Below are 144179 nucleotides of genomic sequence, written 5' to 3'. Positions count from 1 at the left end.
AGCTATCTCTAGTTCCCCTCTCTATCCCTCAGCACTATTGTGGCAACACTGAAGCCTCCAAGAGAGCCTCAGTCAGGTTAGTGTCAACCCTAAAGCTGACCTTGCTATGACCACTTTGTTTTCTGTAGCCTTTTCTATAGGGATTTTTCTTCATATGGCTTCAGGCTTAACGCAACCTGCAGCTGATGGGTGTGTGTGTGTGTGTGTGTGTGTGTAGAGATAATTGGGGTTTTGTAGCCAAAACAAAATAATTCCCTTGTGAGCCAAAGACTTCCAACTGCTGGCTGGCCAGAGGAGAAAAGTAACCAGGCAATTAGCCAGCAGCCAGATTGGACAATATGACTTACTGTTTGAGAGAACAGGAAACTCACTTTTTAATGAGATAAAAATCAGAGTTGGAATTCCATGTCTATGCCAAGATGGTATCTCCAAATAAAATTGTTCTTTGAGGAATCAACCTGCCTTGGAGTTCTGTTTGCAGTGGATGTATTACTTGGAACCCTGAGAGCTAGCTTTATTTTAAAAATAAAATATAACAATCATAAAGTAAAATACTATAAGTTTAAAAAATGAAATCTATGATTGTAGTCATTCCATCAAGATAATTCTACAAAATAAAAAAGGAGTCACCCAGAGTCGCCTTGAATAATATATGATATAAATAATATGATATAGATTTAATTAATAAATAAAAATATGAACTGAAAAAGGTAGAAAAATGTGGGTTTGTTTTCAAAAAGAGGAAAAAAGTGTGCCAGCATGCATTCTCAATAGAAATTTGTAAACCACACAAACATCATTCTCCTTTTCTCCCAACTGAAAAAAAATAGGAGAAAAAGAAACCTTTCCTCCAGAGAACTGAAGAAATTTCTGAGAAGTGAAATGTTATCAAAGAAAAAAAACCCAAAAAAGTTCAGTTGCCTTTTGAAAAAACACCTTTGGGACAACATGACCTGGATGACGGAGAATCTCCATAGATGCTCTTTCCTCCATCTTCACTGAGTTAATCTGCCTCTTCATATTTTCTGTAATCATACAGAAAATCAATATAAAACCATATAGTGTTTCAGTCACTGCAAATAAATGGAAGGTTTTATCTCCTGTTACCTGGCTTTGAGATATGATTACTTGATGAAATAAAGTAAAATTCTTTACAATTGGGAGCCAAAAAATTAACATTAATACCAACATGTTTCAGCGTAACTAATTTCCTGGATAACTTCAAAATGTAACCACATTTAGACCTTCCAAAAACCTCATGACAAAATTTGGGAAAGAGGTAGTCATACAAATATATTGATTGTTGCTTTGCGTGAGAAAAAGATTAGAACGTTGGATCAGACTTGCATGGCAAAGTTACAGTTTAGAGCTGAAATTAAACAACTAAAGAAAGTATGGATGTATGATTGTGATCTAATAGAGTAACTCAAATTTCAAATTGATAGTAAATTACCAGTTCTAAGCCCAATTCTAGAATACAGCTCACCACTCTGGAATCTGCATTGCAGATCAGACATTAATACAATTGAGAGAGTCCAGAAATATTTTACAAGAAGAGTCCTTCACTACTCTGCTTGCAACAAAATACCTTATTCCACCAGACTTGAAATACTGCAATTAGACAACTTACAACCATGTCACCTCCGATCTGATCTAACTGTAGCTCATAAAACCATACATCAAAATGTCCTTCCTGTTAATGACTACTTTACCTTCAGCAGCAGTACACAAGCATGTAATAGATTCAAACTAAATGTAAACTGCTCTAAACTCGACTGCAGAAAATACAACTTCAGCAATAGAGTGATCAATGCCTGGAATGCACTACCTGACTCTTCCCCAAACCCCAAACACTTTAACCCCCAAAATTTCCCCAAATGCCAAAAACTTTAACCTTAGATTGTCTACAGTTGACCTTTCACCATTTCTAAAAGGTCTGTAAGGGGGCGTGCATAAGCACACCATTGTGCCTACCGTCCCTGTCCTACTATCCTATTGTCCTTTTTTTTAATCATTACTTTTTACCTATGTTTATGCAAACTACTATCCTACATATGATAGATAGAAGATAATAATAATAATAATAATAATAATAATAATAATAATAACAACAGCAACAACAACAACTACTACTACTTAGATTTGTATGCCGCCCCTCTCCATAGACTTGGGGCAGCTCACAACAACAATAAAAACAATATACAGTGTAACAAATCTAATAATTAAAAGAAAGCATCTAAAAACCCGTCACTTAAAAAACCATACAATACAAGCATACCATACATAAACCCCTGTAAGCCTGGGGGAGGTGTCTCAATTCCCCCATGCCTGGCGATATAGGTGGGTCTTAAGCAATTTACGAAAGACAAGGAGGGTGGGGGCAATTCTGATCTTGTGTGGGAGTTGACTCCAGAGGGCCTAGATAGAGATAGATAGGTAGGTAGGTAGGTAGGTAGGTAGGTAGCCAGGCAGGCAGGCAGGCAGGCAGGCAGGCAGACAAAGAGACAATGAAACATGTACATCTGATTTCAGCTGATAAGCTAGAGTAAATCAACTTCAACCCAAAAGACCCATGGACAATCTCCGAGGAGAAGTAACAACCTTATCAGATGAATCAATAGGAGTAACTGAACTAACATGGATTTTTTTTTTTGCTTTTTCATTTATTTTTGTTTGAAATAAAACACTGAAACTTATTTTGAAAACTTTTGAGTTTGTTTCTCTCTGCAGAATATCAGAAGACATTAAGAGGACATCTCTGAAACAAACAGAGAAATACTTAATTCTTCATTTTCATAGAGAATAAGTAACTCAGTGGTGAAATCCAGCAGGTTCTGACAAGTTCTGGAGAACTTGGGAAGCAGAAATTTTGAATAGAATAGAAACAGCAAATACCACCTCTGGTTGGCTCCAGAGTGGAGTGGGAATGGAGATTTTGCAGTATCCTTTCCCTGAAGTGGTGTGGGAATTTATTTATTTATGTATTTATTTATTGGATTTATTATGCCGCCTCTCTCCAAGGACGCAAAGTTTCTGCAGTATCCTTTCCCTGCCATGCCCACCAAACAATGCCTACTAATCCACACCATACCCACCAAGCCATGCCCACAAAACTGGTAGTAAAAAAAAATGGATTTCACTACTGAACTAACTCCTTCTGACTTAGAAAGGTTCTTAGCTTTGGGATAATTTATATAGGCAAGCTTAAAAGGAATAAAGGAAAGATGCCAAGAGATGTCAAACAATTTCATATTTAATCCTTATATTCTGGCAATTATGTCTGAATGTTGCAAAAGAAGCAGAGTGTTCATTAGTCTCTAGATATATAGGTATTTATTAGTCTTTAAAATAAACAAAAATAAAACATAGGATTCTAATTAAAACAGATAAAAGAAAATACAGTCATAAAGTACATATTGTAGTAAATATAAAGAATCAGCAAACAGATGAATACAGGAAATCCCAATCTATTTGATATAACTAATTATTATTATTATTATTATTATTATTATTATTATTATTAATTGGATTTGTATGCCGCCCCTCTCCGCAGACTCGGGGCGGCTAACAACAGTTCTTATTCCATTATAAACTTGACGATTCTTTTCACAATGTATACAGAGCCCAGGAGGAAAATAGGAGAATCTATGATTAAATCTGTTAAATCCTATGTAAATAGTTAAAGCCTTGTACAAAGCTGTCTCCGGGCAGAAAATGTAAATAACAAGAGGTCGCGTCTGATTGGTTCAGATGCATGACAGTTCCTTTTGGCGCGAGCCGCAAAAGTATAAATAGAGCGGCTTTTCTCATTGACAGCAGACGCGTTCCCTGCCGAGTGTCACTTCCAAAAAGAGCTAAATAAAGGGACCGTCTTTTGAACCTGCCTGTCTCGAGTATTCTTCAAAATCTATGGTGGAACAGTATGCCATGGTGGTGCAGTGGTTAGATTGCAGTACCGCAGGCTACGTCTGACTGTTGGCTGCCAGCGGTTTGTTAGTTCGATTCTCACTGACTCAAGGTTAACTCAGACTTCCACCCTTCCAAGGTTGGTAAAATGAGGACTCAGATTGTTGGAGGCAATATGCTGACACTTAGAGATGTTCGTAAAGCACTGTGAGGTGGTATATAAGTGCTATTGCTATGATTTGGATCCTAGTGTGCTGTTCTTTCATGCCTAAGGTGGATATATAGTTGACAATCAAACAAAACATGAACAACGTCTTTGATGGCTGGGGCACTGCATGTACACATCTTTTAGATATGGCAAGTGGTGGAAGCTCCCATATTTAGCTATGGAATCCAACAACTCAAATCTTGCTCCAAAATAGGCCCTTCTCCTCATTTCAGTGGTAGGCCCCTTATAGGCTTTGTTTTCATTAGCCTACCTTTTATCTCTCAGTTTTTGTGGACAGTTATGTTACATTTTTAATTCTTTCTGTAGCGGTTTTATGCCAATTTCTTTCTTCTCCTTAAGTTTTCTATTTTCAGTGTCTCAATCAGTCGGCATAGCTTTTAAAAATTAATTTTATTGTCTGCTTGCTCTAGATTTTTTAGGGGTCTTAATATTCTTGACTTTTTAAAATCAATTTCCCATTCCTATTAGTCCAATTAGGCATCATGGTGTTGATGCTAAACTTAGAATTTGTATGACCTGGTTTAGAGTCTAGTCTTTCTCTTGTAAATGAAGGTTTCTCTCCTGGGATTGCTTCTTAGGTAGAATCATTTTAGGGCTGCTTCTGTGAGCTTTGTCAAAAGGTTGTTACATTCACTCCTATAAGTCCCAGTTAAGAGCATATCACTATTCCAGTTCTTGGCCTCTTGGCTTTTCAATACGTTACAAATTAGAAATAAGTTGGGTTCCAATAGTGACTGGTGGGATGGAGTAGTACTAAATCATTCTCAGTGGAGTTGGTTCAGTGTTGGGCATGATGTAAGGTCCCATAAGTTTTCCTGAGCTACTGAAAAGTCAAAAAGAACGACACTCGAGACGAGGCTTGCAAAAAGATACCAGATTTTTATTCTTTGGCCAAAGTAGAAAAGGTTTGGGTGTATACTATATCCAAACAGACAACATGCTTTTAATGAATAGCCACACACTGCAAAAGAGAGGTTCGCCACCAACATGATTTTAAAGTGTTCTTTGTTTAGGCCTGTCTCTGCTATTTTACAGAGTATCTCTTGTTCTGATGTGTCTGTTCATGCTCCTAGGCAGCCCGCCCCACTTATTTATGGTGCAAGATAGGAAATGTCTCCAAGAATAGTTTCTGAAACAAATTTCAGATGCGAGAAACAAGATAGAGAAAATATACAATTCTCTTACAGAACGAATTTCTAACAAATGATTTCTAACTATAGCAAAATAGCACAACCAACCTCTTTACCAGAAGCAAAGAGCAAAAGTTGGATTGTAATCGAGTTGTCGAAGCGTGGAACTCATTACCAGACTCCGTAGTATCTTACCCTAACCCCCAACATTTTACCCTTAGACTATCCACAATTGACCTCTCCAGATTCCTAAGAGGTCAGTAAGGAGCGTGAATAACTGCACTAGCGTGCCTCCTGTCCCCTGTCTCGTCTCTCCTATATCTCATACAGTGATACCTCGTCTTACAAACGCCTCGTCATACAAACTTTTCGAGATACAAACCCGAGGTTTAAGATTCTTTTGCCTCTTCTTACAAACTATTTTCACCTTACAAACCCACTGCTGCCGCTGGGATGGCCCACCTCCAGACTTCCGTTGCCAGCGAAGCACCCGTTTTTGTGCTGCTGGGATTTCCCTGAGGCTCCCCTCCATGGGAAACCCCACCTCCGGACTTCCGTTGCCAGTGAAGTGCTCATTTTTGCGATGCTGAGATTCCCCTGCTGGGATTCCCCTGCAGCATCGCAAAAACACGGAAGTCCGGAGGTGGGGTTTCCCGTGGAGGGGAGCCTCAGGGGAATCCTAGTAGCACAAAAACGGGTGCTTCGGCTGGCAAAAGGGGTGAATTTTGGGCTTGCACGCATTAATCGCTTTTCCATTGATTCCTATGGGAAACACTGTTTCGTCTTACAAACTTTTCACCTTAAGAACCTCATCCCGGAACCAATTAAGTTTGTAAGACAAGGTATCACTGTATATTGTATCTACTATCCCTATATATTTTCTTCTATTCTCTTATTGATATATTTTATTCCTTTATTTTAACTTCTATTCTTCCTCTAATATATTTTACTCAAGTATATCCTCTATAACCTTCATTGTGTATTATTGTGCATTGGAATCAATCAATCAATCAAGATGTCCTTTCCTTTTCCTCCCTTTTCTTATAACAGACAGGATGGTGGGCTAGGGGAGCATTTAAGGACCATGGGTTTTACTGGTCTAACGAGATGTGTATATGTATCACTCTCAGGGCCCAGCAGCTCATTGAAGGCGCAAGTGTAACATCAACGTGGAGGGTGCTCCCATACATACAGGGAGTGTCTGAAACTGCTGCATGCGTCTTTTTACTGTTTTTTAAAATGTAAGGGGATTTTAGCTTAGAGTTTTTAACTATTAGATTTGAATGCATATTATTATTGTATTGTATTCTGTGAGCCGTCCTTGGAGAACGGCGGCATACAAGTCTAATTAATAATAATAATAATAATAATAATAATAATAATAATAATAATAATAATAACAACAACAACAACACCAGGCATTAAGACACCAGGAAGGACTTAAGGGGGACCAATCACTATTGTTGAATGGAGATTGGGGGCAAATTCCCTCCTTTAAGCATAGAGATTGGCCCAATGAAGATGTGATAAACCTAACTGGGTGCAAGAGAGAATGCTAAAAGAGCAGCAGGATGAGAGAGACGGGTGGTGAAGAAGAACAAGATAATGGGCAAAACAGATGTTAGAGGAGGCAATGTGTGTGCCTAAAAGGGAGAGGAATAACAATGAGGGGTTGGGAGCAGGGAGAAGTACCTTCAAAGCAATGCCTGATAGCCCTGCATTACCCCCTAGAGAGAGAAAGAGGCAATACACAGAAACAATGAAATTAATTACAGGAGGGAAGAAAGGGTGTGGGCCTATTATGTGTGCAAAGAAACATAGAAACATAGAAACATAGAAGACTGACGGCAGAAAAAGACCCCATGGTCCATCTAGTCTGCCCTTTTACTATTTCCTGTATTTTATCTTACAATGGATATATGTTTATCCCAGGCATGTTTAAATTCGGTTACTGTGGATTTACCAACCACGTCTGCTGGAAGTTTGTTCCAAGGATCTACTACTCTTTCAGTAAAATAATACTTTCTCATGTTGCCTTTGATCTTTCCCCCAACTAACTTCAGATTGTGTCCCCTTGTTCTTGTGTTCACTTTCCTGTTAAAAACACTTCCCTCCTGAACCCTATTTAACCCTTTAACATATTTAAATGTTTCGATCATGTCCCCCCTTTTCCTTCTGTCTTCCAGACTATACAGATTGAGTTCATTAAGTCTTTCCTGATACGTTTTATACTTCAGACCTTCCACCATTCTTGTAGCCCGTCTTTGGACCCGTTCAATTTTGTCAATATCTTTTTGTAGGTGAGGTCTCCAGAACTGAACACAGTACTCCAAATGTGGTCTCACCAGCGCTCTATATAAGGGGATCACAATCTCCCTCTTCCTGCTTGTTATACCTCTAGCTATGCAGCCAAGCATCCTACTTGCCTTTCCTACTGCCCGACCACACTGCTCACCCATTTTGAGACTGTCAGAAATCACTACCCCTAAATCCTTCTCTTCTGAAGTTTTTGCTAACACAGAACTGCCAATGCAATACTCAGATTTAGGATTCCTTTTCCCCAAGTGCATTATTTTACATTTGGAAACATTAAACTGCAGTTTCCATTGCTTTGACCATTTATCTAGTAACGCTAAATCATTTACCATATTACAGACCCCTCCAGGAATATCAACCCTATTGCACACTTTAGAGTCATCGGCAAATAGGCAAACCTTCCCTACCAAACCTTCCCCTATGTCACTCACAAACATATTAAAAAGAATAGGACCCAGAACAGACCCTTGTGGCACACCGCTTGTAACCTGTCTCTGCTCAGAATACTCGCCATTAACAATAACTCTCTGATGTCTATGCTTCAGCCAGCTTGAAATCCACTGAACTATCCAGGGATTAAGTCCAATCTTCACTAATTTATCTATCAGCTCTTTATGTGGAACCGTATCAAAGGCTTTGCTGAAGTCCAGATAGGCAATATCCACGGCACCACCTTGATCCAACACCTTTGTGACATAGTCAAAGAACTCAATGAGATTAGTCTGACACGATTTGCCTTCAGTAAAGCCATGCTGATTTGGGTCCAATAAGTTATTGTTTTTTAGATGCTGATTTATCCTCTTTTTGAGTAGAGTCTCCATCATTTTAACTACAACTGATGTCAAGCTAACTGGCCTGTAGTTTCCAGCTTCTTCTCTACTGCCCTTCTTGTGGATAGGCACAACACTGGCCATTCTCCAATCCTCAGGAACATCTCCTGTTAACAGGGATTGGTTAAACAAATCAGTCAGGGGGGTAGCAATGACAGATCTGAGTTCTTTAAGAACTCTGGGATGGATGCCATCTGGACCCATTGCCTTATTTATCTTTAATAAATTACATAAAAGTAAATTACATAAAAGCAAACATCTCTTCAATGGGGATTTTAAACTCTGATGAAGTCAGCAGGGGCTGACAAAAGCTTAGTATTTTTTTAGTAGTTTTAAATAATTTTTTTAAATGTTCCATACACCTGAATTCTATAGACCATTCACTGTAGATCCATGGTCTGCTTCCACATAAAGAAGTACACCCAGTCTGTCACCTTGTTATGTGGACAGTAGGAAAAACAATACACATACTCCATACCAACAGCTAGACAATTGCACATAGGCAAACTTTTCACATATCCAATATATTTGTAGTATGCCATTTAAGAATTTTATTATCCACATCCATCTATAACCCACTCAGTCTAGCATCCATCGATAACCCACTCAGTCTAGCATTTTCAAATCGGTTACTAGAATGTGTCAGGTTAATTTTAGATTGAAAGGTTACATTAAGCAAAGAAAAGGCCTTTTCTTGTAATATACATTTTTTCAAATTAATCATTGCATTATATTCTCCTCATTAGTTCTACCCATAAAAAACTAAACCCATTGCATTAAATCAAAACATCTTGTATTTTCAGGATTATATCATTATCTCCAAGATTCTAGGACCTAGAACTACTATGTTCAAGTCAGGTTGATCAGGTTAAATCAGTGTTTCCCAACCTTGACAACTTTCACTGGTTGGGGAATTCTGGGAGTTGAAGTCCAAATATCTTCAAACTGCCAAGGTTGGGAAACACTGGGTTAAATGACCCAATTCTTACACATTTCATCCACCCAGTTTTCCACTACAGTGATATCTCTACTTAAGAACGTCTCTACCTAAGAACTTTTCTAGATAAGAACTGGGTGTTCAAGATTTTTTGCCTCTTTTTAAGATCCATTTTCTACTTAAGAACCCAAGCCCAGAAAAATTTCCCAGGAAATTTGAGAGCAGCACGAAGGCCCGGCCAGTTTCCTGCCATTCCCCATTTAATCCCGGCCATCTCAGGCTTTTATGGGCTGCCAGAGGAGCCTTTCAGTCGCGCTTAAGGAGGCTTTGGCAGTCCAGAGCAAACAAAACATTTTCCTTTGTCTGGGCGCTTGGACAGGGAAAAAACGTCTGCCAATGCCCAGAGAAAAGAAATGCTCCCTTCGCTCTGGACAGCTGAGAAGTCACCACAGCGAAGGAAAGGCGCCAGGTACAAAGCAAGAGTGCGAGAGAAGAGGGGATCCCTTCAGCATGGGAAGGAAGAGGCAGCAAGTAGCAGCAGCAGCAGCAGCAGCAGCAGCCAGTGTATGGGAGGCAGCCTCGCGCTGGGTGTATGGGAGGCATGTGCTCCTTCTCGCCGCCTCAGAGTCCCTCTTTCTTTTTTTTTAAAGCCTTAAAGTTTTGGATTTTTTGATTTACCTCACCTCACCTTCTTCCTTCGACAGCAACAGCGACTCTCCTCCTCCTCTTCTTCCTCCTCCTCCTCCTCCCACCCAAATTCTGAGCTTTTATTTCTTTCCTAATGCGTTTGCACACATTATTGGCTTTTACTATGGGAAAAATTGCTCCTACTTAAGAATGTTACTACTTAAGAACCTAGTCACGGAATGAATTAAGTTCTTAATTAGAAGTGCCACTGTATTACTATATTACAAGAGTCTTCACAAGTACATACTGGTCTATAACCACAACAGTAGTGACAACAACAACATTCAGTGATACATTTACAATCATAAAACCAACACATTCTGTAGGGGGCAAAGTTCCACAGCTTTACTTGGGATCTGCAGATGGAGTAACACAAATGGAATAACATAGGATAGCACTCAGGCAGGAAAAATCAAAAAGTTGGTACTCCTGTAATTAGAAAAAGAAACCTGAAACAAAACCCATGCATGCCACCATGACCACATTAGCTTTTGGTAATGTTTACTTTCAACAGGTCTTCTCCCAGGGACCACTTTTCACTCTTTGTTCAACAACTGGTCCTTTTATACATGTGTAGTAGGTTTACCCCTTTTTCATTTGTCCCAATTGCTGGTTTAATGGTCAGCAGGACTTGGCAGGACCTGTCCCAGGCTTGGCAAGGTTTTTCCTCACCTTAGCTTTTAATCAGAACTAAATATGAAACTTAATATTAACCGCTCCATACTTGACTGTAAAATATATGATTTCAGTAACAGAGTTGTCGAAGCGTGGAACTCATTACCGGACTCCCTAGTGTCATCCCCAAACCCCCAACACTTTACCCTTAGATTATCTACGGTTGACCTATCCAGATTCCTAAGAGGTCAGTAAGGGGTGACTACAAGTGCACTAGAGTGCTTTCCATCCCCTGTCCTATTGTTCTCCTATATCTCCTATTCCGTTCTTCTATTCCTATATCTTTTCTTCTATTCTTTCATTGATACGTTCTATTACTATATCTTCTTTTCTATTCTTTCTTAGATATATTTTACTATGAGTATCTCCTCTATAACCTTCATCATGCATTTTACTATGTGTATATACATATATACCCACTAAAACCCTCATTGTGTATTGGACAAAATAAATAAATAAAAATAAAAATAATCAGGCTGAAATTTATGGACAGCAAATTCAGGAGGTAGGTTTGAGCTAATAGTCTTTTGTTTCTGAGGTAAGATAAAGAAAGGGTGAGTCCAAGTATACAGTTCTTTTTAAAAAACACACCTTTAGTTTTGTTTCCTATTGTGAAATTTTGAAGTGTGGTAATCCAAGCATCATTTCATAAGGTAAAATATCAGTATCCCTTTGTAGTAGGGTTGAGTTCTGAACAAGGCCAAAGGTAAACATTTGATCCATGGCATAGATGAATTTGCATTCCACTGAAAAGATTGATGCATATACAGGGCGTGCCTAACCTGGCTTTTAATTCCCTGATCCATTGTAACCCAATGTGCCAGCTCCAAAGATAAAGCCTCCAGGCCATATGCTAGGAAATGCACACCCGAAAGTTCCCCTGCTTTCAGAATGCTGAAAAAAAGCATGATATGAAATTTTGTTTCTAACACTGTGCAAGCTATGGAAACTACATGAAGCGCAAGAAAAAGGAGCCACGGAGATCAGCCTGATTACTAGAGAAGATAAAGCCCTTTCGCTCTTCTGTCTTGATAAGCTGCCCTGAAAATCTGGCTATTTATCACAGCAGACAGAGGGAGGCGTTGCTGGGAACACATTTGTTTTTTAGCTGTGCAAGTTTTGGTCATCATGTTTTGTGCTTCATTCTGGATTGACACTGTTTCTCGAATTGATTTGTGCCTTGGAGATACAGAACTTTTCTTGCCTTGTGAGCTCTCTTGTGTGTAGATATAAATTTGCTAGGTGGAATGGTTTTGTTTGAACAACTTTCAATGACTTTGTGGACTATTGGGTCTTCGGAGAGGGGCGGCATACAAATCTAAGAAATAAATAAATAAATAAATAAATAAATAAATAAATAAATTGCTCTGTGGACTCACCTTAACCTGTTTGTGGCTGGATTTAATTGGGACAGTTCTGAGTATTGCTGAGGAATATTAATAAACTCACTAAACCACAATTATGTGAGTATGTGAGAGTGCAGGAGGCAGCACACCACTGCATTTTAAATATGACGTTGTTTTTTCCCTAGCTTTCCACAGGTCAGTAAGGGGCGTACATAAGTGCACTAGTGTGCCTTTCGTCCCCTGTCCAATTGTCTTGCCTTTATCTCATATATCATGTATATTTTCTTCCTTTCATATATTTTCTCCTCTATTTTATATTTTTCTTTATATATATTACCTCATGTCTATTCTCTTCTATGTGTATTGTGTATTGGACAAAATAAAAAAAAATTAAAAAAAATTAATCTTAATAGATCTGTTGCTCTTTATTTCACATGCTTGATATTAGATAGCAATTAACTGTTCACACAGTCAGCATTCTTATCCCCCAAAATTCCAACCACCAACGTAATTCCCATGCATAATAATGCAGACAACTAATCTGTTTGCTGTTTCCTCAGCACCATATAAATTTTTGCTTTTTCAGCAGGAGCTGAACTCCTGCTTGCAAAAAAAAAAACCTAGAGGAAAATGAAGTTGGTAGTGAAATCTGTCAAACTTGCTGCTCCAATTTTTTAAAAATAAATCTATGAGTTATCTGCAAATATATATATATATGAAGGGAGTGCACACTGAGGGAGATGTACCTATTTATAGTATGATTTTTGAAATATATAGTCAGCCATGGTGTAGCAGTGATTAGAATTCAGTATTGTAGGCTACATTGGTCCACAGCCAGGAGTTCGATCCTGATTGGACTGAAGATTGATTCAACCTTCCACCAAGTCGGTAAAATAAGGAGCCAGATTGTTCGGGGCAATGATGACATTGTAAACCACACAGAGAATGCTGTAAAGCATTATGGAGTGATATATAAGTCTAAATGTATAATTGTTATTGTAAACACAGGAATTTCAACTGCACTTACATAGAATGGGTATTTCATGTCGTGAAAGAAATCCATATTTCTAGATCCAAAATGACTTTGCCTCAGAAAACTTTATCTTGGGACTGACCAAGTGGGAGAAAACTTTGAATTTCATCCTAAATGCTAATCATGAATTGATATGAGAAATAAGTGGTATCAATTGGACGTAGAAACCATAATGCAATTATAGCTAACATACACACAAGTGGGGTCTAATACTATCACAATTTTAAAAGGGGCAAAATTAGGGAATTGGTGAAAAAGACTGAAAGGGAGAGAATCAAATCTCGTTTTAATGCCAGAGGGTTATTTAAAACGACAATAACCAAGGCTCAGTTGGAAGGTATTCCACCATGTAAGAAAGGGTCAAGTTGTTTGGTTCTCTATTCGTGTCCATTAAAGTATAAAAATCAAAGGTTTTCTTCAGAAAATGGAAAGTTTGCCTTAATAAGAAAAAATGAGGTAATATAAGGCAAGGCAGAAAAATCATAAGATATAAATAATGTTTCTGTGTGTGTGTGTGTGTGTGTGTGTGTGTAATGAAATATGGACCAAACACAACCTATTTTCAATAATGAACTCACATGGCACAGCTGATTTCCAAATCTCCACTGTTCTACCTCCTGGGAATGCCTTAGAAGGTAAGGAACTGAGCTTCAAATTGCTGTATCTTAAATGCGTGCAAGCATATTAGGAGTATGCAAAGTGCATGATCACCAAACTGGTTGTTAAAGCCCACCACTGCATCAGAAATGATTAAAAATAACAAAAGTACCAAAGTATAACAGCAAGAGGTCAAGACCATGGATTTTGACTCAAATATCTGATGACTCCTTATTAAAGACTAGAAACTTGCTTTAATGAATTATTACAAATTGGAAAAACTAAAGAATAGATAACATTCTTAGAACATTCAGGGGTGATAGGTCTACTAAGCAGTATTCCAGGGTGGGAACTGATTTGCTTCAAATACTTATTGAGAAACAAACTGCTGAAGTAAAAAGTGTCTTGCCAAGATCACACAGGATTATTCTTACGTTCCTAATGCAAGAACATATTACAATAGTCATCCAAGTTCACCATATTATTAAAAATTAATGCTTTATCATCAATCTCATATTAATTTTAATTAATTTTAACATGGTATTAAAAATTAAAAATGCTAAATTCTTTTCTTAACAGGCAAATATTATCAATAACTCTATTTAAAGACAGATGATTGCTACACATGTGGCTGGGAAATAATTTTATTTACTCACCTATAAAATTATTACAGAATATGGTACTATTTAAAACATGAAAGATATGAGTTATAGGCGTATGCAAATTAGACCTTGCAAATAATGTTAAAGAATAATGGCAGATATAATAACTCTGCAACTTTTCTGTTGCATGATGTCAAACATACTGGAAACTCTTTCCAAATTTACAACTTTGTAGGAGAAATGCTAAGTCAGTGATGGCAAACCTATGGCACGGGTGCCACAGATGGCACACGGAGCCATATCTGCTGGCACGCGAGCCGTTGCCCTAGCTCAGCGCCAACGTGCATGTGTGGGCCGGCCAGCTGATTTTTGGCTTGCACAGAGGCTCTGGGAAGGTGTTTTTGGCTTCCAGAGAGCCTCTGGAGGGATAGATGAGGGTGTTTTTACCTTTCCCGGCTCCAGGGAAGCTCTTGGGAGCCTGGGGAGGGTAAAATATGAGCCTCTGGGGCCCACCAAAAGTTGGGAAATAGGCCATTTTTGGCCTACAGAGGGTCTCTGGGTGGGAGGAGAAGCTGTTTTCACCCTTCCCAGACATTGAATTGTGGGTGGGGGCACTCGCGCAAGCGTGATAACGTGCATGCATGCTCTTTCGGCACTCGAAGAAAAAAAGGTTCGCCGTCACTAATCGGCCACTGAGATTCGTGCAGCAGAAGACAGTCCTATAGGTATTCCGGTCTGATGCCATGTAGGGCTTTATAGGTCATTACCAACACTTTGAATTGTGTTCCGAAACTAATTGGTAGCCAGTGCAAGCCGCAGAGTGTTGACGAGACATGGGTGTATCTAGGAAGACACTCTTCAGAGGTAGCCCCATGTAGAGAGCATTGCAGTAGTTGAACCTCGAGGTGATGAGGGCATGAGTGACTGTGAGCAGAGACTCCCTGACCAAATAGGGCCGCAACTGGTGTACCAGGTGAACCTGGGCAAACGCCCTCCTCGCCACAGCTGAAAGGTGATGTTCTAATGTTAGCTGTGGATTGAGGAGGACACCCAAGTTGCGGATCCTCTCCGAAGAGGTCAATAATTGCCCCTCCCGGGTAATGGGCAGACAGATGGAATTGTCCTTGGGAGGCAAAACCCACAGCCACTCGGTCTTGTCAGGGTTGAATTTGAGCCTGTTGACACCCATCCAGACCCTAACAGCCTCTAGGCATTGGCATATCACTTCCACTGCTTCGCTGACTGGACATGGGGTGGAGATGTAAAGCTGGGTATCATCTGCGTACTGATGATACCTCACCCCATGCCCTTGGATGATCTCACCCAGAAGTTTCATGTAGATATTAAATAGCAGGGGGAGAGGACCGACCCCTGAGGCACCCCACAAGGGAGCAACCTAGAGGTTGACCTCTGGCCCCCCACTAACACCAACTGCGGTTGGCCAGAAAGGTAGGAGAACCACTGAAGAACAGTGCTCCCCACTCCTAACCCCTCCAGCCGTCGTAGAAGGATACTATGGTTGATGGTATTGAAAGCCGCTGAGAGGTCAAGAAGCACCAAGACAGAGGATAAACCCCTGTCCCGGGCCCACCAGAGATCATCTACCAGTGCAACCAAAGCAGTTTCCATGCTGTAGCCGGGCCTGAACCCTGACAGTTGAGGACCTAGATAATAGGCTTCTTCCAAGGATCACTGGAGCTGGAGCAACACCACCTTCTCAACAACCTTCCCCATAAAGGGAAGGTCGGAGACTGGATGGTAGTTGTTAAGTACGGCTGGGTCCAGGAAAGGCTTCTTGAGGAGGCGCACGATTGCCTCCTTGTAGGGAGCTGGGAAGGACCCCCCCTCAAAGAAGCATTGACAATCTCCTGGACCCAACTCCGTGTCACCTCCCTGCTGGCCAAAACCAGCCAGGAGGGACATGGGTCCAGTAAACAGGTGGCGGAACTCACAGCTCCAATGGCCTTGTCCACTTCATCAGGTGTCACCAAGTCAAACTCCTCCCAGACAGATTGACAAGGATGGGCACCAGTCACCTTGATTGACTCATTGTCAGCCAACACTACTGTCCAATTGGAGTCAAGGTCCGTCCGAACCTGAGCAATTTTATAAGCGAAGAACATATTAAACTCCTCGGCACTACCCTGCAAGGGCTCCCCAACTCCCCTCTGATTAAGAAGGGAGCGGGTTACCCTGAACAAAGCGGCCGGGCGGGATTCCGCTGATGCAATCAAGGTGGCAGGATACGCACATCTTGCCGCCTTGAGAGCCACTTTGTATGTCTTAATGTGAGCTCTTACAAGTGTTCAATCAGACTCAGATTTACTTTTCCTTCACTGCTTCCCTAGGCATCTTTTCTGGTGTTTCAACATCCGGAGTTCCTCAGTAAATCAAGGAGCTTTCCGGGGTCTAGTGCCACAGAGAGGTCGCAATGGTACAATCCGGTCAAGAGTCTCCGTCGCAGCCTTGTTCCAGGCCACAGCGAGGGACTCTGCCGAACTGTGTACAAGTGAATCCAGTAAACCCACAAGAACCCTCTGAAAGCCCTCTTGGTCCATCAGGCATCTGGGGCGGAACCACCTAATCGATTCCACCTCCCTGCGAGGAAGTATTGGAGCCTTGAAGTCAAGCTGTAGCACAAAATGGTCTGACCATGACAAAGGCAAAACATCTAAGCCCCTTAATCTCAGACCATCACTAAGCTACTCCGAGAGAAATATCATGTTGGGTGCATGCCCCCTCTCGTGATTTAGACCCTGAACTACTTGGGTCAGGTCCATGGCTGCCATGGTGGGCATGAACTCCTGCGCTAACCCAGAGGATTCACCGAGCAATGGCAGATTAAAGTCCCCCAGGACTATAAGTCCCAGGAACTCCACTGCCAGCCCGGCTACCTCCTCGAGCAGCACAGGCAGGGCTGTTGTCACACAGCTGGGAGGCAAGTATGTGAACAACAAGCCCACCTGAACCGCTAGGTCTAACTTCACAAAGAAGGACTCACAACCTGCAATATCAGGAGCAGTGAATCTGCGTAGGCTAAAAGTCTCCTTGGCTATAATAGCCACTCCTTCCCCTCTTCCCTGGTGTCGCGGCTGATGCCATACCTGAAACCCGGCTGGGCATATTTCAGAGAGAGGAACTCCTCCCTCTGGGCCCAACCAGGTTTCAGTCACACTTACCAGGTCGGCCTCCTCCTCCAGAATCAAATCCCGGATGAGGAGAGCTTTATTTACAACTGACCTGGCACTGAGCAGCAGCAGCCTGAGCCCAGGGTCTGGATTACACTCATCACCAGTACCTCGGGTTGAGCTCATGGGGCCGGAACAAGGGATTGCTTTCAAGCAGTGATCCATCATTCCCTAACAGCGGCCTGCCCCATGGCTCCCGCCATATCTGCCTCTCCCTAGCAGAACTTTTTTGGCCCTCCACCACCCCAGACATAGGCTCCCCCAACCCTCCCATCTCTATGCCACCAGGTAGGCTGACCTTCCCGTTCATAACATCACACTCATTCATATCATATATACCCTCCATCCAGTCCCAATCATCCATCCTTAACCTCCCCCCAATAATTTAGTTAAAAAACAAATAATAAAAATTAATAAAAGTTAAAACAGTTAACAATATTCCTCATCCCCATCCATATATCATAAAAAATCCCACCCCAGTTAAACTAACTAAAACCCACCCAATTTAAACTAATCTAAAATTCAGTTAGCACAGGATAATATATATATTGCCCCTCGCCCTCCTTTATCAGAGGACATCCTCTCTCCTTTTGATACAGAGGAATGGTAAAGTTCTATGGTAGTGTCTTTGGTGTAAATAGTCCCATCTAGGAAAGGAGAAAATTATCAGATAGGTATGTAATATTCTAAATCTAATATAGATCGAGTGTTCTTTAAAACATCCTTTAAAATTCATTAAAGTGGTAAAAGTACAAAAATTAGAGGGTCTGACAAAACAGGCCACTTCCATATTATAGCCCCCCCAGCAAGCCTGTTAAAAGGTAGTAATAATCATAGTCAGTTGCAATCCTGTTTGCTCCGAAGCTCCAATCACAAAGAATGCTGAATCCTTGAGATGTCTGGCCAACAGTAGAAGGGAAGAGTCCCGTCTGGCCTGCTCTCACTGTCAGCTCTCCCCAGCAGCTCAGCCAAGCCTCCCTGGTCCTCATACCCTCCATACTCCATGGTATCTCTACCAGGCTCTCTCACAGGCTGGCTCAGATGCATTTCCACCTCGTCCTCCGTGGACACTGGTCCTGCCTCTGTTGACCCTTCTCACCAGTCGGCCCGGCAATGTCGGGCGACATTGGTCATGCAGTGAACAATGGAAATTCAGTAGAGGCAGTTGATCTTAAAACCCACATCCATTCATCCTTGTCAGGATTGCGCTGAAACTGGTTTTTCCACATGAAGATGTGTACAACCTTCATGCATTGGTGGAGCACCTTTTACCTTTGCCAGCTCTACTTCTATTCTGCTCTACTCCCCCTCCTTTCAGAACCAGTTTTGTTTCCTATGGGTGAAGCTGCTTCAGGCATGCTGTTGTGGGAAATTAGGACAGATTCGTTCCTCATCCACTCTTGCTTGTTAGTTTCTTAAGGTAAAAAGCCAAATCTTGCCCCTCCCTATGCATGGCAATTAGTACTGGAGTGGCTGAATGTTCTTTGTCCTGTAGATTTCCTATCTGTTGATAATAGCAGTAGGTGATAAGAACAGGGTTTGTAATCTATGGAGATTTTCAGTCATCCAAGTCAATCATCCAAGTTGGTTGTCCCCAAAGGTGCTTTTCAAACAGGCAACTGGACGTTCTTAGTTTTTTCTTGAAAACGTTCCACTTCTCATCCAAGGAACTTTTTCAGTTCTGCAGATATTCTGCTAATTATCCAACAATGGATTATACCTTCAGCATAGACAGTCAAAACTCCAAGTCAACCTGGAGCAAATTTCTGCTGTCTGGCCTGCCATAAACAATTTGCACTAAATAATGAAAGTCAGAAATTGATCTTGTGCTCCTCAATCTTATCTGGCAAGCTTTCATGAGAGCAAAGTAATATTCATTAGATTGTAGGCTGTTGAGCTGCTCTTGGCTTAGGCAAGCCTCATCTCAAATGCGGAATAATTACATCTTGGCATTGTACAGGTTTGCTATTATATATAACTTACTATTGGTGTTGTAACAATAATTTCAGCAAGTTGTTCTTCTGTTCTGCATGTGAATGCCTTGCTGATAAAAGCTTTCATAATTGTTGTCAAGCCTTTCAGGCAAGTCGGGTCAGGTATGATACTACAAAGATTACTAAAATTCAACCTTATTGCTCTAGTCTAGGGTATAACAGAATCTTGAAAATCTGCCATAGTTTCACAGATTCTTATACAGAATCAAGGTGGATTATCTTGAGTCTCTTTCTCACGCTCCCTCGTTTTCTGGGATTGAAGGATCATTATACAGTGGTACCTCTACTTACAAACTTAATTCGTTCCGTGACCAGATTCTTAAGTAGAAAAGTTTATAAGAAGAAGCTATTTTTCCCATAGGACTCAATATAAAAGCAAGCAACGTGTGCGATTGGGGAAACCACATGGAGGGTGGAGGCCCTGTTTCCTCCCAGGAGATTCCTAGAGAGGTCCCATGGAGGCTTCTCCCTGCCTTTTCCGGTTACATTTTCGGAGGGTCGGGTTTGTAAGTGGAAAATGGTTCTTGAGAAGGGGCAAAAAAATCTTGAACACCTGGTTCTTATCTAGAAAACTTCCTAAGTAGAGGCTTAGGGTTTTTTTTTTCTTTGCTTTACTTGCTCCAAATATTTCTTTCCAGCCCTAATCAGGTGCTAACAATGTTCCCAGCTCTTACCATCTGGTAGGTTCTTTCAATGTTACTCTCTGCAAAGAAGAATGTTTTCCAAGCCCTAAGGGAAACCCAATGGTTTTTTCCATTGCTCTACTTGCTCCAACTGTTTATTTCCAGGTGCTAGTGATGTTCCCAGCTCTTACTGGCTTGCATGCTTTTTCATTCTTACTGTCTCAGAATAAAGGTTTTTTTTAAGCCTTTAACGAGGGGAGAAAATAATGTGCTCTAGCTGACCAGACTAAGTATGCTAGCCAGATGAATACCTGGTAAGCAGATACTTTTCCCTATTTTCCTCCCAAAAACTAAGGGCTTATACTCCAGTGAGTCTTATACTCTGAAAAATACGTTATTTTGATTTATAAATGTATATTCTAAATTTATATATATTTGTACCAATATTCGCATAGTCTTTTTGCTTTATGTATCCCCTACCCTATTTGTCTTCAATAAAGATTATATTTTCCTTTTTAAAAAGATAATATGCATAATATATTGCCAACCCCAGCAATAAATGACTTTTTAAATATAGAAATCTTGATGCAGATTCTTTTTATCTCACCTTTCATGTGAAAATTTATACTCTTCTATGTTTATTCCTAGTGGAGAAAGGAATTCTGGAAATAACAGACCCAACCTCATAAATATCCCAATCACTCCCACATTTGTATTGTTAAATCTTATCAAATTAATATTATAGCTTTAAAAACATTTTGAAATACCAATTAAAACCACATTAGATTTATTTATAAGAAATCAGATAAGCCAAAAAAATATTTATATTCTTTTCAACTCTTGATACTTTTGTTTAAAGGAATAGGCCTAGAAAGATTCTCAAAAGTTCAACAGCTCTACATGGGTGTAGGCAAATTTTGTCCATTGCACTACACTGTGCACATATATCCATACACACATTAATCCTAGCATCACACACCAATACTGGGAGTTTGGGGTTGTAGAGTGTGATCACGACACCATCTTGGATTTTTATTTTTTATTTTTGCTTTCCATAAGTTATTAAGCATTATACAAAATGAAAAATTAATGCATATTTATTCATTTAGAAAAAGATCATGCTTAAATTAGTAAGCTTGATTCCAAATGTGGTAAGAGCAGTATTATCAGGAAAATAAAGAATGTGTGAAAATAAATGGAATATTTAACAAGAGCCTGAGCACTGACTCTAAAACAAGAATGTACAATGTCTTGTTGGATGTTTAATATTTATGGAATAATTGTATAAGGAATGCTTATAATAAGATTAGAGGTGTTTGGAAAGACTGAATATTGCAAGTAGTTGATCTGAAAATCAAAATAACACTAAGTTATATTTGTCAGGAAAAGTGAATTCTTGTAGGTTACACACAAATGGCATAAATTTAAAGCAAGTAGGTGAATTTATGATAATAATAAATAATAATAATAATAATAATAATAATAATAATAATAATAATAATGTATTAGATTTGTATGCAGCCCCTCTCTTCTTGATTTACAACCACAATAGAGCTTATAGTTGAGAGTCACAGGGCTCATATGTCACTGTGTGACAGGTGTTGATTTTATGACTATTTTTGTGATGGTCCTAATAGTCACTGTGATTGTTAAGCACATCACAGGGTCATTAAGCAAACCTCATAATTGTTAAGTGAATCCAGCATAACCAAAGGATTAGCGTTTCCTACTGGGAAATGGAAGAAATGTTGCAAGTTCTGATCACCTGACTGCAGGACCCTATAGGATCATATGGCCCATACATTTATAGGGAGGGTGTAAATAGCTTTTTTGAAATTGTAACTTCAAGATTTAATGAAATGAAAAATTTCAATTCTGAGCCTTTGAAAGGGCTCATTTTGACAGCAAGACTGGACAACATAGCCTTGATAACCCTAACCTTAACCCCAAATCTTTAAGCATAGATTATCTACAATTGACCTCTCCCCCTTTCTGTAAGGGGCATGCATAAGTGCACCATTGTGCCTACCGACCCGTACTACTGTTCTATTGTCTTCTATCATTACTTTTCATCATTACTTTTCTAACATTTTTATTTATACAAATTACCATACTAGAGTTGTTTGACAAATATAAATAAAATACAATAAAAACATCCCTTTTAAATTTCACACAGCAAAGCAAGTTAAACTTCACTCACTGATAAACGATAATTTAAAACAAGAACTTGCTAAAGAAACCTTGTCACAACAACTTTAGGGTCTGATCACTTTAAAGTCCAAGGGGCCTTTAATGAATATCAATCTAGTGTCTTTGTTTATAATCTGCAAATTTAAAGGAAACAGGACTGAACAGGGAAGAAAAAAAATATTAATTTGACTTTATAAAAAACTTTACATCAATTCAAAATGTTCTGGCCACATCATAAATATTGGCCAGACCAATCAATTGTTGAGTTTTTCAACTACACAAAAAGCATACACTCCTCCTAGTCCCTGGTAAGAGTTGGTTTGCCTAAATCACTGTATAAACAGCTCTAGAGTTTCTTCTGGTAAGTAGCCAATATACACTACTACATTAAAACTAAGCTATAGGAAACATCCTATCTACTTACAAAGGTGGAATTATTGATAATATATTTAATAAAATTAACTTATTTTTTAATTTGAGAAAACATCGAACAGTAAATGTCCATGTCCAAAAAGTTGTGAGTGATGCACACAAATAAATGTAAATAAATAGCTCTGCATTCAAAATTCATTGTTGTAAAAACTGAGCGGCATTATAAATATATTGCATTTCTATTTGATTGTTTATTTGTCATGTACGTATTGGTAGTGTACAAAGAAATACTGTAACTCTCTTTATGTACAGTACATGATATTGGTACTGAGAAACTTAGGACAGGGACGGTAGGCACGCTGGTGTACTTATGCACGCCCCTTATTAGTTATTTCTTATTTGTGTTTATTATTTCTATTTATTCCCCCTATTTTTTTTAATATAGTTTGTTTCTCTGTTCCTTTGTTCCAATTCTATTTTAATACCTTGCTTTCTCTCATATTTAATTTTTTAGTTTTCTCTTTTCCTTTTTGTATGGAAACATCGGGATACTTGGGTATATGCAAGTGAGGCGGTCATGAATGAATGGAGAATGAACCACAGTGGGTTGAAGCAAGGCGCCAATAAGATGATACTTTGGCTATATGAGGCCCGAACGAGGACAGGATTTAAGAACAACTGAAAGAAAGAGAACCCCCCCCCCCTTACTAATTCCAATTTTTAACTCCACGCGACGAATTTTCTTTCGCCGCCCCCCGTTCATCACAATCATACTCTTTAATCACCACGAGGCTCCACAAGAATGACTTCGCTCTCCGCCAGTAGGAGCCAGAGAAAAGTAAGTTTTGCCGGAAGAGGCGTCGCGAAGCGACTTACTGACCATTATGCCTGTCTGTTCGGGAATTTACCTCAATTACGCTTTGGGGCGCGGGGGGGGGGGAAGTACCGCGAGATCAAGAGCCATGTGTTACACGACAGCTATCCAATTGCAACCCTACGTTGTATTACTTAGCCAATAGCAGCTCCTTGGGGCGGGGCTGTTTGGTGGGCGGGTCCGACCCAAGCTTGGAGGGCTCAGTGTTGCCGGGCCGTCATCATTCCGGTCGCTCTTGGCGCAGCGTTGGGGACGCCATGGAGGTTTCTTCTTTTTTTGTAATCCCTGCCGGTTTTTTCTATTGGGTCGGAGTGTTGGTAGTCGGCTACAACTTCTATAGCCAAATTTCCAAATTGATAGGTGCCTTCCGCGTCTGGCTGCTGGACAACTCGGCGATATTTAAACCGTACGTGAACACCTGGGCAGGTGAGTCCATTTATTCTTTCCTTGACGCTTCCTGCCCGGTTTCTGGCAAGAGCGGCTGTCGGGTGTCTTTTCTCATTATGCAGAGCTGCCCCGCGGATCAGCCGGCGCCTTTTCATTTTTCTCTGATCTTATCTTTTTAATATTTTTTATTCGTTGGCGTCCTTTGTTCTCGAGCCCGGTTTCTCTCTGAAATTACACCTAAAAGGTTTCTTAGCTCGGGGCCCTTTTGTCTTGCTGCACCTTGGGAGTTCCCAATTTACAGCCGACACTTCTTGCCCTTTTGACATAAGTCGGGAATGGTTGCACATTCAAGGTCACTTGGTTGTGCATTAGGTGATCCACACGTTCCTTTCCATTGCTTACTTTTATACAGTAAAAATAGTGGAGGAATGAAAATGTTCAAAGATACTTCACAAGAAGAGCCCTTCATTCCTCCACCCGAAACAGAATACCCTAGACTTACAGTCCTGGGTCTTGAAAGCTTAGAACTATGATCTAAGTATTGCCTACAAGATCATATGCTGCAATGTCCTGCCTGTCAAAGACTACTTCAGCTTCAAGCACAACAACACAAGAGTACACAACAGATTCAAGCTTAATATTAACCGCTCCAAACTTGACTGTAAAAAATATGACTTTAGTAATCGAGTTGTCGAAGTGTGGAACTCCTTACCGGAATCTATAGTATCATCCTCTAACCCCTAATATTTTACCCTTAGACTATCCACGGTTGACCTCCCCAGATTCCTAAGAGGTCAGTAAGGGGCGTACATAAGCGCACTAGAGTGCCTTCCGTCCCCTGTCCTATAGTCTCTCCTATATCTCCTATATCTTCTCTACTATATCCTCTATAACCTTCATTGTGTATTATTGTGTATTGGACAAAATAATAAAAAAAAATACACAAGGAAATGCATATTGCCCCTTTAGCAACAGCAGTAGCATTTAGACTTATATACCGCTTCACAGTGCTTTACAGCCCCCTCTAAGCGGTTTACAAAAAAGAGTGAGCACATTGCCCCCAACAATGTGGGTCCTCATTTTAGCAACCTTGGAAGGATAAAAGGATGAGTCAACCTTGAGCCTACTGAGATTCGATCTGCCAAATTGCTGGCAGCCAGGGATCTGTGGAAGTAGCTTGCAGTACTGCACTCTAACCACTGCACCACTGAGGCTCCCTTTTTGTGTGTCTGTGTCTGTGTGTGGTGTCTGCTTTTGGTACTAATAATTTATAGGTTATAACTGGAACTATCTATGTCAGTGTTTCCCAACCTTGGCAACTTGAAGATATTTGGACTTCAACTCCTAGAATTCTCCAGGCAGCATTCGCTGGCTGGGGAATTCTGGGAATTGAAGTCCAGATATCTCCAAGTTTCCAAGGTTGGGAAATACTGATCTATGTAGTGATAAAAGCATAATCTTGCAATTCTTTACTATGGTACTGATGGAAAGAAATAGAAATCCTGTTGTCTTCTGAACAGCGCATCAAAAGGCTACGAGGCTGACCATCACTAATTTCTTTGCTAAAAAGTCTAGTTAATTAAGCTTACATTTGGAGTATTTTAATACTAGTGTGGAATTCTCAGAGCAAAATCCTTTCCTGTTTCTACAGCTCTGAGAACGTTAAACCTGTCTTTAATATAACTGGCATGCAGTCAAAATGATATAAATGTTTAATTTTTTAAAAAGTTAATATAAATAATAAGAAATGCTGGATGTTACATTATCATGTATCCAGGTACAGACTGCATTGTGTAACATTTGCACTTTCTCCAATTGACTTTTTCTTTAAAGGAAATTATCTGAGTTTCAATTAGTCATAATGTAGGAGTTAAGGTGTAACTCATATTTACCCCAAAATTAAAATTCTTACGTGGTATCTGTTTTATCTTTAAAGTAATTTTGCTTAATTATGTGTTATGCCATTTGCACAAGTCAAATTTGGTAAACTATGTTGCACAAGTTTAATTTTTTTTAATATAGTGATAAGAATTATATATATTACAGGGAAACACTACTTGACTATCTTTGTAAGAGTCTGAAAGAATAGTTGTCAGCGAACCAGCTAGCATCTGGAAAAATAAATTCAATTCCACTGCTGTGTAAACACAGAAAGTTCCATTTATTATCAGAGCCATGTCTGGATTCTGCCCTGATAATATCAGCACTGAATTTCACTTCCGTGATTTAGGTTAAAGTTCATTCCCACCCCCACTAATGCATCACATGTACCAATCGGGGAAAGGAATGCTAGCTTCCCTTGTACAGTGGATCTATAGCTCTGCACAAAGAATGTGCTGTAGTTCCAATGTCTCTCTATCTCTCTCTCTCTCACTCCTCCCATTCCCTATTACGGTTATTCTTTCAGGAGGCCTGACAATAGTATTATGTTAATGACAGAAAAAGAGAAACATTTAGTTGCTGCTCTACATCATTTAGCATACTTTTTTCCCACTATTTTTGTTTCTCCACTGGTTTTTACTCTATAATTCTATATTAATTCTTCCTGAATCTACCAGAAGTCTTGACCAGTTAAATCAAAGTGGTAATCAGATTCAGAATTTACTTCCAAGGATTAGTCTAAATTACTAATCAGTAACACTCCCTTGCAATAGTTCCCTTGATGTACGATATTGAGAAATGTACTTCTTTTCAGCCATAGAGATTCCATCTAAGTAATTATAACGCCTACTTTCCCTTTTAAGCTTTCAAATATTTATATTAATTGCTCTTTTCTGTATTTTTCTAACTTTGGTATATTGTTTGTGGACATAAGTTACAAAAAATTTAGTCAGTATTTCAATTATGGCTAAATTAAACTTATATTGCAGTTATATATTTTGCTTTACTTTCAGTTGATATTATAAAATGTTTGTCTCTTTAACTTCTGTCTGTTTTCATATTTTTATATGAATATAAAAAAACTGAAATTCAAAAACTAAATTATATCTTTTTGTGAAGCAGATTTTCTTGACATGTGTGCATTTTAAATTATTATTTTTTATCTTCTATATTCTTAATAAATTTTAAAGATCTTTATAAGGTGCTTTGAAGACTAGGGTGGTTTCAACAAAACGTCATTTGTTCCTTATCCTTGCTCTAACCAGATCATCATAACTATTTCCTTTCCCTTTCAAATTCTATAGCAGGGGTCCCCAAACTTTTTACACAAGGGGCCAGTTCACTGTCCCTCGGACTGTTGGAGGGCCGGACTATTAAAAAAAACTATGAACAAATCCCTATGCACACTGCACATACCTTATTTTAAAGTAAAAAACAAAATGGGAATATACTATTTAGAGGGGGGGAAGAAGTCTGAAATTCATATATGTTTATGTTTTGTTTTTAATTTTCTTTTGTTAACATCTGATTGTAGGTTTTCTTGGCTTATAGAAAAATGTATAAAGAAAGAAGGAAGCACTTTGGCATAATGGTTAATCAGTTAGAAATATAATTGGTGTACTTTTTGAAGGAACATTAAGGAGGGAATTTAATTAAAAGAAAATGAATGTAACTGGATGACAAAATTAGAAAAAAAACTTTTGTAACTTTTTTGATGATTGATATTAGTTACTAACAAAATACCGCATTTTATTCATAGAAAAGTAGATGGAACACTGTGTTGTGTCACTCACCCGCGGGCCAGATAAATGGCCTCAGTGGGCCGCATGCGGCCCGCGGGCCGTAGTTTGGGGACTGCTGTTCTATAGTATTCACTTTTTTCTTTGTTGGTCACTAGACTTCTCTAAATCTGAACCTTAGCCTTTTTCTTTAAGTGTTCATTTCTTCTTTTTCCATTTCTTTTTTCATTTTGTCTTTCCCTGTCATAGCAATACACATTCTGTAGGAATTATTTGCACCATTTCATATCAACTGATATCTATTGTAGTAGATTTGTGGATTATCATAAATATACTTACAGAAAACAAAACAAATAAATTCAGTTTTCTCAGTAGTGATTATTTCCATTAATGTACAGTATCCCCCCCCGCAGTGAAACTCGTGCATGTTTGGGCCTGTTTGCTACGTTCTACTTAGAAGTTACATAAAACAGAACCAAAGCGAATGAATGAACTTTTATCACTTTGGTTATATGCTCAAGAGACACTTTACATATTTGGCTTCCAGTTAAGGGAATTTGAAGTTGGCAGACCATGTAGAATATGAATTGTGTTTAGTGCCTTAAGATGTGTATGTAATCTCATGGTTGCCTCTAGTAGCTGAGCACTACAGAGTGAAATCAATCATATATCTGAATTAATTTCTGCTGGCTGGTAAATTAAAATATATTCAGGCTGCTATTTTTTGGCGTCGGTCAGCAGTTTGCTATGATTTCAGATACTACTATTGGTACAAGTACCTCAATGATGAAATTTGGACAGCTCAAAGTATTTATTTTATTGTGTCTGGATGGGAAAGAAGAGGTTGCAGCTTAAATCCTATAGGGGTTGGGTTCCTCAGATCCAGATTTCAAGGAGATGAATCATTTCTATCTTTGATTTTGGACACTGCCCTATTCAGATTATGGAAACCAGGGATTCTTCTGAACTCACAACTCTTACTTAAAGAACAAGAGGGGTGAATTTGAACAACTCAGATATAACAATATCTGAGTTGCACTCATTCCTAGATTGGACCCCCTCATGGTCACTTCATGCCTCAATCAAGGCATTGGTTATTACCTTTAAAGCCCTACATGGCTCAGAGCCAGAGTATCTTTGAGTCCGTCTTCTACCACATTCTTCCCAGCGACCGGTTAGATCCCACAGAGTTGGTCTTCTTCAGGTCTCGTCAATGTCGACTGGCGGGTCCGCGGAGAAGAGCCTTCTCTGTGGTTGTCCCAATACTCTGAAATCTCCTGAGATCTGCACTGCCCTCATCTTATTGACCTTCCGGAAAGCTGTAAAGACCTGGCTTTTCCAACAGGCCTGGGGCCATTGACATGAGTGGGTGGGGGGAGTTACTATCAAGGTCAGCCCATGAATGTATGGATGGCTGTAATTATTTTAAATTGAAATGTTTTTATATTGATCCATGTTTATTTTTGTTGTGAACCGTCCTGAGATGGATGAGTGGGTAGGTAGGTAGATCGTTTCCCAATTAGACTATTGCAGCATTCTGCCCTTGAAAATCTGTTACACTCTAGCTGCATAATTGGCACAATTAATCACATCCATGAACACCTAAGCCATGAGTTGCATTGGCTTCCAGTAGGATTCTGGATGCAATTGAGAGTACTGGTTATTACTTTTAAACCTACATGATAATTGCCCAGGTTATTTGTTGGGCTGCCTTCTCCCAAGGATACATGGCCGCCACATATGTTGTCATATAGAGGGCATATTTCAGGTTTTCTCTTTTAAATCTTGACACTTTTTTAAAATCTAGGAAACATGTGCTTTTGGTGATTCCTCTGTTCTCTAAAGCAGTGTTCCTCAATTATTTTCTGTTATGACCCCCCTCCCCCGGAAGAAGTAAATATTTCACAACCCCCCAACTCTCGGAATGATAGTTTTCAGTATTCAGCATGTTTTCGCTGAAATAATTCAAGCGGTTTATTAGCATGATTGGGGTGTAATATGTTTAAGTGATGCCTTAATTTATTTGGCTTCATGCTGTCCACTGCCAACATGTTTAGACACAGTAAACATAACGGTCTTTCCTCGGCTCCCACCATAGTCACAGTGAAGCCAAGTGCTACATACGCTTCATCATATTTCCTCATCTTAGTTTTCGGGACACTTAAGTTTATCTCATTATCTCCGTCTTCTCCTTTCTTTTCATTCCCGTTAAATATTTTTCAATGGTGATGCACTTCATATTTCCTATTCTGTGTTGTGTGTTATTGTTCGGTGCATAAAAACCGTACTTGCTGCAGCAAAAAAAGCACTTTCCCCGGGGTCATGCGCCCCCCCCCCCCGGCATTGCTCTGCTCCTCCCCAGTGGAGCCTGCCCCACTATTTGAGAAACACTGCTCTAAAACAATCCCCCTCAAATTTGCTTCCCTTTAGGAAAACCATTAAGACCTAGCTTCCCTCAACACTCTTTCCCACAGGTGTTGAGGCCAATTGACAGAATCCCTTTTGATTACTTTTATTATTATGGTTCTTGCACAACATTCTTTGTTCCATATTTCATATTTACATTTTGTGTATGTTTTTATTTTTAGTGGTTGGGGTTTGTTTCGTTGTTGTTGGTTATTGTATGCTATCCAGAATCACACAGTTTTGAACTGGGTATTCTTTAAATCTAGCAAATGAATAAGGCAACTATATATTGCCTTATTCATTTGCTCAAGACTCACATTTATGTTGCCAGGCCTGGGGCCATTAGATTCTTGTCCCCTGGCCGATGAATGGACTGAGAGAAACTGATTGAATGGGAATTACTGGTTTACATTATGTATTTAATTAATTGGACCTGAAGTGTTATGTATTGTTTTATTATATGTTGTGAGCCGCCCCGAGTCCTTGGAGAGGGGCAGCATAAAAGTCCATTTAATAAACAAATAATAAATATTGAGAAGATGATTGTGTGACATTTACATCACAGGTAAGTCCTTAATAACTGCTTCTTAAGGAAGTATTGGATTCCTGGTAAGACATTTCAAATTTCTATAGGTTATTCCAATCCATCCCCCATTTCCCAAATTGGACTGATGCACTATTGTGTATCTGACTGGTTCTTAGAAATGCAGTTTAGATCATCTCTCATTAAGTCATAATCTTATTTTAGCAATAGCATTTGGACTTATATACTGCTTCATAGTGCTTTTACAGACCTCTCTAAGCGGTTTACAGAATCAGCATATAGCCCTCAACAATCTTGGTCCTCATTTTATCCACCTTGGAAAGATGGAAGGCTAAGTCAACCTTGTGCTGGTGGTGAGATTTGAACTGCTGAACTACAGCTAGAAGCTAGCTGAAGTAGCATGCAATGCTGTAACTCTAACCACTGCACCACCCTGGCTCTTGGTATTGGTACAGGTACAGGTAGTCCTAGACTTTCAACAGTTCATTTAGTAACTGTTCAAAGTTACAACAGCACTAAGAAAATGTAACTTATGACTGACAATTGCACCATCCCTATGATCAAGTGATAAAAATTCAGACACTTGCCAAGTGACTCATATAGTTGCAGTTTCTTGGGGGGGGGGGGTCGGTCATGTGATACCCCCTTTGCTCCCTTCTGAGAAGCAAAGTCAATGGAGAAGCCAGATTCACCTAACAACAATAATACTAACTTAATCACTGCAGTGATTTACTTAACAACTGTGGCAACAAGGTAATACAACAGGGCAAAACTCACTTAACTATCTCGCTCATCAACAATACATTTGGAGTTCAATTGTGGTTGTAAGTTGAGGACTACCAGCATTACTACTTGTATCTCTAAAGGAGACTAAAATGACAGTGCAGTCCTTGTCAGAAAAGTATACAAATTTCTTTAAATAAACATGCTGATGGGGTAAAATTCTATAAAATGGCCATTAACTACCCAGTATTATAGAATTCTTTGAAGGACCTTCTCTTAAGCCTTTTTGGCAATAATAACAGATCTTTCTTACCTGCAAGGAGGCAAGGTACAGATTGACCCTAGAATTGGAAAATTTAGGAAATGAGTGAAGAAAAAAAATTTGGTGCTTGAAATTATGGGAAGCCCCCGCCCCCCTCCAATGAAATATTTTGGGAAATATTCAAAAAAGCAGGATAAAATATTGAAATGAAAAAAAGTCTCAAGGGAGGTAGAAACCAGTCCCAATTTTCCCTACCCCAAGCAGAAACTGAGAAGGCCAGCTTTTAGAAATGCAGATTTTGTAATCCATTCAGGAAGACTGGGTCAAGACAGAAATACTCAGATAAGCAACAAACAAAAGGTCAACAAAATTAGCTCAAATGCCTACGACCATGATGGCGAACCTATGGCACATGTTCCACAAATGGCATGCAGATCCTTCTCTGTGAGTACGTGCGCAGTTGTCCCAGTCCAGCTCCAATTGCGTTTCTCCATCGCATTTCACTCAATTCTGGTTTCTTGCGAAAGAAAAAGATCTCACGAAGTTGGAATTGATTGAGTGAACTTTTTCTACTCGTGTGCTTCACAATGGGGGAGATGGGATACTGTCCTACTGAAGGCCATTATGATGCGGAGCAACCCATGTGGCTCTTTCAACCCTCTGCTGCAGCTCCTTGTGGTACTGTCATGGCAGAAGGATAAAAGAACTGTTGCCCTGTTGCCCTGTCATGGCAGTGGCAGTCGATGGAGCCTTAGTATGGGTGCCAAGTGCCATGTACAATGGTACCTCTACTAAAGAACTTAATTCATTCCGTGACCAGGTTCTTAAGTAGAAACGTTCTTAAGTAGGAGTAATTTTTCCCATAGGTATCAATGTAAAAGCAAATAATACTTGCAAACCCATTAGGAAAGAAATGAAAGTTCGGTATAATTATCTTCTTTTAATGACATGGATTTTGCTGATATCCAAATACCCAAGTATTTTACTTTCTTAGTTATCTTCATACAGTATTTGATTTTGTTTCTAATTGCTTTATCGGAAGGTCTGTCATATTTTTAGATTATATTTGTGTCTTGTTTTTGTTAATTTTCATACCAGCTACTCTTCCATGTTCTTCTATTGAGTCTATTAACTTTGAAATAGAAATTAATGGATTAAAAAGGATTTAATCATTTGGAATAACTTGCAACTTTATCATTACTAGGTAGGATCTCTACAATTAAGATGAATATCTTAACCAAAGTTCTGTTTTTATTTCAAGTAATCCCTATAAACCCAGGAAGAGATTTTTTAAAAGAATTAATGAGGATAACAAAAAAATTTATATGGCAAGACAAAATCCCAGAATGTAAAGAAAGAGGAGGCCTTGCCCTCCCAAATTGGAAGCTGTATTACCAAGCAGCAACTTTAACTTGGATTAAAGAGTAGCTTACTTTACAAAATAGAAGATTATTAAATTTAGAAGGACACGACTTAATGTTAGAGTGGCACGCTTTTATATGGTATGAAAAGTACAAAACTCATTCTTATTTTAAGAGACATACAATTAGAAAGGCATTTATAGAAGCCTGGAATGATATTAAAAAAATCATTTTTTTAGTTATACCAGAATGAATATCCCTGATTGAAGCTATAAGATCCCCAAACTTAATACAAGAAGGTAAAATATGGAAATATTTTAATAATCAGTGGAATTTAAAAGAAACCAGGAATTATTGCAGGCAGGTATTGTTATAGACTGGTGGCAATATGCACAGATTAAGTCAAGGTTCCACAAAGATTAAAAAAACTTATATACTTAGAAAAGATAACAATATTCTAGGTAAACTATTAACAACAAACCAAGCAAAATTGATTGGGAAAACCTATAAATTTTTAATTAACTGTAAAAATATAGAATGGATATTAAAAGACAATATGATTAGCTGGTGCAGAAACTTAAACAAAGATAGATTTAAATACAGTGGTACCTCGAGATACGAGTTTAATTCGTTCCGGACCTGGGCTCTTAAGTCGAGCAGCTCTTATCTCGAACGACTTTTCCCCATAGGAATTAATGTAAATAATTTTAATTGGTTCCAGCCCTCAAAAAACTCAAAAACTTAGTCTAAATTATGCAGAAAGACATGTTTTTAATGAAGAAATGTACATGTACATATAAATGAATAATGAAGTTTCTTTCACTTAACTTGTAAACTTTCTTAAACTTTTAAATTTACATATGTTCAACTTCTCTGCCACCCAATCCTGTAGGACAGAGGTCCCCAACCCTTTTTGCACCAGGGACCGGCTTTAAGCGATCAAGAGAGGAATGGGTGAATGAATGGACGGAGGGTGGGAAGGAAGGAAGGAAAGAGGGAAGGGACAGGAACAGAGGAAGGAAGGAAGGAAACTTATGAAAGGGGAGAGTAAGAGAGGAATGAGTGAAGGGAGGGAGGGAGGGAAGAAGGTGGGAAGGAGAAAGAAAAGAAGAAATAGAGGAAGGGAAGGTAAAAGAGAGAAAGAAAAAGAGCAAGAAAGAAAGAAAGAAAGAAAGGGGGAAGGGACAGGAACAGAGGAAGGAAGCAAGGAAACTCATGAAAGGGGAGAGTAAGAGAGGAATGAGTGAAGGGAGGGAGGGAGGGAAGAAGGTGGGAAGGAGAAAGAAAAGAAGAAATAGAGGAAGGGAAGGTAAAAGAGAGAAAGAAAAAGAGCAAGAAAGAAAGCAAGAAAGAAAGAAAGAAAGAAAGAAAGAAAGAAAGAAAGAAAGAAAGAAAGAAAGGGGGAAGGGACAGGAACAGACGAAGGAAGCAAGGAAACTTATGAAAGGGGAGAGTAAGAGAGGAATGAGTGAAGGGAGGGAGGGAGGGAAGAAGGTGGGAAGGAGAAAGAAAAGAAGAAATAGAGGAAGGGAAGGTAAAAGAGAGAAAGAAAAAGAGCAAGAAAGAAAGCTGCAAGCCCCCCCCCGAGCCCCCCAGGCCGGCTGCAACCTTTTAAAACACGCGCGCCGCTTCGCAGCTGTCTCCTGAAGCCGAACGCGGAAGTTAGCGTTTGGCTTCAGGAGACAGCTCCTTGGCACTTGTATCTCGAATTTGGGCTTGTAAGTAGAACAAAAATATCTCTCCCCTCCCAGCTCTTATCTCGAGTTGCTCTTAAGTAGAGCAGCTCTTATGTCGGGGTTCCACTGTACTTGGGAAACGGTATGGACATATAATTGGAAAATAACAAAGTCAACTTCTTTTAAAGAAAACCAAATTAAGATGTTTTATAGATGGCATTTGCCACCAAATAGAATTTTAAAAATGTTTCAAACTAAGTCACCTAATTGTTGGAAGTGTAAAACAGAAATAGGTACTTATTATCACACCTGGGGGACATGCTCAAAAGCAAAAGAATACTGGAATTTAATAGAAAAATGGTTAAGAGAAATAACACAGCAAGAAATTAAGAAAACACCAGAATTTTTCTTATTAGGTATATCAAATAACAAATATAAAAAAGATATATATTACCTAATAGTTCATATATTAGTTGCCGCCAGGATAGTTTTTGCTCAAAAATGGAAAGAAACGGAGATTCCAAAAGAAGCAGAAATACTTAAGAAAGTCTTAGAATGTGCTGAGCTCGACATGATGACGAGGCGGTTAAATAACTAAGAAGATTCAGAATATTACGATATTTGGCAGAAGGTATATATATATGGTGGGATAAAAAGAAAAAGATATAAGCTTGTTGTTATACTATTTTGAAAAGCTGAATTTAATAGAAAAAACTTATTAGATTGAGATTATCTATAACATAAATGCATTTTTTTCCTCTTATCTTCTTTATTTCTGTTTGATTTAATCTACAAACTAAGAATTTCTATATATATTCTTATAAACTTTTAGATGTGTTTTTATGTAGCGTGTTATAATAGAGATTTATATATATATATTTTTGACGGTGTTAAACAATAATAAGATCTTTCATCTTTTTATATAATGAAGACTTCTATTTTAAGTGGAGCGATTGTAGCTCCACTAAATGTTATATGTTGTGTTTGTTATGTTGGTTTGTGAGAAACAATAAAAATATTTTTTTTTTAAAAAAAAATTTAAAAGGAAAGAAATAAAAATTCGGAATTTGGGTGGGAGGTGGAGGAGGAAGAAGAGGAGGATAGTCGCTACTGAAGGAAGAAGGTGAGGTGAGGGGAAATCAAAAACCCCCAAAACGTTAAGGCTTAAAAAAAACCAAGAGGAACTCTGAGGCGGCAAGGTGGAGCATGCACCTCCCATACACCCAGCGCTAGGCTGCCTTCCATACACCGCGCCAAAGAGAGAAACCCAGGCGGGCGAGAGGGGGAGCACCACCGAAAAGCCCGTCTGGCAACCCAGAAAAGCCTGAGATGGCCAGGATTAAAGGGGGAATGGTAAGAAACTGGCCGGGCCTTCGTGCAGCTCTCACATTTTCTGGGAAATTTTTTTGGGCTCGGGTTCTTAAGTAGAAAGTGGTTCTTAAGAAGAGGCAAAAAAATATTGAACACCCGATTCTTATCTAGAAAAGTTCTTAAGTAGAGGCGTTCATAAGTTGAGATACCACTGTACTTGCCTTTGCATAGCAACAGTATTCCACCTTCATCATGCTACATTAGCTGTTGCCACCAGCAAAGAGGTCTGTGAGAGAACAGCAGGGATGGATCTTGTGGGGTGGAGGACATCTCCCAAGCCTGATCGTCCAGCTCCCTTGTCGGCGGGGACAAGAGAAAAAAGGAGGCAGCATGGGAAAGCACTTCTCCACCCCAGCTGAGCCCCAAGCACAAAAGCTTGGAAGGGGGGGCGCTTGCCCAGCAGAAGCGCCCCCATTGGTGAGTTGGACAATGGAGAGGCCTAACCCAATAGAGAGTCCAAAAAGGAAAGTGAGGTCTGTTCATTGGAGAATTGGAGAGGAAATCAATTGAAATCTGGATGGGTTAGGGTTATTCAGAGAGGGATCTGCCTGGATCTTTTCTTCCCTCCCCCTTAGATTCCCCAGTCCCAGCTTTCTTCCCTAGCCTCATTTTAAGGGGAGGGGAAGGAAGTTGTGACCATAGTAGCTAAAAAGCTGCAAGAAGGGTTATTAAAGATGGGGATGGGGAAAAGATACTATTCCTTTCCCAAGGACCGAGGGAAAGTAAGTGTGTGTGTTTGTGTGTAAAAATAACAGCCGGGGATAGCTTCAGCCACGAACAACAGCTGCTGTTATTTTTTCTGAGAGATTCTAAGCTACACAGCATTCTTTAATAAATACTAACAGCAATGAACCATAATATACAGGATTAAAGGAAGGAAAATGAAATTGGGAGGGAGGGAGGGAGGGAGGAAGGAAGGATGTGATGGCCTACATTACTACATTCCCATCATCCCTCAGTTGTGCTGTTAAAGAAATCCAGTGCCACCAGAGAGAGATCAAGTTGTGAAAGAGTGATAAACCTCATTATTCAGCTTAAATTGCCATGTTGGCACTTTGTGATAAATAAGTGGGTATTGGGTTGCAGTTTGGGCTCTTGTTTCCCTAAAGGATTTGCCATCTCTGACCTAAGATATGCACTTCCCCTTTTGCCCATAGAGCCAGCCATGACCCCATAGGACAGTGTTGGCATACCTTTTTTCCCTTGGGTGTCGAAAGCGCGGATGCCTGCGTTATTGCGCATACGCAAGTGTCCACACCCATAATTCAATGCTTGAGAAGGGGGAAAATGGCCTCCCCCTGGAGGCTCTCTGAAGGCCAGAAATGGCCCGTTTCCCAATTTCTGGTAGGCCCATTTTTCAACCTCCCCAGGCTCTAGAAGCTTCGCTGGAGCCTGGAGAGGGCAAAAATGCCCTCCCCTGTTTCCTCTGGAGGCCCTTTGTAAGCCAGAAATGCCATGCCAGCTAGCCGGCATGCACATGCACATTGGAGCTGAGCTAGGGCAATGGCTTGTGTGCCAGCAGATATGGTTCCGCGTGCCCCCTGTGGTACCCATGCCATAGGTTTACCATCACTGCCATAGGACTCTGGCAATAGAATATTAAAGGGCCTGTTCTTGCACAGGGATAGGAAGCTCAAATACAAAGCCCAAACAAGGTATAAAACCCACCCACTCTCAACTCCATTTTGTCAGCTGCTCAGAAACACGTGGTTGGTGGTTCTGCTTCATCAATAAAAAGAACCTTTCTATCCAATTATGCTCCAGACTCCATTTTTCCCCAGTGCCTTTTTCTTAGCTTGGAACTTGAACCAGGAGAGCACATAACTACTGTATAAACTTCTATTTCTACAATACTGAACTTGTATCTCAGAGACATTTAACTCTCTTTCCATATCCCCCTTTTGCACACCAAAAGGTGAAGAATGGTTTGTGGATGTTCAACTAGAAGATGTATATCTAGTGATATAGATACATAGTTAGCACTCTTTAAAGCAGTAAAATGTTTGTATGCTGATGAGCAAAACTCATAACTGGTGAGCAAAGACTAAAATATTTTTTTATTGGATCCTGGCGGTTCAAGCACTGACAAAGTGTTATTCCCACATTAATTAGTAGCCTTAATTAACCACTAAAAAGTAGTATGCTATAATTTATCAAAGGGCAATTCTCTTAGACTTCAGCAATAGCGAACTATCACAGCACCTTGGTGCAGCTTTCCTTCCTATATAGTTTTTGCCAACTAAGACAGTATTTTCTAATTAATAAATAGGCTTTAAAATATGTGTTGGAAAGAATCAATGGTGGCTCTATGGGTATAACTTGTGAATGTGTCTCTAAAAAGTGGATGGCTATGATAACTGATTTTTTGAACTTCTTAAATTCACTGAGGAGGTGTACAGACAAGTGCTATTGTCTTTTTTTGTTATCAATCCATTCTATTTTACTGCTTAAGTTAAAAGAACCTTTGAACAATTTAACTAGAAGTAGACTTGCAGTAGGTTTCTAAAACTAAAATGTGATGCATGTGTAATATAAATTAAGAAATGCATTTGCTGATTACTCAGCAGTTCCTCTAAATACCTTACGTTTTTTTAAAAAAATAAAGAAACAAAAAGAATTACCAATGTAATAAAGATAATACTGTATGCTTAGTGGCAAAAAAAAATTGTCTTGAATTTAATTATTCCTGTCTATGCTTGATTTAGCAAACTAGTGCATGTGAGTATTGCTCATGATATTCACATATGGCATCAGTAACATTTTTTAATTGTGAAATTTCAAGGCTTAAATGCTGAAATATAATATTTGGTCAAATTTAAAAGTAAGGTGTCTTTTCTTTTTTTTCAATGCACTTGTACAAAAACATATGATAACATTCTGCATCTAAAAAGGTGTTAACCCTGTTACAGAAAAATGTTTTTAGAGTATATTGCTACCTCTGCTGGCTAATTTTGGAATGACTTTACAATTTCCATTTAACCAGAAGTAGTGTTTAGAAATTGTTGCCTTCTGTGTAGATTTTCAACCAACAGTACAGCAGAAAATTGACATTTTTATAGCTTAGCTCTAATTAGCAATTGCTCTGAATAATTTTTTAAAGTGTTGATTTATAGCTTCCCACTTAGTCCCTATTTCCAACTTGGTTTTTTATTTTTGAAATACTCATTTTTTTGGAAAGATAACTATTCCATATGGAAGAAAACGGCAGGCAAATATTTGTTTTATTTATTTATTTATTTATTTATTTATTTATTTATTTATTTATTTATTTATTGGATTTGTATGCCGCCCCTCTCCAAAGACTCGGGGCGGCTAACAGTGACAATAAAACAGTGTACAATAGTAATTTGGTATTGATGATTAAAAATCAATTAATATAAAAACCAAACATACATACATACATACCATGCATAGAATTGTAAAGGCCTAGGGGGAAAGAGGATCTCAATTCCCCCATGCCTGGCGGCAGAGGTGGGTTTTAAGTTGCTTACGAAAGGCAAGGAGGGTGGGGGCAGTTCTAATCTCTAGGGGGAGTTGGTTCCAGAGGGCCGGGGCCGCCACAGAGAAGGTTCTTCCTCTGGGTCCCGCCAGGCGACATTGCTTAGTTGACGGGACCCGGAGAAGATCCACTCTGTGGGACCTAACTGGTCGCTGGGATTCGTGCAGCAGAAGGCGGTCCCTGAGGTAATCTGGTCCGGTGCCATGAAGGGCTTTATAGGTCATAACCAACACTTTGAATTGTGACCGGAAACTGATCGGCAACCAATGCAGATTGCGGAGTGTTGGTGTGACATGGGCATATTTGGGAAAGCCCATGATTGCTCTCGCAGCTGCATTCTGCACGATCTGAAGTTTCCGAACATTTTTCAAAGGTAGCCCCATGTAGAGAGCGTTACAGTAGTCAAGCCTCGAGGTGATGAGGGCATGAGTGACCGTGAGCAGTGACTCCCGGTCCAAGTAGGGTCGCAACTGGTGCACCAGGCGAACCTGGTTTTGCAGAATAGATCTCATGTCTGCTTTGGTGATGTAGACATATGAGCAAAATTTTCCTGATAGAGACTTGTAAAATGCTCATCTTAAGAAATATTTGTTTAAGGTGCATTCTGCTTTGCATTTTAGCTTTACAAACTTGGGATATCAGGTTTAAATTGCACTTTAATTATAGAGCTCACTTTTGGCTGTGTTTTAACTTAATTAAGCAGCAAAATTGTTGGTAAGATATGTTTTATTTATTAATTTATTCTACCAATTATTACAAACACTGTCAAAGCAACCAGCAAGTCCCACAGATGTAGACCTCATTTTGTGTCTGGACAGCTAAGTTTTAAGGAATATCCCACTTAATCTCCTCAAAATAACGTAAGAACACCATGCTGAATCAGGCCAAAGCCCATCGAGTCCACCATTCTGTGTCACACAGTGGCCCACCAATTGTACATGGGGATCTTGAGCAGAAAGAGAGGGCAAACCCCTCCCTTTCCCTTGACCCCCAAGAAATGTTACCCAAGGGATCCTGCCTGCCTGAACCAAAATAGAGGTGGCACATGGACATCCGTAACATACGGTCTGCCTATCAGAGGTGAAATGTTCCCGGTTCACTTGTGCCTGTCGGTCATCAGAGAGCCAGTTGCGAAAGCAGTGCGAGGCTCCTCCTACCCGGATGCTGCCATTTGAGTTCTTTTACCTTCTGTGCATGTGCAAACGGTAAAAGAACCCAAATGGTGGTGTCTGGGCAGGTAGGCGGAGCCTTGCGTTGCCTTTGCAACCAGGTTTTCGATGACCAGCAGGCACGAGTGAACCGGGAGCATTTCACCCTACTACCTATATATGTTTATACAGTGGTCCCTTGACTTTCGTGGGTCCAACATTCTCGAAAAGGTTATACCATGGGTTTTCAAAAAATATTAATAAAAAAATACTCTGCGGGTTTTTTGAACGTCACGGGTTTTTCTGAGGCCACCCGATATACCATATACCGTGCATTTTAACTCTCCTCCTCTCCTCCTCCTCCCCCCACCCCAGCCATCCTGCTTCTTTAAATAAAAGCTCCGCTTCCGCCACAGCCTCCCGATCCCTCCCCTTTAATTCTCGGAGCGTTGATACGCTCCACTTGAAGCTGAGCCTTACTGCCGCCTCTTCTTCCCCCACCCACCTAAGCCACCTCCCTTAGTGGTAGTGTCCAACCTCCCACCTGACCGGCCTGGAATCCCGGATTCAAGTCCTGGCCTGGATCCCTCTTGCCTTGAGCTTCCCCTGCCCTGACTCTGAACACCGGTGCTGCCGCCACTGCCATGGGAGACGCTGGCAGCGAGCGCAGCAAAGCCCCCCAGCTTGCCGCCCCATTGCCCCTGCAGGTTCTGGGGGTAAGTAAAACCAGGAATGGAGGAGGGTGGGAGGGAGGGAGAAAGGGAGCGTCTCTACTTCGCGGAAATTTGACTTTCGCAGGTGGTCTTGGAACGTATCCCCCGCGAAAGTCAAGGGACCACTATATTGTCATATGTGTCTTGGTCTTTGATAATTTCTCTGTTTTTTGTTGCTCTTTTCCATATGTTTGTACTTAGATTTCTTAATGAAACAAGATTTTATTCCATTCAGATATGAATGCATAAAAGTATAGGATAAGGACAGAAATTTTCCATTTTTACCTGAACTCTAGTAAATGGAGATCTGTTAAATCAAATATTTATTGCATGAGGAATTTCTAAATGATATATCTGAGAGATCAGACTGTAACGCCTTGTACTGCCTTTCTGGCAATATGTTTCAGAAGCAAAACCTGAAATAATTCTGTATAGTGTTCATTGTGGAATGACCATTTGTCAGTGACTATTCAATGTCATGGTGGCACTGAATGAAGGGACTTATGACCGACACCCTCCCCAAATTATGGCCATTGCAGCAACCCTGCTGTGATGTGATTAAAATTCAGGCATTTGGCAACCTACCTGCATTTAACAACTATACTTCAAGTCTCCCACTCCCCTATCTCCCCCTCATCTATGCCATTTGCTCCATGGTCCCTGCCAGGGCATCATTTTGCTCTTGCTGCTGGTCCTTTGCAAGGCAGCTACTGGTGGTGTGAGTCTTTCTTGCCCAGTTCGCATACAGGGGTTTCCTCCTTTCCTGTGGAAGTTGGCTTGGCATGGTCAGCCATTGCCCTGTAAATGTAGCAGTGGGAGCAAGAAGGAGGCAAAGGTCATCTTGGAGAGCAGAGTGCAAGGCAGCAAGGACTTCAGTAATGAGGGTGATTACAGCTGGGAATGTGCTGGGGCAGCTGCAGCTTCCCAGCTTTGTACCATGCTTGGACTGAGCTGAGGCTTCACACTCACACCATGTGTCTGGGCTGGGTCAACTGAGGTTTCCAGGGCAGCTGCAGCTTTGCACCTTAGGGTGGCGCAAGGACTTTTTGCTGTCCCAAAGGTGCAGTATCCCAAGAAACCCCTGAGAAGCATTGTGACAAACAGTCATTGAGCTGTGCAGTTTTGGGATTGCCTATTGCCCTGCCAGGTAGGGTTCAGGGCAGCCAGAAGGGTAAAGATGGGAGAGAGTAGTCAGTTGGGATGAGTTGAAGGGGAAGGTATTCCCTTACCTTTGAAGAACCAAAGCTCAGAGCTAGGAGGGATTGAACCCAGAATGTTTGGGTTGGGGTGGTTCCTTGGCTAATGACTAGTGGAATTTGCTTAATGACAGCAGCGGGCAGTACCGAGATTGCTGTCACTAAGAATAAAGTAATGTGATGTCCCACTTTATGACCCATCACTTAGTTATGTTGTACTTGTGTAGCGGTATATACCGTAAGTCTTAAGTGCTATTGCTAATTTGTGTAGTGGTTCTGAGATCACACCTGCCAGCTCCTTCAGAATCCTGGGGTGTAAAAACCATTTGGTCCTGGTGATTTGAACTCAGCTGGAGTGCATAGGTGTCCTGTTGTTGATTTCTTGCCTATTTTGACCTGCATTCCTCTTCTTTCTCCCACATTGCTGCTTTTGGTAGGCTGAACTTATTCCCCCTCCACCTTTTTTTTGCATGAAGACAAAGGAAAAGAAGTGTTAGGCAGCTCTGCTTTTACCCTAATGCCCATCACCTTCTCGCCATCTTTGCCCATTAGTTCATTGCTTCTCAGTTATTTTCTGTTATGCCCCCCCCCAGGAAGAAGTAAACATTTCACATCCCCCCAACTCTCCGCCAACATACGTCACGCGGCCCACCTTGCCTGGCCTGCCACCCCCAAATTGCACCCCACTGCAAGATGCACATCCTGCCTCACACTTGTACCAGTGTCTCCATCGTATTCCTCGGTGTTGTGTCCAGGGCAGCCTATTCTAAAAGATAATACCTGGCAAGTTCAAGAAGTTTGATTGAACTCGCAAGATGTTTTCTTTTAGAACAAGCTGCCCTGGACACAACGCCGAGGAACACGACGGAGGTGCCGGTACAAGTGTCATGTAGGAGGTGCATCCTACTCCATGCAGCAAAAAAAGCACATTCCCCTGGGGCCGTGCCACTATTCGAGAAGCACTACATTAGTGGAACAATCATTTCCTTGACTCTTTTTGTGTTCCTTGCATATTGAAAGGCACTGGAGGGGGGGGGTATATTTTTATTTTATTTTATTTATCTTGCAAAATGTAAACCAAACACATACCTAATGTATTGCATACTCTTTCAAATTCTGGCAGATAACAGTATACTTCCCCCCCCCCCTCTCACCTTCACCCTTCAAATATGGAACAAGTGTACTGGCAAGAAATTACATTGGTATTCTGGTAACGTAGCCAAGCCAGACAGGTCTGCAGCACACTGGTCTATTTTTAGACTGTTGCTTGCCATTTTTATCCAGTGAAAATACTCATCAGCGTCTAGGTGACATGCCATCAGTTTTTGTAAATGTGTCAGAGCCCTTCCCCCCCCCCTTCCTCCCCCCCCCCCCCTTTCACATCTTTCTGGTTTACTTTGCAGTGCTCAGCTCAAGGCAAAGGGGCAGATTACTTTAGATTTCAATTCATGCAGTAAAGTCCCCAATTCATAGTTCTCTAACGTCACACATTTCATTCATCGTTTTCTATTCACAGCTGCTTACGCATCTCTGCTTATTGTCTATTAAGGTTGAATTGTTCTATTGCTCAAACACTGAAGGCATGGGAGGGGCAAATTAATCAATTCAGATGCCTCTGCTAGAATTTGGAATTCAATTTCTTTGTATGCATCAACACATTCACAAAATACGTTGAAGTATAATCTGTGTCAATAACTCTAAATAATGTGTTTTTCTCCCTACCCCCAAGCATATTTGAATGATAGGTGCTGATAAAACATCAGTGTATGCAACTTTTCAGGTTGAAAGTTTGCTCTATATGTGAGACTAGATTTACTATTTCTGCTTGGGAATGATATTTCAAGGTAGCCCTGAGCCAGGGTTTCTTACTGATCATAGTTGTGATAAATTTATTTATTTATTTATTATTTATTATTTGGATTTGTATGCCGCCCCTCTCCGAAAACTCGGGGCGGCTCACAACAAGTGAAAAGACAATCCAATACATAATCCAATTAATTAAAATATTATAAATTTAAGAAAAACCCCTATACTAACATACACACACACAAGCATACCATATATAAATTCAACGTGCCCAGGGGAAGATGTTTAGTTTCCCCATGCCTGACGGCAAAGGTGGGTTTTGAGGAGTTTACGGAAGGCAGGAAGAGTAGGGGCAGTTCTGATCTCCGGGGGGAGTTCTGTATACTGTATACAAATCAACTTGTATACAGTATTTAGTGAAATAATCCTCAGCTATTGCTTTGATGTTTCTGTATATAAAACATAGGATATGATAATCAAATAATGGAATTAATGTCTAAAGCATAACATATTAACCTTAATTTGAAAACAAATTAACATTACTGAGCTATGGCATGACCACATTTCTATATTGTGTATGTGAATAACTATAGATTGATTCATGGGTATAGTAGTTACCCTGTCAAATTTTTAATGTGATCCTCCTGAGACTCTCAAATAGCATGAACATTGACTAGCCAAAGTGTTTTCCATTTTTTTCAGGCTACATAATCTGTTAGCTCAATTCTGATACTCCCAAGCAAGAGGCAAACTTTGGTGATAGAAAATTGGCAATAAAATGAAAACTCTTTTTAATGCAAAATTAATGTTTCCAATGTGCAAACCCCCCTAATTTTGCAATTATTTAAGAAGTTATGAACATCTATCTTGTTACATAAAATGTACAAAATGCCATTCTTTTCACATGGAGTTTTGTACATTTTGTTTTATAATACTTAGTACTTTTAATTTACAGGGTTGCATTTGGTTTTCTGATATCTTCAAAATTTTACAGCATTCAGATTACTGTTATGTAATACAGTGGTACCTCATGATACGAACGCCCCGCCATACGAACAACCCGAGATACGAACCCGGGGTTCAGAATTTTTTTGCCTCTTCTTACGAACGTTTTCCGTCTTACAAACCTGCAGCCGCCGAGAAGCCCTGCCGCCTGGCTGTTGCTTTTTGAAACACCCGGGGGGCTTCCCAGCGTCCTCCTGAACCCGAACGCCAAACCTGAACTTCCAGATTTGGCGTTAGGGAGGCCGCTGAGAAGCCCCCCGGCTGTTTTAAAAGGTGACAGCCAGGCGGCGGGGCTTCTCAGTGAAAGTTCGGGTTCGGGAGGCCGCTTTGGGTTTTTGGCTGGGGGGGAGGCAGGAGGTCCGGCCTGACACCCCCTACCCCAGCGCTTCACCTTCCCCCCCAGCCACAAACCCAAAGTTCCCCACCACAGTACCCGCTGCAGGAGACTTAGCCTCCCGATCCTCCCCGCCCATCACCCATGGCCTCCCGAGCGCTTTTGCCCGATGGGAAGCAAAGCGCTGGGGTGGGTGGTGTCCTGACAACTCCCACCCCAGTGCTTTGCCTCCTGCCGGGCAAGAGTGCTCTTCTGCCGGCCACAGGCGAGGGGCGGGGGCGCCTCCTGCAGTGGAGACATTTGGGTTGGGGGGGGAAGCAGGAGGCACAGGATCGGGCCGGCGGCGGGCGCAGGGCGAGGCAGCAGGTCAGCATCCTGGGCGGGCGGGCGGCGGACGAGGAGGCGCGGCCGAGCGGGCCCGGCTCCGGCTAGACCTCCGGTGAGGACGGGGTGGCTGGCGGCTGGGCGTGGCGGCGGTGAGGGCGCGTCCGACTCAGGGCTGGCGGCGCCCAACGCAGCGGGGAACATCTTAGTGGCTCCGGCGCAGGATACAGGAGAGGACTGGGTGACTGGAGCAGCAGCACCGCCGTCGCCACGCCCGGCTCGGCTTCCCTGGCCGCCGCAGGCACTGCGTGCTACGATCTTCTGGGCCGGCGAAGCTCAGCAGCGGAAGGAGGCCGCCTGGCGGGGGAGGCTTGGCCAAAAGGGGCCGGGGCTGGAGCCGCAGAGCCGGGCACGCCTTCCGCCCGGGAAGTCCTGCCCCTTCATCCCTGAAGGCCGGCCTTTTTGGCAGGGAGGGAAGGTGAAGCGCCGGCGGCTTTAGCAGCTGCTGCAAGAGGCTTCCCCGCCCCTCGCGAACTTCTCCCTCCCTCCTCTGTGGCTCCTTGGGGAAGGTGGCCGCAGAGGAGGCAGGGAGAACTTTGCGCCACTTCGGAGCCCAGCGCAGCGCTTCGTCGGGAAAACCTTCAAGGAGATAGTGGCAGCAGGAAAGAAACGGGCTCCGAAGCGGCGCAAAGCTATCCTGCCTCCTCTGCGGACGGGAGGCTTCTTGAGGAAGGTGGCCGCAGGAGGTGGTAGAGGAAGAGGAAGAGAAGCTGCAGTTGTCACTGCTGCTATGGCCACCCTTTCCTTCGGAGCCACGCAAGGCTCCAAAGCAGCACTTTCTTGGCCACTTTTCCCAAGAAGCCTCCCGTCCACAGAGGAGGCGGTGATAGCTTTGCGCTGCTTCGGAGCCCGGCCCGGCTCTAAAGAAAAGGGTGGCCCCAGCGGCAGTGACAGCTGCGGCTTCTCCTCCTCCTCCTCCTGCAGCCACCTTCCCCAAGAAGCCTCCCATCCGCAGAGGAGGCGGGGATACCTTTGCACTGCTTCAAAACCCAAGCAGCTCTGAAGAAAAGGGGGGCCGCAGCGGCGGGGGCTGCTGCAGCTTATCCTCCTCTTCCTCCTCCTGCGGCCGCCTTCCACAAGGACTCCCCTCTGCCCCCCAACGCTTGCCCATCCTATCCACCTCTCTCTCCTCCTTCTCCTCCTGCGGATGCCTTCCCCAAGGATCCTCCCGTCTGCAGAGGAAGCAGGGAGAGCTTTGTGCCACTTCGGAGCCCGGAGGAGGAGAAACCACAGCTGTTATCACCGCTGTGGCCACACTTTCCTTCGGAGCCCGGCACAAAGCACTCCCCGCCTCCTGTGCAGCCGGAAGGCTCCTTGGGGAAGGCGGCCGCAGGAGGAGGAGGTGGAGAAAGCCAGAGACGGGTGGATAGGGCAAGCGAGCGTGTGGGGTGCAGCGTCTGGGCTCCTTGGGGAAGGCAGCCTCAGGAAGTGGAGGAGGAAGAGCAGGAGAATCTGCAGCTGTCACTGCCGCTGCAGCCACCCTTTCCTTCGGAGCCGCACCTGGCTCCGAAGCAGCGCAAAGCTATCCCCGCCTCTGTGGATGGGAGGCTCCTTAGGGAAGGCAGCCGCAGGAGTTGGAAGAGAAAGCCAAAGAGAGAGGCGGATAGGGCGTGCGAGTGTGCGTGGGCAGCGGCAGGGCTTCTTGGGAAAGGCAGCTGCAGGAGGTGGAGGAGGGAGAGGAGAAGCCGCAGCTGTCACTATCGCTGTGGCCACCCTTTCCTTCAGAGCCGCATCGGGCTCCAAAGCAACGCAAAGCTATCCCCGCCTCCTCTGCGGCCAGAAGGCTCCTTGGGGAAGGCAGCCGCAGGAGTTGGAAGAGAAAGCCAAAGAGAGAGGCGGATAGGGCGTGTGAGCGTGCGTGGGCAGCGGCGGGGCTTCTTGGGAAAGGCAGCCGCAGGAGGTGGAGGAGGGAGAGGAGAAGCCGCAGCTGTCACCATCGCTGTGGCCACCCTTTCCTTCAGAGCCGCGCCGGGGTCCAAAGCAACGCAAAGCTATCCCCGCCTCCTCTGCATCCGGGAGATTCCTTGGGGAAGGTGGCCGCAGAGGAGGCGGGGAGAACTTTGCGCCACTTCGGAGCCCGGCGCAGCGCTTAGCCAGGAAACTTTCAAGGAGAATGGGAGCCCCACCAGTTGACAAGCCGCAAGGCAGCTTCTTGCGGGTGTCAATCCACCCAAGAGGGTCTCTCCAGGCAGCCTGCACTGTCCCCCACCCAGCCACCCCCTGCCCCTGAACAAGGATCCGAATGCCGGCAGTAATGAGGAAAACTGGGTGAGTCCTGGGCTTCCACACATTATTCGCTTTCTCGTTGATTCCTATGGGAAACATTGTTTCATCTTACAAACTTTTCACCTTACGAACCCCGTCCCAGAACCAATTAAGTTCGTAAGATGAGGTATTACTGTACTTGCTGACATTCAATATAGATCTATTTGGTTTATGTTTTTTTCATTCCAAGTAAAACTAGAGTTGATAAAACCTTTTTTCATATTTCCATTTCTTACTTGGGCTTGAGCCTAATTTATCAAAACGTGTCTCATAAGAAGCAACAATTACACTAACAGTCTCTGAAATTTATTTCACTTTTTTATTTCTGCTTTTTTAGTACCATCTGCAGTCTTCCAGTTTTTAGTGAGTAATCCATATCTGGAAAAATACATTTTTTATATAATAAAAAATTAAAGTAAAAATAATATTCACATACTGAGGATAAGTGTTGTATTCCCCCCCCCTCCATTTCCTGTCTGAAGCCTCTTTAAACACTCATTTCTCCATAGTGGGTGGAGTCAACATCCAAGTATGACACTGTCCATTCAGCCAATGAGGACTGAGTCCATCAAATTGTGGATCTCTGCCTCCATTTCCCCCTCTTTGACCCAGTCCTCAGTCGGACAGGATGTGTATTCCTTTTCCCCTACTTGGATTTAGTTTCCACCTTTTTCAGAGTCTTTCGTTTATAGAGATCATTTAGACCAGCTCCTTGACTATATGTTGCCCCATCAGAAGCTCACAGTGTGTACACAGCTTATTTTATCTTTTTTTTTTTTGCTGCAAAAATGGTTATTGGCAATAAAGAGATGTACAATAGAAAATGAATTTCATACTGTCTTAACTTTGAATTCAGGTTCAAAGGGAAGACATTATGCGTGCATTTTGCTTTCTTGGAAGTACAGTATTATAATACCAGAATGTAGACTATGAAATTTCAGTTGCAGGTAGTCCTGTAATGGTAGTTATGACCATAATTTAACTCAAAATTTCCATTGCTTAACAGGATAGTTGATAAATGGGTTTGAATATGACATTTGACTTTGCTTGTTAGAATGTCACAAAAGGTGATCACATAACTCCAGAAAACTGCAACTGTTATAAATATATTCCAGTTGTCAAATGTTTGATTTTGGATCGTGGCCATGGGGATGCTGCAACACTCAGTATGAAAAATGGTCATAAATTATCTTTTTCAGTGCTATTGTAACTTTGAATGGTCATTACATGAATGGTTATAAGTCAGAGACCACCAGTACCTGAATATTATTACAGCAAAAAAGTGTGGTTTATTTAATATTTTTTTTCAAGTACCCTGCAGGCATATTTCCATATCAAATGAATGCAGCCATTGCATTATAAATATGAATCAATACAAAAATACCTAAACTAAAGGATATATCCATTAAAACATTAAAATTACACCATACATATTTGGAAAAATAAAAAGATAGTGTCCAGCAGTAGTGGGTTCTAAATTCCATTGCTACAGGTTCATATATATGGGTGAGGGAGCTATGGCAGGTGCCGCCTCTTCCTGGCTGAGGTAGGTTCGGGGGCGCCTTTGGGAGGGCATCGCTGTCTGTGTACCGGTAAATATGTAGTGCCTAGTAGTGCCATCTCTGAAAGCCAGACACAGGGACTGGGCTGCAGAGGTTACGTGTTGCACCCTCCGCGGCTCCAACTTTCAATTAGAAAATAAGGGTGACACGGAGGAACAATGCCGGCGCCAAGGCACCTTTAAGGCAAATTCAAGGGTTTTAAATTTTTTTTTGCTTTTCTACCTTCAAAGGGCGGAGCTCTTGGGACTACGGTTGGCTGGCTCCTTTGCTTGAGCGGGGGAGAGGAGGCACCTGCCCCACACCTCCCACACCTCCGACGGCGTGCAAGAGGGGAAAAAAGCCAGTGAGGTCGGGGGGGGGGGAGGACAAGAAGACAGAAGCAGGAATCCACCGCCCCCAACCTCACTGGCTTCCCATGGCCTTTTTCCCCTCTTGCGCGCCATTGGAGTGGTTGGCTGGCTCTTTTGCTTGCGCGCGAGAGGGCAAAAAAGCCAGTGAGGTCAGGGGCGGTGGATTCCTGCTTCTGTCTTCTCACCACGACACCCCCCACCTCACCGGCTTTTTTCCCCTCGTGCGTCGTCGGAACTGTGGGACGGATGGGGCAGGTGCCTGAGAGCTCCGGCTTTTGCAGGTAGCAAAGCAATTTTTTTTTTTTAAAAAACCCCTTGAATTTGCCTTTAAGGCACCTCCTTGGCGCTGGCATCATCCCTCTGCGCCACCCTTCTCTCCTAATTGGAAGTTGGAGCCACGGAGGGTGGAAAAGCGCGACCTCTGCAGCCCGATCCCGCCCGATCCCCATGTCTGACTCTCAGAAATGGGAGTCCTGGTCCTTCTGTTTGGCCACTTCTATTTAGTGCCCTCTGCTCTGAATGCATGGAGCAATGCAATGTGTTGCAAACTCCCCGAGCAACGCAATCTCTTGCAAACTGCCCGAGCAATGCAATCTCTTGCAAACTCCCCGAGCAATGCAATCTCTTGCAAATTCCCAGAGCAATGCAATCTGTTGCTATTGCTCGGAAAAGTACACGCCCACACATGCGCGGTTTCCCTCAGTTCCCATGCTCGGCTCCTGAAGTGCTTGTCGTGGAGACGACGGTTCCTGTGCTCAGGTGAAGGAGATTAGGCTTTTGTGCTGCGAAAGTGTTTTGTGCGTGTGCCTCTCCCGCCCGCCCATCTTTTAGAGTACCGTATAAATCCTATCGATCAGGAAGTTCCCATTACCGGTAGCCAGTCTGTTGCAAGAGGTGCAGGAATTCTGGGAGTTGAAGTCCACCAGCCTTAAAACTGTCAAGTTTAAAGACCCCTAGGTTAGGGTTAGAAGTGCAAAGGGTCTTTAAACTTGACAGTTTTAAGGCTTGTGGACTTCAACTCCCACTCCTGAGGTAGCATGGCTGGTGCAGGAATTCTGGGAGTTGAAGTCCACCAGCCTTAAAACTGTCAAGTTTAAACACCCCTGGGTTAGGGTTAGATGTGCAAGGGTCTTCAAACCTGGCAAGATTATGGCTTGTGGACGTCAACTTCAAATACCAGATTGCTTTTGTTTATCCTCTTAAATTTACAGAGCTGGTTTACTGGTTTTCTTTGAAATAAATATTCTAAAATATTTAATCTACTGATGTCTCAATTAACGTAGTTTTGTTTCCATTTTTATAAGTTAAAAGTAGCCACTGCATTTTCTAACCTCGGCTTATACTCGGGTCAATAAGTTTTCCCAGTTTTTGTGGCAAAAACTGATGCCTCGGCTTATACTCGGGTCGGTTTATACTCGAGTATATACGGTAAGTAAAAACGTTTGTAAGAAGAAGCAATTTTTCCCATAGGAATCAATGTAAAAGCAAATAATGTGTACGATTGGGGAAATCACAGGGAGGGTGGAGGCCCTGTTTCCTCCCAGGAGATTCCTAGAGAGGTCCCATAGAGGCTTTTCCCCACCCTTTCTGGCCCTGTTTCCTCCCAGGAGATTCCTAGAGAGGCCCCATGGAGGCTTCTCCCTGCCTTTTCTGGTTACAGTTTTTGAGGCTCGGGTTTGTAAGTGGAAAATGGTTCTTGAGAAGAGGCAAAAAAATCTTGAACACCCGGTTCTTATCTAGAAAAGTTCGTAAGTAGAGGCGTTCTTAGGCAGAGGGTACCACTGTACTTTTAAAATTCCCAGTTAAATTAACCAACTAGTCTGCAATCTTTCCCAATCCTCTAGAACAGGGGTGGCAAACTGGTGGCTACACAAAAGCAAAAGATGTCACAATATGTCATGTGACATGATTGAGTTTGATACCCGTGCTCTAGAATGTGCGGACATCTGTTATTTTCAGTTTTGATTCCGAGCTATGTGGAAATCTTAAGTTTATTTCAGCCTCTATGCTTCACCCAAAACCTGTATCAGTATACAGTGATCCCCCGAGTTTCGCGATCCCGATCATTGCGAAAGGCTATATCGTGATTTTTCCACCCGATGACGTCACTCCCTTCCTTTCTCATCTTTCTTTCTCTCTCTCTTTCTCTATCTTGCTTCTTCCTCTCTCACACTCTCTTCCTCCCTCTCTCATCTCTTTCTTTCCTTCTCTCTCTTTCTCTATCTCTCCCCCTCTTGCTCTCGAGCGGCAAGCGAGCAGCCGGGCGAGCGGGTGATGGGCAAGCGGCAAGCGATCTTGGGGTTTCCCCTTTGCCTGGACGGCGGGAAGACCCAGGGAAGGTTCCTTCGGCCGCCCACCAGCTGATCTGCTCGGCAGCGCGGCAGCAGCGAGGAGCCGAAGATGGGGTTTCCCCGTTGCCTGGGCAACGGGGAAACCCCATCTTCGGCTCCTCGCTGCTGCCGCGCTGCGAAGCAGATCAGCTGTTGGGCGGCCGAAGGAACCTTCCCTGGGTCTTCCCCGGGTCTTCCCCGCCGCCCACACGCAAACTCCACCATCTGCGCATGTGCGGCCATGGAAAAAGGGGCGCGCATGCGCAGATGGTGTTTTTACTTCCGCACCACTACATCCCGAAATATCGATTATCGCGAGGGGTCTTGGAACGGAACCCTCGCGATAATCGGGGGATCACTGTAGTGGGAAGTCAGGGGACAGCTATGACAAATATTCTCTTATACAGGCATTATGTTGTTGCAGTTCTCTTGGTCCAACTTTCTAAACCTTACATGTTTGTGTTCTTTTAATATAAAATCCACGATGTCGTGATTCTTTTGCACAAATTTTATGATGTCGTGATATCTTTGCATAATTTAAGTGTGGGAAGTATAATGAACAAAAGAAAGATAAGGTGCAAAGTCTGAAGGTGTTCTGTTAACACTGTAAATGAAAAAAACATTTTAAAAAATTCACATTTTTATCATTTTTGTAACACATTTTTTTTTGTGGGGAGGGCTTCTCTTGATGTAGTGTATTGGTACTGACATTAGCTTGCCAGGATCTCCACACTCACCACCTTTGTTCTTACTAAAATATGAGTTAGCATATATTAGACACCATTAGCTTTCACTTCTAGGGATTTCAGTAGCTTCTAAATTTGGCATTGCTAAGCTGATGCTCTGTTGCTTGAATCAATCGGGGCTGCTATTTTTAGCAAGAAAGAATTGAAATAGCAATTTGCTTTCCATGTAATAGATCCCAAGAGGAATATTGATGCAAGCTCTTTGTCATTGCATATATTTCCCCTTCCCAAAGGCACCCAGACAAAAGACAGCTGTCAAAGCTTACTGCAGCATTAATATTTAATCAATCAAGTGTTTGTGCATTAAGTGTTCAAGGGGCAAAAAGGCATGAGCTGAACCAGTTCCAAGTAACTCATTTGTATAAGGCAGGTAGTGGGTAGAGTGCAAACTTCAAGTGTTCATATAACGTGCTTTTTTATTTTGATATATTATTAATAAAAATAAATTCAGTAGGTAAAACCACACATTTTAACCAGCTCATGTTAATTTTTTAAAATTAACTTATTTATGACTGCAGAGAATCTTGCTGTCATACAGGGCCAAGTGCCAGCATTAAGTTATTTAAAGGAGTTTTCCTTGCTTTCAAGGGAAGCACTTCAGTTTAACTTGAATGGTGATTTGTGGAGGAAATATTGGGATATTTGTTGTGGTTGTTATTATTACTCTGGTTTGTTGCCCAAATCAACCAGATGTTTAGACTAGATTTGGCATTTTTTATCCACATTGAATCCTTCCTAAGGCAGATGTTGTTTGATGATATTGAAGGTATGGCAGGGTGTAAGCTGTTCTGAGTAAAGCTGCCTTTACTAATTGTGATTTTGTCAATTCTGACGCTGTTCAAGTGATGCTCCAGATGTTTTGGGATTGCACCCAATGTGCCTATTACTGTTAGTATGATCTTTATTTCTTCTGCTACAGTTGTTCTCTTTGCAGGTCTTTGTATTTTGTGATTTTCTCCAGTTCTTTCTCTTTTAGTTTGCTGTCTCTAGCTACTGCCACATCCACTACCCATTCTTTTCTGTTTTTCTTACCAACAATTGTTGGGTCTATGAGGCATATGTTTGTATTCTAAAATCCCAGACATATCTGGCCTTCAGTTGCCATTGCTCTGTTTCTTTGTACCGTTAGTACTGTTTAAAGTTCCGAGGTTTTAAAACATATATTGGAGCCAAACTATCAGCAAAACTGGTTCTCTTTTGGTTTGTCACATGCTCCAGTTAAAATAGTAAACTGGTCCTCTACATTTTAAACCACCTAAAAAGAAACAGACCAGGCAAGTGAAATCGCTTCTTCTATTGTTAAATAATGGTGACTGGTAATTTGTGTTAGGGATATACAGGAACTTGTTATTTCATGTTAACTTGTAATGGAATCATTTGCATCTGGATATTGTTAATTCATTCACAATAGTCTCCAATTCTAATTTTTATGGAGATGATAAAATAATGCAGATACTACAGGTACTATCTGTAGTTTATTTGCAACCATAATTGGAACAAAAACTGCCAATGCTAAGCAATGCAGTCATTAAGTTAGTGACACCTGGTTTTACTATCATTTTGTTGCGGTTATAAGTGAACTTCTGCAGTCATTGAACAAATTCCGTAATAGCCTGAAGACTCATTTATGCCCCCAGGCCTGGGGGTCATTAGATGCTATCCCTGGGCCGACGATTGTATTGTGAGCCTGTTGACTGAATGGGTATGAGAGTATTTTAATTGGTTCTTGGGTTTTTTAGATTATCAATTTTAATTAATTGAATTTAGGATGTACAGTGGTACCTCTACTTAAGAACTTAATTCACTCCGTGACCAGGTTCTTAAGTAGAAAAGTTTGTAAATAGAAGCAATTTTTCCCATAGGAATCAATGTAAAAGCAAATAATGCGTGCAAACCCATCAGGAACGAAATAAAAGCTCGGAATTTGGGTGGGAGGAGAAGGAGGAAGAAGAGGAGAAGGACAGTCGCTGCCCAAAGCAAAGTGAGCATTTCTTTTCTCTGGGCACTGGCAGTTTATTCCCTCTCCAAGCGCCCGGAGAAAGGAAAATGCTTCGTTCGCTCTGGACTGCCAAAGCCTCCTTAAGCACCACCTCAAGGCTCCTCTGGCAGCCCAGAAAAGCCCAAAATTGCCAGGATTAAAGGGGGAGTGGCAGGAAACTGGCCGGGCCTTCGTGTCACTCTCAAATTTCCTGGGAAATTTTTCCGGGCTCAAGTTCTTAAGTAGAAAATGGTTCTTAAGAAGAGGCAAAAAAATCTTGAACACCCGGTTCTTATCTAGAAAAGTTCTTAAGTAGAGACGTTCTTAAGCAGAGGTACCACTGTATATTGTTTCCTATATGTTGTAAGCCACCCCGAGTCTTCAGAGAGGAGCGGCATATAAATCTGATTAATAAATAAATAATAAATCATGCAGTCACTGTACAACTTTAGCTTCCCCCATTGACTCTGCTTCTGAGAAGCCACCTGGGAAGGTTGCACATGACGGTCATATGGCACTAGGATGCTGCAATTATCATAAAAGCCAATTTCCCCATGCCCAAATTTTGCACACAGGGATGCAGCAATGGTCATAAGTGCAAGGACTGATCATAAGTCACTTTTTTCAGTGCTGCCATAACTTCAACAAAGATGTCAAACGAATGGTTGTAAGTCCAGGACCATCTGTGCGATGCTTCAGTTGGGGAGAATTAAAGAGTCTCCTTAAAGGCACCTTTGTAACGAGAATATTAATATCTAATGTTTATGATATTCTGTACTTTGGAAATTTTAATTCACTCTCATAATTCTATTTTCTTCTCTGCTCTTTATTTTATAGTTATCACAGGAGCTACAGATGGAATTGGAAAGGCTTATGCAGAAGCGGTAAGTTTTAAGTTTGTATACCTCAGCCCTGACCCAAATAGTGATTCCTGTGTATTATTTTAGTGCTGATCGGTTTTGGAATTGTTTCCCATTATAAAAGTAATTCAAGAATAAGTGTTTTCTTCATATATATTGAAAAACCACTAAATACATTTAAAAGATACAAGTAAATTCAATTTGGATTAGAATGGCAAGGATGAATTCTACTGTGAAAAAGAGGGGAGGCTGTGATTATGGTTATCCCCATTAGCGTTAGGTTTTGCTGCTGGAAGATGTGTACATTGTATTTTTCCCTAGGATGATTGGTTATACTCATAATCAAATTTATTATTTCATACTGTAGAAGTTTCCTTTTAAAATTCCCTTCATGTATATTAGAGGTGAGTCACTATAAGTTATTGTAATACACCAGGTATTTATCCATTAGTTTCAAGCTCAAAAATTTCTATAGCAATTGAAGCATTCTGTTTTGAACACGAGATAATTCATATTGAAAATATTTTGCAATATTATACATGCAAGCTATGTATAAGCAGTCCCCTGATTGTAGTACTAGTAATTCTTATGTATTCTATTTATTCAGTATGTTACATTGTACTTGGTGTTCATGTGCTAAAAGCCAGCTGTCATTTTTGCATTCCTTGTATAAATTTAGGTCAGATAAGTCAGTTCTTCTATGAACAGGTGACTGACATACACAGAAATTTGTACTAATTAATACACATGAAAGATATGGGTACTGTGCTCTGAATTGCCTTTGGTCCATCTTAAATCTCAACAGAATCACCATCTTTTCAATTAATTTATTAATAACTTGAATCTGCTGTGCATATACATTTTGAAAATAATATTCTAACTTATTGTATTCACACCTGATCAATATTATTTTTCTTGTAATTGATTGTGTGCAACCATATTTGTACAAAATGTTAACAATCACACAGATTTCTCCATGACAGACTCTTTCTAACTTGATATCTTGACCTGGACCATAGGTGCACACATGCAAAAGTTTGGCTGCAGACTTCACTTTAAATGGTGCAAATACAGGAAGTGACAGGCCAGTCATGTGTTCTCACTTGCTTAGTTCCAAAATCCTTTGGAAACTCATCCCTAACATATCGTTACATTCATTCCATAATTCCTCTGGTTTTCTATCAGTAAATTTCAGAGCTTCAAAGCAATTTTTGATGTTCTCCTTTGTGTCGAGGAGAGAGTCCAATGGAGTGGGGTTTTGCTCCTCGTTTTTCTTGGTCATTCCTTGAGTGTGGCTGCGCCAGTTTTCACTCAGCCTTTAAGAGAGCAGGATGCAAAGAGCAATTTCTGGAAAGAAAACAGAACATTCCCTTGGACTCCAAAATAGCAAGACCTCGGCTCCAGGTAGAAAAGTGGCCATCAGAAGGCCAGCAGCACAGAGGCTTCGGCTTTTTAGCCAAGGCAGTGCCATTCCAAGATACTCATGCAGGAGGCCAAACAACTAGGCCTCTGTGCAGAGAAACATCTGCTGTCCATCAGAGCAGAGCACATCTCAGGAGTAAACAGTGTGCAGGCAGACTGGCTCCGCAGGACCGCGGTCAATCACACAGAGTGGTGACTGCATCCGGACCTATTCAGGGAGCTGTCAAGAACGTTCGGGGAACAGAACCTGGACCAGTTCGCTTCCCCATCAAACACTCAGCTCAACAGGTTCTTTTCCAGGGGCAAAAGGAGTCAACGTGCTCGGCAGCTAATGTAGCTATGTCATAAACACTATTAGCGCGCTCCAAAAGATCTTCAGCATCTTTTCAGTAGCTTTTGGAATGCCATCTGATCTGAGAGGCTCATTATGTTAGATTTTCCATCTATGTGATTTTCTTGGTAAAAATACAGGAGTGGTTTATGACTGCCTTCTCCTGTATAGTATAAAACAATGTCTTTGCTATCATCACTAAAGTGATTGTGGAGACCAGTTCTTTATATATAGTTGCTGTCCAGTATAAATGTCTGCTTGCTTTATGTGAGCAGCAGGGATGACCTTCATGCCTTAGGTGACCTTATTGGGAATATATATTCTTGGCATACACTTCTGATATTCTCCACTCATCCTTCCCAGAACAGTCTCTCCCCTCCTCCCCAATTCAAATTTGGCAGTAAGGATATATCATAAGAGTGCTGTAGGCCAGTTACCTACATTCTGAGTTACAGTGGGGCATTAGAGTTTTTACTTATAATCTTTTTTATTTAAATAAATTTTATATTCCATAATGTGACCGTTTTGAAATTAATTACTGGTATGTCTTAAAGTTTTGTTTTTGTATTAGCATAGTATGCTGCCAAGATGTGCTAATCAGACCACATTTAGAAATGGTTACTTGAATGATAATTCAGTTTTAATAGTACTAACTTATTTTATGCCCGTAACTAAGCTCATTATAGAATACAGAGAGTAAATTCTCATTGGGCAAATGAGGTTTTCCATAGTTGCAAGATAAAATCTCCAGTTATACCAATTCCTGTTTTAAAAGTCCAGCCTCCTTATGTCTTATTTCTCAACTGATAATGCATCAGTTACAGTGACCTTCGAACATTTCTGCCATACATTGATTTGAAAAGGAAAATCCCAACTAAAGGAAAACAAGAAATAAAGCACTATCAAACTCCAGTTATTAGATTTTTCTTGGAGCCAAATGTTCCATTTAACTTCTCAATTAAGCTAATTTTTTTGAGAAGGTAAGGGCCTAAAATTAGAATATTCCATACCGTGGGTGGCCTGTAACTATAACAAGTAATTGCTATATCTATCATGATTCCAACAGCTATCCTGGTAAACAACTCAATCAAGTCTTGATTTACCATTTTGCATTAATCCAGATTAACCTCCATATCCATTCATCAATTGAATCTAAAAGCTTGCCTAACTCGAATGAGTCCAGGCTGTGTAGAACATTCAAATCAATAAGACCAAAAAATGGGTAGGGAGGAAGCAGTGTGTGTGTGGTGGGAGAAAATGTTCTGCTGACATATACAGTTGTGAAAAGTGTTTCCCAACGACCTGAGGAATAGTTGGGCTTTCAGGGTTTTTAAAAAAACAACAAGGTAATGGCATAGGCCACAGTACATATTGCTTTCTCTAGAGTGATTGAAGTTAAGACGCCTCCGGATATCTACTGCCACTCTCTGTATTGGCAAGCTGCAAAGGTGCCTTTACTCCATCCTCGCTGTTTCCCATTCTCTGGTAAACATTAGAGGATTTTATTCATTTTATGACATCCCAACAATATCAAGTCTAGTTAAAAAAAAGTTTATTCTCTGTTTTTCCACTCCATGTGTCCATTTGAATGTGGTTATGAAACTTACTAAGCATCGCTAAATGTTTCTACGACTTGCGCCCTTTCCAGTATCCTTATAGACATATTTCTGACATAGCAGTTTTCATTTGAAGAATCTGGAGTTCTGAACTTTGCTGAGGGGTTGAAAGTTGTGTTTAGATGTTGTATCGTAAGCCTGAGTAAAAGTTAAGATGAAACTCCATTCTCCATACTGAAGGAGCGGGTCCAGCAGTCACATGGGTTGCTCCTGTCCAATCCGATGGGACTGAGCCTAGTATTAAAAAAGCTTGTTGGATCCGCCCCTTCCCCAGAATTCGCTCAGTCCCCGCATCCAGCGGGTCTCGTGAACGCTCGTTCTCTCTCAAAAACACCTTCCCTTCGACTCTTTCTCTTCAACAAAGTAAGATTTTGTCACCTTTTAAGCTTGCCGGCATTGCAAACAACTCAGCCGTACGGGCTTCGAGTTTGGGGGAGAAGTGGGCAGCGCAGCCATTTGCGGCTTTTTTTCCCTCCCGTGCTGCTGCTGCGGCCGGCTTGGAATTTACATATTTCCTCTCGGTCTGGAGGTTCTGCCGGGCAAGCCATTGTTATTATAAATTAAGGGCTATTTACCTCCTGCGGTGTGGGACTTGTTTGTCTCCTGGACTTAGTTCCCTCCGTTCATTAAAAAAAAACAAACAAAAACGGAGCGGGTTTTTTTGGCGCGAAGGCCCTCGCGCCCAGTAACTTCGCACTTTCGGTTTGCCCTTCTTGGTCATCCATCAGTGCTGCCAGTCCGCCGCCTGACCCTGGAGTAGCTGTGAGTTTCCTCAGGTCCATTCTCCACGGACGTGGCCTCCAACCAGTGTGCCTTGGTTTACTTAAGTTAAGTTTAGTGAGGCCTGCCACGCTGCATTTAGGGACACGAACTCTTGGTACCGTCCGGATTGCCCCTAAGTCGCAGTAGCTCCTGGGCCTAGGAGCAGGGTCACTTCTCCTCTTGGGAAAGCTCATTAAAATTCTTCTCCCCCCAAATTTCTTTTGGCTCAAGCCTTGTCTTCTGTAATTTTATTCAGACTATGGCTTCTTTTCCCAAGAGAGGCACTACCAAAGGTCCCAGAGAGGTTAGGCCTACCGGAGATGATACTTCTAATATTCCCCAGGCCTCTTCCTCCTCTTCTTCAGGAGCCCATTCTTTGGCCAAGTCCACCAGGGCTGAGAAGAGAAGGGACCTAGCCCTACAAAAAATACATGATAAATCAGCCAAACGTTTAAAGGTGCAGGCCCAAGTGCATACTAATCCAACCCCCCCCAGAGGCTTCTAACCTGCCTCTCTCTGGGGTTCCTGTGCTATCTCTGGATGAGCCAAACCTAAATCCACCCCAACCTAACCTATGGGGCTTAGGTCCAGAGGAGCCAGATATTAATGAAGATTCCTCCCAGCCAGATCCTGCTCAGGCCTTCAGGGATCCTTCTAACTTTCCGGCTGATATCTCTTCCTTGCCTCCGGAGTTTCAATCTATTTTGTCTGTTTTGACTAAAACCATTGATGCTAAACTCTCAGCCATCAATGTACCTTCGCTGTCTCATCCCCCTCCACGCTCCTCCCGTCCCGTGAGCTCTCCTTCTTCCTATAGAGCCCCAATCATTGAGGACTCAGATTCTTCTCAGGAAGAGAATGAGGGCGTGGATGTAGAAGAGGATGATGACCCCTTTCAGCGTCTGTTGGAAGACGAGGAATCTCAAATTAAGATTCCAGCCCCAGCTGCCATTTTTCCATCTCAACTCTTCAAATCTCTCCTTCTCAAGGCTAGAGCTTCCACGGGGCTAGCCGGGCAGGAAAAGCAGGCTACTCCTTCCACAGACCCTCCGGAGGAAAATCTCCCTTATTTCATGGAAGAGCAGGAAGATACTGAGGTAATTCCTATGCCCAAACTGTTCAAAGACGCCTTGCTCAAACAATGGGACCATCCAACCGCTAGTTTTAATCCCACTCCCAAGGATAGGAAGCTTTACAAGCTCTCTCCCTCTTATGAGGAACTTCTAGCCTGTCCCAGGCCAGATGAACCGGTGAAGACACTCCATTCTGCTGCGGCCATGCCTGGCGAAGCAGAGGAGGTCCTGCGCCCAGAAGACAAGCGTCTCGAACAAATGCTCAAGAGAGGTTTCTTCGCAGATTCATGGGCCATTAAAAGTTCTGCAGCAGCATCCTTCTTCTCCAGAGCTATGCTCTTGTGGCTTCGCCAGCTCCAACAACATCTGCCCCCAGATGATCTACGTGGCCAACAAGATTTTAATAAAATCTTCGCAGCTGCCCAATATGTAGCGGATGCTACTCTACAATCTTCCAGATTCGCAGCCAGGTCAGTAGCGGCCTCTACAACGGCCAGAAGACTGTTATGGCTCCGTCCTTGGCAGGCGGGAGTTAGACAGAAGTGGCAGTTAGCAATGGGTCCTCTGAAACATGATCACCTCTTCGGAGATCTTCTGGACCCTCTCCTTACAGAGACCACGGACAAGAAAAAAGTATTGGGGCCTACCACCAAGAAGGCCCCTAAACCACAGTCCTTTCGGCGCCCAAGTCGTCAACAGGATCAAGGGTTCGCCTTTCAAAGGAATCCAGGTCAGTATTCCCCTCATTTTCGATCCCAATCTAGAAACACCAGGGGCAGAGGTTCCCGCTACCAGAGAGGAGCCTCTTCGACCAGAGCTTCCAAAAAACCCAGATGGTGAGTTTTCTGCTTTTCCGATAGGCGGTCGCCTAGCCTGGTTCTCCACCAGTTGGCGCCGTTCCTGTAAGGACCCCTGGGTCATTGACACTGTAGAAAGGGGCCTCCGTTTAGAGTTTATTTCTTTCCCTCCTAAACGTTTTATTTCTTGCCCTTCTCCCAGCTCTTCTCCATCTCGTATCCGAATGGAGGAAGCTATTTCTCACTTATTGGCTATTAAAGCTATCCAACCGGTCCCCTCTCTCCAGAGAGGTTTGGGCTTCTACTCCATCCTCTTTATGGTCCCTAAGACCTCTGGAGGCTGGAGAGCCATTTTAGACCTAAAGAATTTGAACCAATTCATTAAATACAGGAAATTTAAAATGCATTCCTTGTCCTCCATCTTAGCCGCCCTGCATCCGGGGGACTTTATGGTCTCGCTGGACCTTACGGAAGCCTACCTCCATATTCCCATTGCAAAATGCCACAGGGAATTCTTACGTTTTGCCTTCCAGGGCAAACATTTTCAGTATAGGGCTATGCCATTTGGGCTTTCCTCGGCTCCCAGAGTCTTTACCAAGCTCTTGGGATCCCTGGCGGCACATATCCGGGCCACGCCCATCCATATTTTATGTTATTTAGATGACATTCTAATTCATGGAAATTCTAAGGATGGAGTGGCTGCAGATCTCTCCTCCACCATGTCGGTCCTACAGAACCATGGGTTTTCCATAAATTTCAGTAAGAGCCTCCTTAGGCCATCTACTTCCATTCTACATCTGGGAACCATCATTAATTCAGAGATATCCCAGGTTTTCCTCTCTTCTGAGAGAAAACTTAGCATATTGGATCTTATTTCACGTATCCTATCTCAACAGTCAGCCTCCATAGTCACCCTATCCTCCCTTCTGGGGAAAATGGTGTCGTGCATTGGCATTATCCCCTGGGCTCGTCTTCACGCCAGGGAACTCCAGTGGCTTCTGTTACCATTTCAGAGATCGGGGCTCAGCAACTCGACTCGTCGCATCACCATTACACAGGCAGTTCGCAGATCCCTCAAGTGGTGGACTTCTCCAGCCCTGGACAAAGGATCTCCATTCAGGTGCCCAGACCAGTTTGTAGTAACCACAGATGCCAGCCTATCGGGCTGGGGGGCCCATGCCCAGGGCCTAATAGCCCAGGGCACGTGGTCACGGGAGGAAGCCTCCAGGCCCATCAATTGGCTAGAATTGAGAGCGGTTTCCCTGGCCCTCAAACAGTTCAAACCTCACATCATCAACCAGCATGTTCTGATCCTTATGGACAACATAGCCACAAAAAGCCACATTTGCAGACAGGGAGGCACCAGATCCAAGGCCCTCATGAGGGAGGCCCAAAAATTGGGCCTTTGGGCGGAGAGACACCTCCAGTCGCTACTAGCAGATCACATCTCGGGGAGCCTCAACGTCCAAGCGGACTGGCTCTCACGAGCGACTATAGATCCAGGAGAGTGGAACCTCCATCAGGCATTGTTCCACCAGGTCTGCCTCAGGTTCGGTCAACCAGTACTAGACTTGTTTGCGACCGCAGCCAATGCCCAGCTCCCTCGCTTCATCTCCAGGTTTCTATCCCCGGGAGCAGAGGCAATCAATGCTCTCAGGATTCCTTGGCCTCCAGGTCTACTGTATGCCTTCCCTCCAATTCCAATTCTCCCAGACGTGATCCACAAGATCATCCTAGAGAGGGCTCGAGTAATCCTGATCGCCCCTCACTGGCCTCGCAGGCCCTGGTTTGCGGACCTTCAACATCTGTCCGTCCAGGACCCCTGGCGACTCCCCGTTTCGGAGGATATGTTGCGGCAGGGAGCCTCCTTTCATCTAGACCCGGAGTGGTTCCACCTCACCGCCTGGCTATTATCAGGAGAGACCTAGACCTGCGAGGGTATGACCCGGACACAGTGGAAATCATCCTGAGGGCTAGAAGAGGGTCTACCAATCGGATATACGACCACACTTGGTCCAAATTCCATCAGTGGTGCTCGCAGGAAGGCTTATCTCCCCTGTGTCTTCCCATTCACAGGATAATCTCCTTCCTCATGAAAGGTTTCCATCAAGGCCTTTCCACCAGCACCATCCGTCGCCACCTGGCAGCCATCTCTTCTGTTTTGGCAGGGCCTCGCAGGCAGCCTCTCCTTTCCTTCCCGGAAATTCAAGAATTTCTCAAAGGAATTGCCAATCTCAGGCCTTCTAAGATCCACAGATATCCTTCCTGGGACTTGCCACGGGTTCTTCATTCCCTCACTCAGGCACCCTATGAACCCCTGAAATCAGCGTCCCTCAGGTACCTATCATTTAAGGTAGCATTCCTGGTGGCGATTACTTCCGCCCGACGCATATCTGAGTTGGCAGCCCTCTCAATCAGGCAGGACCTCTGCCAGTTCCACCAGGACAAGGTGGTTCTGCGACTGGATCCCACCTTTCTACCAAAGGTCAGTTCCATGTTCCACAGATCCCAGGATATTGTATTACCTTCTTTCTGTCTCCAACGGGAGCATCCCCTGGCAATTAGATGGCACACTCTGGACCTTACTAGAGCGTTAAATACTTATATTCAACGCACAGGACCCATTAGGAGGTCCGAAGCGCTCTTCGTGGCCTATCATCCCAGATCCATGGGTTCCAAAGCATCTTCTACAGTAATAGGCCGTTGGATCAGAGGGACCATCTCTAAAGCATATGAGACAGCCTCCCTCTCCATCCCAAAGAACATTACAGCGCACTCCACCAGAAGTGCTGCCACATCTGCCGCTTGGGCGACTCAAGCCCCGTTGGAGGAAGTCTGCAAAGCAGCCACTTGGGCCTCACCAAATTCCTTCATAAGGCACTACAAGATCGATTCTTATGCTTCAGCGGACGCTGCCTTCGGCAGAAGAGTACTCCAATCCGTTATCTCTCACGATAGCAATCTAATCCCACCCTAGGGACCAATCTATTGGGTATGTCCCATGTGACTGCTGGACCCGCTCCTTCAGTACGGAGAATAGGCGTTGATTGCTTACCTGAACGCCTCTTCTCGTACCGTGAGCGGGTACAGCAGTCACTTCCCTCCCTTGTATGTGTCTTCTATGACTTCTATACCTATTTCTCTTCTAACAATGAGAGTTGAACACTAATGAGCCTTCACATCTGAGCCTAGTCTACGGATTCGTGAATTCTGGGGAAGGGGCGGATCCAGCAAGCTTTTTTAATACTAGGCTCAGTCCCATCGGATTGGACAGGAGCAACCCATGTGACTGCTGTACCCGCTCACCGTACGAGAAGAGGCGTTCGGGTAAGCAATCAACGCCTATTTTCTAGATTGTGTGGAGAAGACTCTTAGGTTTGTTTCAGCTGCACTCTGTGTAAAAAGAAATTAAAAACATTTGACACAATTTTCTAGCTAATTTTCTTCCTACTTCTATAAATAAAACAGAAATTTGTGTGATTCATTTACCTAAACCTCTTTCAGTTTTTTTTAAAAATAGGAGAATTCATTTCAGTAAGATGTTGCTTAGCATGCAGCCCTCCTGAGAGCCGATTTTGCTGGCAAAGGGTTGCAGGAGTCCATTCCATCCAAAAACGGAGATTGAGAGCCTGTTTTTGCAGACAGAGGTACCACGGGCCGGTCCTTCACTGTTTCGCCTAAGCCCCTTTTTGTTGGCATGACATAATTTTAAATGGTTGCTAAGCAAAAGGTTATAAGTCAAAAACTATTTGTATATAAAATGTGTTTTTTTCCTGTTTGAGACACTTATTTGGAATTAGGTGGGTATTAAGGTTTCCTTCTGGCAGAATCTTTGGATTCAACCCCACATTTGCAATTTTTAATAATGATTCTGAGCTTGTACAGAATTGGAATTAATGTTGTATTTTTTTTTAATATTCTCAGTTAGCAAAAAAAGGAATGAAAGTGGTTCTTATCAGCAGATCTCAAGAAAGACTGGATAAGGCTGCCAGTGAATTAGGTGAGTATTTTTCTTGGTTTTTCTTGATCAATTAAAAAAAAACTTCTGAATTCTGATTTCAAGAGAATGCCCATATAGTTTTCCTAAAAATAGAAGTATTTTGCTATTGCTTTATTCCAACATTCTTTTGTTTTAGACACTGGAATTTTCTGGTAGTCTTCTGTCCAAATACTAATCATGCATGATCATATTTAGTTTTTATGAAATCAATTCTTTGTCACCATAAGAAGCAAGATCACTTTTCTGACAAAGACAGAATTGGCCTAAAATGATTTCAAAAACTCAACAATGAGACACTTTTAGACATGATTATCTGGGTTTCCATAGAATCTAGAAGAATTGAAAAACAGTGCACTTATAGCTGAAAGAGGAATAAAATACTGTTTACACTTGATTTAGTGTACAGTCATACCTCGTCTTACGAACCTAATTGGTTCCAGGGGGAGGTTCGTAAGACGAAAGGTTCGTAAGACGAAACATTGTTTCCCCTAGGAAACAATGTAAAGTCAATTAATCCATGCAACCAAAAAACCCCGCCGCAAAAAACCGGCGTTCGGCGACTGCTGGGAAGCCGCACGGCTATTTTAAAAGGTGACAGCCGGCCTGGGGGGCTTCCCAGCAACCTCCCGAACCCCAAACCCGGAAGTTCAGCAAAAGTTCGGGGTTCGGGAGGTTGCTGGGAAGCCCCCCAGGCCGGCTGTCACCTTTTAAAACAGCCGCGCGGCTTCCCAGCAGCTTCCCGAAGCCGAACGCCAAACCCGAACTTCCGCATTCGGTGTTCGGCGACTGCTGGGAAGCCGCGCGACTGTTTTAAAAGGTGACAGCCGGCCTGGGGGGCTTCCCAGCAACCTCCCGAACCCGGAAGTTCGGCAAAAGTTCGGGGTTTGGGAGGTTGCTGGGAAGCCCCCCAGGCCGGCTGTCACCTTTTAAAACAGCCGTGCGGCTTCCCAGCAGCTTCCCGAAGCCGAACGCCAAACCCGAACTTCCGCGTTCGGCGTTCGGAGACTGCTGGGAAGCCGCGCGGCTGTTTTAAAAGGTGACAGCCGGCCTGGGGGGCTTCCCAGCAACCTCCCGAACCGAACCCGGGGTTCAGAAAAATTTTGCCTCTTCTTACGAACTTTTTTCGAGTTACGAACCAGCGTTCGGGAGGCTGCTGGGAAGCCCCGCCGCCCGGCTGTCATCTTTTAAAACAGCTGCGCGGCTTCCCAGCAGTCTCCGAATGCCGGTTCGTAACTCAAAAAAAGTTCGTAAGAAGAGGCAACATTTTTCTGAACCCCGGGTTCGTATCACGAGTTGTTCGTAAGACGAGGGGTTCGTATCTTGAGGTACCACTGTAGTTGGCTTTACAATGCACAGTATCTCTGAATTATCAATTTTAATGTCGAAACACTTTTTAGATGCAACTTCAAAAATCAACTATTACAAAAAAATATGTTAAACACATTAAAAATCACCAAATGTTTCAAAACAAAGCTTAGTTATCTACAAGAGTCTGAATGTCGTAAAATTCATACAGGAACCTCTGGGCAGATGTCTGCCTTTAAACAAGGCTAAAAATAGCCCTCATTATCATAAGCATGAGGAATTCACTCAGACACGAGTAGCATCATGACAACCTTGTAGAAGAAGTTTAAAACGAATATAATTTTCCTTGGGCTTAAATCATTCAAATTTATGAAAGGTTCTTTAGTAAGATTAATGTTTCCTGCAGCTCTTTTCCAGTAGTTGAAAAGATAGGGAATTTATCCCCTCCCCTCCTTATATTGATAAAACATTTATTATAAAAACATCTCTTTTCCAAGCAGGATGCTCCCTTTCTAGCAGATCATCTTGGGTGTCATTGAATATATTTGACATCATTCTAGTGGCAGAATAAAACTCCCCAGCCCTGTCATTACCACCAGTGATTTGAAAGAGTACATGTCAGGCACAAGCAACCAGAGCCACTCATAAATAGCTTAAGTGAGCAGACGTATTGTCTGTTAACTATATTACAAGAATTTCCCCAAATTGGTTTTCTTCCTCTGAGAAGGACCAGATAAAGCTTTATGGATCTTGGGGGAGGTTAAACGTACTCTGCTTGCAACTGTGCAGTGATTCCAGACTGGGTCCCCACTTGACTCCTGCTTCTAGTCTAGCTGGCATTTTGACAACAGTAGAACAATATTGTACAAACCACAATCTGAGGGTTTAAATTAAACATATTGTAATATCAATAATTAAGTACAGTTCCCTACTTTTCAACTGCATCATATCCTGGGCAGTATGTCTTCTGTGTATTTTTTCCACAATTCCTGGAATTTAAATTTTGTTTAAATAAGAAAAATGTGCCAATGGTATAAAAGGCTAGGAGGAAAAATACTTCAAGGCAGCACAAGGTTAATTAAGATTGATGTTTCCACAAGGAAAGACAAATACTTTACAGAGAAGTCAGTTTAAAAAACAGATTGGTTTTTCCAGTGCAATAAAGTCTAAGGCGATGCCTCCCAAACTTTTTCTTTCATTATTCATTCATTCATTCATTCATTCATTCATTCATTCATTCATTCAATTTTTATGCCGCCCTTCTCTTTAGACTCAGGGCGGCTTACAACATGCTAGCAATAGCACTTTTTAACAGAGCCAGGCTATTGCCCCCACAATCCGGGTCCTCATTTTACCCACCTCGGAAGGATGGAAGGCTGAGTCAACCTTGAACCGGTGATGAGATTTGAACTGCTGACCTTCAGATCTACAGTCAGCTTCAGTGGCCTGCAGTACAGCACTCTACCTGCTGCGCCACCCCGGCTCATTATCCAATCTGCTTACAAGAAAGCCCTTTTTTCTCACTTATCAGAAAGTCCTTAGTTGAATGTCCCTGTTATGTTTGAATAATGAGTTTGTATGTCATTACCCAAGGAAAAACCATTTGTACCCAATTTTGGGTAGCTTATCTATGTTTGGGAATCGCTGGTCTAAGACATTCTAAATGGTTTTGCTCCAAGGTATGTTCTGAAAATTTTGTATACTTGTAATGCAGAATTTGGATAGAGTATACCTGTGGAAATTGGACTATTTTTTAAAATATTTAGAATAAGAAATCAAATGTGTCATATTGATATTATAACATGACTCATGTGGATATGTGGACAAGGCAGTAAGATATGTGGATATGCAGGAAGGGTATGTGGTTGTTAAAGACTGCTCAACAAAAATTTTTTTAACAGAAATTCAAATAGGTAAATCACTCAGATAAATTACTCTTAATAGAAGAACACTGGATAAGTAAAAAGTCTTAGGTTGCCAGGGTTTTTGTTTGCTAAAAGACAAGTGGTTTATTAAATTCCACGTGACTTTATGGCTTTGTTTTTGTGTTGATTTATCTGCCATCTTCTGGGTAACTGCCTAGAGTTGTCTGTATGATCTAGGTGCATACAAATTTATTAAATAAGTAAATGATTGATGCCTTTTGGATATGATTATATATACAAAGACACTAAGACTTCCTAAAAGTAAGGTAGTATTCCATATGACAGTAATTTGGTGCAAAATATTGTCCACAGAAAATACAGAGTAGGTTTTGCTTTCCTGATGCTGAAACAAATGCTGAAACATAAATAATTAGATGATTGAATACAACTTATGCACATTTGATAATATTGGGGTTTACTCATCCATGAATTTCTTTTCATGGGTGAAAGAAATCAGGGTCCTGTAGGTGTTCGCTTTTGGAGGAAATAGGTAATGAATTTTTCTGAATACCTCCTAATCTGTTCCTAAGTCGTAGTTGGGGACTTGATGGAAACCGGAAGAGTAAAACTGACTGAGTCGGTTGATAAGGATGGCATAGGAGTCGAATGAATGAATGAATGAATGAATGAATGAATAAATAAATAAATAACATGTGATAAGAAAAAGCTACTCTAGGAATTATATTGAGCAAACTGCTGGATTCAGCCCATCCTAAAGTGTCACAGAAATTTCCGCTTGGAGAGTCTCTTTTTTTCTCTGTGACCTTAATCTTGAATTATAGAACTACCATATTTTTCAGAGTATAAGACGTACCAGAATATAAGATGCATCTTAGTTTTGGGGGAGGAAAATAGGGAAAAGAATCTGCTTACCAGGTATTCATCTAGCTAATATCCTTAGTCTGGTCAGCTTCAGCACATTATTTTATCTCCTGATTAAGGGCTTACATTTTTTTATTCTGAGAGAGTAACAATGAAAGAACTTGCAAGCCAGTAAGAGCTGGGAACATTGTTAGCACCTGGTTAGGGCTGGAAAGGAACATTCAGAGCAAATAAAACAATGGGGAGAAAACCTACAAAGACAGGGTTTGGAAAACATTCTTCAAAGACAGTAACAATGAAAGAGCTTGCAAGCCGTAAGAGCAGGGAACATCATTAGCACCTAATTAGGGCTGGAAAGAAACATTTGGAGCAAGTTAGACCAATGGGGGGAAAACATGCAAAGACTTAGGGCTTTGAAAACATTCTTCACAGAGACTAACAATGAAAATGCTTGGGTATATTGGGCACCTAATTAGGGCTGGGAAGAAATATCTGGAGCAAGTAAAACAATGAAAAAACCCCTACAAAGACAGATCTTTGGAATACTTTCTGGGCAGAGTATAACAGTGAAAGAGCTTGCAAGTCGGTAAAAGCTGGGAACATTGTTAGCACCTGGTTAGGGCTGGAAAGAAACTTACTCAGAGCAAGTTAGATTAATGAAAAAAAACCTGCAAAGACTTCGGGTGTCGACCTGACATAGGGCTTGGAAAACATTCTTCACAGAGTTCCCTTTTGATTTTTTTAAAACAATCTATTTTGGGCTTCTATCTGTAAAAAAGCACAGCTTCTGTTTACTACCTTCTTCCCACTGTCCAGCATCTTCCTTCCCAGCGGACTTCAACAATCAATCCAGCTAGGACAACAATGTCATTTTCCATTGACACAGAATGAGAGGACTTTGTCGGCTCCGTGGATGGTTTGCTACCATCCCAGCTTGCTGGCAGGCGCCTCTCTTTCCCCCCGGTTCTGGTCCGTTCTGATTGAGCCGGACCTCCTAGTGGCAGGAATACTGGAGTTCTCCAGTGGAGCGTGGAGAACACTGCGGCGTTTGACCACACCCTCCTCCCCTGCTGATAGCTTTTAACATAGTGAATCATGCACCAAATTGTATCTCTGTAATTAAAACCATCTTCTGTATTCATTTATTTAAAAGAAAAATGTGAAGTGGCATGTAGATCTATATATCTTGATTGTGCTCTTGTTAGATTGGTAAATACTGCATTTGAGGAGGGCAGAGATTAATCTTGCCCTTCCCTTCGGTCATTGCAAATGTTTCAGATTTCCACATTTTCCCAATTAGTCACCTTGCACCTTGGGACCAAAGCACATGGTGCACACTTATTTTGCTTGTCCATTTTTTCTCTAATATCAATTATCAATTGCTTTCAGTTGCTTTTTTCCTCCATTTCCACATCCTAAATAAATAGCCCTTACAACAAGATACAAATGTTCATTTTGTATTTCATCTTTTGGAAACAAGTGCATTATTTTCAAGTCCCCAGGGACATGCTGCTATGCAAAATAATGACGTAAATAGTTCCTACTGCAGTAGCAATCTTGTGATCACATCAGGGGAAAAAACACAACAGGTTGAACATCTCTAGAGTGAGGTGGAGTGCTGCTATTTTTAGCTACATCTGCTCTGCTTTGAAATCCTATGGTCAGAGTTTTAGCAGAGACATCAATGGGCATTATTTCTAGATCACATATCTTTATTATAAAAGCTTGTGGGTATTTTATTGCTAGTAAAAATAATCCAAGATTTTAAGGGATGTTGACAAAGATGAACTGCCATAAATAATTATACTCTTATATTATAATCCATATGTTATCAGTAGCATATTAATATACTATCATATATTGTAGAATCCATTGCAATGCCTAGTAAGGAGAATCATTGAATTTTCAGTGCTTTGATTAGTAGATAGCTAAAACATAGATCACTTAAGGTATACTCTGCCCACAAAAGAGTTTATTAACTTACTAGAATAGCAGGAACAAACAAAATAGAGCACAAACACTCTTAATATCCAAATTCAACTAGAATATGAAATATTTCATCAACCTATAGTCCCATACAATAGTGATAATGATGATGGGCCATGAAATTGACTCTTGGCAACCCCATAGATGAATTTTCTCTGGATTGACCTGTCTTCAACCTGGTCTTTAATTGCCACTATTATTGAGTCAGCCATGTGTTTTTCTAGTGCTTGTAACTAACTAGGCATGGTATTCAGCTTTGTAACAGAACAAAATATAAAAGTCAAGCAAATTAACCACAGGTTACTTAGCTCCAATTATTAAAATATATAAGGCCAAAGTTTTCCCCGTTCTGTTATATGGAACAAAGGTTTCGGCTTAAAATATATATGACCACTAGAATAAGCACAACATCTAAGAAACATTTTAGTGTGGATAAAAGGCCTTTAGTTGCTGCAGTCGGAGCTAAATGGGAGAATTTGTGCAATTCATTCTTTGTCTAATCAGGGCATAAAATGATTGGCACAAAATTAATACTATAGAGATTGACACACTTCCAAAATTGTGTCTGTTAGAACAGACAAAATTTCAGGTCAAGATCTTTTGGATTGTGCAACTGATTGTACATTAAGAGCTGTAATATCCCTATTTTGTATGATTGGAAAACTAGCTAAAAAGATTGTTGCACAAAGAATCTTGTCTTTAGACACAGATAAACATATAGCCATATTCAATAAGATTGGCCCATTGAAATGGATCAGACACTACAAACATAACCTTCCAAATTGCCAAGTTATTTAAACCCAGAAATGCATAAACATATTTAGACAATATTTATTCAAGCAAGATTTGTGCAACTGGACACATCCTTATTGGAACCTTATATTAAAAAGGACATATTTCATTTGTGGTCAGAATTCAAAAAATTACATATCATATGGCTCTTTATTTGAACAAATCAGTTCAGTTGAGATCTACATATCTGATCTGGAATAAATTGTAAGAATGCTCTAGAAATATAATTAGCATTCTTTATTCTTATTCGTATATTTCTATTTAAGTTGTTTCTTTTATTCTGTTATCTATGATCTTATTAATGTTATGTGTTTTATATTCTATATTTGATATTGCCTAATGGCTAGTCCCTAATAATATTGCTAGTGCTATTTTGTATGGTGTGTAGTATTATTGCTGTTGCTTTTGGGTAAAAAGTATCAGGAAGCAACTTTTAACTGTCAAATGAGTATTTTGCTATCAGGTTGTCATTAGTGACTTATTGCTACTAAGTAAGGACTAAAACTATGAAATACTTTCATCAATTCACAGTTACTTATCCTGGAAAATATCTGATATAGTATTTAAGGTAGGTTACTTAAAACTAGTCAGTGATGAATGCCTAGACAAGAATAATTGTAAATGACTATTAAATAAGTAACCTGTTAGACTTTCAAGAGAAGAGGCTTGGTATACTTTATAATAATAACTATTTTTTTAAAAAAATATTTTCTTTATTGCAAAATAACAAATTTAAAATTTCTTGAAAGCCTTTAAATTAAAATGAAATGGTGAAAGATTTGTTGCAATGATATATTTCAAAACCTTGACTATTTTACATTTCACCTTATTGTATAATAGTAATGAGACACTGTGCTCCATGGTTACCTGTTATGTATGCGTTCTTTATTTCAGAGGAGAAATTCAAGGTGGAAACAAAAACAATTGCTGCTGACTTTGAAAACCGAGAAACTATTTACCCCAAAATAAAAGCAGGCTTGGAAGGCCTTGATATTGGTATCTTAGGTTTGTATCTTAAATTCAGGTTTTTTGGAGAGGGTAGGAAAAAAGGATAACCTCTCAATGGGCTGATAAAATGCACTTTTTAATTGTATTTGTTCTCTGTGGAACAAAGCTTGATATCTTGAACACATAAAAAATAGAGCATTCCTTCCAAAGATAATGATGATGATGATGATGATGATTTTATCCATTCAGTCATGTCTGACTTTTGGCAATTTTCTGCACTGGGTCTCTCCATATTTTCTGAACTTGCACTACTTCTTTGACTGGTTTTATGATCTGGCTGGTGCTAGCATTGACAGTGTCCAACCACCATGTTCTTTGGTGTTCTGGTTTCCCTTTATTGCTAACTCTGCCAAGCATAATTGCTTTCTCCAGGGAATTCCCCTGCAGGACATGCCAAAGTTTAATGTAATGTCAATTACCCTGTATTTGTCTTTTTTTACAGGTAGTTCTTGGATTATAATCACAATTGAATTTTGGTTGTAAGCCATTGTGCTTGTTAAGTGGGTTGCCACGTGACACGAAATAACCTTATGATGGCATTTTGTTTCACCCAGCTAATTGTTAAGTGGAGCTGAGGGGGCCTTGGGGGTTGGGGAAGTTCCTAGAAGGCTTGGCAAAGATTCTGTAAAAATTATGGGGGACGGGACTGTAGTGTAATGTGAGTGCAGTGAGGCCAGGGAAAGAAGCCATAAGCACCCCAGCTTGGCCCAGCAGTACAACAAAAAGGGACCACACCCATGAAACCTCCATAGTGGTGCGCAAAGCACCTGACCTGTGGGACACGCCAAACACTTGGGAGATTCCAATTTTTTTCCCAATCATTAATAATAACTCTTATGAGGACATTCAGATAACATCTGTCCCACTCATCTTGTTGTATTCCAGTTTTACCTCAGAATTTTTCAAACTACCTTCCATGGAACCCTAGGCTTTCATAAGAATTTGATGTGGTTCCATGTGAGGCAAAGGACACAAAAAAAGAGTTCCCTCAAATGCAACCAATTTTCTATTGTTAGAAAATTAGAAAAATTATGAAAAAAAAAATACAAAGGAAACTTAAAGGAAAGAGAATAGAGTTTAAAAGTGCAAGGAAAAAGAAAAGGTAAGAATATAACAAAAAAAGAGGAAAGAAATTATAAAGAAATGAGTTGCAAACTTCATCAGAAAACTAAACAAATTTAGTAACTCTTCATTTTTCTCTTCATTACATACCCCATCTCTTATCTATAAACAAATCCATAAAGCATAACATTATTTAGTCAGCAAGTTCCATGCAGGGAAACAAATTGTACGGTGTTTCATTTCTTTTCAATGTTGAGAAACACAATCATTTTTCCAATCTACTATTTATTCACATCCCATGTTCAAAGAATGTACACTTTTGCTTGCTGACCATCTGATCGAAGGTGCAGCCTTTATTTAATCTACAACTGATTGATTTCTTCTTTCTTTCTGAGGTTCTTTTAGCAATCGTCTTCAAGTCCATACTTTATGGGCCTCTGCCTTTCTTTTTATCAGTGATCAGTTTTCTCATCTGTATATTGCTGCCACACACTATTTTCATCATTTCAGTACCCTAATTCTTTGTGATATTCTTGAATGTTGTCATTGCCTTCTTTCTAGAGGAATAATTTCTTTACTGTTTCACATACTGAATATCTCTGTTCTTGAGCCCAAGAAAACGTAACCATTTACCACCCTCACACTGGGAGTTTTCTTTCCTTTTATAGGAAGAGACCTTATTTAAAGTGAATGGTAATTCTAATAACCAGAAATACCTTGAAAAAGCTACATTGAAATTGTTTGTTTGTTTGTTTATTTATTTATTTATTAATTAATTATATATTAGATTTCTATGCCACCCTTTTCCATAGACTCAGGGCGGCTCACAACAAAGTAGGTACAAAAATACAATGTATAAGAAATCTAAATTAAAAATCAAATCTAAAACCCCAATACGTTAAAACAATCATCCACACTCATTCCATTTACATTCCAATCGTTGGTCGGAGCTAGGTGTAACACTCAACGGACCCAAGCCTGCTGGCAGATATGAGTTTTAAAGCTTTGCGGAAGGCCAGGAGGGTGGGGGTGGTATGAATCCCTGGAGGGAGTTGATTGCAGAAGGCCGCCACAGGGCTATTCGCCTAGGCCCCGCCAGGCAGCATTGCCTAGCTGATGGGACCTGGAGAAGGCCAATTCTGTGGGACCTAACTGGCCACTGGGATACATGAGATGGAAATTACGTTTTGTTTAATTGATTTTTGATGATTAGAATATCACAGATTTGAATTATGTGGGAGGAAGTTGAAATGTATGAAAAAATATTCAAAACACATTTTATTAATCTCTAAAAAATGGACCTTTTAGAAACATGAAAAGAAAACAGAAAACATCTTAAAAACAAAAAAGTGACCAAAAATGTTTAATGCAATAAAATTATTCCTAAGGATACTATTTTGCATTATTATTATTATTATATTTCTGTGTTTTTTCCCTCACTCTACTCAAATATTCATTACTGAGAGATTTCAAAGATTATGTACATCATGTGTGAGTTTATACTGCCATCTAATGTTCTATAGTTTAATTCAGTGTCAGTTGAATAGTATTATTTTTTTAGACATTGTGAACAAATGCTCTTAATAGGGCTATGAATGATATTGATGCACAGCTCATGATGGCAATTTGGCATATAAGAGCAAGTAACCATACAGTAGTTTTACAGTATCTGTTATGAAATAATTCAACTGATTAGAGACAGAAAGTCAAGAAAAACTTGACTTTTGATGACCATCTGGAGAAATTAATATAGTTTTTTGGCAGGATTTTTCTGAAGAATGTTGCCATTGTTTTCTTCCTAGAAGAGAGAATGTGTGCCCAAAGTTACCCAGCTGACTTCAGGCCTAAGGCTGGACTAGACTCATAGTCTCCTAGTTACTAGCCAGGTGCCTTTACTTATTATACCAAGATGGTTCTCTAGTACAATTAAAGAATGTTATTTGAAGTAGAAGATAAGTAGTTAACATTTGCATCTGTATGAAAGAAAGAAGGCTGATAAACTTTACTCATTTATTTTTTGTAGCCAATTCCTAAAAGGCATGTTCAGTTTTGTGCAAAAGTATTTCCCTCCTTTTGGTTACTTTGAATTTCTACATGTCCTAGTTAATGAATACTATTAAGCTTCAAATAAGCTTATTGATATATGAAATGAGTAAACAAATAACATGAAGTTTGGTTCTTAGTCAGTTCATTTATTTAAAAATATCATCTACCTTGCAGTGAGCCAATGACTCCCATTAGATTCAATAACTGATTGCAATACCTACAACTAAATGTTCCCATAATTGATTATCAATCTCTTACATCATTATGTAGGAATTTCATACATTTTTTTCTATGGCATATTGCTTCAGCTCAAAAGCACTAGGAAATTTTCTAAATAGCATGAACTGCTTGTTTGACTTTTATTGCCATGGACTTTCGCTTACTGGTAGTTTGTTCAAAACATATTTTTCTTCATCTGTTCTCTCATAGACTTCTTGTTGAAAAATCACTATCTTGCTGCCTTTCCCTATTATGCTTCGGTTTAACAGATTAACAGAGTTTGAAGGGACCTTATAGGTCATCTAGTGCAACTGCCCACTCAGGCAGGATACCCTGCACCATTTCTGACAAATGGCAGTCCAATCTCTTCTTAAAAGTCTCAAGGGATGACGCTCCCACAACTTCCGAAGGCAAACTGTTCCATTGGTTGATTCTCCTCAGCATCAGAAAGTTCTTCTTATTTCTAGGTTGAATCTTTCCTTGATCAGTTTCCATTCATTATTCCTTTTCTGGCCTTCAAGTGCTTTGAAAAATAGTTTGACCCCGTCCTCTCTGTGGCAACCCCTCCAATATTTGAACACGGCTATCACGTCTCCCCTGGTCCTTCCCTTCTCTAAACTAGCCATGCCCAAATTCCTGTAACCATTATTCATATATTTTAGTCTCCAGTCCCCTAATCATCCTAGTTGCTCTCCTCTGCAATTTTTCTAGAGTCTCAACATTTTTTTATAGTGTGACCAAAACTGGATACAGTACTCTAGATGTGGTCTGCATCCAGTTATGGTCACCACATTATACAAAAAGCTTATGAAGGTATCTGTATTCCCCTTGTAAATTTCAAGAGAATTATATTGGTGAGAGAAACTTGAAATCACTAGATGTTGTTTTGAGGCTTTTGTGACTTCCTGGATGATTTTACGTGCTTTTCCTTTATGATTTTTACAGAATAACCACTATTGGAAATACTCATTGTTGGCCCAAGTCATCTCCATTTCAAAGCTCTTATCTCTGAGGATTGGTTGTGCCCCAGAACTTAGAAATTGTTTTGTAACTTTTCTAAAACTAATAGGCCCCGACAGAGGTAGGCTACTGCCCGGATGGGGGGAATGCAGTGGGGTAGCAAAAATGGAGCTCCACCCCAGAACACCAAATTTGCACTAAAAGATGTTAAAAGAAAATGCAGGGCGTCCTGCATTAGACACGTCCATAGTGTGATAGTAAAAATTTTTGGTAGCCCTCGTTGGGCAGAGCTACTTGACCCATAACCTGTTGGGCAGAGTGAGAGTTTTGCGCACACGGAAGTTAACCACACCAAGTAGCCACAGTTAACCACTATACCTAATTGAAGTCTTCAATGAAACACAGCAGCAGGCTTTCTTGTAAAAATATATTTTACTTCTCTTTTATCAAATTGCTTCTCTAAATAAACTATCATACAATACTAGTGTATAACTCTTATTAAATCCACCATTGCAAGCACTAAGAACTAACCACTCTATTACAAAACCACACCATGCAAGGGTGTTCCTCCTTTTATAGGATACAGCCAATCAGGTTGTAGCACGAGTAGCAAACCCATGATTACATGCTGATTATGGCTTAAATCAGCCTCTCACATGGTTACAAACAATTTTACTTGCATTGTGATATTACCTTCAGAACTAAACTTATTCTGACAGCCCTTCACTGGACCCCGAACATTTTTTAATGGAATTCTTCAGAAATGGGACCATGCATCAGTGTGATGAAAATTTCACCAAGATAAGGGGTGCCAAAGTTTATGAGATGTAAAATAGTTACAGGGTTATCTCAAATCATCTGTACTTCAGTAAAGTACTCATATTGGCCATAGTTAATTTTTAATTTAATTTAGCAAGAGGGGTGAATTCTTTTTCAGAGTCTATAGTTGTACATAGGATTATTTGTTAATTAGACATTATTCCAATGTTCTATTTATTTATCTATCCATAGAACTGAATATTATTGGCAAAAATAACAGCGCTTTTATGTTTAAGAGTGATGAGACTATAATCCATAATTTTATGAGCTGCCTGAAAAATATAAATTCAGTTATATATGTTGCTATGTAATTATGTTGAATGTTCAACATAATTAACTAATATGTTTGCTAGAATATTGCTATTTTCATTGTTTTAAAGTTTAATCTCTTGGACTGCTATATGTCATTTAAATTACAGTAAGTAGATTCCATTGGCATATAAAGTTATTCATCGTAAGAACTGCTGTATCTTACATTGTTTAGCTGATAACATTTTGTTACTATATAACACAGTTATATAAATTAGAATTTGCATATTTTTAAAATCATACTTTCATTGACATGGTCCAAATTTAATTTAGTCCAGTGAATCTGCATAATGGAACAAATAAGTTGCTATAGGCAAACTGAAAAGCTTTATTTTAATATATTTAATTCATAATTATAAATTATAATAGGATCTGAGTTGATAGGTCAAGATTAAACTGCGAAGTTAGACTGTAATTGATGAATTGAAATTTAAGCAAAGATTAAATCCAGAGATCTTCTTAAAACAGATACCGTATTTTCCGGCGTATAAGACGACTGGGCGTATAAGACGACCCCCTAACTTTTCCAGTTAAAATATAGAATTTGAGATATACTCGCCGTATAAGACTACCCCTCTTCTGTACATCATAGACCTGACTGAGTCTAGGTCTATGATGTACTTGCATTGAGAAAAAAATCATTTCTGAACATGATAACACAATATTTTAATTACTAATGATGAAGATCTTATTGTTAAAATTATGAATGAATTATTTAGAGAGAGAGAGCCAAGTGGGAACACTCTTCTGTCTATCTCTCCATATGTCTCTGTCTATCTGTCTTGTCTGCCTCTCATATTTCTCCTCACCACAATTAAGTTTATTATTATAACTCATCATAATTTGTCAACACAAAAAGGTGAACCTGGCTATTTTTCTTTCTCCTACCATCTATTCTGCAGGTATCTTTCAGTCTAACATGCAGCATGCTGACACCTATGTGAGAATCTATTATGGAATGAGAATCTGATATCATGATATGGCAATCCAAACAGCCCATCCATTTTTTCCTCTTTCCGCACTTTCTGTCTTTATCCTCTTGCAATGTCACTTAAACAGATTTTAACTTGTCGGGTTTAATTAGTGACCCTGCCAATTTTCAGTACTGTGCAGTGTGCTATGATACAGAGCAGGGTGAATAATATGACCTCAGCTTTTAAAGTTATTTTAAAATGTTGCCTAAGAAATATGGAAAGATGATTCTTTTTGGAGGAAAAGTACATTTTCAATGGTTAAACATAAGAACAAATACAAACAGGCAGAAATAAATGCATCCAGTTTAACATTCAATTTTGCAACCACTAATAATGTTGGTCAAGTAGGTACAAAAATACCTGGGGAAATTATCAAAGTCTGATAAATGGGTCCCTTGTCAGTTAAAAGGAGTGCTGATTTACCACCTGCTAGAGCAGTGATTTTCAACCTTTTTTGAGGTGCAGCACATTTTTTACATTTACAAAATCCTGGGGCACATCACCAACCAAAATTACACAAATCTAATAAATAAATACATACATACATACATACACACACACACACACACACACACACACACACACACACACACACACACATAAATAACCCCCTCATATATACAATCCCATGTAACATCCCCTTATAAATACAGTCAATCATCAATCATCCCTCCTCAAATTTATACCACTGTCTCATTTCTGGGTTCTTCTCCTGTCTTTCCCCCTTTTCTCTCTTATGTTTCTCATTTCTCTCTCTTCCTCCCTTTTTCCCTCATTCCTTCTCCCTCTCACTTCTCCTCTTTTTCCATCCCTGTCTCTCCCCCCCCCCTTACGTGTGTGTGTGTGTGTGTGTATACACACTCGAACCATTTCCAAAACCAGTTGAGGGCTGGGTTTTTTTTCTCTTTTATTCTTTTCAAACACAGGTGTGGGCTGGGGGGGGTGTTTCTTATTATTTGGGTGCTTTTTACCATATGCTTCAAGAATCACCTCTCTCCCTCTCTCTTGTTCTCTCTTATTTTCTTTCTGAGGCTCCTCCCACAACGGTGGCTACAGCGGCGCTGGCGATCCGGCCGCTAGCCGCTCCGAGCGCTGTGGGAACGCCCACCTCTCTCGCAGTCCGGTCCCGAGCTTCCCATCCTCCTTCTCAGAAGGTTTCCTTCTGAGCAAGCTGGCAGGAGGATGGGAAGCAGCCCCCACACCGCTCGGAGCGGCTAGCGGCCGCATCGCCAGTGCCGTTGCAGCCACCGCTAATGTAAAGGGGCTGCTTCCCGGCGGCAGGAACGCCTCGCCTCCGCTACTCCCGCCGCCGCCTTTGCTCTCCCCGCCGGGCAAGAGGCAAAGGTAGCGGAGGCAAGGCGGAGAAGAAAGAAGCCGCGGATAACTGCAGCAAGGGCTCGTTATGCCGGCTACCCCCCGCAGTTCCTGCCGCCGGGAGTGGCGCTCCACCCCAGCAAAGCCGGCGAGGGAGCTCCGGAATTGGTTGGTGCTCGCCCGACGCCTTGTTTTTTTATTTCCCCCTTTGGCAAGGGAGCGCTCGAGGAGACAGCGTCTTGTGGCATCGCCTCCCATCGGGTTTACGACGAAGGGACGCTCAGCAACTTCTTTTTCCTTTCGGCGCCATAGCCACCCGCAGTCCCCGGAGCCGGTGGGTTGAGGCAAAGGGCTGCGTTTCCCTTCCCTCCCTCCCTCCTGCCCCCGTCCTGAATGGAAGCCTCGCTCCGGGATCTCCGCCGCTTGCAAACCGCTCACTTTCGGCTCCGGGGACTGCGGATGGCTATGGCGCCGAAAGGAAAAAGAAGTTGCTGCGTGATGCCGCAAGACGCTGTCTCCTCGAGCGCTCCCTTGCCTCCCGAACTCCCGCCTGTGAAGAGAAACCAAAGGGGGAAATAAAAAAACAAGGCGTCGGGCGAGCACCAACCGATTCCGGAGCTCCCTCGCCGGCTTCATCAACGCGCTGCTGTTGCTGCTGTTGCTGCTGTCGCTGCCGCCTGAGGCGGCGGCACTCGAATCTGGCGTGGTGGAAAATCTTTGCCTGCCTCCAGATTTTCCACCACGCCAGATTTGAGTGCCGCCTCCTCAGGCGGCAGCGACAGCAGCAACAGCAGCGCTTTTTCCTTTCGGCGCCATAGCCACCCGCAGTCCCCGGAGCCGAAAGTGAGCGCGGGTCCGCTCCCCCCCCCCCCAATCCCGCTCCCGGCCTCCTCCCGCCCGCGGCTGTGGAATGGGCGCAGTATCCAGCCTATAAGACGACCCCCCACTTTGGAAAAGATTTTCAGGGGTTAAAAAGTCGTCTTATACGCCGGAAAATACGGTATATTGAAATCATAATAAATTAAGTCCTGTTGATTTCAACAGCAAAATTTACACATCAAACAAAATGATTGAGGTATATGGCTTAACTTAACATATGAATCATCTTATTATAGTTTAATCATCTTGTTATAGCTATGTGTGATCCAGCCATTATGCCTTGTTAAATTAACCGTAGTAGACAATCCTGGTGTGTCATGTGCAGGAAAAAAGGAATCTGTTGTAAGTATAGCTAAGTCAGGATCCAACCTAATTAGCTTTTCTGGTGCTTTGTGACTTTAATAGAAGTGACACTATTGATAGTCTTTTTTTGTGTTATTCTTGTTCCGTGTTTTGATTAATAACATGCTAAGAAACTTCAATACATGCATAATCTCAGGCATTGATTCCTATGGAAGCCGCCTTGTGAGCCGCCTCGAGTCTGCGGAGAGGGGCGGCATACAAATCTAAATAATAAATAAATAAATAAATAAATAAATAAATAAAGTAGGTATATCAGTGACATGCCACTTAAGTATTTGCTAAGCAGAGTCCTCTCAAAACTTAATTTAGAACATCATGCATTCAAGGTGTGTATTTAAAAATTATGTATGTTTCAGTGAACAACGTGGGCGTTTCGTATGATTATCCTGAATATTTTCTGGAGGTTCCAGATTTAGATGGAGTAAGTATTCCTTTCCTCCTACACCTATCTTTTAAATTTAATATTTCATATTAAATTTAAATATTTGTAAGTGTGACACTGGTTTTATTTGATTTGTTAATAGGATCATAATTGCAAAAGTATAAATGAGAACTTATTAATACCTCCCTTCTCCAGATTTAGAAACAGTCCTATGAACAGTTCATTAACTTCAAATTAAAATGTATAATGAGTCAGGATATTTCATATCTTCATACCTTCAGTACATTCATTAAAATCCCCAACTTTGTCTCTCAGTTTTGTAGAAGTTTTTATTTTGGTTTTGTTTCACATGCAAGAAAAATAATAATTGAGGCTACTGCAAAAATTGTTTTGTGTTTAACATATCCTGATTGTCTGAGCTGCACTTTAACTTGATAAAATACATACAAGATGTATTATAAACAATATCACATAAAACATATTAAAATATCTTTAAATTAATTCCAATATACTTTATATTAACCATATAGCAATAACTCTTACACTTATATACCGCTTCACAGTGCTTTACAGCCCTCTCTAAGTGGTTTACACTTACAGGATCAGCATATTGCCTCCAACAATCTAGGTCCCTATTTTACCAATCTTGGAAAGATGGAATGCTGGGTCAACCTTGAGCCACTGATATTTGAGCTCCTGAATCGGGGGTTGGCAACTTTAAACACTCAAAGAGCCACTTGGGCTGGGAGCATGCACAAATACAGGGAGATTCTCCCTAAATGAGGGCCCCTTGCGCCCTTTTCCTGCACTTTGGCGCTCGCTTGAGGAGGGTCTCCCTGCACTTTCGCACAGTCCCGTCTCAGACACAGCCGGCCAGAAGTTCACAAGGAGAAGAGGAGGGTCACCCAAAGGGAAGCCTCCGCCACAGCTGGCAATTATTTCTCAGCCTGGATTTCCAAAGATATCCAAAAAAGAACTAAAAGCAGCAAGGGGACGGACTAATCAGTGATAGGACAGGGAACCACAGCAGATGGTCCAAAGAACTGCATGCAGCTCTGGAGCTGCGGGTTGCCAATCCCTGTCCTGGAGTGAGCAATGAATTAACCTTAAAGTTAATTAACATTCTAACCACTGTGCCACCACCGCTATGTGGAAATCTATGATGATAAAAATTCCACCCCAGCTGCCCCCCAAAAATCTAAAGAAAATACTGATGTATTACCAACTTACATTCAGTTATGTCACTCTTCACACAAGTATTCAAGATGAGAAAGTAAATTATTATGTAGTTGTACTTGCTTCTTAATGGCAGAAGTACATAATTTGGACCCCAAAAAGCCTAGAGATATTTGCTGTTTCAATTTGTGATACTGCTTTTTTTTTCAATATTTACCTTACCTATCTTTTATGTCTTCTTTTACTCTACTGCTTCCTCAGCCACATTCTCTGGAGTTTTGGTTTAAGAAGATTTTGTCCCTCAGTACACTCAGAACTTGCATTTGTAACTTCACTCCCATGAAGACTCATTCTTGACTCCTCAACAAATGAGTGAATGTATTCATTTAAAACATTTTATAGAGGCCCATCCTGACTGAAACTTTGAGCAGCTTACAACCCAGAAATAAAACAATATTTAGCTGCAATAAAACAAAAATATTTAAACCAAATATTACCAGATTTTCAATTCAAAATGGGCACAAATGACTTGTGAGTGTAATTTGGGAAATGCCAAGGAGAAAATCTATCATTTGAACCACATTTTAATTTCCTATGTTGAGTGGGTGATCCTAGACCCAGTGCATTCTAATTCTGGATATCAATGAAGTCCAGTCTTAAGTATATTTTTCTGGTACTTTATGATGCTGTAGAAAAAGGGAAAAAAGCATCAATAATTTATATACCATGTTTTCCCGAAAATAAGACCCTGTCTTATATTTTTTTTGAACCCTGAAATAAGCGCTTGCCTTATTGCCATGCACTCAAAAGCCCAATTGGGCTTATTATCATGGGAAGTCTTAATTTTGGAGGAAACACGGTATATGTCATGTATTTGTTATCGAAACATAGCAATCTGTTCAATCCAGTCACAGGATGGTCATGAAGTAGGAAAGTCTTAAATTTTCCATTTGCTCCACATGACTGTGCTCCATTTTTTCATCCTAAGTGACTGTGTGATAAAAAAAATATTTTTTCACTTCAGTCTGTCATCTGGTCTGAACATTAGTTTAATTCAGAGATTATGGAGCCATAATCTCTAGTTTTCAAATCTGTAGTTTCAAAACTATATTTAACAAAGTTAAAGAAGTGAATTAATGCTTTATATTTCCATATCAGTCTCAATAATTATATCATCTGCATTCAAGAAGAGCTATCAAAAACCCTCTAACTGTAATTATCATTGTAGAGATTATATCCTGAAATTTTCAGGATAATTTGGTTTAAAATGATAATTTTAAGGCATAATTTAAATTAAATATTAAAACAAAAGTTTGAGACAATACATCGATGTAGCATGGTTGTATAAACTCTGCCAAGAAAAGTATATTACATTTCTGGTTCTCCAGTACTGTAACTTTGAATTCTGTATCCAGAAATCAAATCAGATCAATAAATTACAAAATCCCAATGGGGCTCCAAAGTTTCATCAGGTAATTTCTACATAGTATATATACTCTAGTCATCTTTGTTAATGCAAATTTTTAAATAAAGAGTTCATAATATGCTGTTATGTTTCCCCCCCCATTACAGCTAATTGACAAGATCGTAAATATTAATGTCATAGCTATGTGCAAGGTAAGTGCCATTTTTGGGAAGTTGTGCTAATGCAAGAGAATTGACAATTTTGCATATAGAGCGGTAGGGAAATCCATTTTTTAAATTATTAGTTCTGTGGGTTTTAAGGAGTTTGCGAAAGACAAGGAGGGTGGGGGCAATACTAATCTCCAGGGAGAGTTGATTCCAGAGGCTTCTCTGTTGAGTTTCTCCATAAGTCCATTTTTGTCTAGACACTAGCAGCCTCTAGTAGTGTTTCTACATATGTTAACATGTGTTTCTACATATGTTAATAATATAACATTTTCCTGGAGAAGAAAAGGTAAAAAGTACAGAAGTTGTTCATACCTGATCCTGTCAAGCCATTTTGGTAATTTTTAGACAAATGTTTTCTTACTCTAGAAAAAAGTTATGTAGGAAGTACCAATATACTACACCAGTAATATAGGTGTTCCTTGACTTATGATTACAATTAAGCCCCAAATTTCGGTTACTAAAATGAGACAGTTGTTGAATTTATTTCAGTTCTTTAGAATGCTGAGTTTCTCTTACTAAATTGGTCCCTAACATACTGTATTACCTTTTGTATCTGAAATATAATCATCTGAAACTAGTATGATCTTTTAATTTATCTAATTCAAGTAATTGCATGGGTCAGTTGAGAAAGGCGGCATAGAAGTCAAATAAACAAACAAACAAACAATATGATTTTTAAAAAATGGTTAAAAATGAAATGTCAGAGAAAATTTTGCATCATTATCTTTTCCGGAATTCTTTGTCAGACTGTGTATTAGGGGAACATATGGCAAAAGAAGCCCAATATTGGGGCAGATGTTTTGGCCATAAAACTTACAATTTGAATTAGATTCAAAATGAAAATTGTAGATTGGATCATGTTCTCATAATGGTGGTTATACTATAAAAAACAGTAGCTTATATTTTTTGATAATTGATTATTTTTAATGGGAAACTGCTATGGTACATTTGATATATTAAACTATAAATTAAGTTTCGCATGACTTTGTCCGGAGAACCATTTTTTCTGATATTATAACAATTTATTTTGGAAGTAAAAAAAACCTAAATATACTTACTTTCAGATTCATTTTTTAATGTTAAAAGTGGACTAACACAAATAGTTGCACAAAAGTCAGCACTAGGTCATCTGTGGCAAAGTAAAATAATTTTATCCCTTTCAGTGGCTTGCTTTTCTAGATTGTTTACTTATTTATCTCGGAAAATTCATATGGCCACCCAACTAACTCAGTGATTACAAAATAATGGGAATTTTTACCTTTAAAATACAAAGCAAAAGCTTTTGATTTCTTAATGTGATCAACAGCTTGGAAAATGTTGTTCATCTTTTTTGCCTATTTATGCTGTGCCGCCTTTTCCTCTTAAAATGGAATAGATTATGAGAAGTGCCTCATACAGCCTTCCACTGGCTGAGACATATGGAATTGCAATCCATGATCAGTTGACTTCTGTTTCATATTTTGATAAGTCAGAGATGTTAAATTCACAGGCCGGATGTGTCACGTGTGGGTCACAGCCACCCCCGTTTTAGCGAAAGGGGGGGGGGGGGAAACCACGAAATGTCATGTGACGACAATGTGATGATGTGACTTTGACACCCCTATTATAAGTAGTCTAGACTGCCATTGCTGATACCTCTCATATAATTGCATTGTTCAACCACTTTTGCTTTCCTTGTTGTGATTGATTTGTTGCACTGTCTAGCATCGGCACTAGATATTTGGAGAAATTCACCTGTGTAATATACAGAAGTTCTGAAACCATTATGTAATAATGCAAAATCAGACAGACTGATTAAGTTGTTTATAAGTGCAGCTTATCTGAGTTGCTCCAACATGTTTTATCAAAGAAACAAACTGCACAAGTAGAATAAAAATACACTGCCTTACAAATTACGGCCTTCAAATTCTATAATTCTTTGAGGTGAAGAGAGGTCAGCTATTTTGTGAGAGGGCTTTCCTCAGTCTGTTTTCTGCATATTACTCAATCGTTTTTTCTTTTCTTTTCTTTTTTCAGATGACACAATTGGTGCTTCCTCACATGGTGGAAAGGTGAGTCACATAAACACATCCAGACAACCATTATTATTTATAGGGGAAAATCCTTTCTTTGAAAAATTCATTACTGTGACTAATCAGTCAGGCCCCATGTTTTATTGGCAGTATAATGCTGTGTGAGTCATAGGATTGGGTGAATGAATCATCAGACCGTGAAAGCCCATCTTTACTTGATTCCCTTTTTTTAAATTTTCACTGTTTGGTGATTTCTTTTTAAAATGGAATTAAAAAGCCTGAATGACTCATCAGTGAGAACTCAACAACAAGGTACTCTGTGGGGGTGGCAATGTTTCTGGGATGTTCCTGGAAATAACCTTAAAGCCATTCCTGAGTATCACTGGAAGGAAAACAAAGAATAGAAAGAACAAGCTTTACTTATATGGTAGGTACAGAAAATTCATGCACAAAACAAAAAACTCTGGAATAATAGGGGGCTAAGAAAAGGCAACCTTTCAGTATTAGTGTAGTATTGGCATTTTTCCATTTGTGCCATCATTGCATGTGGTAAATAATTTTTCTGATAATTAAAAATTATTGTTTGCTAAGTTCCTTCCAGTTATATTCCCCCAAAATGGATATACAGTGATCCCCCGGGTATTGCGATCCCGATCATTGCGAAATGGCTATATGGCGATTTTGCAACCCGGAAGTAAAAACACCATCTGCGCATGCGCGCCCTTTTTTCTATGGGCACACATGCGTAGATGGCAGATGGGCAGATCAGCTGCTGGGCGGCTTCCCTAGGTCTTCCCCCTCTTGCTGGCGGGAGGCAGATGGGCAGATCAGCTGCTGGGCGGCTTCCCTAGGTCTTCCCCCTCTTGCTGGCGGGAGGGCGAGCGGCGGGCATCAGCGAGGAGTTTCCCCACCGCCCACGCAAACTCCTCGCTGCCGCTCACCCCGCCCTTCGCCCGCCCACGCCGTTCATTCTCGCCGCTTCCCAACTGAATCCTGAAGCGAATTGGCTTCAGGACTCAGCTGGGAAGCGCGAACGAGCGGCGCCAGCGAATGGCTTGTCCGCCGCCTGCCTGCCCGCGCGCGCCCGCGCGCCCTTCGCCCGCCCACGCCGTTCATTCTCGTCGCTTCCCAGCTGAGTCCTGAAGCGAATTGGCTTCAGGACTCAGCTGGGAAGCGCGAGCGAGCGGTGCCAGCGAATGGCTTGTCCGCCGCCTGCCTGCCCGCGCGCCCGCCCACCCTTCGCCCGCCCACGCCGTTCATTCTCGCCGCTTCCCAGCTGAGTCCTGAAGCGAATTGGCTTCAGGACTCAGCTGGGAAGCGCGAGCGAGCGGCGCCAGCGAACGGCTTGTCCGCCGCCTGCCTGCCCGCCCTTCGCCCGCCCACGCCGTTCATTCTCGCCGCTTCCCAGCTGAGTCCTGAAGCGAATTGGCTTCAGGACTCAGCTGGGAAGCGCGAGCGAGCGGCGCCAGCGAACGGCTTGTCCGCCGCCTGCCTGCTCGCTAGCGAGGAGTCAAAGGCGAACTTCCGCGTTTGTCTTCGGGACTCATTGGGAAGCCGCGCGGCTGTTTTAAAACGTCGCCGCCGGCATGGGGGGCTTCCTAGCAGCTCCCCAAACCCGGGTTGGGGGTCCGGGGGTGCTGGCAAGCCCCCCATGCCGGCGGCGACGTTTTAAAACAGCCGCACGGCCCCCAATCTTCGGCTCCTCGCTAGCGCTGCGGAAGTAAAAACACCATCTGCGCATGTTTTTACTTCCGCAGCGCTACTTCGCTAAAACCCGATCATTGCTAGGGGTCCTGGAACGGAACCCTCGCAATGATCGGGGGATCACTGTATAGAAAACCATTCTATCACAAATATCTTTTCTTCATCCAGCTTGATATATTTCTTTTTGAACCACAGTATTTGGTTCTGCATTGTGTCTTCTGCTGTCTGCAGATTCTTTCCTTCTTACCTAAGTAGTCCATTTTACTATCCAGGCTCATTTGTTCAGCTCTCTTCATGGTTGGAGAAAGCCAAAAAACCTTAGAGATTTTGGCCATTAAAAACGTTTTCCCCTTCTTGATTGTTTAAAGGATTTTTGATCTTTCTTGGTTTTACATAAGTTCTTGCTGAAAGTAAAGTTGGTACTGAAGTCTTCTTTTTTGGTGCAGTCTCCTGGATTTGATAAGTGAGACAAAGAATATGACTTCCCCATTATCAGTTTCACAGTTTTGGAATGCTTCTGAGTTGAACTTTGTCATGTTCTCACAGGACTAAGCTTCCCATTTAGTTTTTGATGTTTACCATTTAACACATTGATACTTTTGCATAATTTGTAATCCATTCACATGTACAAGAATCATTGTCAGAAATTTCCAGTGGCTCAGATTTTGGTGAAAGGCATTCTCCATTCTGCTTGTTACAAGCTGATGGATTCAAATGACAATTATGTGACACTGTGATGGTTGTACTTTAAATGCTTGCTAGTTGTGAAGTGCCTGAATGATAATCTTGTGGCCACAGGATACTGCGACTGTCATAAATGCTAGGATTGATCACAATTGTAGGTTTTTTTCTGAACCGTTATAACTTTTAACAGTCATTAAACAAAGCAGTCAATAAGAAGAGTACTGTATTTTTTTTAGCAAATAATTTTTTTTATTTTTCTCTCCAATCACCATACAATAAAAACATACCAATTACAACAAATTGTTTACAATAGGTCAATTTCAGTTGTAGTCTTCAAATCCAATACTGCCTCCTTTACTTTTAACATCTGGATAACAATAGCTATTCATTTTTCACAAGTTATACAAATAACCAAGGAAAAAACCTTATTACTCCTTTTAAGCTGTTCATAATTTTCAATACCTCATAAAGATTAGGCTGACATAATTTTTTTAAAAAAATTCAAATCTTTTCCATATCAATTTTCACATATAATCAGTCACCTTTACATATAATTAATGCCTATTAATAAAAAGTCCCTTAAAAAATAACCTTAAAAAAGAAGCCTTCTAGTAGCGTATTAAAAGGGGGAAAATGTGCCCAATAGTATTACCAAATATTGCCAAATTAATCAAATGACAAACCTAATTAAAAAGAATCCCGTTATATAAACCTTAAAAACAAATAAAAATAATAGTTATAAAGTAAAATAAACAACAATTATAGAGATTAAAAATATAGAAATATAGAAAAAAAATTAGAGTAGAAAGTATACAAAGAGGAGTTTGCAAAAAAAAATAAAAATAAAAGGAAAAGGGAAAAGTTTAAAATAATAACAAATAGAGATGAAAAGTCTGGGGAAAAAAACAAAAACAAAAAGGAAGAGAGAAGAAAAGACTTTCTTCTTCTTCACCCTTGTTTCCCCATATGTTTCCATATGGGACCCTCTACTAATATCCTCCAATAAAGGAAAAAGACTGGACAGAGAGGATGTCCCAATCCATTTCCTTATTCATATCAGATACACTCAACCTATACTATTCACATCTTATTTTCGTATGTTCCACCAAAACCTCCTATTCCAATTGAAGTTTTATTAATACGTTTACAGTACATCAATATAATAATACCTTCTCTAGTGGCCTGTCAATTTAATTACACTAAAATTTTCCTATCTTATTTTATTAAAAAGGAGAGCTAAAAAAAGGACAGAAAAACCACTCCTCAGTAGCCCACTGAGGTCAACTTCTATAATTATCGCTGCATGCCCAGCGGAATCCTCGTGCCCTAACCTAAATTGTTGATCCCAGTAACTACCAAAAAGAGTTCCCCTCCTTAATCCTAGCTCCTCTTAAGTGCTTTTGCCAATTAGTATCTTCGTTATTTTATAATTTATATTATAAAATATAAATTATACTTTAAAATGTTTTTCGCTGATAAAATCGCTTGGATCCGAGCGGACCTCGACTCCAATTGGATAACAGAGTCGACTGACAACGAGTCAGTCGAGATGACTGGGGCCCGTCTGTCTGGGAAGAGTTTGATCTGGTGACACCTGATGAAGTGGACAAGGCCATTGGAGCTGTGAGTTCCGCCACCTGTTTGCTGGACCCATTTCCCTCCTGGTTGGTCTCGGCCAGCAGGGAGGTGACATGGAGCTGGGTCCAGGAGATTGTCAACGCTTCTTTGGGGAGGGGGTCCTTTCCGGATCCCTACAAGGAGGCACTTGTGCGCCCCCTCCTCAAGAAGCCTTCCCAGCCATTCTCAACAACTATCGTCCAGTCTCCAACCTTCCCTTTATCTAGGCCCTCAGCAATCAGGATTCAGGCCCAGCTACAGCACGGAAACTGCTTTGGTCACGTTGATGGATGATCTCTGGCAGGCCCAGGATAGGGGTTTATCCTCTGTCCTGGTGCTTCTTGACCTCTCAGCGGCTTTTGATACCATCGACCATGGTATCCTTCTGCACCGGCTAGAGGGGTTGGGAGGCACTGTTCTTCAGTCGTTCTCCTCCTACCTTTCCAGTCAGTTGTAGTTGGTGTTAGTGGGGGGTCAGAGGTCGACCTCTAGGTTGCTCCCTTGTGGGGTGCCTCAGTGGTCAGTCCTCTCCCCCCTGCTATTTAATATCTACATGAAATCGCTGGGTGAGATCATCCAAGGGCATGGGGTGAGGTATCATCAGTACGCAGATGATACCCAACTTTACATCTCCACCGCATGTCCAGTCAGCAAAGCAGTGGAAGTGATGTTCCAGTGCCTGGAGGCTGTTGGGGTCTAGATGGGTGTCAACAGACTCAAACTCAACCTTGATAAGACGGACAAATCCCAAGGACAATTCCATCTGTCCGTTCATTACCCTGGGGAGGGGATCACTGACCCCCTCAGAGAGGGTCCGCAACTTGGACGTCCTCCTCGATCCACAGCTCACATTAGAGAAATATCTTTCAGCTGTGGCAAGGGGAGCATTTGCCCAGGTTCGCCTGGTGCACCAGTTACGGCCCTATTTGGACCGGGGGTCACTGCTCACAGTCACTCATGCCCTCATCACCTTGAGACTCGACTACTGTAACGCTCTCTACATGGGGCTACCTCTGAAAAGTGTTCGGAAACTCCAGATCGTGCAGAATGCAGCTGCGACAGCTATCATGGGCTTCCCTAATTAAGCCCATGTTACACCAACACTCCGCAGTCTGCAATGGTTGCCTATCAGTTTCCAGTCACAATTCAAAGTGTTGGTTATGACCTATGAAGCCCTTCATGGCATCGGACCAGAATATCTCCGGGACTGCCTTCTGCCGCATGAATCCCAGCGACCAGTTAGGTCCCACAGAGTTGGCCTTCTCCGGGTCCCGTCGACTAAACAATGTTGTTTGGCGGGACCCAGGGGAAGAGCCTTTTCTGTGGTGGCCCCGACCCTCTGGAACCAACTCCCCCCAGAGATCAGAATTACCTCCACCCTCCTTGCCTTTCGTAAGCTTCTTAAAACCCACCTCTGTCGTCAGGCATGGGGGAATTGAGATATTCCCTTCCCCCTAGGCCTATACAATTTATGCATGGTATGTTTGTGTGCATGTTCGGTTTTAAAAATAAGGGTCTTTTAATTATTTTAAATATTAGATTTGTTATATGTTGTTTCATTATTGTTGTTAGCCGCCCCGAGTCTACAGAGAGGGGTGGCATATAAATCTAATAGATAAATAAATTAATATTTTCTATGATTTAAAGTCTCCTACCAATATAAGTGCCGTAAAATAATCCTACCCTTTTTTCTTAAGGAAGTATTAAAAAATAGAGAGAGCAACCACACCTCAGTAATCCACTGGGGTCAACTTCTATAATTAATGCTGCATACCTAGTTGAATCTTCATGCCCTAATCTAATTTTATTGCTGTATGCCCAGCGGAATCCTCTTGCCCTAACCTAAAGTGTTGATCCCAGTAGCCAACAAAGAGAGATCCCCTCCCTAAATCCTAGCTCACCTTAAGTGCCTTCACCAATTAATATGTTCTTCATAATTTTATAATTTAAATCCTCTATGATTTTCTGTTTTCTGTATTTCCTAATCACCTCTAATTCAATTTCTCCTTTCTATTTTTATATATTTAAATCTAAATCATGCAAAAAGCTCTCAAATGTATAATCAATAATCTATAATATAAAAATATCATCTTTAAACCATGTAATAATCATAATCTTCCTTATCATCCACATTAAAAATAAAAAAATTACAGTCAATTCCCTTGTTAAATTTTTAAGTTTAAATCAGTAATCAATTCATTTCTAATCCATCTAAATTAATTCCCTTAATTCATTCTCTTATCCATACTTATTTCATTTCCCAATAGAGTAGAAAAAGTTTTTTCTTATATTTCTTACATATATTTATATTTTCTAATATTTTTACTCTGGATTATAGCTTTTTATATAATCAGCATCATTATCATACCTTTTTTTCATCTTAAAATCTAAATAGTACATTGAAAACTCTCAAATGGCAAATCAATAACCTCTCTAATATAGAAGTATCATATTTAAAGCAAATAAATCATACTCTCATTATCATCCATATTAAGAATAAAAAAAATTACAGACATTTAGAAATCTTAATTCACATATTAAATAGTTTAAGTCAAAAATCAATTCATTTCATTATCCTTCTCAATTCATTCCATTGTTACATCACAATTTCACTGCTTATTTTGTGCTAATTATAGCTATTAAAAAAAATTTAAATTGTGCTTTAAAATTCCATAAGATTATTTTTTTATGTTTCTTATACATTCTTATATTTTTATATTCTTGTATTTCCTAATATCCTTACAAACATTTATTTCACTCCTCTCCTTCACTCATATTTTTATGGAATCATGTCCATGACTCCATAAAAGTAAACTTCCAGAACAATAAATTGTTAACTCAAATCTTAATCCCTCCCTCTATTCTTTTTATTTATATATCCATATTTTCAAAAATAAATCCATATTTCTAAATTTCCACCTTAGTACCTTGTTACCTTAATACCTTAAAATTCTTAAGAAAATCCTTTTATTCAGTCATTATATTTACCTCATATTCATCATATTCATCATATTTTATCTTTATTGTGTTAATCAGTTCCCCTTATAAATCATACAATATCTAAGTCGAAATCCATTCCCTTTACCATTCTACTTGTTGTTAATCTGAACCTCTCATATCCCCTACAATCGCCATTTTAACGTAATTGACATAGTTAAAAAACTTCTCATATTTTCATATAAACCTCACCTAGAGCTCTTTTCCTTTGTTGCTATCCTCAAACAAATTTCAAATCCATAATTTTAATCCATAAATAAATTCATGTAATTTAACTTTCTTGCCAAATAGTCCACTAATGAATTTAATTAGTTTTTTTCTCTCTCTTTTCTGATACCGCTCTTTTTCTTCTGAAATAAGTACAAAATACCATTAATAATTAACGTTTTCTTCCAGTCACGAACTCCAGTTCTTTTCCATATTTGTCTCCAACTAGATGGCATTGTTAAACAGGTATTAGCAGTTCTAATCCAGTATCTTTGTTAAGCTCTTTCATTCCTTTACTATGTTAATTTCCAAATCTCCAAACTATAAACCTCGAATTCAAGATGGTGAATCCTCCTCCGAGCCGACACATCAAATCCTCACAGGCAAGGGGAAACCATTTCAGACAGTACAGCTATAAAAGATCCGATCAGCTCCGATCTTAACCAACTCTTTTACAGCCTTTAAGCTCTTCAAACCCAAAGAGAGAATATCAGGCATTTCCGTTGAAAACGTGCTGCCGCTATTTGCCTCCATTCCCGAGCAGCTGCTGCGATCTATTTCCGGCTTTTAGATTACATTGTAACAAATTTTTAACAGCTCCATTTGATTCTTGTAGCACTCCCAACACACCAGCACACCGCTTAGAATTCTTTACCTCGCTAATGCTGAGTTTTTATTCCCTTTCCAGATGGATCTGTTCTTCTTCAGTCTCCTGCAAAGCGTTGTCGTCCGCGGCTAGTGTCGACACAGGCATTTTTGCCTGGCCGACTTTCACTCCACCACCAGCGCGAGACCAAGCTGGTTCGCCCAGCAGGGGTTTGCCAACCCCCAAACAGGCCCCCAGCAGCGGTCCCCTACGTCTCTCCCCTTCAGGGGGATCGGGTCCGGTTCATCAAAACTGAGACCCCCAAACGGTGGGGATTCGGGGCTACCCTCTTGGGAGTGAGGGAGCCCCGTGGCGCCGCGGCCATTGACCCCGCCCTTCCCCCAAGAAGAGTACTGTATGTGTATAAGAAATCACCAAGATGTCTCAAGTTTGTACCATAGACAGAATTTATTGTTGCAAAACGTATGGGACACAATGAAAGCATATATGCGAGGAATTTATATTGTGTACCAAAGTAAAAAGAAAAAACAAACAAAACAGCCTATGTACACTAAAAATAAAACTTCAGAACCTTGAAAAAAACCTTACAAACCAAACCAAACCAAACCAAACAACACCAAAATTTTAGGAGAAATGAATATTACAAAGCATTACATAAATTTACAAACCCAAGAAGAACTTTCACACAAACTAAGGATTGCCAAACAAAAGCATTTTGAATTTGCAAACAAACCCGGGCGATGGTTAGCCTCAAAACTCGCTCATCAAAAAGCAGACAAAACCATAGAGGCAATGTATGATCACACAGGTGTCTTAAAAACAACAATTAGTGATAAAAAACAAAATAATTAAATCCTTCTTTGAGGAATTATATAAAAAAGATGATGTAAATGAACAATCAATAAAGAAACTATTCGAGAGTTTAGAAAATACAAAAAAAAAAAATAAGGAAGATCAGGATATGCTAAATGACAAAATAACATCAATAGAATTAATTAAACATAGACAAACCAGTAGCATTCCTATTCGTAGACTTACAGAAAGCATTTGATAGTTTATACTGGCAATTCTTCACAACCCAAATGGCATCAATGCAACTTGGTATTAAATTTACAGAACTCATTAAAACTATTTATTCAATACAAACAGACAAGATAACTGATAAACAACGATATGACAGAAACAATAAACATTTAAAAAAGGAGTGAGGCAGGGCTGCCCCTTAGTCCCCCTGATTTTTGTTTTCGCACTAGAAGTTCTACTTAATAAAATAAGGCACAACAAGGAAATCCAAGGACTAAAAATTAAAAGTGAACACTATAAACTTCAAGCATTTGCTGATGACATGGTGTTCATTGTACAAGACCCCTTAGAATATGCACCTATTCTGATTAATGAAATAAATAAATTTGGAGAGATTGCCGGACTAAAAATCAACAGGGAAAAACTAAGATGATAACAAAAAATATGACACAACAGCAGATATCGAAACTAGAAGAATCTATTAAAATCAAAACTGCCCAAAAAGTTAAATACCTAGGACTATGGATTACCGCTAACTGTAGCACTATTAAGAAAGACAACTATGACAAATTAATTAACAAAATGGACAAAGATTTCTCCAGATGGTCAAAGCTCCCACTTTCTATACTTGCAAGATTTCTATACCTTTTTCAAATTGCACCCATTAAATTAAACTGGACCTTTTTCAATAACCTTCACAAAAAAAATTCTCAAATTTATATGGACAAAAAAAAGGCAAGAATAAAACTCAAAAACCTACAAGACCATAAATCAAGAGTTGGATTCGGGTTACCAAACATGGAATTATATTACCATGCCTCAATTGCAAATTTACTGAAAGAATTGATAACATAAAAAAATTCTAGAATATTAACACTTGAAGACTACGACCTTCAATACGGGTGGCACGCCTTTTTGATGGCAGACATAGGTAAAATACCAACATATTTTAGGTCACATTACATACGAAAAACTTTAATTAACACCTGGCACTTCATTAAAAAAATCCATTATCTCTGTATCCCGAAATGGATATCCCCAACAGAAGCAATTATATACCCGAACGCATTAACCCTTGACAAAATCATAACATATGATCAACTGTTAAATGAAAATACTGATCTAATCCCTAAACAAAAACTTGTGGAAAAAGGTATTAAAGTGGATTGGCTACACTACCTAAAAATTAAATCAAAATATAATGAAGATAAGAACAAATACAGCTTTCAAAAAAACAATATCCTTGATAAGATCATTTTTGGCCCACAAAAAAAACCAAATATCAAACATATATAATTTCCCCCTTCAATAGGATACGGTAGAAGAAATAGTTAAAGGACCCATGATAGCTTGGTCACAAAATTTTGGATATACAATTAACTTAAATGAATGGGAAAAAATTTGGACTGTCAACTACAAACGAATAATGGCAACTTTATATAAGGAAAATCATTAGAAAATGTTTTACAGATGGCACCTGCCACCGGCTAGACTTGCAAAAATGTATCCAAATTTATCACCTCTATGTTGGAAGTGCAGGGAAAAACCAGGCACATATTACCACATCTGGTGGACATGTGAAACCACCCAAAAATATTGGCATAAAATTAAAACTATACTAGATCAGATCACCTCCCAGGCCATCCAACTAAAATCCGAACTATTTTTATTAGGAATCATAAGACAAAATATTAATTAAAAAAACATATATTATATGTTTTATAAAACATATATTATAAAAACATAATTCACATTATTACAGCTGCGAGGATTCTATATGCACAATACTGGAAACAGGAAAAAACCCCAACCATTTTATCTCTTGATTAAAATAATGGAATGTGCAGAAATGTCCAAGTTAACGATGGAACTGCAAAATAGGGATGAGAGAGATTTCTACAAGGCCTGGGAAAAATGGTACCATTGGTTAAAAAAAAGAAATTACTTAAAAGTTATTCATCAAGAAAAATATCCAACAAAAACAATGTGTAAAACCAGCAATCTACGACACGAATCATAATATCAAATTGAAATGACAAACTAAACATCGATCGACACAAATTTTGAACTTCAAGGAAACTGAATGAACAAACCCTTAAACCACTGATATGTTTTGGCACTAGCAACTACGTCAAACACATATCGATAAAACTTTAGAGAAATCTACACCACCTATATGTTTAAACCACAGGCTGCAAAGCATTGAAGCCCCATCTCTAACGCTGGCCCTCTACACTCTTCTTACTACTCTTTTTTGCTCTAATTTTCTATCTTTCCTCCTCTCGTATCTCTTCCCCTTCTTCCCCAATCCCCCTCCCCTTCTTCTTTTCTCCTTCCCCACTTACGCGTACTGTATAAGTAAATTATAATTGCTAGAATATACATTATATATATTCCCTTTACTTTTCTGTACCCTGTTTTTAATGTATATATTCAATAAACATATTATTTAATAAAATATATTTTTTAAAAAGAACAGCCAGGAAGACTGTAGTAATAGACTATTTCTACATTGTCGCCCTGAAAACTACATGGCTATTCTAGGCAGTCACTAGGAGTCAAGTGCAAGTTTTTTTAAAAATGCAAATACTTATGGATGTTATAGTTAACATGCATATTTTAGGCTTTGTTTTGTTTCATCAAATTTATAATTTATATTCTGTCTTGTCTTTCAGGTCCAAGGGAATCATAATTAATGTCACTTCTGTTGCTGCATTAGACAAAGCTCCATTTATATCTCTTTATTCAGCAAGCAAGGTACATATATGGGCAAAACAATGTGTGCATTTTTTTTTCATTCTTCAACTGAATTGCTTATTGGCAAATGCAATATTAATAGCCTTTGTTAGGACTTATCTAGTGGCGATATGGGCAGCAAAATGTTCGCATTTTTCCCCACTTATTGCATCTGTAGATTCGCGCCCAGCCTCTTTTTTTAGGATGACTCACTCCCTTCTTAATACAGGGGGAGTGGTTGAGGTCTTGCAGGGAGTTTCTGTTGGATAAAGTCAACCAGATTCAGATGGACTTTGATTGGGCAATTCCGACGGATGACAGGACTATGTCTTAATCCCATTGTGTGGGATGAATTTGATCCTGTGACTCCTGAGGATGTGGACAAGGTGGAGCAGTGAGTTCCTCCACTTGTTTCTTGGACCTGTGCCTCTCCTGGCTGGTGTCAGCCAGTAGGGAGGTGACACGAGGCTGGCTCCAGGCTTTGGTTAATGCCTCTTTCCCGCAACCTCTAAAGGAAGTGGTTGTAAGGCCTCTCCCCAAGAAACCTTCCCTGGATCCAGCTGAATTGAAGAACTTTTGTCCAGTCTCCCACCTACCCTTTGTGGGAAAGGTTGTGGAGAAAGTGATGGCACTCCAGCTCCTATGGTCATTGGACGAAACAGATTATCTAGACCATTTTCAGTCCGACTTTAGGCCTGGTTACGGCACAGAAACTGCTTTGCTCACCCTGATGGATGATCTCTGGCAAGTCTGAGATAGAAGTCACGCCTCCATCTTGGTGCTGTTTGACCTCTCAACTGCTTTCAATACCGTTGAAACGACTGCAAAGACTAAGGGAGTTGGGAGGGTGAGTCACCATTACATGATGGTTCTCCTCCTATCTCTATGATTGGTCACAGTCAGTGTTGGTAGGAGGACAGAGGTTGAACCCTAGGACTCTCCTCTGTGGGGTGCCCCAGGGTTCGGTCCTCTCTCCTCTTTTATTTAACATCTACATAAAACCACTGGGTGAAATCATCCAACGACACAGGGTGAGGTATCAGCAATATGCTGATGATACCCAGATACATATCTTCACCTGTGTCAGTTCAGTGAAGCTATGGATGTGATGTGCCAGTTCCTGGAGACTGAGGGTCTGGATGGGAGTTAACAGGCTCAGACGTAACCCTGACCAGACCGAGTGGCTGTGGGCATTGCCTCTGAATGATTACATTAACTGTCCATCCTTGGTTCGGGGTGGAGGGATTACACCCCTCAGAATGGGTTCGCAATTTGGGTGTCCTCCTAGACTCACAGCTAGAATTAGATCAACATCTGACAGCTGTGGCTAGGGGGATCTTTGTACAGGTTCACCTAGTGCACTAATTGCGACCATACCTGGATCAGGATGCTCTTCTCACAGGCACTCATGCCCTTATGACCTCATGGCTGGATTATTTCAATGCACTCGACATGAGGCTACCCCTGAAGAGCATTCGGAAACTACAGCTGGTCTAGAATGCAGCCGTGCGAGCTGTTGTGGGTGCACCTAGGTATACCCACACTACACCAATTCTCCACAGACTGCACTGGCTCCCGATGGGTTTCTGGTCACAATTCAAGATTATTATTATTATTATTTATCAGATTTGTAAGCCGCCCCTCTCCGTAGACTCCGGGCGGCTCACAGCATACAATATAACAATTCATGACAAATCTAATAGATTAAAAAAAAAACATTTAAAAACCCCATTATTAAACCAGACATACACACAGACATACCATACATAAATTGTATAGGCCCGGGGCAGAGGGGGGAGGGATGCCTCAATTCCCCCATGCCTGACGGCAGAGGTGAGTGTTAAGGAGTTTACGGAAGGCAAGGAGGGTAGGGGCAGTTCTAATCTCCAGGGGGAGCTGGTTCCAGAGAGTCAGGGCCACCACAGAGAAGGCTCTTCCCCTGGGTCCCGCCAAACGACATTGTTTAGTCGATGGGACCTGGAGAAGACCAACTCTGTGGGACCTAATTGGTCGCTGGGATTTGTGCGGCAGAAGGCGGTCCTGGAGATATTCTGGTCCGATGCCATGAAGGGCTTTATAGGTCATAACCAAAACTTTGAATTGTGACCGGAAACTGATCGGCAACCAATGCAGACTGCGGAGTGTTGGTGTAACATGGGCATACCTAGGGAAGCCCATGATTGCTTTCGCAGCTGCATTCTGCACGATCTGAAGTTTCTGAACACTTTTCAAAGGTAGCCCCATGTAGAGAGCATTACAGTAGTCGAATCTCAAGGTGATGAGGGCATGAGTGACTGTGAGCAGTTACTCCCGGTCCAGATAGGGCCGCAACTGGTGCACCAGGCGAACCTGGGCAAACGTCCCCCTCACCACAGCTGAAAGATGGTTCTCTAATGTGAGCTGTGGATCGAGGAGGACGTCCAAGTTGCGGACCCTCTCTGAGGGGGTTAATAATTCCTTCCCCAGGGTTATGGACGGACAGATGGAATTGTCCTTGGGAGGCAGAACCCACAGCCACTCTGTCTTATCCAGGTTGAGTTTGAGTCTGTTGACACCCATCCAGACCCCAACAGCCTCCAGGCACCGGCACATCACTTCCAGATGTTGGTCATTACCTTTAAAGCCCTACCTGGCTTGGGGCCAGATTATCTTTGAGACCGCCTCTTACCACAAAGCTCCCAATGACCGATATGGACCTACAGGGTTGGTCTTCTCCAGGTCCCATCAGCTAAACAGTGTCGGTTGACAGGCCCACAGGCAAGGCCCTTCTCTCTGACTGCTCCAACTCTTTGGAACCAGCTACTTCCCAAGATCTAGACTTCCCCCACCCTACTAGCCTTCCAAAATGCCGTAAAAACCTGGCTTTTCCCGCAGACCTGGGGTCATTGATCAGATGGCATTCCATCAGGATCCGACCAGTAAATTTTGCTCACCACACTGTAAAATAGATGTTGAGACTCTAGAAAGAGTGCAGAGAAGAGCAACAAAGATGATTAGGGGACTGGAGGCTAAAACATATAAAGAATGGTTGCTGGAACTGGGTATGTCTAGTTTAATGAAAAGAAGGGCTAGGGGTGACATGATAGCAGTGTTCTGATATCTTGGGTTGCCAGGACTCCATGGCAAACCATTTTTGAAATGCTATGTGTACCAGTCTTCAGAAAGGTCTGCGCGCATGCACGGGGGAGAGAAGAGGTGTGGGCTCATCACACATGCTAGCCCCCCCAATTCCACCCCCTTACCCTCTACCTGTATACTGTTACAAACCAAAAAAGGTTCACCATCAGTGGTATAGGGTTTCCTGCCTAAGCAGTGGGTTGGACCAGAAGAACTCCAAGCTCCTTTCCAATTCTGTTATATTATTATTCTATTACAAGTATTTCCTTACAAATGTACAAAATTCCTAGTTTGGAATACTATTTTCCACACTACAGTACATGCTTTACAATTAATGGCCAGGTATGTAAAATTTACAGTAAATGATTTATTTGCAGTTTCATATTGTGCATTCTTACCACTATATTTCTTTACTTGTATTTAGGTTTTTGCAGATTACTTTTCTCAAGGCCTCGGCTTGGAATACGAAGACAAAGGTATCCTCGTGCAGGTTAGTGTGATTGGTCAGTTTTGATACTGTATGTGTAAATAATCTGATAGTATGGGATGCTAGAGATTAAAATACACTGAAATTATTCATTATCTGAAAGACATTGCCAAAAATAAATTGGTAGGTAGTTCCTTAAATCAAGGTGTTTTCATTATAGTGCTGACTATATGAAATACCATCTCTAAAGCTTTATTCTGCTAATCGTCTGGTTGATAGAGAGCTTTTAGTTAATTTTGAGATTTTTTAATTAACTTGCTTTTACTACAAGAGTTCTGTGATAATTTTTAAATTCTATTTTTTAGCCTTAGCATTATACCCTCACATATTATATAGCAGTGATGGCGAACCTTTATCTGGTTGCATGCCAAAAGTGTTTGTGGGCACCCGTGATAGTATGCATGTGCGGCACCCTCAATGCAATGCATGCCCCACCTCCGCATGCGTGTATGACTGCCCCCCATGCATGCACGCTTTCCCACACTTCGCCATCTGCACAAGGCCCCCTGGCCTGTTTTGGACTTGGAAAGCCTCCTGCACCAAACTTTGCCAGCATAAACGGTTTGCCTCTGTTCTTCCTCTTCCTCCTCCTGCCAGCCTCACACTCCAAGCAGCATCCAGCATGGCCATGCGCCCCAGCAAATGCTGGTGTCTTAGACCAGTGTTTCCCAACCTTGACAACTTGAAGATATTTGGACTTCAACTCCCAGAATTCCCCAGCCAGCGAATGCTGGCTGGGGAATTCTGGGAGTTGAAGTCCAGATATCTTCAAGTTGCCACGGTTGGGAAACACTGCCTTAGACGACTTCTAAGGGAGCATCCCTGGCCAGCATGCCTCTTATCACTTAACGCAACTGCCGGAGAAGTGATAGTGTGAGAACTGTTGCAGCCAGGTGCAAAGGGGTGGGGTTCCCCCCCCCCCCGACGCCCAAGACTTTTTTCTTTTCCAGACCAGCTCCAAGCAAGTGGTGCATAAACCTCCGCAGCTCTTGCACCACCGCCTGCACTGCTTGCTTGCAGGTGGTCTGGAGAAAAACAAACAAACTAGGCGGGACTCACCCCACCTAGGTCCTTCTGAACGGTTCTCCTTATGTAGCCTCCCTGCTGACTTACACAACCCAACATTTATTGCCCAACCAAAAGAAGCCCACCTCTGAGCTGTTTCGAGTGCCCGCTCTTTCTACAGTGAACTTGAATGCAATTGGGGATGTGAAAAGCTCTTACCCTCTACCTGTATACTGTTACCGATTCTTCACCTCCTTCTGCACCCAGATAGCAGCCAGTGGCCCCAGGTAGTGCCGTCTTGTTTTTATTTATTGATTGATTTGATTTGATTTGATTTGTATGCCGCCCCTCTCCGTAAACTCAGGGCAGCTCACAACAATAATAAAACCATGTATGACAAATCTAATATTTAAAGTAACTAAAAACCCCTTATTAAAAAGCAAAACATACACACAAACATACCATGCATAAATTGTATGGGCATGGGGGAGGGGGATATCTCAATTCCCCCATGCCTGACCCCTAGGTCTTGAGGGACGCAGAGGCGGTAACAGCATGCAAGTAGAGGGGAAGCACTTTTCGCGCTGTCAGCTCAATCTGCAGAAAGAGTAGGCACTTGAAGAGCTTGGAGGATGGGCTACTTTTAAGTGGGCAATAAATGTCAGGTTATGTAATTCAGCGGGGAGGTTACGTAGGGATCTTTAGTAATCTGGTCAGCTAGAGTTCGTAATGTCTTGTTTACACAGGCTTGTGGAGGGACAGATATAGCAATTAGTAGAAATGAGGAAAACTCGCATGGAGAGTAAAATGGTTTACAATTGATAAGTAAAGATTCTACATTTTCATCATTTATATATTATAGTTATATCCTGAGACCACCTGTTGTTGATAAATAAGCATAAGTCTCCTCCCTTTTTTTTAACCTGATGATTCTGCAATTCTGTCTCTTCTATGTACAGTATTTGAAACCCTGGAATTTGCATGCTGTTGTCATCAATATCTTCATGTAGCCAGGTTTCAATAAAGCATACGACAGTCATGCTGTGAAAATCCGAATTGCATCATTTTAAAAGGAGTGTTTTATTTATTATTTATTTATTTATTAGATTTGTATGCCGCCTCTCTCCGCAGACTCGGGGCGGCTAACAACAGTAAAAAGGCAATATAAACAAATCTAATATTAAAAGTAATTTTAAAAAACCCAATTTAAAGAACCAATCATACATACCATGCATAAATGTTATAAGCCTAGGGAGAAGGGAATATCTCAATTCCCCCATGTCTGATGACAGAGGTGGGTTTTAAGAAGCTTATCCATCTTATTAGTAAATGATCATAAATTAGGAAGATAGAAGGCAGAGGGGTTTTATTTCCCCTTTTCCTTAGCCTATTTAAAATTCCCACCCTTTTACTTCTTCTTCTCCATTTGTTTTTTTCTTGTAATCCATAGGTCTGGGGAATTTGCTTTTTCCTGTGTTAGAATTTCCTCCCTGTTTGTAAAGACACTGGGGGTGAGGTTACAGAGAGCTGCTCCTTAAAGAAATATTGCTTAATTATTAGCAGATGGTCTCATGAATATGAAATCCATAATAAACCGCAGAGAATAATAAATAAAGCAACTACTAGAGAGCATTTCACCAAGACAGCCTTCAGCGGCACCATCTTGAATCAGGATCAGGAGACCATGGCAAACCATTTTTGAAATGCCATGCCATGAAAACTACAGGGACCTGTCCAGGCAATTTCCAAGAATCAGACACAATTGAATGGAGATGCAGTTTGAAGATTAAATTTCCATTTCAAAATACCCCAATACAATGTTCCTAATGAATTAATCCATGATACATAAGCTATGTACACTTAATATCAGATAAATAAAACGTTTAAATTGGAACAGTGGGGACAGAGAAGTAATTGATACAGAACATTTCTGCCCCCAGCAATCTAAAATTAATAGGGTTATCAGTGCAGGTAACATAGATGTTTGTGCGATTAAGATTATCAACCGTACTGTCAAGCAAAACCAAGAATTTAATCAAACAGGTGGCAATAAAATAGGGATAGCCAGCCACAATGCAATATGTAGACAGTAAACACAAGGTCAATCAAAATGGACTCAAATATCTATATGCCAATGCACAAAGTATGAGGAATAAACGATGAATTGGAAATTCAAGTAAATGAGGGCAGATATGATATTGTTGCCATCATGGGAACTTAGTGTGATAAAACCCACAAATGGAATATACAGCTAGAGGGATTTAAATTATTTAAAAGAAATAGTCCAAATAAAAGAGGAGATGGAGTTGCACTATATATAAGCAATAAATACACCTCTACAGAAATAGAGCACAACAATGATGAAAAACATCTTGAATGCATTTGGATCAGTATTAAAGGGAGTGGGGGAAATGACATTGTTATAGATCTATACCATAGGCCACCCAACCAAACAGAGAAAATAGATGAACTTTTTGTTAGTCAGCTAACTAAGGTAAGTAGGAAGCACATCACTATAATAATGGGGGATTTTAATCACCCTGACATCAACTGGGAGACAAACTCTGCACCAGGTGGAAAATCCAAAAGGTCCCTAACAAACCTAGCAGATAACTTTCTTTCCCATAAAGTAAAGAAGGGGACAAGGGGATCAGCCATATTGGATTTAATTCTCACAGAGATGAAATTATAGAAGGTGTTGAAGCAGGAACCTTGGGGGCAAGTGATCTTGTAATATTGGAATTCAATATTATGCAAGCACAAGTATAAGAACAAAGTCAAACTAGAGTCTTGGACTTTAAGAGAGCTAATTTCATAAACTTAGACCTTGAAAAGGACTCCATGGATGAGAATCCTCAAGGAGAAAACAACTCAAGAATCTTGGGAAATTTTGAAAAGCAAGATTATAAAAAGCCCAATCTACCACAATACCAATGAAGAAAAATAACAGTTCTCAAAAGAAATTGGCATAGCTGCACATAGAACTCTCTGATAAATTGAAAGACAAGAAGGACAAGTGTAAAAAGTGGAAAGAGGACAAATAACTAAGGCACAATATCAGCAAATAGCCTGAGCCTGTAAAGATGAAGTGAGGAAAGCTAAGGTTCACAATGAACAAAGGCTTGCGACAAAAGTAAAAATATAACACCCAGAAAAGCTTCTTCCCACATGTTAAAAACAAGAAAAAGGTCAAGGAAACAATTGGTCCATTGCTAGGAGAAAGTAGCAAAGTAGCTAGTAGAAAGTAGCAAAAAGGTGATAAGCAACAGGGAGAACTACTTCACACATTTTTTTGCATCTGTTTTTACACAAAAGAAAGAAACAATCCAACCTATCAAAAACAGCGCCACAAAAAACAGATTAGGAACACAGGTTAAAATAGGGAAGAAAATTGTAATTGAACACCTGTCTACCCTAGACGAGTTCAAATCACCAGGACTAGATAGATTACACACAAGGCTCTGAAGGTACTGGCAGACGAGATCTGAGAACCATTGAATTATCTCTTTCAAAGATCCTGAAGCAGCTGTATTATTTAATGAGGCTGTTGCTGAAGTGAGAAATCACGTTTAGTCATGCCCTACTCCCTTTGGAATGCTTACCCTGACGTTGGGATCCTAACTAAAAATTGGCAAGAATAATTAGCTTTGTGCCTTCTTTTTTTGTCTCCTAATATTCATTCCAGCAGGGTGCTGGAATACTTTCATTGTGTAAAAGTAATCCATAACTTTAAACTACAACTGGGACCAGAATTTTTATTGCTAAGCAAGGCAGTTGTTAAAGAAACCTGCCTGGGCCCAAAACCTGAATGCAGACTGCCACTTTTAGCTACCACAGGGTAGCTGTTTAATCTACCATTTCTCCATTGGGAGTTTATGATTGTGTTCATGTAATGATATGAATTGTTAGTACTATGTGTGTAACTAGTTATGTTTTACAATATATAACTTAAGCCAGCAATGTATGGTTAAAGGAATTAGCAGACTACTGCTTTAAGAGCTGATATTGCAGTCAGCTATAAGAGGAAGTCAGCAGTGTCTCTTTCTCAGAGCCAAGAGTTTTGAGACTCTCTTCCTAGTGAGATTCTCTCTGATATCTCTCTGATTCTATGCTGGTTTGTCTATATGACTATTCCACTATAAGGACTACTGTGTGTAGTAAGAACTATGTTTCTAATGTTGGTCTGTATATGTATTGAGAATGTTGATTGCTGTATTTGTGAATGACTAGGACTGCTGCTGACTATGTTATTTGCCTAATGTAAATAATATTTATACATTTAATGTATGCGATCTGGTTATTAGCAGTACCGCTCATATTTCTAGGATATTAGCTGGATATCTTCTACCTCCGTGTTCCTTTGTGCATCCTGTGTAACTCTTAGGGGTAGCACAGCTTACTCCTTAACACCTAACATGAATGACACTCTGAATATCACACATTTGGGCCTAAAGTTATTTTTTCAGCACTGTCATAATTTCAAATGGTCACTGAATGAATGTAAGCGAAGATTACCTATATTAACCATATGATTCTTACCATATGTTGTCGCTATAGCAGTTTCTATTTTTAAATTGTTTTGTAGCACATATCTGTTGTAGATGTGAAATGATATGATATACAAGTACAAGGTGATGAAAGATGATATACAAGTACAAACCATTTGATATAAATTTAATAAAATGATGTTCTTTCCTTTTCAGACTGTTCGACCATATTTTGTCATGACAAAAATGTCTAAACTTCGTAAAGGAAACATATATAGACCTACTCCTGAACAATATGTAAAATATTCCCTCAATACGGTTGGTCGGGAAACAGTAACTTGTGGATATCCATCTCATTCTTTTTTGGTATGTATATTTAAAAAGATTAGAATTTCCAAGTGTGTCTGTAACTTGCTTTCATTTATCAATCATTGATACCTTTGTTTTGGTAACACATCTTTTTCTGCTTCCGTTCCTTAGAAATGGGCGTCAGAATACGTGTTGCCTCAGTGGTATATCAAAAAAGTGGTCAGAGATACAGGCTTAAAAGCAAGAGCTTACCATTTAAAGAAACTAAAGGAAAACTAAGCTATATTGACTTGACAAGAACTTCGATATTTTTTAAATCTATTTTGAAATATCAAATACTTTGTCTCATGTTACAGTTTTTGTATGGATATTCTGAGGGAAACCAGAGATTGGCATGAAGAATATATATAAAGTTTTTTGTTATATAATTAATAAACAATATTTTCAATCGTTTTACTGAAATGCATTAGTAGTGTTTCATATAGGTTCATTTTGTGCAATGTGATTGAAATGAAAATATAGCAATTTGGAATTTGTAACGTCACTACCAATAATAGTGTCACTTTACTTCGGTATTTTAAACTAAACTGTTATTTCCTCAATATTTCAAGAAATGTAATTTATTGAAATTGAGATTTAAAAAATTAGAAGATTGGCTATAGGATATATCTCGTTAACATGAATGTGAATGTTCATTATGGGCTAATCAGCTTCAGGCATCACAATAATGCTTTATTCCTTACCAAGCTTAAAAATTAAATCTAACTATAATGCTGGCATTGATTTCATATGTTCATAATGTTTTTTACTAATCACAATACTGTAAGTAAAATTTTTCTTTGTGTGAACTGTCATATCAAATGTTGAAAATATTTGCAACAGCAGACAGGATTTTGATTACCTGGATGTTCTCTTAATACAGTATAAGTGTTTATGGATTGGGACCAGGAAGTGCTTATGAGATTCCATCTCTAACAAGGTGAAAGAGCTCTTTGAGTGATATGAGATGTATTTTAGAAGGCTGCAACACAAAGAGTAATAATGAGAGAAAGAAGATAAGCATGTCTGGACCAAATTTTGAGAATACATTTAACAAGGATTTGTTATTCCTTCATTGTAACTTATTGAAATGAAAAATTGCCTTCTTAAGAACTTGTAGTTTTATTTCCTAAAATCTTATTTGTACATTCAAAGCAAATAAACTGAAAATGCGTTAACATGTTATGGGGCTGCCTTCCTTTATTAAAAAAACTCTTGTATTCTGAGCGTGGCAAGTATATTCAGTGGAGATTCATGATAGCTTGATCTTTACCCAAGAGGGGAAAGGAAAAAGTGCACACTACCATTCCATTTGCTTTGCTTTATTGGGAGCAGTGGTCTTTATTAGTAGGCATACAAATAATCATTTCTGCAAATTAATTTCAGCATGTTTTATATATTTATTTACTTATGAAAGTAAATATGTGCTCAAACATTATAGTATGTAGAAAATAAATAAAAACAAATTCAATGGTTTTAATTGGGAATCAGAAACTGGTTTTGTCCAGAATGGCTGTATTTTTTACTGGAGAATTATTGAAGACCACATGGTAATTTATATTTACAAAATATCGGGAAGTATGCAAAATATCTGCTGGCATGCCTATATATGTTTAGAATGAAATCTGTAACATTTTGATTAAAATAAAAGAATTCTCTGAAGGTTTTTGTTATTTACATACATACCGGTACATACATACATATATATATAAAATTGATTGACAACAGTAGTTGCAAAAGAGATCTAAAAGGTGCAGATGGATATGGAAAAAATAAAATTGGGACTTTTTGAAGTTTTCTTTAGAATTGAAGATAAAATTTATTTTAATTGACAAATACAATGGTTAACATGAAAAACATTGCACTGTATTTAGAATTATATCAAAAGTAACATCTAAGAGGGTTTTTTTTACAAAAGCTTGTTTTAATATAGGCAAATTATCAATTTACGGTACCCATGAAAATTATAAAAAAGAAAGTGCTGGTTGTTAATAGTACTTTGAATTAACAAAAGGAGATTAGATATAAGATTTATGTTGCAAGAATGTGTATCTTGCCATTTGTCACTTGGGTCACCTTCTGCCAGAATGGATTGCCTGCTGAGAACTTTGGCTCTTTATTACCAACACATTGGCTTTGTAGCCTGAGTGGATTGGGGGTTTTTTTCTTCTTGATCTTGGTTTCCAGTAGATTATTCTTGGCTGTTGACTTAGTGATTTCTTTAAAAATAATAAAAGGTTATTTAGATAATAGTCATGAAATCTCAGAAGAGAAACTAATTCAGTATAATTGATGGCTCAGTGACTTTGGGTTAATTATTCTCTCAAGGAATATTATGTTCACTGCTTTGAATTATTTGTAAAACTAATAAGGATAAATAAAATGAACAAATGAGACAGGATGCAGGAAATAAAAAATAATTGTTCACCTATTTCATCTCTGGTTTCTGTATTTCTCCTGGTGCTTTTATAGTTACAGTGCAACTTCTATTTGTGTGTGAATGTCAGTTAAAATAACGGTATGTATCCTGGAAAAATCCACAGCCTGACTTGCATCTCATGAGGCACCAAATGGTCTGAGAAAAGAAAGAACTGTTAGACTTATTTATGCAGTCAAGTAGCCCTTGACTTCCAACTATAATTGATGCCAGAGTTATGCTTGTAAGTCATTGCAATCATTGTAGGAACCATTGTAGTCATACGATCACAGAATGCTGCAAACAACCATAAATGTGAGCAGGTTGCTAATTGCCCCAAATGTGATCACATGACTGGGATGCATGGGGCTACCTGAGAACAGGTGACAGTGGATCTGTGACATCAATTGTAACTCTATACCTCCCATATAGAACTGGATATTATCTCTACATCTAAATTTCTATAATGGAATGCTGCAGTCATGCTGGCTGGGGATTTTGGGTTCTGATGTTTAACACACCATATTTTAAAAAAAGATATTCCTAGTGAAAGTTGGATAAACTGGGACTCTTGGAATTCCCTCTTCCTGTAATGGGACCCATTAAATCAGGGGTGTCAAACTTACATCATGTTGCCATCACGTGAGGTATTGCAACTTTTTCCCTTTTGCAGAGCTAGGGTGGACATGACCTACACATGATGCAACTGAGTCTGCGGAGAGGGGCAGCATACAAATCTAATAAATAATAATAATAATAACTGGCCAATGAACTAACAGTTTGACATCTCTGCTTAGATGGTTCTTTTTCACTATTGTAAAGCAGGCTTTACAATTGTTATTTGCCATTTGGCTATTCACGAACATTTCTGCAGTCAAAATGAATACTGAGGAATACTGATACAAAATGAATCACCTGGGAATACTCAGTGAGATGGGCGGCATATTTAATAAATAAAATACAGAACTTTTGGATCATTGGTAGACATGCAGACTGGTGAAAAATTTAAGTTATCCGATCAGGGACATTCTCATCTATTTACGTATTTGCCAACTCCATATTTCTGGTGGCTTTATAGAACATAACTACCGCCAGTATTGAGAATCCTCTATGTATGAAAAATAAACATAACTTTATAAAATAAACAAAAAACTGTCCTAAAATGCTGCTCTAGCTCGTTTTAGAAGAATGACAGCACATCGGTGCAAAGAGGATTTCGTGAGAATGCCAAAGACTGCAGTTATGGGAACCAGAAATGATGACACATGTTGTTAACTAGTGTGTGCCTTAACACCCAAGGAATAGTTTCTATATTTCCCTCACACAACTCACTGCTTTAGTTTTTAAATTAAATGTATAATACTAGTGCTTAGCGATAAAGCAGAGTATAACATAGGGCTGGCTTCATTTGGTTTTGGCTTATTGCAGGTATTCTCAAGCTGATGCTTTCACTCTCCTAAGGGCACAGAAACTTAAAAGTTTTAAAACAAGTCAGATTTGCTCAGGGAAAATAGGAACCTTTATCAACACTTGTTCAGGATTTGTTCTCCCTTTGCTTACAGAAGCCATTTCTGGGTTTGTCCAAGGAAGCCAAAGTATTCTAATAGCTCAAGCAAAGTTGAGATATCTTAATTCCAGCTCTACCTGTAGTGGGCAGTTACAATACTAGAGTTATACAACCCTTTGACATAGGTAGATGATTTAATGTATAATAGCATCACACTTATTCTTCCTTATACTGGCAAATGCCAACTTCTGTGGGCTCTTTATGTGAAGCAGGGTGGGGAGTGGTGGTGGAGGGAATATCCATAGTTCCAGGTCTATGCTTTTTCAGCTTTGCATTAAGCAAACCATTAAGGCCCACAGTACTCTCAGCTGTTGGGCACTTTTCACACATTCACAGGCATTGTGTTGCTGTCTTTGGGGGAACTGAAGCTCGAACCCAGAACCAGAGGACAAAAGATGTGCCCATATCATTTTTAAATAGTCCGCAAGTGTTGATCCTAGCTAACAGTATACAGTGATCCCCCGGGTATTGCGTTCCCGATCATTGCGAAACGGCTATATGGCGATTTTTAAACCCGGAAGTACAAACATCATCTGCGCATGCGCGCCCTTTTTTCCTATGGGCACGCATGCGTAGATGGCGCCGGGCAGATCAGCTGCTGGGCGGCTTCCCTGGGTCTCCTCTTGCTGGCGGGAGGGCGAGAAGCCCCCCCCAGCACCCGCTCGCCCGCCGTTCGCCCGTCTCGCCCGCCCTTCGCCCGGCCACCCGCCGTTCGCTCGCTGCTCGCCTGCCGTTCACCGCTCGCCCGCCCTTCGCCCGGCCACCCGCCGTTCGCTCGCTGCTCGCCCGCTGCTCGCCCGCCCTTCGCCCGGCTACCCGCCGTTCGCTCGCTGCTCGCCCGCCCGCCCTTCGCCCGGCCACCCGCCATTCGCTCGCTGCTCGCCCGCCCTTCGCCCGCCCTTCGCCCGGCCACCCGCCGTTCGCTCGCTGCTCGCCCGGCCACCCGGGTTCGTTTGGCTTCGGGACATGCCGGCGGCAACGTTTTAAAACAGCCGCGCGGCTTCCCAACTGAGTCCCGAAGCCAAACGCGGAAGTTCGCCTTTGACTTCGGGACTCAGTTGGGAAGCCGCGCGGCTGTTTTAAAACGTCGCCGCCGGCATGTCCCGAAGCCAAACGAACCCGGGTGGCCGGGTGAGCAGCGAGCGAACGGCGGGTGGCCGGGCGAAGGGCGGGCGCGCGGGCAGGCAGCGGACAAGCGGCGGGCGCGGCAGCAGCGAGGAGTTTGCGTGGGCGGCGGGGAAACCCCAATCTTCGGCTCCTCGCTGCTGCGGCGGAAGTAAAAACACCATCTGCGCATGCGCAGATGGTGTTTTTACTTCCGCAGTGCTACTTCGCGAAAACCCGATCATTGCTAGGGGTCCTGGAACGGAACCCTCGCAATGATCGGGGGATCACTGTATTGGTAAAGTGATTTCACTTCCAGTCTAATGGCTTGGTAAAATGCAACATATTCCATCAACCCTGCTTAGGAAAATTGACACATTTGGGTTGATGACCAGCGAACTGCAAAACGTTAGGCTTTTCTCTGCTTCTTAATGTGGGTCAAAATATACTGCTCAAAAAAAATAAAGGGAACACTCAAATAACACATCCTAGATCTGAATGAAATATTCTTATTGAATACTTTGTTCTGTACAAAGTTGAATGTGCACAACCGCATGTGAAATTGTTAATCAGTGTTGCTTAAGTTGACAGTTTGATTTCACAGAAGTTTGATTTACTTGGAGTTATATTGTGTTGTTTAAGTGTTCCCTTTATTTTTTTGAGCAGTGTATTTAAAAAGTTGAACACAAACATAGCAAAATATGGAAGTCACAATCCGACTAAAACCTTTAGGTTTATCCAGTTTCCCTCTCCAGTAAGCATCAGTCTTGCTTTTGAGTAATTTTTATTTATTTATTTATTTTTGTCCAATACACAATGAGGGTTTTAGTGGGTATATATATATATCTATATAAACACATAGTAAAATACATGATGAAGGTTATAGAGGAGATACTCAAAGTAAAATATATCTACAAAGAATAGAAAAGAAGATATATTAATAGAACATATCAATGAAAGAATAGAAGAGATATAGGAATAGAAGAAAGGTGTAGGAGATATAGGAGAGCAATAGGACGGGATGGAAGGCACTATAGTGCACTTCTACTCGCCCCTTACTGACCTCTTAGGAATCTGGATACGTCAACCGTAGATAATCTTAGGATAAAGTGTTGGGGGTTTGGGGATGACACTACAGAGTCCGGTAATGAGTTTCACGCTTCGACAACTAGGTTACTGAAGTCATATTTTTTACAGTCAAGTTTGGAGTGGTTAATATTAAGTTTAAATCTGTTGTGTGCTCTTGTGTTGTTGTGGTTGAAGCTGAAGTAGTCGCCGACAGGCAGGACGTTGCAGCATATGATCTTGTGGGCTATACTTAGATCTTGCATAAGGCGTATAAATCTTGTATAAGGTGTATAAATCTTGTATAAGTTCTAGACTTTCTAGGCCCAGGATTGAAAGTCTAGTCTTGTAGGGTATTCTGTTTCGAGTGGAGTGAAGGGCTCTTCTGGTGAAGTATCTTTGGACATTTTCAAGGATGTTGATGTCTGAGATGCAATATGGGTTCCAAACGGATGAGCTGTATTCGAGGATGGGTCTGGCAAACGTTTTGTAAGCTCTGGTAAGTAGTGTGAGATTGCCAGAGCAGAAGCTACGTAGGATTAGGTTTACAACTCTTGAAGTCTTCTTGGCTATGTTGTTGCAGTGGGCTTTGGCACTTAAATCTTTTGTTATTAGTATACCGAGGTTTTTAACCGAGTGAGGATTATTTGTGATAATTTGATTATTCAGTTCGTATTTGGAGTTCAGATTGTTTTTCCCAATGTGTAGGACAGAGCATTTGCTAGTTGAGATTTGGAGTTGCCATGTGTTGGACCACTCAGAAACAGAGTTCAGGTCTTTTTGGAGAGTAGTTGTGTTATCAGTGGTGTTGAAGAGTTTTACATCATCGGATAAGTCAGGTCAAGTCATAAATCAGGAGTTAGTTTCTTTCTTTCTTTTTCCTTTTTTCTTTCTTATTATAAAACAGTATAAAACCATTAATAACAGTAATAACAGTATAAAGCCCTTAATCTACTCCACACAATCGTACCATCTCACACATAAAACGCTTAAATCTCTAAAAGAACTGTAAACGCGGCGAAAAGTTAATTCTCATTTTAAAATCTAAAATGTGAAACTGCTATTGATGAAAACTTGGGAGGTAAAGCTGCCTGTCATAAGTATCTCCTCTCGTCTCTGAATGCCAGTTGCTAAGGAACAGCAGCCGCAGGAGACTCTCCCGCTCAGATCCTGCCGTAAACATCCTGGAGTCATCTCCTGAAAAGGGGGGAGGGGAAACGGGGTGTCGATGGACGACCCGGAAAAGTTTCCCAGCGAGCATCACGAGACTGCTCTGCGCAACGCCGACTCCAAATTTTTTTTCCAAGACGAGTGCAAGTTCCGCCTCCTTTCAACGTGCCGATCCGCGGATTAGGAGGCGGAGACGCAACGGTGGGCGGGGCGAAGGACCTCTTCCCGCCCAACGACACCGGCGCGAGGAAGTCGCCTGTTTCTGCTCGATAAAACGTCGTTAGAGGAAAGGGCGGGGCCTTCGGAAAGTTGCGCGCGCAGGTGGGCTTTGGAGGGCTTTATTTATTTATTTATTCCTCCCACCCCGCTTGGCGTGAAGGTCGGCTGCGGCGGAGGGTGTAAGTGTTGTGTGAGTAGACCCGTTGCCCGCAAGCCCTTGATTAACAAAGAAAAGAAAAAGTGGGAAGGTGCACTGAAAGAAAGAGGCAGAAGAGGAAAACCTTCCCAATGGGTGTTTGAAAGCCTTGCGGTATTTTAGCTGAGGGGATTTTAGAGCTCGTGCTTTGGGTCTGGGGGAGTGGTGGTGGTGAGAACAAAAAGATGCTCTTTAAATCTAAGGATTATTTCCTTCCGATCCCTCCCCCCACTCCAAAAATAAGTGACCTCACGATTTATTTGAATCCCAGGGCCCATAATTCTGGGCTGGCGTGGTAGCAAGAAGTTGGTTCTGCACACATGAACCATAGTTCAGTTCAGTCTGCAGGGTTATTCTGCATACGAGTCTGCAGAGAGGGGCAACATACAAATATAATAATAATAATAATAATAATAATATTAATATTAATAATAATAATACAGTCTGCATACGTTCTTTCCAGTATAGAAACGAGGCTGCTACTTCCTTAACAGGGTGTCCTTAGACCTGTCTTTGCCAGGATTTTTGATGGCCCAGGCAGACACTCTGAGTGGTCTCTTGAAATCCATGTTAGGAAAATAATAAAATAATAATAAAATCATAATAAAGGCTTTTTATCTTCACACAGGGTGTCCAGCAAACCGGGAAAACAGGGAATTATCAGGAAAATCAGTGGTTCAGAAAATATTTGTGAAAAATTTGTGAAAAAAACCCAGAATAAATCAGGGGGAAAAAACCAAACTATTCAAATGTTTAAAAGTCAGGAAAAAATCGTGTTTTTTAAAAAAAAAACCTGGCTCACGCTGCCTGGCAGAGTCAAGCAAAAATGAGCATAACTGTGGCAACAACTTGTTTCCTCAGCTACTGATATTTCTCCATGGCTAAGCTGTTTGGTATGACGTCATCTATGACCACGCTTTAACTAGATTGCAAGTTATAGGGAAATGTCAGGGTAATATCAAGGAATTTCAAAATGCTTTCCTCCTGGACACCCTGTCACAAGACCTATTCCTATAAAACAGCCCAAGGTTGTTGAAATTTGCGCTGCCCAGAGTCTGGAAGGAGTTGGGTGGTTTATAAATCAAATAAATAAGTAGAAGACAGTTACTTACTTTCCTTTCTATTGTTTAACAATGATGTGATGTTAGAGATTTTATTTTCTAGTGATGCACAGAGAGGATCTCGTCTGTGTTGTCTTTTCATGCATTAATATTCTGTTACACCCTTCTTCAAAAGCAGTAGCAACTAAGATCTAAGCCGTTTTGCAGTGTGTTAATATATGTATTTTGATTTAGGAATGTTAAACACCTTACAACAAGACTGGTAAAGAGGAATAATGGAAAATAAAAGGCAGAGAGCCAGAGTCCAAGGTGGCTGGGCTAGCCAGGGTAATAGCAGAATGACTCCATGTTCAGGTAAATGCTGTATGTAAATAAACTAAATTAAACTCGTTGCCTTGCAGGGAGACTACTACCAATTCACAAAGATCTTCCCTCTATCTATAAGTACTCCAGAAGGGGTCTCTCTATGCTGCCCCTTTGGGCTGTGAATTAATTTACTAGGTTGATTTCTTCTATCAGGTGCTACTTTGATCGTTTATTTTATTTCCAAATTAGCTATCTTTTGACTACTATTTAGATCAAACCTATTTTGGCCTGTTGGGCCACTAAAGGTCTTAAATCTTTTTGCATATATGTATTAGTGGTACAAGGCATTTTGCTTTAATGAAAATTTTTAATGAAAAATATTAAATTTGGAGGCTGTTGGAAACATTTGTAATCTTCATGGCCACTCTCAGAAAATGGTCACTTATGACAAAATCTCCAAGGTAGATTGATAAGTGTCTCCCTCTACTTCTCCTCCTGTTCTTCATCTTGTTTTATTGTGCTTCTATATAAAGAGGTATGCTTCCTTATCTCTCCCCCATCACCTTCAACCTGCAAGGCAAAGAGGTAGTTAGAAATACAATTTTTGGTTGAGGATGGTGGTTGGTTTGAAATATGCAAGCTTTTCATTTCTGGAAATTAAATATTTAAAGCAATTAAATCTTGACAGCTGATAGATTGTCAAAACAAGGGCTTTAATTGCCTCTTTAAGATCTTTAGAATAGTGGCTGTAGAAACAGTTGCCTAACCAGTGATTATTGATCTGGGCTCTTAGAAACCTTTGACATAATTTTCACTGACATAAATAGGATATTAAATCTAGGACATTTCAAATGTTTGTTTATTAAATATGGTACATTAATATTATATTTTCCTTGTAGCCCAATTGAACAGTTAAGTAAATGTCACTTCAGTCTAATTGTATGCATGATCCCTCAGAAATAAATCCAATTTAATGTTGAAGCTTACTGCTAGTTAAATATAGGATTATAGTATAAGCTTTTTAAAGTTATTTTAAAAACCCATAGAGCTTGTTATGATAGATTTCACTAGAACTATAAAAATGGTTTGAATGCAAAGGTATTGATTTCTTCAATAATAACATGAAGAAATGAAACCATGAGAAGTGATACATAGGCTTGTATGAGCCTGTCTTAAACAAGCATGTTTGAGACAGGTTCATTTTTAAAAAAAATATTATATATACATAAACAAGACAGACAAACATGGATAAAATTCCCCCATGTTTACAGTAAGCATCTCTTGGCTTGTATCCACCAATATACTATCCCTATACAAATATATTTACGTTTTTCTAAATTACTTTTGCTTTTTCCTTTCTTCTACATTATTTTGTACAATGATATTATTCTTTCAAGTATTGTCAGTTCTAGTACATCTTTTATTCCTCCTTCCTTCCTTTCTTTTTTTCTTTCTGCCATTCATATAATTTATTCCATACTGAGTAGTATTTGGTATCTTGTTCTTTTTTATTTTTCTCATTAATTGATCCATTTCAGCACAATCCAATATTTTTCTAATTATGTCAGACAGGCTCTTACGAAGGTACGCCACCATGCATACCTTTAGAAGACAGTGAAAAAGTAACAAACCTGATTTTAGATTGTATTATTTTTAATTTTTAATATCAGATTCTACTTCACACATGAGGCTCTAGATCAAAGAAATCAGTGTTCTCAAAACTTTGAGACCTGTGGGTTAGCTAGTCGTTGCTGACTATAGTGGGTAGTTTCAGGGCAATTGAGCTAGTGCTGTCCAAAGACATGTTCATGTGGCCAGCATGATGTCATGGACCACTGTGAGCTTTTGCATACCTTTGAACTGCTAGGGAGGTGGGAGGTGGGACAAAGATGGGAATTCGTATGGCACTTAGGTCTCAAACCTGGATTGCCAACTCTCCAGGTGACAAGCCCAGCATCTTAACCGCTGAGTCACCACACTGCCCTTTGAAGTAGAAATCCCAAAAGATAAAATGTTACCTCTGTGTGTGTGAATATACTCTTAATTTAAAAATAAGATTGATAAATATTATTGAAAATATTCTTGTTACCTAGCTTGATACTGTTCCTTTTTGTGTTAGCCTCTAGAAAGTCCAGTGCTAGAAATCCAGCATTTGCCAATTCAGCCAATTCAGCACCATCCACATTCCAAGGAGAGACAGAACTTTCATCTAAAAGACAATTTGTTTTTAAAGCTCCTGAAGAGGTAAAAGTGTTTTATTATATTATATTATTATGTATATAAAATTGTACATTATATTTTTATGTATAAAAAAATGCCTGAACACACAGGAAGCACATTTCAATGGATTCTTGTGTACATTTTGTTTAAAAAAATAGTCTCCCAACTCAGATGCATTATCAGCATCATAGAGCGGCATAACTAAACAATTATTATTAGAATCTTCAGCAATATTTGTCACTTTGATTGCAAAATATATGATTTCTAATTATATTTTATACTCCCTCCCCCATATAGTAAACTAAATACACATACTTTATAAAAATATAAGGGTTTTTTTATATCCGTAGGTTGTATGCAAAGTCCCAGAACCCAGAGTAATAGAGTAAGTATTTTTAGTTTTAGTTCATTTTCATACCAGTATCTCTTGATCATTTGGTTTTGTTGCTCTTAAAGGAAGTCCCTACAATTGCAATTGGGACCAGAACTTTGTCACTAAGTGATGCAAACATTAAGCAAATTTGGTTTCCCCAATGACTTTGCTTGCTGGAAACCTCTTGGGAAGCTTCACATATTCCCAAGATGCTGCAACTGTTGTAAATATATTCCAATGGTCAGGCATCTAAATGCAATTACATAATTATGAGAACAGTGCATCGTTCATAAGTACAAGGACAGGTCATAAATCACTCTTAATGATTTCTCTCAAGAGTTTGAACTGTCACTAAACGAATGATCATGAGTCAAGGACTCGCTGTAATGTGTTTTTACTCATATATCCCGTGGATCAGTGAATTTTCTTTCTCTAACCCTAATTAATAATTTGACCTTTTTATGTCTACCCAACCATGATAGATTTTTTCTCCCTCTCTACTTCAGAAAACAGGGTGTATATGAGATCAGCACATTGCCCTCAGGATTATCAAAGTAAGTATATAACACACTGTGTGTGTGTGTATGTGTGCATGTGCGCGCTCTCTCGCAGAATAGTTGTTAGAATTATGTTTCAGTATTTGAAACATCATTAAGTCATTATAGCAAAGATGTTACAAAGGATCAGAAACATGGAGGACCATGGTAATGTACATAAATTTATTATTAAACCTTATTAATAAATAAATTTTAGCTATTAAGAACGTTCTTTTATCTTTAATCAAAGACACTTGTTCTAATAACACTGTCCATATTGACTTTCATTTTCTGACCAATATCTTATAAGTCTACAATGTAGTTGAAGCTTAACTATTTTTAAGGCTATTTTTACTAAGTCTTCAGGTGAAAAGAATCAATGGATCAAGAACATTCCTGTTACCCTTCAACAATGTTATATATTTATTTGCTAGATTTATGTGTGTTTTCCCCAAAAAACAGAAGGCAACATACTTTGGGATATCCCTTTATGGTACACCCACAAAAACAGTAGACTGACAATTATTTTGCGTATTTCTCCTTCCATGTTGAGTAAATCTTGTATTTTGCTTATTTGATCTTTTTTTTTCTGTTGGATCCAAAAAATGGTATTAGAGGAAGAAATATCTGCCTGCAGGGCTTGGAAACTTACCCACAGAGTTTTTGTTAGGAGAAAATTCATTCCTTTTCCAAATCTCACTTTCTCCCTGATGAACAAAAATATCTGCTAACAAAAGGACATGATTGAACTTATTTTTTCCTTTCTAATGAAGAAAAACTTAGAGGGAGTTCCTTCCCACAGAAGAGGACTTAGGTTCAGAAAAAGTAATTGCTGTCTTATTTTGTCGTGCTATTTATATGAGAACCAAAGTGATACAAAATGTGTTATGCAAGATTCCAGATGTATTTAAGAAATAAAGTTAACAATAAATGAATTGGTGCTATAGCTTCATCCAAATTACGTCTCCTGAATGACCTGGAACCCTATATCATTGAACCGAGGTGGTGCAGTGATTAAGAATGTAGTACTGCAGGCTACTTCAGCTGACTGCTAGCTGCAGTTCAGCAGTTCAAATCTCACCAGCTCAAGGTTAAGTCAGCCTTCCACCCTTCTGAGGTAGATAAAATGAGGTCCCAGATTGTTAGGAGCAATATGCTGACACTGTAAACCGCTTAGGAAGTGCTATAAAGTACTGTGAAGTGGTATATAAGTCTAGGTGCTATTGCTATCATTATGCCTGCTTGGCCTATCATTGACTCAAAATGATATAATGGGCAATGTCATTGAAGGTTATTGAGAAGTCTAGAAGAATTAACAATATTTTCTCAATCACCTTTTCAACATAAATGATTTCCTTTACTTCTTACATCTACTTCTCTCTTCTTATTTCCCAAATGGAAGCCATGAGACTGTTCTCTTTATCCTCCAGGCAAGGTACAAGAAGAAAATGTGAGCTTAAAGAAAAGTTCTCCAAAACTATAAACATAAGCAAGTGGGGAGTTGAAGAACTTGAAAACTCCTAAGCAACTCACAATATTTAAGTGGCGGTAGTGGGTACTCTTAGCAAGCTACTTGTTTTCTTTACTTGATGGAAAGAAATGACACAGAATCTGCCTGGAATGTCTTAGTTTGAAATAAATCAAAAAATCAACATGTAATGTGACTTTTCTTTATTCTAGGATTCATTTGATTCCTGGCTTCATTTCCTTGAGTGAAGCAGATTGGATGTTTGATCAGCTGTTCCACGAAATTCCATGGAGGCAAAGAACACACGTTAGACACGGTAGTTTTGCTATCAGTCTCCTTTAACTGTTGACTCCTGTTTTTACAAGGTCCAGCAGTAAATCTTGAAATATTCACTTTAGTATAATCCACTGCAGCCAGAAAAATGCCTGGCCCTCTGCCACAAATTCTAATCTCCACTTAACACAGAGATTTAAGACTAACATGTGTTTTGTTTAGAACAAGGAGATCTCCAAAACAAACTATAGATTCTGTGCATCTACTAGTGATTTTCCTTTGTTTGTACTAGTTGATTGTTTTGCTGGTGTTTTTGTTTGTTTTGTTTTTGTTCTTTGAGAAGGCAGAGAGATTGAAGATTCAGTGTTCCCTTTTCAGCTCTGAACTAACCTACCTGTTCCTGAGTTTCAAAAGGCAGTATGACGTTGGGACTTCACCTTATGTTACTTCTCACATTTCCCTTTGGAAATTTGTATTTCAAACAGAACGACTTCATTGATGTATAAATAGCCTAGAATAATTTTCTCTGGGTCCTATAATTTATGAATTGCAAGTTAAAAGCCTCATTTGCTCAGCTTTTTTAACTAGAGAAGGCAAAAAATTGCTAAACGAGTTACAGTATCGTCATTTATTCCCCAAATGTAAAAAAACCTTCATTACCATTTATTACTGGTTTCCATAGTAGCCCTAATTATCACATCCAATTTTCTTTTGTAGATCGATCTTATGATGAACCCAGACTCACAGCATGGTATGGAAAACTACCCTACACCTATTCCAGAGTTGAAATGCAAGCAAATCCTGATGTACGTATGGATCTTGAGTTTTTTAAAGTTGAAAAATAAAATTCAAAAGCTATAATAACAATGGTGATCTGAATTTCAGGCATTCTCCTTCATTGTGATTTATTTTCAAGCGGGGGGGCGAGGGGGAATAAAACTCCACTGGATGCGGGGGTGCGAATGAAAGAGCAGCAAAGCCATTTCTTGATGCTACTGTGGAGAATTGTGAATGGGGTAAATCCCCTGAGACAGGATAATACGGATTTTCCTTTAGTGGAAAATCCCCTAATCACAGCTGAATTATCTTTATGGCATTACCTTTGAAACAGAAACTGAGCTATTTCTTAAAAGTTGGCATCATCTCTTAAGGGATGATGTGATCCTTTCATGGTAAATCAGACTAGGAATATCCAATATTTTATTGAAAAAACTATAGTAAGAGAACCTTGCAAATCTAAATGTGCTCCCACCTCTCTTCCTTTAGTGTTGTGACTACTAAGGAGGATCTTGTCTAAGTTGTTTACTCAGATTACATTGCTGCCCTAGATTTAGACTTCTGACCTATTTTTCTGATCATAGTCATAACAAGTCTTCCTTCTATCTCTCAAGCCCTTTCTTTCTTCCCACTCCTGAACATAAGTTTGTTAAAAAAAATAAGCAGCTCACATTTTGGCAGAACAATATTTAATACATGGTATTCTTACTATGTCTTGCTGAGGAGGTTAGGGAATGCATTTATTGAACTTTCAGGCTGGTTTGTACAGTCTGCTGTGCTGTTTTCATAGTTTAAGCCTTTTGAATGTGAATTCTTCTTCCTCAATTACTGGAGAATTGAGTATGAAAATGGAATATTTTTTTACAGATCTTCTTTTAATGCCTGCATACTTTGTGCTCACGGACTATCTGGTGATTTGTTTGATTTCAATTTTCAGCCTATCCTCCTTTTTTTCCTTTGCTTAATTAAGATTTATTTCCAATCCTCGACTTACAGGTATAGCCCATGAGTTTTCTGTAGGACATAAACCTAATTAATATATACTGGTACTTAAAAATATGGTGATCTTACCTGAATTTCTGTTGGATGGATGATGAAAATTCTTTCGGGGGGGGGGGGGGGGCGGAGAACCTTGCATTTATCAAACACTGGAGGGCAGTATTGGAAAAAGAACAGAGTAAAGATTGCTACGACTCTTCATTGCCACACAATGAACTCATACAATATTTTCCCTTACTTAAGCTAAAATTGAGAGAGGAACTTAACACAGTTTTTTCCTGTCAAATAGCAGTGCTAATTCTGACTTTAAATCTGATTTATGTCATGGTTTGATAAGGAAACACCCCCGCCCCCAAACTATCTTGGGCATTAGACCATTGAGGAAATTATAGAAATTTTCTTAGCAACATTGAACTATGAAGAATTATTTAGGCAGCTTGCTAGTTGAGCAACTTTGTAACTGGTTTAATTTTTATAATTCAAATATGCATCTACAACAAGATTAATATATATAACAAATTACAAGTAATCCTGTTTTAGCAACTGCCTTGTATAGCAACCGTTCACAATTGACAATAATGAAAAAAGTGTGACCTATCCTTGCATATATACGGATCATCTTGACTTACAACTATTCAGTTTAATGACCATTCAAATTACAACAGCACTGAAAAACATGACATGACCATTTTTCACACTTATGACTGTTGCACCATCCCCATAATCACTTGATCATAATTTTGATGCTTGGCAATTAGCTTGTATTTATGATGGTTGCCGTGCCCTACATCATGTGATCAACTTTTGTGACCAAATTCAAGTCAAGCAAAGTCAAGATTCACCTGACAATCATGTTAGTAACAAGAGCAGTGGTTCACTTAAATAACTGGCCATGGAAATTTTGAACTCGGTTGTGGTCGTAAATTGAGAAGTATCTATAAAGCAAAGAAAGGAAAGGTGAAGTAAGCTCATAAGCACACTCATAGTTTCATTCAGTGACCCATTTCTCTTAAAGACTTGAGTTGCCAATTCCAGTTGTCCCTGAAGGAGGACTACTTGTAGCCGTTATGTAGTTCAGGCATAAAGTAGAAAATACTATAAGCAAACACCAATTAATCATGATATTGCAAAACATGCAAGCTTTGGTGAGCCTCTGTGAAAGGATTTTGCTAACCATGAAGCTCTTAACATTATCTAATCAGGTGTTAATGAATTCTCTGGCACTTAATCTCTGAAAGATTTCATAAGCTATCCATACCTGTCTAAAAATGAAAAACTAAGGGTCTATCTGGCATATCAGTTGTATAAAAGTAAAGGCTTATTTATTAAGAAATACTGCTTCAATCATTTGACTCTAAATAGCTTACAACAATACAGTTCATGTTACAATAACACATTGTCAAAGTTATTAAATATAGTCCACTTAAAACCCAATAGAGTCATTGTAAGTCATGACATCAAAAGAACAGGATCTATCAGGTACATTTCCCTTTCTCATCTCCGTTCTCTTAAATGTACAATAGGAAAGGGATGTTATCAAGTCCTTCCTAAATGTTAAAACTGAGGGTGCAGTTAAATGAGTGTGAGGGCTTTCTGTAGGAGGAAGCTCCTGAAGAGAATGCTTGCCTCTGAGTCCTCTCTCACATCCACTTTGCAAATGGTGAGAATTACAGGAACATATTGGGAAGCCAAAACCTTGATGGTCCTGAGATTGCCTGGCTCCAGTCCATATAGAATTTGAAATGTGTTGAACACAGCACCTTGAATTTGTATCCAGAATCATTTGCACCCAGAATTAGTTACATGCATATATGTCCATTTTCCTGGCAGTCTACACAGTAATAAAATTGCTGTTACCTTCTGGGTTGTTGGTTGTTGTTGTTTAACTTTCTACTCTAACTTATAAAAAAATTGACAAACTGCTCACTTTCTTAAGAATGCAGCCACTTAAATGCTATGTGTTCCTACAGAGAAATTTTTATTTCATTATGCTTAAATTTTAAACACAAGTTCTATTTTTTCCTTATGTTTCAAATTAGTGATATTACAATTGGAAACAGACTTCTTAGTAATATAGCTAATCTTATTTACTGGGCGCTGACTTTGCTTCTAGTTGTGATGTTTATACCTCCTTTTTTTCTCATCTGATTTCAGTGGCACCCACTATTGGCCATGTTGAAGGATCTTGTAGAAGATTTCACCAAGAATACTTTCAATTCCCTACTCTGTAACCTTTACCAAAATGAAAAGAACAGTGTTGACTGGCATAGCGATGATGAGCCTACACTGGGAAAAAACCCCATAATTGCATCACTTAGCTTTGGTGCTACCCGGACGTTTGAGATGAGGAAGAAGCCTCTGCCTGTGAGTTTATAAAGCTGGAATATAATCCAGTTGAAACATATTTTAAAATCTTTAAATGCATAATACAATACAGTTCTTTCTGTCCCACATATCTGAAAATAAATGGGTAGTGCAAAAACCCAGTGCTCAAGCCATTACAAACCAGTTCATAGCTCTAAATAGCATTTGATGAGCTATTTTGCCAAAGGGTGGGATGCTTTGGTAATAGGTTAGTGTTAGGGTGCATTTTGAATGTTTTTTGCTTCCATTTCTGGATGAGGCTGGAAAATATCCTAATTGTAGTGAATCTACTAAGTAATATTTCCCATCTTGTTGCAAAATTTCAGTTCAATTCTCATTTGCCCTAATCAAATACTATAGATGATTGATAAATCCAGAAACTCATATGTTCCCATTTTAAAATGGAAGAACCCAATATTTTATTTTAAACCTGTTCAGATAAGTAAGTAGAGAAGCACAGCAAATGTTTAATAAGATATAGACAAATGGAATAATGATTTGAAACTGATTAGCTTCCACTGGTATTAAGATCATTTTTTTAATTTGTTGTTTTCTTCTGAACGAAAACTTTATGTACAGACTTTATCTATTGACATTCTTTGCTCCTTGGATAACTTACAGTTTTTTGAAGCCAACTCCAAGGTTCATTTTACTTTGCTGAGGAATAGGAGAGCTTAGTAGTGAAGATGATGGTTAGCGATGAAGACAGGTTTTTCCACATTGAGTTAAAACAACCCATTACAAAACCCTTTTTATACATTAGTTGATCAATAGTTTGAAATAATGTAAAGAATTTATGAGCAGACATTCATTTATATAAAAAGACGTTCCATCTTGTCTTGAAATACCTTCCAATATTCAAGCTGTTTAATCAGTATATATTCTTCAGTAATTTACAAAGGAAAGAATAACATTTGTTGATAAACCACAGTTTTCAATTTTTTTATGATTTGAATAAAAATTAACAGCAAATATACTTTAGAAGTTATTTTCTATTAGCAGAAAAAATAAAATAATGTATTGGCCCAGTGAGGATTTAGCTTTAGAATTTGTTTTTAAAGGCAGTATTCTACCTTGATGGTAAAAGTGTCAGATAATAGAATAGAATAGAATAGAATAGAATAGAATTCTTTATTGGCCAAGTGTGATTGGACATATAAGGAATTTGTTTTTGATGTGTATGCTCTTGTACATAAAAGAAAAAAATGCATTCATTAACAATCATAAAATATAACACAATGATAGTCATAAGTTACTAATAGGCAATCAAATCATACTAGGAAACAAACAGAACACAATATAAATTGTAAAAATATGAGCAACATGGTCATCAGTGAGAGGAGATGGTAATAGGAAGGATGAGAACAATAATAGTAATACAGTCTTAGTAAATAGTTTGACAGTGTTATGGTAATTAGTTGTTTAGCAGAGGGATGGCATTCAAGATATAACTGTCCTTGTGTCTAGTTGTTCTAGTGTGCAATGCCCTATAGCGTCGTTTTGAGGGTAGAAGTTGAAACAATTTATTTCCAGGATGTGAGGAGTCTATAGATATTTTCTCAGCCATCTTTTTGACTTGTGCAATATTTAGGTCCTCAATGGAAGGCAGGTTGGTAGCAATTGTTTTTCTCTGCAGTTCTAATTATCCATTGAAGTCTGTGTATTATTTGGTTGCCGAGCCAGACCAGACAATTATAGAGGTGAGATAAGAAAAGATAAGATGAGAATCTCTTGGCTTCCTCAGATAAGATGAGCTTATCTGAGGAAGCCAAAAGAATCACCGCTGTTGTTCCAATATTTGAGGGGCTGCCACAAAGGGAAGGGAGTTTAACCTATTTTTCAAAGCACTTGAAGAACAAGGAGCAATGCAAATTAATCTAGAAGAGAAACAACCTAGAACCTAGAAATTTCCTGACAATGAGAACAATTAGCCACTGGAATGACTTGTCTCCAGAAATTGTGGCTGGTCCATCACTGGAGATTTTAAAGAAGAGACTGGACAGCCATTTGTCTGAAATGGTGTAGGGCCTCTTCTTTGATCAGAGGGTTGGACCAGAAGACCTCCAAGGTCCCTCTATTATTCTGTCTCCTCATGTGGTCTTAGCATGGATGTATGGAATTGGAATTCTGAAGAATATCCTGAGATCTGAATAGGTCTAAAGGAAAGTGATATTTCAGACAGTTTAGTCGCAGGCTTTACTTTAAAAAAAAATTAAACCAGCACTTTAAAAGGTATTAAAGAAAAGTGGATTAGGAGCCATTTGAGCTGACAATGTACTTTGCCTGCTGTCTCTGGAAGAACTAGTGAAAGTGCCAGATGGCAGGAACAGAGCAAGTGCCAGTTCTGTAATCAGAAAGGGAGAGAATGAGGACCAGCTCAGTCAGTTTGGTATCAGCACCTGGGATGATTCTAGAACAGATTACAAAGAAGTGGATACTTGTAAGCATCTTAAAAGTAGTAGGTAATAATAAAATGTCAAGGTGGATTTGCCAAGGACAAATCTTGCCAACTAGTAATATTGCCTATTTTGATCAGATAAATTTCCTTAATACCCTGTCAAAATGCTGCAAGCATATTATGTCTTGTTTTCAGGAAAGCATCTAGAAAATGCACTGTGATCATCATAATTATCACACTAGTTACATGCTGGCTGGATGTTATGAGAAGTACAAAACATGTTATTTGAAAATAGTACTCCAAGAGTGTTCAGTAATGGTTCGTCATCAAGTTGGGGGGAAGAATTGAATAGACTGGCATTAGGTTCCATTATGAATACTCTAATCTTCAATATTTTTATTAATAGAGATGATGAGGTAGAAAAAAAGGCTTATCAGATTTGCAGATGACAGAGATTTGCATGAGGTAGCTAATACTCTAGAAAATTAAAACTTTTATTTATAGTAAAACCTTTTGACTATTGACAAGATGTAGTAGGACCCTTTTTATTCAATATACTCAGTACCTCTTTCTTTGAAGTTTGAATTCTGACTTTTTTGCAAAAAGGATACATGCATAAATACAATATACATAGGAAACATGACAGATAATGTGACTAATTTTTCAGGATGCAAGGAGTTTTGTTTCAGAAAGAATTAATCTTAGATCCTATTTTATTTTATTCATTCATTCACTAACTTTTGTAGCCACCCATTTCAACCAGTCTCTTTGGCGGATTATAGATCTAAAACTATAAAAATAGTTGAGACAATAAAATAATTTTTAAAACAAAAGCATCCCAAAAATAAATATATACAGCAGCCGAGATAAATAGTAAGTGTTCTGATCTGTAAAATATATCTATGCTGTATTTTTTGCTGCAAAGGCTTGAATTTGCTTGAAGAATTAGTTCATTGCACTTAACTTCCCAGCTTATAATGCAATGTAAATTTAAAGCTTTGAAGCCAAATTGTAATACCCTATTTCCCCCAAAATAAGACATCCCCTGATAATAAGGCCAATCGGGCTTTTGAGTGCATTGCAATAAGGCCAAGTGCTTATTTCAGGGTTCAAAAAACTATAAGATGATCTTATTTTCAGGGAAACAGGTAGTAGGCAGGCAGCAGCTCTGCCACTAAGATTGTAACCAAGGAAACAGGTAGCTGGAACAGGAGGAGGAATTAGGGTGCATACTAAGTGTTTTAATTATTTGCACACACACACATGCACACAAACAGAAAAGAACTGCAGAGAAGGCCTTTTGTTTTATTGATAAGAAGGTAATAATGGCTTATACATATGAGTTAATCAGAAGTTTTTCTGTCTCTACTGGATGAATATTAAGCATGCATAGCCCAAACCAAGACAAAATAGATTCTTCATAAATTAGATACTTTACTTGGCCAAGTTTGATTAGGCACACAAAGAATTTGTCTCTAGTGCAGAAGCTCTCAGTGTACAAAACAAGAGAGTAATCAGCATGATGATGATACCAGTAAGAGGAAGTGGTAGAGAAGATGATGAGAAGAAGACAGCCATACCACATGGTAAATGTACGTAGACATAGTACAGTACTGTGGGTATTAGGTGTTCAGCAGAGTGACGGCACAAGGGGGAAAAAATTATGTATCTTGTTGTTTTGGCATGCAATGCTCTGTAGTAGCTTTCCAAAGGAGATAAGTTGAAACAGTTTGTATCCGGGATGTGAGGGGTCTGTAGATGTTTTCTCAGTTGTCCTGACCAGTGAAATATACCTCTATGGAAGGCAAGTTTAAAAAAATTCTGCAGTTTTTCTACAGTTTGGTTTCTGTACCAAATTGGGAGTGACACTCTCATGAATCTCCATTCTGCTACTCCAAGTGAGGCTAATGGACGTTATAGTCCAGTATCTAGAAAGCTAAAGGTTCCCTTATCTCTTATTCTAAATGAGACATAAATGAAAACAGGAGATTATGTAATGTTTGGAGTATTCATCTTGGTCATTATGTCTGAAAAAAATGTCTGTTAGAAGCCAACATAAGAGGCTGATTTTAAAAGCAAAAGATAGAAATAAATAGATGCTGGTGTGCTTTGTAAGGCTGCAGAAGACATGAATTAATAAATTAGTGGATCCTTGAGGAAATAAAAATAGCTTCAATAATTGTGATAACTACCAGAGCAGAGAAAATTTGGGGTCTTACTACAGAAGTAATAACTCTGTTAACTTTAAAAGAAGGGACATATAGATGGATAATAGTTAAGGTGATAGTTCTTGATAGTGATCTGTTTTCTGCCAAGTATTTCAGATAATGTAGAATGTCAATGATGTGTTAAACATTAATAAAAGTCAGAACCTTGCATTAATTATACCGTAGATTTGAAAAGTTTGTTGGCATCCCAGATCTTCAGTGGGAATACATTCCTGTTGGATCAGTTTTGTTTCCTGTGTTGGCAAATTTGCTATCTCAAATTATCGCTACTTCATCTCCCTCCTACTCTTTGACTGATGCATGACAAAATATTCAGCCATTACTATCTAGATGTTTAGTTTTTCAGGCCAATTATCCTGCCAAGTCAGTCCTACACAGAAGCTCGATAGCCACCTCCAGAGCCATATCTTGCATTATGCATCATTGTTGGCATCTGTATTAATCAGAAACCCAAATAATAGAGTCTGTTGACCTGAAATTTTGCAGCCTTATTTTCTCTCCCACTTCATGTATTTCTCCAAAGTCATATCTCCCATAATTGGTAGTTTCTGCTACTCCATGATTATTCTTGAACTAGCAACAATGGGATTGTAAACCAGATTTATTGTGGTATCTTGAACATGAATAACTTTTTTTCTCTGAAGTCTGATACACACTGTGTGGATGGATTGTATAGCATAGTACATAGAAACTTCCTCAGATGTTTTTAACCAATTGCTTAATATCCTGTAAACATTTCAGACTTGAAAAATTCTCTCCTTAAATGTGGGAGACGTTTATTACTATTCAGTATTGCAGTGGATTTGCAAGAATTTTTGAAATTCAAATTTTTGAAATTCAAAGTTTATGAACGCTTTCACCAAACTGAAGGATAGATGCTTTTCTTAGATGATATAGTAGCTCTGTTTTTAACTCGGAAAGAGTCTAAATTCAGTATGGATCTGGGAAGAGTTTAGATACATATTGATTGAGAGCATAATGCCACTTAGTCAATGAAAGTTACATGTATCTACATTTCACATTGTCCTTGCAGATTATTTTATTTATTTATTTATTAGATTTGTATGCCACCCGTCTCCGCAGACTCGGGGCGGCTATTTTAGGGTCCTTTCAGATTATTTTAGGATTAGGTTAGGGTCTGGATGACTGTCGACAGGCTCAAACTCAACCCTGACAAGACGGAGTGGCTGTGGGTTTTGCCTCCCAAGGACAATCCCATCTGTGCATCCATTACCCTTGGGGGGGGGAAATTATTGACCCCCCTCAGAGAAGGTCCACAACTTGGGCGTCCTAGATCCACAGCTGACTTTAGAACATCATTTATCGGCTGTGGCGAGGAGGGCGTTTGGCCAGTTTCGGCTGGTGCACCAGTTGTGGCCCTATTTGGACAGGGAGCCCCTGCTCACAGTCACTCACGTCCTTATCACCTCGAGGTTCGACTATTGCAATGCTCTCTACATGGAGCTACCTCTGAAGAGTGTTCGGAAACTTCAGATCGTGCAGAATGTGGCCGCGCGAGCAGTCATGGGTCGTCCCAGATATGCCCATGTTTCATCAATACTCCGCGGCCTGCACTGGTTGCCAATTAGTTTCCAGGCACAATTCAAAGTGTTGGTGATGACCTATAAGGCCCTACATGGCATCGGACCAGAATACCTACGGGACCGCCTTCTGCCGCATGTATCCCAGCAGCCGATTAGGTCCCACAGAATTGGCCTTCTCCGGGTCCCATCAACTAAACAATGTCATCTGGCAGGGCCTAGGGGAAGAGCCTTCTCTGTGGCAGCCCTGGCCCTCTGGAATCAACTCCCCCAGGAGATTCGAACTGCCCCCACCCTCATCACCTTCCACAAGACCCTGAAGACCTATCTACGAGTCTATGGAGAGGGACGGCATACAAATCTAATAAATAAATAAATAAATAAATAAAAATATCTATGTCGCCAGGCATGGGGCAATTAATGTATCCCCTTTTCTAACCATTAAGAGTTATGTGTGGTTGTGACTGTATTGTATTGATTACTTTTTAATGATAGCGGGTTTTTAGTCATAGTTTTTAATTATTAGATTTGTATTGTATTGTTCTTTTGCTGTTGTGAGCCGCCCCGAATCTTCAGAGAGTGGCGGCATACAAATCTAATAAATTATTATTATTATTATTATTAATAATAATAATTTATTAGATTTGTATGCCGCCATTCTCTGAAGATTATTTATTATTATTATTATTATTATTATTATTATTATTATTATTATTATTATTATCTTTTCCCACTAAACTGAATTACTTTTGTAATCTATAAGGACTCCATGCAATGGAATTATCGAGGACAGAAAGTGGCAGTATCTTGAACTTGTAATATAATATATTATACCTCATCTGGAGATATTCCAAGAGTTGTTGGATATCTGATTGTTTAGAATTAGACATCTGACTCCCAAGTTGTTTTCTTATTTAATAAGCATGCTGTGCTCGGGTTAGGCTATAATGCTATGTCATTACCTAATGCTTATGGGAGTATTATTAGAATTACAGTGGAACTGTTTATAATGCTTGAGCTCCTTAGAGGAAAGATGGGATATAAATATCAGAGAAGAAAAGCTAAAATCACCAAGGGGATTGGAAATTCAACAGGAACTGTACAGATACACTGAGGGGTGATGCACTTTGGGTTTCCTCTCTGTCTTTTTTGGAAGCCAGCAGCTGCTGGAACTCACACCCACTCTCGCTTTACACGCCAACAGAACTTGCTGTTGTTCTGCCTCTTCAAGCCAGTATGTGTTGTTCAGCATGGATTGGTGAAAGAGTTCATGGCAACCATGAATCTCTCCCAGATTTTTAGAGGCTAGCACATAGTGGTGATCACCTGTTAGACCTGGATTTTATTTTGGGACAGTTGTGATGTGATCTGAAGGTGAAGGATATTATTAACAGTTCTTCACAATGGTTAAATAATTTTCTGGTTCATCTTCAGCTGGCCCCTTTCCCTACCCCTGCTGGGATCTTGGACCTATCAGATCAAGCTGACTCATACTAATAAATCTTGATAGATTTCACAGAGAACTTAGGGATATGATGGGCAATCCAGCTAAGGTTTTTAGATGCCACTGAGAAGGGACAGGTGTCAAGGGCCTTGGATCAGATTGCATTGATTTCTTTTTCCTGAGAAGTTTCCTTGTTTTCGGAGGAGCTGCTGGGGATGAAATGACAAAAGAGTATGCTGTTGGGGTGTTGTGGTTCAGCCTGAGTCAGATGAAAGACCAGCTGCTTCTCTGCTGGCTCCATGCCCGGGGGAGGATGAGAGCGGAGAGGAAAGTGACGAGGAAGAAAGGCCTGGGAGCCCTGGGGAGGGGCTCTCTCAAGCCAGTAGCTTGGATTCTCTAGAGTCTCTTGAGTCATTGGATGATGAAGCACAAGCTATCATTAGTATGCGACAGAGACGCATAGATCAAAGGAGGAATCAATTGAAGAAATATTATCAGCGTTGAATGAGGAACACCCAGGGGTTGGGTGTGGTCCTCATTAGCAGGGAAGGGTTTACAAGGCAGGCAAACTCTTGTGGCAGCGTGGAATGTTATCAGAGTGGAGTTGCTGTAATCTGCATTGTCTCTCAGTGTTTCTGTTCCTGGCTCGTGGCCCAGCAGTCTTGAAGACCCGTGGGAGGTGTATGTCTGTTATCTCAACAGCCTCGTCTTGGCATCAAGGATCCTGTGTTTCTGTATGAACAATTGCCTTCATGTATCTATTTGGAGTTCCAGTGTTTTCCTGATTTGTAAGGACATTTTCTGTTGGCTTCTTTTCTCTTTACCATTATAAAACTGTGTTTGAATTCTACCGGTGTGTCTGGCTTATCTTTTTGGGTTGGTCATAGCTTCCAGAGTGACCCAGACAGAACATGGGGATAGGAGAAGAATGAATCTCCCAAATACATAAGAGTTTGAATTAGACATTTCATTGTAGTATAAATGGTTATTGTCCAGCAGCCCTGTTTAACCATGTTCTCCGCTGGGCTGCATCATTAAGCTATCTGCATTATCATGATCCCCTCTGGAATAAAATCTAGGAATTACACACTGAATGGGCCATTTTGTATGATTTGACAGAAGCACTAACTTGTCTTGTTCCCTTGGAAAGTATTTGATCTTACTCCCCATGAGAAAGGACAAGATCCTTTACCTGCTTTTTTGATCCATGCTCCTCATATCTCTTGTTGAGTGATAATATATGGTTGGGTCCATATGATGGTGAATGGATCTTTTAATGTGGGTGTGGTTCTGCCTGCCTTGAAGGAGGTGGCAATCAGCTGTCTCCTCAAGAAGTCAATAGTGGATCCAACAATTCTTCTCAGTCAGTATTTTTCTCAGAGTCCAACCTCCCCTTCTTTGTTATTGAGAAGGTACTTGAGTTGACGCTTCAGATGGCTCTGGAGGAAGTAGGTTTTCTAGGCCCATTCCAGTTGAGTTTTGGGCCAGTACAGAGATGTCATAACTTGTTAAGTATGGTACTAGTATTTTTCCAAGTGCAGAGTGGATTAAGAATGGGAGAAACAGTGTTGTGTGGTTCTCTTCTTCCTCTCATGGCCAGCTTGTTCTTGCCTCTCCTGTTTAACATTGTATTAAGCCTGTGATTGAGGTCCTTTGCAGAAACAGAGTTTGCTATCATTATTATCTGGATGATACTCAACTGTATCTCAATCCCAAGATGGTCAAGTTGTTGAGGTCTTCTTTCAGTAACTATTTAGAATCTGGGGGTGGGATTGGGAGGGTGGGCTTCCCCATTGAATCTGAAAGTTGCCAATGCTTCCACTACTGTAGATTTTATTTATTTATTTGTATCCTGCTTTCATTATTTGGCAACTTTAAGGCTTGTGGACTTCAACTCCCAGAATTCTCCAGCCAGCTATGCTGGGAGTTGAAGTCCACAAGCCTTAAAATTGCCAAGTTTGAAGACCTCTGAATTAGATCAAATTGGCTCCCATTTTTTAGCCTGAAGAGGATCACAGTTCCCCAGGCAGATCTAATGTGCAATTCAAGGGTCCTTCTGGACTTGAAGCTTCTGCTGCAAGATGATGTGGCAACTATGGCCAGCAGGGCTTTTAGCCAAATTTGTGTGATATATCAGTCATTTTCCTTCATGAATTATGAGAATGATAATTCTCATAAGGATGCATATTGTAGCTTACTTGCATGTAGACTTTACATGATGCTGCCTTTCATACATCACCTCATTATGGGCTAGTTGCAGTTTCTGAGTTATTTTATATTTATATACGGTATTTATAAAATTGTAAAATGTATCATTGTTTTATATGATTAAACTTTAATTAATGAAAGAGGTCCACACCTAACCTTAATGATATTAGATTTAATAATCAGAGGGATTGCATATATTCATTATTTTAGGAAGTCATGATAACATGGCCTAAGGATACTTTATTTCCCTGTGTTCATTGTATTCAAGCTGAAGTTAAGACATCTACTTAGGCAGAGGTTGAATAAAATAATGTGAGTAGCTTCTTCCACTTGTAGAATTTTATGACTGTAGATTAACTATACTTAATAAATCTTTTTTTAGGAGGAGAACAATGATTATACTTATGTGCAAAGAGTTCACATACCATTGGATCATGGTACTTTGCTAATGATGGAAGGAGCTACTCAAGAAGACTGGCAGGTGAGGAGCCTAGAGAAAGATTATAAAAATGCTGTTTTCTTACTTACAGATCTATATTTAGGTAGTCCTCGACTTATGACAGCAATTGGGAAGGGTTGGGTGCACTGGCCCGCTGCTCATACATCCTGGTTCCCCTCTCCCCCCCGCCCCCACAGCCAGATCACCAAGCCACAAAGTTTGGGGACTGCTATGCTAGGAGCTGCTTGTCTTTCACAGATCACAAAAATCTTGCAATATTTTTTCCCCTCGGCAACCAGAAGGCATGAGATTACCACCTGTGAAATAATGCAGTAAGCAAACAATGTTGTATTATTAACCAGAAAAAACAAAACAGAAAAACAAAAGGAAGATGGGATTTGGCCTTTTTCTTTATTTTTACCAAGCATAGCAGTTATAAGTATAGCATCAGCATATCTGTAAAGCATTTATAAGGAAACTCATTTCAAGTACAATTTGATATCTTTCAAGCAAAGATATCAAAGATATATATAAATAACAACACCAACAGCAGAGTAGGAAGAGACCTTAGAGGTCTTCTAGTCCAACCCCCTACACTACTTCAGACAAATGGTTATCCAACATTTTCTTAAAAACTTCCAGTGTTGGAGCATTCACAACTTCTGGAGGCAAGCCGTTCCACTGATTCTAGCCGTTCTAATTGTCAGAAATGTTCTCCTTAGTTCTAAGTTGCTTCTCTCCTTGATTAGTTTCCATCCATTCCATCCATGTCCTACCCTTAGATCACAAATTTTTGCATCTCATTTGGAAACCAAGGCCCCAGAGTACAGAAGAAGAATGGAGAGGCGCACACAGCAAGATGCTCGAGGTCTAGTGTGAGATTTATACAGTCTGTGTTGATTTGGAGAGCCATGTTATCTGCTGGTATTAGTCCACTGTGCTTCATTAAGTCCAGGGTCAACGTAGCCATCTACTGGGAGATTTTGGAGCACCTCATGCTTCCTTTCGCAGATGAGCTTTATGGGGATGCTGACTTCAATTTTCTAGCAGGACTTGGCACCTGCCTGTTCTGCTTTGGGCCTACCGGATTGGAATAAAAAAAGCCCCCACAAACAAAAGAGTCCATTCAAACAGTTTTTATATGGTTAAAGATGCTTTGTACAGACAAGAGCAGACTTTTCAGTTCATGTTGGCAGAGGCCCCACTCAAATTGGCCAAGAGATAATAAACACCAGCAGCCAAGAGGCAGAACCAATTAGCACATTCTTCCTTTAGATAAAGTCTGTAAATCATTCACATACCCTCACAGATCTCTCCTTTTCTCATTCATTCATTAGCATCTCTGCATGACTCTTAAAGGAGCCACCGCAGTTTCTCAGCGTGGCAGTTCTGGAACTCCAGATCTGAGTCTTCCACCATGACAAACATTGAAACTCCAGGCCTCTTTACCCAGAAACCCTCCCTTATATACAGACTGGGTGTGGTCAACTGTTTCTTCCTTTCATAGACTCACTTTCTGAACTTTTTCCCATAAAGATATTCCTGTCTGCTTCTTGCCCTTCTGACACGGGCATCTAATAGGGGCTCCTGGTCTCCCATGTCCCCCTGACCTCCCATGTCCTCTGACTCAGATATTACCACCCTTGGGATTTCTACAGTCTCATGAGGTTCCTCTGGTTCCAACTCTCCCTCACTTTCACTCCCTGATTCAGCTGGCCTAGGTACCAAGACTTGCCCTGGACATCCTCCTCAGAATCTGTCACTAACTGACCCGGTTTGCACCACTCACAACACTGCCCACACTGCCAAAAGCACCAAAACCTGGTTCAATGACTGTAGAATTACTGTCCTTGATTGGCCAGCAAATTCACCTGACCTGAACCCCATAGAGAATCTATGGAGCATTGCCAAGAAAAAGATGAGAGACATGAGACCAAACAATGCATAAGAGCTGAAGGCCACTATTGAAGCATCCTGATCTTCCATAATACTTCAGCAGTGTCACAGGCTGATGGCTTCCATGCCATGCTGCATTGAGGCAGTAATTGCTGCAGAAGGGGTTCAAACCAAGTTCTGAGTACATATGCATGCTTATATTTTTCAGAGGACCAATATTGTTCTCTGTACATTCCTTGTTTTACTGATTGCATGTAATATTCTAATATTCTGAGATAATGGATTTGGGGTTTTCATGAGTTGTACCCCATAATCATAACAATTATGACAAATCATGGTTTGAACTATCTTGTCTTGTATGTAATTAATCTCTCATATATTATGTTTTGCCTTTTAAGTTGCATTACTGAAACAAATGAACTTTTGCACGATATTCTAATTTTTTGAGTTTCACCTGTATACTAGTCTCCCTTTATTTATCAGTTCTTTGCAAGTTTGGAAAATATGGTTTGTGTCGTGGCCCCTGGAGTGGAGCTGAAAGGCAAAAGGAAGCAGTATGCTCCCTCCCATATTTAGATATATCAAGTGACTCAACAGATTACATACACACACACACATTTCTTTAATATATATTATATAACTGAAGGGCTCTTTTTGGATCTTTTTCAGCACCGTGTTCCCAAGGAATATCACTCTAGGGAACCACGTATAAATTTGACATTCAGGACAATATATCCAGAACCAGAGGCAACGCATACATGACTGAAAGAAATGCAGCACTGTGGTTTTTCTGCTGAGCTCAAGAGTTGGATGTGATGACCCAGCCAGATTCACCATTTGACTGCCATCATCTCAGGAGAGAAGAAAGACTGCTTGCAAAGAGAACGTACAACTTTTGCATATTTCCATTGAGCAATGTATTATTTTCTTAGGCTGCTTGCTAATATGTAATCCTGACGATAAAACTACTTGTTTATTGTTTGAAAGCAATTGAAATGTTGTATGAATTCAGAGTGCAAATGTTACCTTTAATGTAGGACAGAAAGAATTTTTCTTGAGGAGAAGGATTAATAATAGATTTCAGAAACCTTTCCAATTTCAGAACGTATAATTGCAGTTGCTCTGTCCATGACTATTTCTTGCAATGCTGGAGCAATTTTGGGGGAAAGGGGAGCAGGGGGAAAGAAATATCTAATATAATTTGCTGGAATGATTTCAATAGAATTTTCTACCAATACCAGTAAAAGGATTTTAACTGAAGGTAACACAAAGCTGTTTTAAATAACTCAGTGCTATTCAGTCCAGCATTATGTTGTGAACTTCAGTAATATTTAAAAATATATATTTAGGACCCTTGGCCTCATTTTTCAAGAATCGAGCATGTTCCTTCTCAAGTGTAGTTATTCATAAGATAAGACAGGGAAGGAATGACTACATTCCTAGTTATGATTGCTTAGGATCTTCAGCTAAGAAGCGCTCCACCAGGATATATGTAGAAAACAAAAAAGCAAATACACATAGTCCTTGACTTACAAACACAATTGTGGCCAGAATTAACAGTTGCTAAGCATTATGGTTGTTAACCAAGTCACATTGAGTCGCCCCGAGTCCTCGGAGAGGGGCGGCATACAAATCCAATTAAATAAATAAATATGAGTAGAACTAATTTTACAACCATTTTTACTGAAGTCGTTAAGAGAACTAAACAAATCACATGGTTAAGTGACTTGCACAGCTGCTGAGTAAATCCATGCCCCCTCACACACACACACACACCAATTGACTTTGTTTGTGGGATGCCTGCTGGGAAGGTTGCATTTGTCATCACATGATAGTAGGACACTGCAACCATCATAAATATAAGCCATTTGCTAAGCCCCAAACTAAGAACATGTGACTGCAATCCAAAGATGGATTGTAAATCACATTTTTGATACTGCTGTAACTTTCCTCCACTTGTTAAATGATAAGCCTTAAATTCAGGGCTACTTTTATCAAGAATAATTTTGTCCATTTTATTGTCAAAGTAGACAGTGAAAGCCACAAAATGATGGTCGTAATGAAAAAGCTCTCTTCAAATAATTCTCACTTTACGACTTTCGCAGAAAAGCTGAAGTAAGATCATAGGCACATCATTTCTCTTAGCAGCTACTTTGTTTAATAACAAAGTTGCTGATGCTGGTTGTATTAGCTAAATGAGGATTCCCTGTTTTCCTCTAGTAACAGAGTTGGCAGAAATATATGATGAAATAATTGGTGCTCCCAATAGTTGTAATTTGTTCCAGTAAGGCAGGGCTTTGAGTGGTCCTGTCCATATACATTTACTATAGGCCAATTTGAGGGCAGTAATTGGTGGATTTTTCTGTTTTGTTTCCTTCCCATCCAGTGTCATTTGCTGAAAAGAAACTCCACCAGTCACTCTCTTCTAAGTGTGGTAGGTTAGGCTTGCTTCAGTATGATCTGGGATGGAGGCTTTACGTACCTCTCCACTTGCTGAAAAGACAGAGATTTGGTGAGGAAATACACTTGCTGGGGATATTTCTGAATGCAAGTTTATTTGTTTTCTGGAAGATTTGCAAATCTTTTGTGTCCCAAAATAGTCCAGGTCAGTTGATTAGAGAGAGGTGGGGCGAAGCATTGGCTGCCCTCCTGCCTATTGACTTGCTGTTTGGGACAGAGATTTACTAGTCTTTTAGAACATGTGACCACTATGGCACTGTTGCTCTAACTTTGGCTACAAGATAAAACTTATAGAAATCTCTGTACATTTCTGCTTTAGCAGTAGCTGTAGAGCACGAATGCCCAATTTATTTAAATAAATTAGATTTTACTTCATAGATTGTAAAGGCAATACATCTTGATACTTATATAAAGAATCTTGCAACTTTCTCAAATGGATTTTGAATATTGGGTGCTATCATTTATGGGTCCAAACTAATTGGAACATTCCATCAGGCAGTCTGTAATGACCTTGGAACTGCTTGTGTATGATTATAAGGTGAGAGATCTAGTAGCAAGCATTGCTATAATATTGCGCATGCATTTAAAAATGAAAGGAAAGCATGAAAAAAAAGTTTCCCTTACAATGCCCACATATTTTGGAAGTGTGAGCTTCTCCCAAAAGCTTGTCTAAGGTAATTGATAATCTATTGTTTTCTGAATGACTGAACAACTGCAAAATACTGAAAGAGGATGACTATTAGGATCTGCACTCCAATGATTTTTGTTTATATTTTTTTAACTGAAACTAAGAGAAACTAGCTTGTCAATATTTACAGCATTTGCCTTCAATATCACTTTTATGTATAGGAGCCTGTGGGCTTCCATAGGCCTTACTAAATAAGCATGGTAGGGAGATGTCCCAAAGCTACATTTTCACAAGCCAACTGGACTTCTTTGTTTTTCTTTGAAGACATTTTGCTTGTCATCCATTCAGCTCTGACTGGACATCCTGCAGCCAAAAAGGCCCCACATCCATTTACACTACTCGGGTGTCTCTGAGTACACAAAAGGCATCAACAACTCTCCAAAACATGGGTGTCAAACTCATGGCATCACATGCCATCACGTCACATTTTGTGATGTTTTCCCTTTCATGGCATTGGGGCGGGCGTGGCCTGCATGTGACGCATCCGGCCCACAGGCCACCATTTTGTTAATGCTCTCTAAAAGAGTGGAAATGAGCAGTTGTCTGCAAGGAGTATAAATTCTTCCATTCCCCCAACATTCAGTCCAAGCTAAAGTAGCTTCTTGGATGAGAAGTGGAATGTCTTCAAATAAAAAACCAGACATGGTAAGGAGTTGCACCTGAGTGTTTGGTCTGGAAGTGGGCTTCATATCCCCACACAAGTCAAACTAACTGATGAGAGAGAAAAGAAAAAAGAATATAGCTGGATAGCATCAATGAGTTTACCTTTTGATAAGTGGCTGTTCTTGTGATTAGCTGTGCCACCATGCCAACTGCTTAATGAAAAGGTAAACTTAAGTGGCAATGAATGTCATGTGAATGCCCACAGGATGGTCTTCAAATTCCACCCCTTTCCCAAATTATTAGCTACTAGTAGTTACTGTTTCATACTAAAATTAGGTAGATGTAAGTAGCAATGCTTTTAGAGGTGCTGCTACACTACTGTAAATTGTTCTCGTCCTCCTTCTCTCTTACTTGGAGCTTGTTCATTGCCTGCTTTGATTGTGAATGTGTGATTCAGCCTTATCTGCACATTAAAAATTGAGTAACGACAATAAGCATGAATACCTCTCCTTTTTTTTCTCTGCTGGTATTTTATCTGTATTAAAAAGCATTGCTGTTCAGTAATGCCTGTGGCCTGTGATAGTGGACATGAAGATACGCAATCAATACATAGTTCCGTTTTGTCATAGTTGAAAAAATCTAAGTTGCGTAACCCCAGGGCAATTGGCAACAATTTGTTTTAAATGCAGTTTACAGCTGTGTCCAAGGCAAGCTTTCATTGAAAGTGAAAATTATGCAACCGAAGGTACGTTCTTAAAATACAGGAAATAGTATAAGGGCAGACTAGATGGACCATGAGGTCTTTTTCTGCCGTCAGTCTTCTATGTTTCTATGTTTCTTTCCACAGAATTATTTTTGGGGATTATGCCTTTCAAAAATTCTGACTGCTATAATAGACGAAGGAGCAAGCAAATATTTGTCAAGCTCTACGAGCAAACCGTACAAAATGTATTAATCTTCCTAAACTTAGTTTAACCATTATTTAATAAGCCATGATTAGTTCACATGGCAAGTAAAACTATAAACTGCAAATTGCAACCTCCAATCTTGTTCATCTCGCTATTTTTTGAAGAAACAACAATTACTTGATAGCTTTAGAT

General features: G+C 40.2%; 2 protein-coding genes and 1 long non-coding RNA gene across 5 annotated transcripts; 2 read left to right on the top strand and 1 right to left on the bottom strand.

The window, feature by feature from the left end:
* The first annotated feature begins 23688 nt into the window (after nucleotides 1-23688).
* HSD17B12 (hydroxysteroid 17-beta dehydrogenase 12) lies at nucleotides 23689-110243 on the top strand. Its single transcript, XM_070760714.1, has 11 exons — nucleotides 23689-23955; nucleotides 56033-56079; nucleotides 65981-66056; nucleotides 73781-73891; nucleotides 83196-83260; nucleotides 85970-86014; nucleotides 88046-88080; nucleotides 99556-99637; nucleotides 103158-103223; nucleotides 108929-109078; nucleotides 109193-110243. Exons 1-11 carry the CDS (start codon nucleotides 23787-23789, stop codon nucleotides 109298-109300), a joined length of 954 nt encoding a protein of 317 aa, XP_070616815.1. The 5' UTR covers nucleotides 23689-23786; the 3' UTR covers nucleotides 109301-110243.
* A 133-nt stretch (nucleotides 110244-110376) lies between these two features.
* Nucleotides 110377-115305, bottom strand: LOC139172052 (uncharacterized). The gene is made up of 3 exons (XR_011559831.1): nucleotides 115211-115305; nucleotides 111489-111635; nucleotides 110377-111279 (listed from the first exon to the last, which is right to left on the bottom strand). It is a non-coding gene; the product is annotated as an uncharacterized lncRNA (long non-coding RNA).
* Nucleotides 115306-116559: 1254 nt separating this feature from the next.
* Nucleotides 116560-143573, top strand: ALKBH3 (alkB homolog 3, alpha-ketoglutarate dependent dioxygenase). Of its 3 annotated transcripts, none has more exons than XM_070760699.1 (10): nucleotides 116560-116703; nucleotides 118093-118212; nucleotides 120284-120408; nucleotides 120735-120769; nucleotides 121264-121311; nucleotides 122974-123077; nucleotides 123752-123840; nucleotides 126965-127174; nucleotides 137376-137474; nucleotides 139998-143573. In XM_070760699.1, the coding sequence occupies exons 2-10, from the start codon at nucleotides 118134-118136 to the stop codon at nucleotides 140088-140090; spliced, it is 882 nt and encodes a 293-aa protein (XP_070616800.1). In that variant the 5' UTR covers nucleotides 116560-116703; nucleotides 118093-118133; the 3' UTR covers nucleotides 140091-143573. The 3 variants fall into 3 exon arrangements, with proteins under 3 accessions (XP_070616800.1, XP_070616791.1, XP_070616782.1); XM_070760690.1 differs by having other exon boundaries at nucleotides 116666-116780; XM_070760681.1 differs by having other exon boundaries at nucleotides 116677-116791.
* Nucleotides 143574-144179: the final 606 nt, after the last annotated feature.

Source organism: Erythrolamprus reginae, chromosome 1 (genome assembly GCF_031021105.1).
Source record: "Erythrolamprus reginae isolate rEryReg1 chromosome 1, rEryReg1.hap1, whole genome shotgun sequence".
Classification (NCBI taxonomy): domain Eukaryota; kingdom Metazoa; phylum Chordata; class Lepidosauria; order Squamata; family Dipsadidae; genus Erythrolamprus; species Erythrolamprus reginae.
This window is presented reverse-complemented; position numbering and strand designations above follow the sequence as displayed.

Excerpts from the sequence above, each read along its gene's own strand:
- HSD17B12 (XM_070760714.1), top strand. The coding sequence starts at position 23,787 with ATGGAGGTTTCTTCTTTTTTTGTAATCCCTGCCGGTTTTTTCTATTGG. Across the intron at positions 88,081-99,555 it reads CTTCCTCACATGGTGGAAAG|GTCCAAGGGAATCATAATTA; the intron begins GTGAGTCACATA and ends CTTGTCTTTCAG. Across the intron at positions 103,224-108,928 it reads ACAAAGGTATCCTCGTGCAG|ACTGTTCGACCATATTTTGT; the intron begins GTTAGTGTGATT and ends TTTCCTTTTCAG.
- ALKBH3 (XM_070760699.1), top strand. The coding sequence starts at position 118,134 with ATGGAAAATAAAAGGCAGAGAGCCAGAGTCCAAGGTGGCTGGGCTAGC. Across the intron at positions 121,312-122,973 it reads TTGCCCTCAGGATTATCAAA|GATTCATTTGATTCCTGGCT; the intron begins GTAAGTATATAA and ends TCTTTATTCTAG. Across the intron at positions 137,475-139,997 it reads CTACTCAAGAAGACTGGCAG|CACCGTGTTCCCAAGGAATA; the intron begins GTGAGGAGCCTA and ends GATCTTTTTCAG.